Here is a 144179-nt window from a genome sequence, read left to right as displayed (position 1 = left end):
TGTGCTTTGTGGGAAGATGGGAACCAGTGTTCAACCCTGTTTTCTTGTAAAGTGCACGGTAGAACAAACTGCAAACCTATGCACATCCAGTGCTCTGGGTTTGTGCCTACACTGCTGTGAAATAAGCACAGGCTAGGAGGGCATTCTGGAGGTCAGAATGCTCATGAACACACCAGGCACACTGCTTCAACTTTCTCTTAATGTTGCAGATGTGAGGACCTTTTGAAGAACAACATTTTCCTCACCGTCTTACTGAATGGAAAAGTGTCTCCTTGGTGTGTGGAGGAAAAGGCTTCAAGTATCACAAAGAACATGCATCCAAATATATAAGGCCTGCAAACATTACAGAGTAATTTTGTTTCACAATGCTAAAGACTTCCTTAATGCATTATGCCTGGGATTATTTCTGCACCTTTATTGCAGTACAGGCAATTACTGTCACTCTACAGCAGAGCCGTTATTACAGCTCTTAATACGGCATTTCACTGGCTAAGTTAACATGTAGTGTTGTAATGGACATTTTATTTGAAAAAATAATTTGAGTGCAGCCTAAGGTTTAATGAACCATGTGCACGAACTGTACATTGATTTTCCTATACTGCAGCTACCCAATGCTAAGGATCTAGCTAGGCAGCATTTTATATTAAAAACCAAAGTTTTAATTAATTAGTAAAGTGATTCTTTCCCCCAGATTAGCACAAGGAGTCTTGTAATCCTCCAGGATTCCTACATCATAATTAGTTTTCTTCAGAGTACAAACTAGGGATGTTATTAAAATACCCATCTAGCAATATCTTCCTCTTGCTGCCTTTATTTCTTGAGCTGTAGGCCGGGGTTCTTATATGATTGTCATCCCTACCAATAGTGCTTCTAAAGAGAGAGAGAGAGAGAGAGAGAGAGAGAGAGAGAGGTCTTGGGGTTAAGGAACTGAGACAGGAAATACGGGTTTGATTCATGGCCCTACCATAGACTACTTGTGTGATCTTGGGCAAAGCACTTAATCTCTCTGTGCCACAATTCCTTGTCTGTAAAATGGGGCTATATTATTTCCTTTCTCCAACCCTTTGTCCATCTACCTCTTTAAGATTATCCGCTCTTTGAAGCAGGGACTCTCTTCCACTATGTGTTTGTACAGTGCCTAGCACAAGGCCATGATCTCAGTTGGAATTATTAGGTGCTACCAGTGTCATGATACTCTGTCACAGATGATATCTCAAGGTGGCTGAGTCCAGCCATCTGCATGTAGTTGGGGTTTTCAAAACAACAGATGCACTCACAGCTCTTTCACTACCCCAGCTACCACTGACTTCAACTGGACCAGGTTTGAGTCATACATCAAAAGTACCTACCATTCCGAGTGAGGTCTCTGTGGTGGGGTCTTTTAGCTGCATTTGCTGGATTTGGTTAATTTTGGCTATGCGCTAGGTGTATAAATCTACAGGAGCGTAAAATATTACGAAAGCAAATGATTTCTCCGGGGACCTCTCTCAGACTCAAGCTATGATTGATCTTACTCTGAATTGAACCATATCCCAGACCCTAGCATTGCAGCCTTCTTCCTGAACTTTCCTAGATCGACTTGAGTAAACCCAAACTCAGCGGTCTGGCAAATGCATCACATGAAGCCTGTTTCAGCTGTGGCTTAGGATTTATAGCCCAGGCTATTATTTTTACTGTCCTGATTTTATGATCCATGCCCAGCATCTATCTGGTAAAATGTTCTAAGTTCTATGCCTGTTTCTGAGATCATGAAACTTCTGCAAAACTGGAGCAATTATATGAAATTTTGACATTTTTCCTATAATATTTTGCATGGAAATTTTGTCAGAGTCTTTGATTGCTTGTGAAAAATCACTTTTGCACAAAAATGCATACTTGTGAATTTTGAACAAGCTGCTTGAGGGCTAGAAAGGGGTGTGGTGTGTGTGTGTGCATGCGATTATGGGGAGCTGAAATACTATGTGGTCCAGTGGTTTAAACATAGGTGGTGAGTCAAGAGGTTTGGAGATCCAGTCATACTTTGGTCACTGAGAAATATTACATAGCTTGAACTCATACAGCATTTGACACATGTCATTTGTCAGGCATAGCTCATTAGTCTCATTTTATTTTAATATTTGTCTATCAATAGCACCTTGAGCCCCCACTCTGGGATCTGTGCCAATTGAATGAATATGTGCAGTCATGCTCTGTGTTTCCCAATGAGCCACTAACCTAGCAGATCTTGACTTGCTCAAGCTGTATACCTTCAGTGGGCTGTAAGTGTAGAGGCTGGTTCTGTGCATCTGTCAAGGTTCCTTCCTCACTCTGAACTCTAGGGTACAGATGTGGGGACCTGCATGAAAGACCCCCTAAGCTTATTCTTACCAGCTTAGGTTAAAAATTTCCTCAAGGTACAAACTTTGCCTTGTCCTTGAACCCTATGCTGCCACCACCAAGCGTGTTAAACAAAGAACAGGGAAAGAGCCCACTTGGAGATGTCTTCCCCCAAAATATCCCCCCAAGCCTTACACCCCCTTTCCTGGGGAAGGCTTGATAAAAATCCTCACCGATTTGCACAGGTGAACACTGACCCAAACCCTTGGATCTTAAGAACAATGAAAAAACAATAAAAAACAAAAGAAGAATTTTAATTAAAGAAAAGGTAAAAGAATCACCTCTGTAAAATCAGGATGGTAAATACCTTACAGGGTAATCAGAATTCAAAACATAGAGAATCCCTCTAGGCAAAACCTTAAATTACAAAAAGACACAAAAACAGGAATATACATTCCATTCAGCAGAGGAAAATATCTAATGAAGTTTCTTTGTAAGGATTTACAAACAGAATTGCACTTTGAATGAAAGACCTATGTTTAAAGAAGATAAGAAATATTGACAATAAAGAATCATAGCATGTTCTCCTAACTCCCAAATAGATTAAGGGAATAACAAACTGATTTATAACATTGAAATATAAAATGAAGAATTGTTATATGGTAAGATTAAGATTTTTGTTAGCTATGTTTTAATGATTTGTAATTATGTAGAGTGCAAGAGTCCAGGTGAGGTAACACTTAGGCCAAGGCCTTGCTGGCATAAGTGAGGTTTTGCTAATTCCTCTTTTACGTAGCATGGCTATTCTGCTTAATATGAAGCCATTGCTGACGGAACTCAAGGTAACATGTGTGCTGGAAGTTATGAGATAAAAACACACAAACCTGTAACAACAAAAAGCTCTTTTTCTGGGAAGAGCCAGGGCAAGGTCACATAAAATGACACAAACCAGAAACTGCAAAACTAGCAGGAAAATGCAGAAGTTGGGTAACTGAAGCTTGCACATGCGTAATATTTGGTTTACTTAAAACCCCAAAAGTTAATCTGTTAAAAGCCAATTGGATAAACAGTAAGTAATCTGTAATGTAGAACTGTATAAAAGACCCAAGTGAACATGGGCCCAAACTGGAGACACTTTGGACCAGAAACTGAAGGATTGGATTTAAGGACCACACGGAGAGATCAAACAAAGCAATGACTATCCTGGAAGGTGAAACGACTTCCCAACGACCTGGAATGTGGTGACTTGGGCTTATTTACCAATTCTGCCTTGTCTGTTGTTTGTCTGGCATAAATGTACGTCACTGTAAGTGACAATACTTCTGTCTGAAATTCTGTAAATAAAGGTGAACATTGATTAAGCCCAAATTGGGTGGAGTTGTGACTCAGTTTCCCAACTTTTACCCCCAACTATATCAGAGAGCTAAACAAAATAAACCATGCACCAATTCGGAATTAAGTTTAAATTTACTGAGGGCTGAATCCTGCAAGGTTCTCATCAGCTCCTAAAAAGTCCTAAGCACCCTCAACTCCCAGCAAAGTCAATGGGAGTTGAAGTCATTCAGCATCTCTCAGAGGGCTCATTATGCTTGCAGGATAACACCAAGAATTTGAATGTTGTTGGTTATTTTTAATAAGATACAAACAAAGCCATAAAGCCTTGCTGGATTAACAGATTTGGAAAAAAAATACAGAGGATTGCACAAGATAAAATCCTGACATTTTAAAAAAGCTGCCCTTAAGCTTGTTGTTCAAATGAAATATGCAAATTTGGCTGCAAAGTTTCTCAGAGCTCATGTTTTTTGGAATAAATATTCAGATTGGACTCAAAAGGTTCTTTAATTCTGCCTTGAGAATAACATATGTGAATAAGGAATGTAAATGTTTCAAATGCCACATGACTGCCTTTCAGGGAGCAGCTCCCCAAGCATGGGTGTGCTGGTTAGGACACTTAAAAATCAATGTGGGCACTTATTGTTCTCATGCTGTGGATTTAAGCAGGTGAAAAATGCATCTTTGTACTCCTGCATTACCTGTACTGAGTGTAGTGTGTGGGAGTGAGAATTTTCTTCATGGCCACTATTGTCTCTCCTGTGCAGATAGGCAGGAAATGGGTGGCAAGGGCAAGAGAGGGATGGATCCTTGGTTCTGCTTCCAGTGTACTGAGCTAGAGCAGTAGGGGAAGTAATGTACCCCTGGGACAGGACTGGCGTAGATTATTTCCCCCCGTCCAAGCAAGGGGATAACCTGGAACAGACTGTTATTCTCTGAGTTCCTGGTTTGCTCATGGGGTAGAACAACTATGTACTTCCCCTTGTTCATGGCTTATGGCAAAGCCCCATTCTAGCTCTGTGAAGTCCTTCTAATAAGATCTCATCTACGTGGGACATTAGAGTGTGGCAAGCCAGGGTGTGAATCTACAGCACACTAGCTTGCTGCAGAGTAATCGCTGGTGTAGACATGCCTATAGTGCACCAAAAGTTCCTTAGTGCCCTGGCATACCTCGCAATTTGTTACTCTGAATTTCTTGTTCAAATGAATTGAATGCTTTGGTGCTTCACCATCTTTTCTTTGGTTTTTACTTTCTTATCTTCATAGCGACAATGACTGAATGAAATCAATTGAATACAAATAATCTGTTCCAAAAGGCATGATTCAAAAGAAGATTCAAATAAATTGCTGTTGGATTGCATTTAGTCGTAACGATAAATGCCTATGGAACGGGAAGGCATCCTTTTATGGAGAAAAAAAAATTACAGCAATATTCTACAGCAATGATCCAAATCATTATAGGTACTACTGTAAGTGACAGTGTTTCAGACTATGGTTGTAGAATGCCACAATATTTTAAAAAGCAATGCTAGCTGTAAGCCAGACATCATTTATACTGTAAATTATGGCAGGATCTTAAATATTTCTTCTCCCCTAATGCAGCTGTATTAAGAGGATAGCAGTCAGAGTAACTGCAGTAGATGCTTAAAAAAAGTATTGCCTTTGGCATAAAACACTTGCCACAAACTACCTTAGTCCTGCATTTTGAAAGATGTCTATTTCCCACTTGGTCTGATGTGGGTAGTCCTGTGTGGACTCTTGAAGTATGGATTGCACTAAACCTTCAAGGTTGTGTCAAGTCTTCCATTATAAACCAATGGAGAGTCGTAGGCTTTAAATCAGGCCCTTATTGCTCAAAAATTCCCTCAAAGCTCAAACCAGGCATCCAATCGCTCAAACTCAGCCATTTTAGGAATTTGTTTCCAATATTTTAATAAAATAATTTAATTTCTTTTTAATTTTTAAAAACACATTAATTGCTTTTTGATTCACCCCAAGGAAAGTGACCTCTAGGGAATGAAATCCTGGCAAGGATGTGTTCCATAATAATAAATAATTAATAAAAAGGTAATTTGACAAGTAAAAACTGAGAACACTTTCTAATTTACAATGGCAGCACAGGGGAAATGGCCCCTAAACCGCAACATCTTACTACTCACAAAACCAATTATATAAGCTCATTCAGACATAAGATAGAAAAACTCATTACAGTACCAGACAGGTCTTTAATAATAGCAACATGTCTATATCAAAACTTGATCAATCTATGTCTAGAATGTCAGTACAGAAAATTCAAAGATCTTTATCTGCTAATGAGACTTTTGGAACAACCAGGATAATAACTACAGTCGATCATAAGTGAAGCATGGATCAGAAGAACTGGAGTGAATTCTGAAGGAAAGTTGATGCTTTGACACACCAAGTCTGATAAATGAATATTATAATAACACAGTATACACTGCAAATCCCGTCTCTCCTCCCAGGCATTTTGGTGCTGATCCAGCTCCCACTGAAGTCAATTGAAGTCTTTTCATTGAGTTCAATGATGACTGGATCATGCCGTTGGGAAAGAGGGTGTCAGAAGGATTAGGGCATTTTATCTGGGATAGGGGTATTTGTTCTGGATCCTATTTCTTTGTGGAGGACTGAAAGCACTCTATTATGTTACTATGTGATATTTATATGAAATTATATTTATATGAACATTTTATGAGTGTAAGTTTGAATTGTGTGATAACAATAGTGTAGGGCAGTTGCCTATTGTTTGAACAATTAACATTTATCTTTACACATTAAAATAAACACAGTAATTAATTAAATGGGAGCCCTATGATGGTTTTGGAGCTGTCTGTAATATTTTAAGAATACTGTATCTTGACCTGGTTATTGTGATGTTTACTGCATGCATGGAGTGAGTTAATTCAATAGCATGGCTATCAGGAAATGCTCTCAGGAAGTGGCAGTTGGATCCTAATGTACAATTTTCAGCAAACACTTGAGGGATAATGTAAGCGCTGTTTACTTTATGCCTGGGCTTGATTTGCTGCTGGGCCTGCCAGACAGGTTTCTCCAGGAATTACTTAGTCCCTGTTGGGAGGTGGGGGATCAAAGGATCCAGAAGGGTTCAAAGAGACATACACTCCCACAAGGACAGAAACAATCTTTCTGATGCTGAGAACCCAGACTTGGATACAAGAGGCCTGGGGAAAGTTAGAACTGCCGGGGTCCCCCTCAAGAGCATGATTAGATTCTAGGTAGGATAGACATGTGTAGACTTTTTTGTTTTTAAACCATTTTTCATATATGCTTTATTCTTACTGTTAAGATTAAACAGTACTTTGTTTTAAGAAGGCAGTTCTGGGTCATTTTAATCCACTGGTCACAGACTTCCAAAAGGAAGAACCATAAGTACTGAGCCCAGATAGATCTGCTGGGGGGTAAGCATGGCTGATCCACAGAGTACAGTAGACTAAGGGTTGGTCTACGAGTGAGACAATCATGTGATTCCATCCTAGGAAAGGTATAAGGATATGTAGTCAGGAGAGCACAGCCAGGGTTAGGAGGTGCAGCTAGCCTGTAACTTTGACACACCCCTTTCCCTTGGCCTCAATTAATCATCATTCAGGCATGGATAGGTCTAATAATCTCCTTCTGGTGATACACAAAGGTCAAGTGTTCACGCTGATTCTTTCAGATCTGTCAGCAGCCATTAATACCAGGCAGGGGTTGAATTGGTCCATGGCAGCCCTGATGATGCTGGGGAAGTTCAAAAGTGGCATAAAACCACTTTTGCTTTACATCACCTCTCCTGCACTGGGCAGAGCTAGGCCATATTTGAGGACTTGGACATAAAATTGGCTTTCCTTGCATGTACTAGCAGATACAAGTCTTGAATATTATTAAAATTGTGTTGCAATTTATTCATAACAGGACAAAGAAATCTCTACAGAATATGAAAAGGTATTATCGGCGTGAAGATAAACTTAAGTTTCCAGCTACCTATACTGAGTGTATAGTTTATTGCTCATGTATATGAAAAATATGATTGGGCCTAAAATACACCTTTGTGGGGTTCCTGGAGCAATAATATTTAGTGGGAAAATCAAGACTGACTTCTCTGTGCTATTAAGATTCTAATATGTCTTAGACATTAATATAGAAAAAGTGCTCATCCACCGTAATTACTTTTGATTATGTTATATCAAATCAGGAGCTTATTTTCATTGATGACAAGACACAAACCTTGTCAAAGAACATTCCCTGTAAAGTGTACAGCTTCTCCCCCTTCGGGGATAAGGGTAACATTGAGGCCAGCCTGAACAAGTGAGTACAACCTGTACGAAAGGACTTCCCAAAGTGGTTGGAGGAAGAAAGTTTCTTGCTGGTTTTTGATCAAGTGGACTCATGCTGGGCCCAGACCAGTTTGGCATGTAGTAACATGTTTTCCTCCTTCCACAAGCCATTCTAACCTTCTTTTACTGGTGACCAGAACCCTGATGTTTTCCATATGAAGCCAGCCATGGGTGTTTCTCCAAACTGTAATGGGATCTTTCTTGGGAGGGCTTGTGACTGGGGTTCCTGGGGCCCCAACATTTCTTTCTTTCCTTTATAATCTCTAGACCAGTAACAAGATAGGGGAGGCTGACAGAACTGAGAGAACACTGTGCAATGAACAATTTACTTGATGAATTCAGCCTCCTTAACGGGTTGTATAATGTCTGTGAGCCTGTTGGAATTTCCTTCAATTTATGTCTCTTGAATTTACTCATCAGACTTTTGGCATGATTTTTTCATTTTGATGTGTTGATTGTGAACAGTAGTGTGAAACTATTTAATTCTCTACATTTTAAATATGATATTTATTAGTTAGATATTTATTGTGATTGGTCATATAAGTCACATGATAGTGTCTGTTCTCTTATAGGATGAGGATAACCAGGCTTGGAAGGATTAGATTTTTATGGATAAATGTTGGCAAACCTTGATTTCACTGTACAGACACAAACAAACAAAAATGTCTCCATCAATAATCAAAATTTACAGATAGAGTAAGAAAAATGCTGCTTAAGAACTTTAGATTTTGATTTAAGGAGGTTTACTTTGTATATTTTGACATGTGATTTTTAAACTTTATGTTTTAACAGTTATAAAGCTTTAACTTTTGAAATCTTAACATCTACTGTCATTACATAATTAGTGTTTGAATCCCACATAATGTCCCACAACTGTGAAAATTTAAATCAGTAAAAATAAAAAAAATGCTTAAAACCCAGTATTTTGCACAACTGTGAAAATTTAAATCAATACAAATGGAAATAAATGCTTAAAAATAAGCATCAATATTATCAGTCACAATTATATATAAAAAATAAAATTCTGCCAAGCCTAAGCATAACTCTTCTAATTAGGACAGGGGTTCTCAAACTGGGGGTTGGGACCACTCAGGGGGTCATGAGGTTATTACATGGGGGATCACAAGCTGTCAACCTCCACCCCAAACCCCGCTTTGCCTCCAGCATTTATAATGGTGTTAAATATATTAAAAAGTGTTTTTAACTTATAAGGGCGGGGGGTCACACTCAGAGGCTTGCTATCTGAAAGGGGTCACCAGTACAAAAGTCTGAGAACCACTGATTTAGGAGCTGGATTTGAAGAAGCCACTTAATTTTCCCAAAGAGAAGAAGCAGTTTAGGGAAGGGGAACATAGAAGCCAGATTTGAAATTTTAGAAGATGTTAAACCTTTCCTTTCTAGGCTGTGGGGACTTCTCAGGCATGAGTGCTACAACAATTAAACTATTCCAAGATGTGTTGATTGGTTGGTGACAGTCCTGTAATATCCTGGACAAACCATATAGAATTAAGTTTAAGTAGTTTGGGACTCAATTGTATTGAACATGTAAATGTTTAAATACCATTGAGGGATTGTATGGAACTTCTTTAGGAGGAAGGACATGATTAATGCAATCTTTTGAAGATATTGGGTACTTCAAAGGACTTTTGCGGGAAATATGTGTGAAGTGTATTTCCTAGGAAATAGTTGATGGGTGGGGAATTGAGGGAAATGATCCTACCCCCAATCCATCCTTTTGAAGCTGCACTTTGAGCAGGGACCCATTGTCTGGCCGATTACCTTTTTGGGGTCACTTTAAAGAACCAAACTGGATAAATGTATGACTGGATAAATGAGTGTTCTTGTTTGGAGCAAAGAGTGTGATGAACTTGAAACCATGGGGAAACCCCAGGGTGGGATGCTCAAGGACTGATTCTGCCAGACCCCATGTTGGAAGGGGTGATATCTGATATATAAGATTATTAGCATGTGTGATGGCTCTTTTATTGTTTTTAATGTATTTTATTTGTAATGCGTTTACCTTAAGAAGGTTTCAGAGTAACAGCTGTGTTAGTCTGTATTCGCAAAAAGAAAAGGAGTACTTGTGGCACCTTAGAGACTAACCAATTTATTTGAGCATGAGCTTTCGTGAGCTACAGCTCACTTCATCAGATACATACCGTGGAAACTGCAGCAGACTTTATATATACACAGAGAATATGAAACAATACCTCCTCCCACCCCACTGTCCTGCTGGTAATAGCTTATCTAAAGTAATCGTCAGGTTAGGCCATTTCCAGCACAAATCCAGGTTTTCTCACCCTCCACCCCCCCACACAAATTCACTCTCCTGCTGGTGATAGCCCATCCAAAGTGACAACTCTTTACACAATGTGCATGATAATGAAGTTAGGCCATTTCCTGCACAAATCCAGGTTCTCTCACTCCCTCACCCCCCTCCAAAAACCCACCCCCATACACACACAGACTCACTCTCCTGCTGGTAATAGCTCGTCCAAACTGACCACTCTCCAAGTTTAAATCCAAGTTAAACCAGAACATCTGGGGGGGGGGGGGAGAGGAAAAAACAAGAGGAAATAGGCTACCTTGCATAATGACTTAGCCACTCCCAGTCTCTATTTAAGCCTAAATTAATAGTATCCAATTTGCAAATGAATTCCAATTCAGCAGTTTCTCGCTGGAGTCTGGATTTGAAGTTTTTTTGTTTTAAGATAGCGACCTTCATGTCTGTGATTGCGTGACCAGAGAGATTGAAGTGTTCTCCGACTGGTTTATGAATGTTATAATTCTTGACATCTGATTTGTGTCCATTTATTCTTTTACGTAGAGACTGTCCAGTTTGACCAATGTACATGGCAGAGGGGCATTGCTGGCACATGATGGCATAAATCACATTGGTGGATGTGCAGGTGAACGAGCCTCTGATAGTGTGGCTGATGTTATTAGGCCCTGTGATGGTGTCCCCTGAATAGATATGTGGGCACAATTGGCAACGGGCTTTGTTGCAAGGATAAGTTCCTGGGTTAGTGGTTCTGTTGTGTGGTATGTGGTTGTTGGTGAGTATTTGCTTCAGGTTGTGGGGCTGTCTGTAGGCAAGGACTGGCCTGTCTCCCAAGATTTGTGAGAGTGTTGGGTCATCCTTTAGGATAGGTTGTAGGTCCTTAATAATGCGTTGGAGGGGTTTTAGTTGGGGGCTGAAGGTGACGGCTAGTGGCGTTCTGTTATTTTCTTTGTTAGGCCTGTCCTGTAGTAGGTAACTTCTGGGAACTCTTCTGGCTCTATCAATCTGTTTCTTTACTTCCGCAGGTGGGTATTGTAGTTGTAAGAAAGCTTGACAGAGATCTTGTAGGTGTTTGTCTCTGTCTGAGGGTTTGGAGCAAATGTGGTTGTATCGCAGAGCTTGGCTGTAGACGATGGATTGTGTGGTGTGGTCAGGGTGAAAGCTGGAGGCATGCAGGTAGGAATAGCGGTCAGTAGGTTTCCGGTATAGGGTGGTGTTTATGTGACCATTGTTTATTAGCACTGTAGTGTCCAGGAAGTGGATCTCTTGTGTGGACTGGACCAGGCTGAGGTTGATGGTGGGATGGAAATTGTTGAAATCATGGTGGAATTCCTCAAGGGCTTCTTTTCCATGGGTCCAGATGATGAAGATGTCATCAATATAGCGCAAGTAGAGTAGGGGCTTTAGGGGACGAGAGCTGAGGAAGCGTTGTTCTAAATCAGCCATAAAAATGTTGGCATACTGTGGGGCCATGCGGGTACTCATAGCAGTGCCGCTGATCTGAAGGTATACATTGTCCCCAAATGTGAAATAGTTATGGGTAAGGACAAAGTCACAAAGTTCAGCCACCAGGTTAGCCGTGACATTATCGGGGATAGTGTTCCTGACGGCTTGTAGTCCATCTTTGTGTGGAATGTTGGTGTAGAGGGCTTCTACATCCATAGTGGCCAGGATGGTGTTATCAGGAAGATCACCGATGGATTGAAGTTTCCTCAGGAAGTCAGTGGCGTCTCGAAGGTAGCTGGGAGTGCTGGTAGCGTAGGGCCTGAGGAGGGAGTCTACATAGCCAGACAATCCTGCTGTCAGGGTGCCAATGCCTGAGATGATGGGGCGCCCAGGATTTCCAGGTTTATGGATCTTGGGTAGTAGATAGAATATCCCAGGTCGGGGTTCCAGGGGTGTGTCTGTGCGGATTTGATCTTGTGCTTTTTCAGGAAGTTTCTTGAGCATATGCTGTAGTTGCTTTTGGTAACTCTCAGTGGGATCATAGGGTAATGGCTTGTAGAAACTTGTGTTGGAGAGCTGCCGAGCAGCCTCTTGTTCATATTCCGACCTATTCATGATGACAACAGCACCTCCTTTGTCAGCCTTTTTGATTATGATGTCAGAGTTGTTTCTGAGGCTGTGGATGGCATTGCGTTCCGCATGGCTGAGGTTATGGGGCAAGTGATGCTGCTTTTCCACAATTTCAGCCCGTGCACGTCGGCGAAAGCACTCTATGTAGAAGTCCAGTCTGCTGTTTCGACCTTCAGGAGGAGTCCACCTAGAATCCTTCTTTCTGTAGTGTTGGTAGGGAGACCTCTGTGGATTAGTATGTTGTTCAGAGGTATTTTGGAAATATTCCTTGAGTCGGAGACGTCGAAAATAGGATTCTAGGTCACCACAGAACTGTATCATGTTCGTGGGGGTGGAGGGGCAGAAGGAGAGGCCCCGAGATAGAACAGCTGCTTCTGCTGGGCTGAGAGTATAGTTGGATAGGTTAACAATATTGCTAGGTGGGTTGAGGGAACCATTGCTGTGGCCCCTTGTAGCATGTAGTAGTTTAGAAAGTTTAGTGTCCTTTTTCTTTTGTAGAGAAGCAAAGTGTGCGTTGTAAATGGCTTGTCTAGTTTTAGTAAAATCCAGCCACGAGGAAGTTTGTGTGGAAGGTTGGTTTTTTATGAGAGTATCCATTTTTGAGAGCTCATTCTTAATCTTTCCCTGTTTGCTGTAGAGGATGTTGATCAGGTGATTCCGCAGTTTCTTTGAGAGCGTGTGGCACAAGCTGTCAGCATAGTCTGTGTGGTATGTAGATTGTAATGGATTTTTTACCTTCAGTCCTTTTGGTACGATGTCCATCTGTTTGCATTTGGAAAGGAAGATGATGTCCGTCTGTATCTCGGCACTGCTATGGGTACCCGCATGGCCCCACAGTATGCCAACATTTTTATGGCTGATTTAGAACAACGCTTCCTCAGCTCTCGTCCCCTAAAGCCCCTACTCTACTTGCGCTATATTGATGACATCTTCATCATCTGGACCCATGGAAAAGAAGCCCTTGAGGAATTCCACCATGATTTCAACAATTTCCATCCCACCATCAACCTCAGCCTGGTCCAGTCCACACAAGAGATCCACTTCCTGGACACTACAGTGCTAATAAACAATGGTCACATAAACACCACCCTATACCGGAAACCTACTGACCGCTATTCCTACCTGCATGCCTCCAGCTTTCACCCTGACCACACCACACAATCCATCGTCTACAGCCAAGCTCTGCGATACAACCACATTTGCTCCAACCCCTCAGACAGAGACAAACACCTACAAGATCTCTGTCAAGCTTTCTTACAACTACAATACCCACCTGCGGAAGTAAAGAAACAGATTGATAGAGCCAGAAGAGTTCCCAGAAGTTACCTACTACAGGACAGGCCTAACAAAGAAAATAACAGAACGCCACTAGCCGTCACCTTCAGCCCCCAACTAAAACCCCTCCAACGCATTATTAAGGACCTACAACCTATCCTAAAGGATGACCCAACACTCTCACAAATCTTGGGAGACAGGCCAGTCCTTGCCTACAGACAGCCCCACAACCTGAAGCAAATACTCACCAACAACCACATACCACACAACAGAACCACTAACCTAGGAACTTATCCTTGCAACAAAGCCCGTTGCCAATTGTGCCCACATATCTATTCAGGGGACACCATCACAGGGCCTAATAACATCAGCCACACTATCAGAGGCTCGTTCACCTGCACATCCACCAATGTGATTTATGCCATCATGTGCCAGCAATGCCCCTCTGCCATGTACATTGGTCAAACTGGACAGTCTCTACGTAAAAGAATAAATGGACACAAATCAGATGTCAAGAATTATAACATTCATAAACCAGTCGGAGAACACTTCAATCTCTCTGGTCACGCAATCACAGACATGAAGGTCGCTATCTTAAAACAAAAAAACTTCAAATCCAGACTCCAGCGAGAAACTGCTGAATTGGAATTCATTTGCAAATTGGATACTATTAATTTAGGCTTAAATAGAGACTGGGAGTGGCTAAGTCATTATGCAAGGTAGCCTATTTCCTCTTGTTTTTTCCTCCCCCCCCCCCCCCCCAGATGTTCTGGTTTAACTTGGATTTAAACTTGGAGAGTGGTCAGTTTGGACGAGCTATTACCAGCAGGAGAGTGAGTCTGTGTGTGTATGGGGGTGGGTTTTTGGAGGGGGGTGAGGGAGTGAGAGAACCTGGATTTGTGCAGGAAATGGCCTAACTTCATTATCATGCACATTGTGTAAAGAGTTGTCACTTTGGATGGGCTATCACCAGCAGGAGAGTGAATTTGTGTGGGGGGGTGGAGGGTGAGAAAACCTGGATTTGTGCTGGAAATGGCCTAACCTGACGATTACTTTAGATAAGCTATTACCAGCAGGACAGTGGGGTGGGAGGAGGTATTGTTTCATATTCTCTGTGTATATATAATGTCTGCTGCAGTTTCCACGGTATGTATCTGATGAAGTGAGCTGTAGCTCACGAAAGCTCATGCTCAAATAAATTGGTTAGTCTCTAAGGTGCCACAAGTACTCCTTTTCTTTTTACCTTAAGAAGAACTGTGTAATAGCTTATCTGTGGGTAGTTACACTGTTATTAGTCTCTGAAGAGAAAGCAAGCAGGTCTGCTTAGGCTGGGAAGAACACATTAAAAAAGCAGGGAACTGTTGCGTATAGAGGTACCCTAGTTAGAAGGGAGAGAGATGCAGTCTTGACCTGAGAAGGACAATGGCTAGGGAGCTGGAAGTCTAAGAGTGGGTATACTGGCTGGACTGCTCAGGGGAAATACAGGTGCAGCTGCCCTGAACTGTGACAGGTTGCAGAGTTTAAATGAAATTTTCTCTCAGCACATTCATACAAAATAATTTCATGCACATCCTTATCTGTGAAAAGATGAGGCTTGCCAAATAAGGGTTAAATAAGATTGCCTCTATGCCAGGGCTCTGGCCAGGAGTTCTGGGAACCCCCTCCCCTATCTCTGTTCCCTTCGCATATAAATATATCTCTTCCCATTGTGAGCATGTAAGCTTCAGCTAGGTTTTCTGCCAGCACTTGTGCAAGTAAAACTCAACCATTCAATTATTTTGTGGAAAGCAAAGATAAAAGGGGGAAACTTATTTTGTATTCACCCAGCAGTAGCTGAGAGCTAACTCCGTCTTGATGTCTGTGCTTCTCTCCCACCTCCTCCGCTGCTGTGCTCCACAGGCTGCCTGAGAAGACCCTTGAGCAATGTGTGAGAGCTGAGAAGGAAGGAGAGGAGTGTGAGTTAGCTAGCGCAGCTGTCAAGAGGAAGCATAGTAAAGGCCTGAGCAGAAACAGACAGCCTGCCCTATATGCGAGTGAGGAGGAGGAATTGAGTGCAGAACTATGGTAAGCACCATTCTCTACCCTAGGGAAAGTCCATGCTATTGAAAAACTGGGAGGGATTCTTCAGTGCCCAATAAACTTGATCACTGCTGCCTCGGCTAATTTTGCCTCCCCATCCCCGCAACTGCATTGTTAATTGTGGTTTTTTGCCAACCTCTCTCTCTCTCATGTCCAAGTTCAGGATTTTGAGTCCAATGACTACAAATACAGATTAAGCAACATTCTTCCTTTTCAAGTACACAGAGCATGTCCAATAATGAGTAGATGAGCCTGATTCTGCACTCTCATATACTGGTATAATTCAAGAGCAACTTCACTGCTTTCAGCTGAGTTATACTGGTAAAAAACTGGCATGAGATCAAAATCAAAGATGAATATTGTCACAGATAAAAAAGACAGACTATAAAGTATCTTAGAACTCTCTAAAGCAAAGACCTCTTTGTCAGAAGGAGGGTGTCTTCTATAATACTTATACTCATAACAAAATGACAGCTTCCCTCACTCCTTCATTTGTGCAACTTCATTTGAGACACCGAAAAAGTTTTAGGAAGTGCTGATATAACTCCTCCTTTTCATTGGAATGGGAAGTTGTTTGGAGTTGTCTTAACATTTCATAATAGTTCCTGGAACAGGAAAATAAATAAATAAATCCTTCAGATAGTCATTTAATCCTTTTCACTTTTAAAAATGGGCTTCTGAATTCACGTCTCTCTTTCAACAGGATTAATTAAGTCACTCTATTGATGTTGGGTCTAGGATTTTGGCTTCAGATAAATATTCCACTCCAGCAGTTCACATTATAACTTTGATACTCACCCTATACATTTTCACATCCCATTATCGAGTTTCTGTAGACACAAAGCTAATGCAATCAATTTACTCTGTTAAGAATTATTGAGCTTAGATGCCAAAATGTATAGGAACAGATTTTCCTCAGCTATGGTGCAAAATCCATACCCTTCAGTCTATCTACATTTGAGTGTGTAATAACCACAAAATGCTCATAAAAATTGGACTTTGTGATGATGCAAATGGGCCTGATAGCCTTTGAATGGATGCTGATATCAGCATGGAGGTATTGCTGTTGTTGCTTATGTAATCCACAGTTCAGTGTATGCTATATGTCCCACTCTGTGTCCAAACCACCGATGGTATAGGTCTGTTACAGCTGATAGCTAGATAAGCTGGCTTTTTTGTTCAAAATGCAAAGACTCATGCTTTTAGCACTGGAGGTGTATGGTTCAATCCCTGCTAGCAGTGCATGCTCTCTCTCTCTCTCTCACTCACACACACACACTCACACACACACACACACACACAATTGCACAGACTTACTTTGGACCTGATCCTGCAAAGGGGCTCCACAGCTCTGATGAGGCGCCTTCCACTCCTAATAAAAATCTAGCTGATTAGTATTACTTCTCTCAGGGTCCAGTTGTGGTACCCTTATTAAGTGAATATTTGCCTAGGCAAGTGCACCTATAGAGGTCAGTGGCAGCTATTCATGTGTATAGGGATTGACCAGTGGGTGCTCAACACATTACCAGATCAAGCCCTGAAAGTGACATCTGCCCTAATTTAGCTGTGATTCAGGATTGAGGCAGCTGATCAGATTTGGAACCAGAATGCAGTAATGGTTCCTGGACTCATTGCTCGTCTGTGATGCCTATAGAAGGATTGTACTTGTATGCGTTTTTCTCATTATGCTACAGGTCTGCCAATGCTTCCTCCTCTACAGGAATTTATTGTTATTGTCTGTGCTATAGAATTATAACTCCCTCCACCATGTAATAGACCACTCATGGCTCTCAGAGTCAGTTAGAGCAATATTCACTGGGAAGGGGAAATGAAGAATTCTTCTGAGAGATACTTTACTGTATAAAGAAAAGGAGTACTTGTGGCACCTTAGAGACAAACAAATTTATTTGAGCATAAGCTTTCGTGAGCTACAGCTCACTTCACCGGATGCATACTTTATAAGTTCTTTGAAGTTCAGGGGGATTTAAATAGCAAAGGGCTTCTCTAGTCCATGAGTGGAGACAGGGAACGTCTCAAGAACCCAATTTTGTCATGTGTGGATTTGTACCCATGCACTGAGTTGTATTTATTAAAAATACTAACAAAAGAAAATTAAAAGTGTTTCATTCTCCTAAATAATGAAATATTGTTAATAAAAGTGCTAAGAGAAGGCAAATGGCAACGCTTACAGACCTGATAATAGTATTCCATGAGTGGCATTCCAGGCAATGTGAAACTATTTGGAATTGACCTATTGAATATAAGTAGAACAACTAGAAGTCACAAATTAGATATTAAAGCAACTTGCTTGGTTGCAGTCAAAGTATCCCATGGGATATTTTCTTTCTCCTGAAAGAAAGAACATTGTAGAGAGTAGGCTGTTTATTTTCCAGTTAAATGGTAAGAATCATCATATCAGTCCCTGTACCTAAAATGAAGTGGCATTTATACAAAGATCAAAATAGCATGGAATAGACTAATTTTAGAGACTAAAACTAAAAACAAAAGGACACTCCTTATTTCTGAAATGAACAGCAGTGCTAAGACTCAAAATCATTTCAGACCCTCTGCTAAAAAGAAATGGAAGGGCAATAATGAGAGGGTTCCTTAGCGTCTTCCGGATGCTCCCAAAAACTTTTCCTGGTCAAAAAATTTTGATCGTGGAAGCTGAAAAAAATCCTAGTGCAGCTGATTTGCTCAGTTAAGGAAAAAAATCTGTTGAGTTGCAAACCAGATCTCCGTCTACAAGTGAAAGTGGCAATCTGATTCGTCCTAAGAGAGTATTGTATTTCACCCAGACGAGTCTATTTCCAGTATTTTATATATACTGGGTATTGTATATACATGGGGAGTGCCTCAGATGCTTTTATTACAATTGGTCTGTATTTTTGGTTTAATGTCAAAATTTCTGATTAAATTGCTGTGTTTGGTTCAAGGCAAATTAGCTGCAGGTAAAAATTACACTGCATGCCCCAGCCGATGTCTCAGAATATCTGACGCCTGCTTCACATGTCTGCTACAATACGCATCTCAGCTTGGGCAGTAACTCTTGGGCCAAATTTTCAGATGTTCCAGTTCTCAAAAGCTACAGTTGGGCCAGATTTTCAAAAGAGCTCAGCACTCAGCAGATCCCGTTGTGACTCTTATGGTGAGATTTTCAAAAGTGCTCAGAACCCAGTGCGCTGAGATCTTTTGAAAAACTGGCCGGCTATTTAGGGGCTTAAATGGGAAATGAATACAGCTGGCTGGAAAATAACAATTCCATGTAGCGAAAAATGTCCATGTTTCAAAATTTGTTTTCATTCCAATGCAAAATGAAAAAAACCCTTTCGCTGAAAAAACAAAAGGAGGAATGTGATACCTAACTCCAGAACACCCAGCTGGTTAAGTATCAGGGGGTAGCCGTGTTAGTCTGAATCCACAAAAACAAGAAGGAGTCCAGTGGCACCTTAAAGACTAACAGATTTATTTGGGCATAAGCTTTCGTGGGTAAGAAACCAGCTGATTAAGACACTCACCTGGGCTGTGGGATGCTCAGATTCAAGTCCTTGTTCTGCCTGATTTGGTACAGGGCCTTGAACCTGGGTCTCTCACAGCCCAGCTAAATACCCTAGACCAGGGTTTCTCAACTTTTTTTCTTTCTGAGGCCCCCTGCAACATACTATAAAAGCTCCTTGGCCTACCTTTGCCACAACTTTTTTTCTGCATATCCAGTAGATTAAAGCCAGGACCAGCGTTATGGAGTAGCAAGCAGGGTAATGGCCCAGGGTCCGACACCACAGGCAGCCCCGCGGAGCTAAGTTGCTCAGGCTTCAGCTTCAACCCTGGGGAGAGGAGCTTAGGCTTAGGCTTGGGCTTTAGCCCCAGGCAGCAGGGCTCAGGCTTCAGCTTTTTGCCCTGCGGCCATCTAGTCAAATGTCGGCCCTGCTCTCTGGTTTATTTTGATGGATCCCCTGAAACCTGCTCACGGCCTCCCAGGGGGCCCTGGACCCTTGGTTGAGAATCACTGCCCTAGACACTGGCTGTAGAGCTGCTATCTCTTTTTTAGACCAGAAATTCCATCCTGAACCTGAGAAACCTTCCTGGCAAACGTTTCATCCAACGTTTTGTTGAAACGACAATTTTCTACAGAAAAAAGTTTAATCAAAAAATTTGGACCAGCTCTAGAAATGAGCTATTTTGGAAATCTGGCCCTCATTGTTGGAGCTGAACTTTCTGGCAAATCTGGCCCCCGGTGCAGCTAATTTGCTCAAACCTTCAATTTAGTACTGTGAGGGGAATCTGCCATTCATTCCCTTCAGCTCCAGTAAAATTAATAGATTGGCATTTGTCAGATTTCATTCTCAGGAATGCAAAAGCCCGAGTAAGATGATGTAAATTATTTATTTGAGCTATTAAATCATAATTCCAGCTCCTCCGTCACCGAAACATTGCTGATATCTGATATTTGGTTCATTATCCAACAGCCTAATTTAATTGAGTTTAATTAATGGAAACATTTGCAGAGATGGTGCAGTATGCTTGGTAAAGAGCATGGCAGAAAGGGGTCTTGTGCTAGTTCGACATATGCGACATATGTTGAATTTGTTGCAATACATATGAGCTGTGGAGAACTCTGCTAAAGCTTTTGATCGTCCACATCTATGAACTTATTGTTCCAGCTTCTGTTTGCTCTTTACAGCAGATTTTAAAGTACAGGGTACATAATTACTGACGATGGGAAAGCATTAATTAGTCTGGGGGAAACAGTAATTTATCTAGTCTAAATGTGACTTTCTTGGTAGTTTTACTTTGGCTGTAGTTAACAACAAGCCTGTTGTAATCTCCTATTTACCTTAAGCATCCTTCACTGTGTTGTGGTGTCTCAGATCTTTTAGCTATTACAATGTGTACATGGCTGTCTCATGAATCAGTCTGAATGTAGGAAAGCATGTTGCACTCAAATGAATCTGCTTTGATATGTGATTTAAATCTACCTTTTAAGATGATTTGAAGCAGGTGTGATTTTTTTATTGCTGGCAACTCTTTCCCTTCATAATACAGCTACTCAGCAGATTCATCACCATTCAGGACTGGTCAGCTTCATTACATGCATTTCTCGTAACTCTTTTCTGTGTTGGAATCAGTATTATTATTTATCCAGTCAATCACATACTTCTCAATATTTTCTCCGAGCTCCTTCTTTGTTATTGCCGGTGCTCCACTGGCTACTGTCCTTGGCCCTGAGTTATTTTCTGTTTGTATGCATCCAGTCTTATGAGTGGATTCACATATTACTTTTTGTAGGTGACAGCAGGTTTATTGTTCTGTTGAGTTTTTTCAGCCTGATGCTGTTTCATCTCATCAAATATGTTCGTTCCAGCCCTAATAGTAGAAATGGGCAAATAAGTTTTATTGCAGAGTGAATACGGGGCAAACTCTTTGAGTTATGGACATCACAGGAAAGCACTGTTTTTACTTAAAACAGTATTCAGATCACAAAATAACTTCACTCAAAAAATTCAGCTATAGACAATATAGCTGAAAATGCCAGATTGACACCTCTGAAAATGAAAAACCCTCCACAGAATGGGTAAAGCATTGGCAAGTGCAGTATAAACTTCCCTGCACATTATCCCACGATCCTAGTCTGGAAATACCACCTACAGATTACAAGGGAGCTACTACAGAATGTTCCTGCCAGTGTAATAACTCATGCAAGTCCCTCTGCAAGCCCCAGAATAGTGAATGTGTTGGGTGCAGGGAAAGGGCGAGAGGGAGGGAACCAGAGGCTATGTGTCTGGAGTAGTGTGCCCTGAATATTCTGCACTGGTGAAAAGGCTCTCAGGGTACATCCACACTGCAAAGAAAAATCCACAACACCAAGTCTCAGAACACCAGTCAATTGACTAGGGCTCTTAGGGCTCAGGCTGGGTGGTTAAAACAGCAGTGTAGGCTGTTCCCACTTGGGCTAAGCCCTGGGCTCCAAGACCCCCCCCCCCAACCTTGCTGGGTTTCAGAGCCCAGACTCCAGCTCGAGCAGGAATGTCTACGCTGTTATTTTTAGCCCCACAGGGTGACTCCCCATGAGCCAGAGTCAACTGACCCAGGCGCTCAGGCTTGCTGCTGCAGGTCTTTGATTGCAGCACACGCATACACACACACACATATGGCTACTCCAAGCTGGTGAAATTTAGAGTAGCCTTGAAGCTGCTCAAAGTTGTACCACAGAGTGGAGAGGTCCCCTTCCTCCAGCCCAGAACAGAATTCAGAAGTCACAAAGGTGACTTAAAGCCATCTTCGCTCCTCCTTTTCCTGTGTTCAGTGCCAGTAAGGAATAACAGAGTTTCTAGTCATAGGAGTCTGTATTCCCTTCTCTAAGAATCAGAGGCCATTTTAAATATATGCTCACATCTCTTAAAATTAGAATGTAGGTGCAGACACGCTGTGACAATTGTCAGTTGGCTAGCCACTTTCATGTGACTGGAGCTATCATCCTGGCCTCACAGGTGCTCACATTTTTCTCCGCACCCTCTAGCCTAATATTTCTTCAGCTGCCATTCAGAAGCTATTTTCCATTTTTTTTCAGTTGCTGCACAGTTTTCGGGGGGGAAATGGGGTTACCCTTCTTGAATAACAGATTATTTGACTTTGTATCAAGACATGTGATCCCACTCATCACATACATTAGTGTTTGGCAAAATCCAAATTCTTCTCATCACAATGGTCTTCTGCAGACCCAACCCTCTCTTCATAATTATGTGATATGACAGCCTTCCAGTGTGATATACAAACAGCAGCAAATGAGACACTGGGTCTGATTCTTCTTTCAGACCATGTTTACATCTGTGTAACTCAATTAATTTCACTGGTGCAACTCCTGACTTATACCAGTGTCAGTGAGAGGCCAGTCAGGTCCTGTACTTATGATTAGCATCACACAGGCTGTTTTAGACTAAGTTGAATGATGGCAATTATAAACTAGACACAGAAATTGTTCCACTTCTCCAAAACAAAATGAGAAATTAGATAAGGAAGTGTCCGTGCAAATGAGAGCTGCAATACAAAGTCAGGAACATTGTTCCCAGGGATTTGCAGTAATTTGCTCTGACACTGACTAGTAAAGGAATAAAAACACTTAAGATGGAAAGTTAGATATTTTTGTTTCCTTGTTTTTAAAAGCAATCAAATCAGAAGCTGTTCTGGACTGCGATCTGGGAAATAAACCAAAGTAGATGGACAGTGTAGATGGACCAGTGTAAATGGACAGATGGCACCACTGACAGCCCAGCCAGCGGGTGGCTGAAAACAATGGCTAAAACAACATGGAAAACCAAGTCTCAGTTCTCTGCATGATCCTCGATCCCCACTCCCGAAGCAGTGAGGCATTCGAACGACGAGAGGAAATGGTCGCCAAAAGGAAACCGGACAACTCTCTGTGTGCATTTATAACTGCAGAACACTGACGAGGGAGGAATTGATAAACCATCTCATGGAGGAAAAGGCAAAAACAGCTTGCAATGTGCTGGGTGTTTGCGAAACGCGATGAAAAAAGGAGATGGAGGTCAGCTGGAGGGATGGAAGCACGGTCATTCTAGGAAAAGGAGAAGGCACTAGGACAGTTGGAGGGGTTGGATTCTTCATAAACAAGGAATGGTCTTTGAAAATTGTCTCATGCCATTTGAAGTCATCGCATATTGGGGTGCTTTATCTCTGATTGAACTGAAATAGTACCCTCAAAATCATCCAGATCTATGCTCCCACAAGTGCATGCAAAGATGATGATGTGGAAGGATTCTATCAGGAACTGGAGGAAACCCTCAGTCAGAGTTCCACATATATGATTGTGATGGGAGATTTTAACGCCAAAGTTGGAAGAGGGAGAGAGGGCAAAAAGTTCATAGGAAGGTACAGTATCGGAGAATGACTAGCTATATTGGCAGAGACAAGGAGAATGTTCATTGGTAACACCTGGTTCCAAAAGAAGGCCAACAGAAGATCGACCTGGATTGCACCAAACGCGAAGACAAAAAATGAAATCAATTACTTTCTGATCGATAGATGATGCATCTTGCAGAATATTTCTGTAGTGCCATCATTCAATATCGGTAGCGATCATCGCCTACTGAGAGCCAGACTCACATTCACTGTGAAGGTGGAGAAAAAGGCACTGTGTATGGCAAACAGGAGGCACCAACTGGTAGCTTTCGACGAGGCAGTCCTGAAGGAAAACATTTCTAGGGAAGATTGGAGCCTCCTGGATGACTGCAACGACGATTATGAGAACTTCCGTAAGAGACTGAAACGGTGTGTGAAATCAACTGAGTGTGAAAAACCAAGAAGAGCTAGTGGAAGAATCTTGGAGAATACAAAGACTTTATTGGAGAAGAGGAGGAAAATGAAAAGAAATGGCAGCGACAGGCTTGAGTACTCCCTTCTCTGCAAGCTCATATGAATGAAGTTGAAGTTGAAGGAAGACTTCGAGAAATTTCAAACCAAAAAGCTTCTAAAGGCTGCTGAAGATTGTAAAAGTCTCAAAAAATGCAAACGGGAACTGGCATTGTACAGGTCATCATTATCGGCTTTGGAGAACAGGGACGGAGAATTAGTAACCGATCAAACAGAGATGGAGGCAATCTTCAGGGATTTCTATACCCAGCTGTTTGCATCTCATATAGACATCCCAATGCCATCACTTCAACAAACCGATGACTACATACTCCCCGTTCTCATCAGCAAAGTCCATCATGCAGTCCATCTAATGAAAGAGGGGAAGGCTCAAAGCAAGGACGGTCTGACAGCAGAATTGTGTAAGGTGGGAGGTCAGGAACTTTGGAAAGCTCTCGCCCAAAGGTTCAGCAACTACCTGAAAATTCAGAAAATACCATCCAGTTGGAAAGAGTCCAATACCATCTTGCTGCATAAGAAAGGCGATCGAGAAAATCTAAAGAACTATCACCTGATCTGCCTGCTTTCACATATCTATAAGTTGTTCACTAAAATAATAACAAATTGACTGTCGCGAAACCTGGATGAACAGCTACCTAGAGAGAAGGCTGGCTTTTGAAGGAATTACAGCATAATAGACCAGATCTTCACTCTAAACCAACTACTAGAGTGTTCAAGGGAACACAGGTTCCCTTTATGCATTGCCTTTGTGGACTACGAGAAGGCGTTCAACAGAGTAGAGACTAATGCTGTTCTTGAAGCTCTTTCAGAACAGGACATCAGCGCAAAATATATCACATTACTAAAGGAAGCAAACTCTGGCTGCAGCACGGACATATCGGTGTTCGATACTCCCCTCCGAATCCCCATCGAGAAAGGTGTGAAACAAGGAGATACAGTTTCACCAAAATTATTCACAGCGTGTCTTGAATTGGTTTTTCGACAAGCAGACTTGAAAGGCGGGATTAATATCAATGGCGAGCGGCTAAACCACCTCAGGTTCGCAGATGATATAGTGCTGATAGCCGAAAATACAGCCCAGTCAAGTCGGATTAAAAATGAACTGATTGAAAACAAAATACACGAGATCAGATGATCTTCCAAGAACCCAAATAACTCTTGGAGGAGAGCAGATCCAAGAGATTGATAAATATGTTTATTTGGGCCAAGAAGTCAACATGTGCCACGATCAGAAAGGTGAACTGTCGTGCAGAAAAAAAGCTGGATGGTGCGCATTCAGTGACATCAAGGACATCCTCCAAGGAAAGATCAGCAAAACAACTCGTGCAAATCTTTTTAACTTGACCGTGCTTCCAGCAATATTATATGGCAGCGAAACATGGTCGCTGACAAAGATTGAAGAACATCAACTGTCTGTCACACAGAGGACAATGGAAAGAACATTTTTGCGCACTTCGCTCCATGATCACATCCCCAACGAAATAATTAGGCCGCAGTCTGGAGTGAGAGACATTGTTGTTGAAAGCAGGCTCAGCAAAATGCAGTGGGCGGGACATGTGGCCCGACTCAGTGACAACAGATAGACTGCAGCTATATCTGAGTGGTATCCGCAAGAATAGAAACGGCCATGTGGTCAGACTCCAAAGAGGTGGGATGATTTCCTAACAAGGAGATATGAACAAGCAGGGCGAAGGATGGCAAGAGTGAGAGAAGACTAGAAGATGTGTTGTGATCGGCTCAGTCTCAACTGATGAAGGACCAACAGTCTACGCATCTACGCGCAGCTGGACAGTGCCTATGCACGGCAACAGACTAAGTTTCTGTGCTGATTCATGCAATGAATCATAGAACCATAGAATCATAGACTTTAAGGTTAGAAGGGACCATTATGATCGTCTAGTCTGACCTCCTGCACAACACAGGCCACAGAATCTCACCCACCCACTCCTGTAACAAACCCCTAACCTATGTCTGAGCTATTGACGTCCTCAATTGTGGTTTAAAGACTTTGAGGTGCAGAGAATCCTCCAACAAGTGACCCATGCCCCACGCTGCAGAGGAAGGCGAATCTGCCAATCTGCCCTGGAGGAAAACTCCTTCCCAACCCCAAATATGGCGATCAGCTGAACCCTGAGCATGTGGGCAAGACTCATCAGCCAGACACCCAGGAAAGAATTCTCTGTAATAACTCAGATCCCTCCCCATCTAACATCCCATAACAGGCCATTGGGCATATCTACCGTTAATAGTTGAAGATCTAGCCCATCATATCATCCCTTCCATAAACTTATCAAGCTTAGTCTTGAAGCCAGATGTGTCTTTTGCCCCCACTGCTTCCCTTGGAAGGCTGTTCCAGAACTTCACTCCTCTGATGGTTAGAAAGCCTTCGTCTAATTTATTTATCCCTCTGATATATTTATAAAGAACAATCATATCTCCCCTCAACCTTATTTTGGTTAGGCTAAACAAGCCAAGCTCCTTGAGTCTCCGTTCATGAGACAGGTTTTCCATTCCTTGGATCATCCTAGTAGCCCTTCTCTGTACCTGTTCCAGTTTGAATTCATCTTTCTTAAACATGGGAGACCAGAACTGCACACAGTATTCCAGATGAGGTCTCACCAGTGCCTTGTATAACGGTACTAACACCTCCTTATCTCTACTGGAAATACCTCACCTGATGCATCCCAAGACTGCATTACCTTTTTTCCCGGCCATATCACATTGGCGGCTCATAGTCATCCTGTGATCAACCAATACTCCGAGGTCCTTCTCCTCCTCTGTTACTTCCAAGTGATGCGTCCCCAATTTATAACAAAAATTCTTATTATTAATCCCTAAATGCGTGACCTTGCACTTTTCACTATTAAGTCCCATCATATTACTATTACTCCAGTTTACAAGGTCATCCAGATCTTCCTCTATGATATCCAGTCCTTCTCTAAATTGGCAATACCTCCCAACTTTGTGTCATCCACGACCTTTATTAGCACATTCTTGCTTTTTGTGCCAAGGTCAGTAATAAAAAGATTAAATAAGATTGGTCCCAAAACCAGTCCCTGAGGATCTCCACTAGTAACCTCCTTCCAGCCTGACAGTTCACCTTTCAGTGTGACCTGCTGTAGTTTCCCTTTTAACCAATTCCTTATCCACCTTTCAATTTCAATATTGATTCCCATCTTTTCCAATTTAGCTAATAATTCCCCATGTTGAACCAATCAAATGCTGTAGTGAAATCTAGGTAAATTAGAACCACTGCGTTTCCTTTGTCTAAAAAATCTGTTACCTTCTCAAAGAAGGAGATCAGGTTGGTTTGACACGATCTATCTTTTGTAAAACCATGTTGTATTTTGTCCCAATTACCATTGACCTCAATGTCCTTAACTACTTTCTCCTTCAAAATTTTTTCCAAGACCTTGCATACTACAGATGTCAAACTAACAGGTAGTTACCCGGATCACTTTTTTTTCCTTTCTTAAAAATAGGAACTATGTTAGCAATTCTCCAGTCATACGGTACAACCCCTGAGTTTACAGATTCATTAAAAAATTTTGCTAATGGACTTGCAATTTCATGTGCCAGTTCCTTTAATATTCTTGGATTAAGATTATCTGGGGCCCCCTATTTAGTCCCTGTTCAAGTTTGGCTTCTACCTCGGATGTGGTAATATCTACCTCCATATCCTCATTCTAATTTGTCATCCTACCATTATCCCTAAGCTCCTTATGAGCCTCATTAAAGACTGAGTTGACCCTGTGGCTTTGCGGCTGCTGGATTCCATCATTAATGTTGCGATAGTCACAATCCATTCAGGCCCTTCTCCAAACTCCACTCCGTGCTAAAACTGCATGTGGATTCCAGCTCTGCTGTATGTGGAAGTATAGATTCCCCTTGAGTACCTTCCCTGAAATGGCCTTACCTCCTATGCAGCACAACCGTGGTGGTCCTGCTTTATTGGAGGGGGAGGGATGGGGCAACAGTGCTCCATTTCGTTTCAGCTCTAGTTTAGAAGGGTCTGCTGGGGATGGAAAGGGACATACAGCTATGTTGTATAGAAAGTTCCCAGCTACATGCCAATCAACATATGATTCTTATCAGCTGTAGCCAATGCCTCAGAAAGCCTAGCACTCAAGCTATTAATATACTTTCCCCTTGGCAGCATGTACGTTGCTTTGGAAAGATCAGACTCTAGTGCCCAACTGTTGGTTTATTTCTTAATCATCCTTGTTTGAAGAAATTATGCTTTGCCACTGACTACAATATGCAGCTTCTTCACTGTCAGTTCTGCTTGTGGATAACTGAATAGAAAGAAACTGGAGATATGCCTCATTTTTCAGCACCAGCACAGCACCCACAAAATCTCTCCCTCTCTCTCTTTATATTGGCACCCTCCTCTGTAGTAGTGCGTACAATATTCTTAAGCCTCTTACTTTTTTCCCCTGAAGGTAGGAACGATCCTGAAATGCTCTGGCAGATGTGGATTTTGGTAATGTCCTGATACATTATCAAGGCAGGGCACTTTGGGGAAGAACCCTTTTGCCAAGGACTTGACAAGTACTATTTAAGGTAGATTCTTTTCCTGGGAGGGGAGAGGCATATGGATTTTGAGGAGAAGAAGAGAAGAAGGCTGTGAACCTCAGGAACAGCTGTGGATTTAGGGGGAAAGAGAACGAAATGAGGACTAAACACTGTCTGTCCTCTTTATAATCATCATTGCATGTTGTAGCACCTAGAAAACAAGTAAATGCTTTATATTTTTTTCTTGTTTTTTCTCCCTGTTTCTCAAAGTGTCAGCTGATGGGAGATTGTGCTGGGATAAATTGAGTTCTCAGGACTTTGGGGAGTTCAGCCTTCTGACCTCCTATAATTGGGCGTAAAGATATTTTTCTTTCTGCTGTACTTTTCCTCCTCCTTAGATTTTTATATATACATATTATCAGCTGGAAGTAATGCTAGAGGTGTAGAAAGCTATTTAATCCCTCCTCCTCAGTGTTCTCTGTCCTTCTTAGACTGCATTTAGTCTCTGCTCCCTAAATTGCTTGGACCTAATTCTGTAGCTCTTTTGAACACAGATTCCAATGAAAGCAGCCAGAGCTTTGCTTGAATGAGGCCTGCGGCATTAGGTCCCAAGTGCAAGGTAAAGATGAGTGCAGACTGGTGAAGTGAATTGTGACAGCAGCTATACCATCCTTTATTGTCAGGATACATCCACCAGAGGATGATACGTCCAGCCAAGGCTCCGCAGAGAGTGAATGAACTGTTCATGAGGCCTGAGAACTGCTCTAAAATATGAAATACAAAACCTGTATTATATGCAAATGCTAGAGAATTCACTTCTTTCTTCCATAAACCACGATAACAGCAGGCTATTCTTAAGAATAAGTATTACTCCCAGGTAAGGTTTTTGCTCAACATACCATAAGTATAGATGGGTCCAAACCACACAGCTCAGTTCCAGAGTTAGGCACCCAAATCCCATTGAAATTCAATAGGAATTGAGGCCCAGATGGAACAAAGATATTTAGGCACCAAAAGACGCAGATAGGCACCTCGTGAAATTTTCAGAAGTGCCTAACCAGGCATTCCCTGGTGCCAAACTCCCATTCCATTGACCTTCCCTGCTCTGCTAGATAATTCCCCTGCGACCATGGTCAAGTCTCTTAACCTTTTGCTGTCTCAGTTCTTTATATGACAGATGGGGATAATAGTATTGCTCTACTTCAGAGGGGTGTTGTGAGGATAAAATACATGACAGAATGTGAGGTGCTCAGACACTATGGTAAAGGAGGCCATATAAGTACCTTTGGACATAAGATGAAATACACTGTAATTCTGGCCTGCTGCCTAACTCCCTTCAGCACTTTTAAAAATTCCAGCCTTGGTTCATAACTTCTAAACATTTGGAGGTATCCAGCTCATGGGGTTTGGTTTGGGCCTATTTTAAATGTGAGTTAAAGAAGAAAGAAATTGTTGAATGGGAGAGGTGAGGAGTAAAGGAAGTGAAATACAGAATGATTTTATACCTAGACAGCAGCCACTTCTTGTAAATAAAAAGAAGAATTCAAGGCAGCCCCAGGCATCTAGCAAAACAACAGCCAAGGACAATGTCAGCTAGAAAATCTGAAGAGACTCTCTTGAGCACTGTGTCTGAGGTGATTTGTGTTGCAACTAAACTCCAGAGCTTTTGCAGTCAGGAAGATAAAGTAATTGCTGTGCTGGCATAGCTGAGAAGAGTATGGAATGTTTCATTAATAAATGATCTTAATAGTCCATGGACTCATAGAGAACTTAGTGAGGGATAATTATGAAGAATGATCACGGTGTTTATTCTCTTAAAGTCATATCACCAGAGTTTCCAGGTTTGGTTTGTAATTTAAACCATTGCCGGAGCTATTTATCCTGACAAAGAGTGAATATAGATTTCTCTTTCTGTCTCTGATTATTTTGATCCAGGATCTTGTTGAATATTAGAGGTTCATAATTATTATCTGCTCATTTCTGATTTTCTTTGTTTTTCTCAGCTTTGTCACACTGTCTCCAGCTACATTATACTACTGTACGTTACTTTATAATTAGCCTCTTTTTTAGTTACAGTTCTTTTACACTCAGACTTAGAATGCACAAATACTGAAATTTGGATAGAATATCATGTTTATGGAACATCCTAGGCAATGACTATTGTCCCTAAAGTCAGGGAAATGTGTTCTCTATGTAATGCTGACACCCCCACGTGGGTTATCGGCAGCGGAAATTGGACCTGGAGCTCTGGATCTTAATGCATGCACCTCTACTGCCTGAACTAAAAGGCCCAAGTTTCTCAGCCAAGGCTGTAATAGTCTCATCACTCTGGTTAGTTTAGCCACCTGTGGAGGGGTCCAACTTCAAGAGACTTCCCAATGAAATTTCTTGTAAGGGCTACCACTTATAATCCCGACACCCCAGGGTGTCAGTAATGGGGACTGAACCTGGGACTGCTGGAGTTTAATGAATGAGCCGCTACCAACCACGGAGACAGCAGGCTCATCACGCTCTAGTTGGCCTCACCATCTATAGAGGGGGACAGAACACCACACCATGCAGGTATGGCTTACATCTACAATGACAAAGTGACAGATTACAAAAGGCCCCAGGTTTCTGTTATACATGGAATGGTCATATTCTTCTTGGAGTTTAGATATGTGGTACAGTATGATGTGGAATGCAGTGTTGAATGGAATACAATGTGGAATGGACAGAAATGGAGGAAATGTGAAAAGGCTTTAAAAAAACTTGACAGCAGGAGAGCTAGGCTAAATGCATATGCTATTCAGGTAGTGCTGAATTGTTAATGTAGCTTCAATTTTGTGGATTGTACATAGTTGTGTGAAACATTTACAATCACTGTATGAATAAAAGAACTTAAAACTTTTTCAGTACAGTTCTGAGAGACTCCCATAGATCTCAACAGGCTTTGAGTCAGGCCATATCAGAGCAGTGTTTAAGTTTGTATTTGTTTTTTCATTGTCAAGATTTATCCACGATGGGGGTTTTCCTTGGATAATTACATTCACCCAGGCTCCATCTGATTAAATTAATTACCCATAAATAATTAATATAAGTTTTCCTCACAATTAATGGATAGGAACATGCTTGACTAATGATCAGACCAAGGAGAAGTTTAGGCAATGAAGTCTTTTACTGCTTGAACCCTATTTCACCTTCCTTTCATTTTCCTTTTTTCTATTTTTAAACATCTTTTAATCCTCCAATGATATGAACATTACTGAATAACAGGGTGCTTCAAACAAAGGATGACTGTGTGCTAATGACAGACTTTGGAGGTATTTTGCTTACCTAATAGAAGGTGCTACAGAGTGCACACAACTCCCATGTGGATCAAGAAGTGGTCACCAGGATCAGGATCAGACCCAGACTTTGTAACAATAACCCCTTCATGGAGTTCTTAGCCATCAGTTCCACCATTCACCATGGTCACATGGACTTTGTGTTTGACAGCAGGAATAAAACTTGGGACATTCTGCTCAATAAATAAAATAAAATGGGTCCTATTACATAAGCTAAAGGCGAATTTCTGTTAGTGGTAGCAATAATAGGCCTTTTATCCTATCTAGACACTAGAGTGAGTGAGATGGTAACAGACTCTTGTTCATGTCTGACATCCAACACAGTAGATGGCAGTGGAATGCACACACTATACAGTGTACAGAAGGATGACACTCTCAGAGGCACTGATTACACTAGCAATGATATAAAATCAGGACAGCTCCTGGACCTGATGTAAATTGGGGATGAAATCTTGACCCTATTGACATCAATGGGAATATTGCTATTGACTTCAAAGGAGCCAGGATTTCACCCTGCGTATGTGGGTGGTAGTCACTGAATGCCATGTTAGTCCAGTGTTTCATTATTCATTTTCATTAAAAAGGTTAGGAATGATTGGACGACTAACATAGTGAATAGCAGTGTAAATGGGGTAGTATCCAAGGCTAAAATAAGGGAAAGAAAAGTTAAGAATTACTTAGACAAGTTAGATCTCTTCAAGTCAGCAGGACCTGACAAAATACATTGTAGAATACTTATGGAACTGTCTGAAGAGATTTTTTGAGCCATTAGCCATTATCTTTGCAAGCTCATGGAGACAGGAGAGTCCCAGAGGACTGGAAAAGGGCAAATAGAGTACCTATCTATAAAAAGGGGAATAAGGACAACTCAGCGAGTTATAGACCAGTTAGTTTAACATCACTACAGAAAGATAATGGAGCAAATAATCAATCTGTAAGCACCTAGAAGATAATAAGGTGATAAATAACAGTCAACATGGATTTGGCAAGAACAAATCATGTCAAACCAACCTCATATCCTTTTTGACTGGGTAACAAGGGAAACAGTAGATGTGCTATATCTTGACTCTAATAAGGCTTTTGATACTGTCTCATTTGACCTTCTCATAAATAAACCTGGGAAACATAGCCTAGATGAACCTACAATATGGTAGGTGCACAAACTGATTGGCAAACTGTATTCAGAGTGTAGTTATCAATGGTTCACAGCCAAGCTGGAAGGGCATATCGAGTGAAGTCTCACAAGCATCTGTCCTGGGTCTGGTTCTATTCAATATCTTCATAAATGATTTGGAAAATGGCATAGAGAGTACTCTTTGTGGATGATACCAAGCTGGGAGTGGTTGCAAACATTTTGGAGGGTAGGATTAGAATTCAAAATGATCTTGACAAACTTGAGAAATGGTCTGAAAGAAACAGGATGAAATTCAGTAAGGACAAATGTAAGTTAATACACTGAGGAAGGTGTGACAGGTTCGGTCACAGAGACCCCCTTGGGACTGTCACCTGATGTGCAGAAACTACCTCTGAGCCCATTTTCTTTGCCAGGTTGGGACTCCAGAAACCTGTCTTGTTGAGTCAGACAGGCTAACCTGCTGCAACACAGACCCAGGGTCTGAACCATGCCCCCAAAGCTGCAGACTTAACCGAAAACAGCCCAGCAAGTACTCCTGTCTCCAGCACCTGGACACCCAGCTCCCAATGGGCTCCAAACCCCAAATAAATCTGTTTTACTCTATATAAAGCTTATACAGGGTAAACTCATAACTTGTCCGCCCTCTATAACACTGATAGAGAGATATGCACAGCTGTTTGCTCCTCCAGGTATGAATCACTTTCTCTGGGTTTATCAATAAACAAAAGTGATTTTATTAAATATAAAAAGTAGGATTTAAGTGGTTTCAAATAATAACAGAGAGAACAAAGTAAGTTACCAAGCAAAATAAAACAAAACATGCAAGTCTAAGCCTAATACATTAAGAAACTGAATACAGGTAAATCTCACCCTTAGAGATGTTCCAATAAGCTTCTTTCACAGACTAGACCTCTTCCTAGTCTGGGCCCAATCCTTTTCCCTGGTACAATCCTTGTTAGTTTCAGCTCAGGTGGTAACTAGGGGATTTCTCATGACTGGCAGCCCCCTTTGTTCTGTTCCACCCCCTTTTATAGCTTTGGCACAAGGCGGGAATCCTTTGTCTCTCTCTGGGTTCCCACCCCTCCTTCTACATGGAAAAGCACCAGGTTAAAGATGGATTCCAGTATCATGGGACACGTTCACATGTCCTGTGAGCCCCCCTCCATTCTTCCAAGTCTGGTCCGCACATTTGCAGTGAATCCATGCAGGTAAACAGAGCCATGTACAGTTAATTGTCCTAGTTAATGGGAGCCATCAAGATTCCAAGCCACCATTAGTGGCCCACACGTTGCATAATTACAATAGAACTTCAGTGTTATACTTCATATTTTTAGTTTTAGATACAAGAATGATACATACATACAAATAGGATGAACATACTCAGTAGATTATAAGCTTTGTAGTGATACCTTACAAGAGACCTTTGCATAAAGCATATTCCAGTTACATTATATTCACACTCATTAACATATTTCCATAAAACATATGGAGTGCAATGTCACAGAAGGAATAACCACTTGCACAAATACAAAATGGGAAATGACTGCCTAGAAAGGAGTATGGCAGAAAAGGATCTGGGGGTTTTACTGGACCATAAATTAAAGATGAGTCAGTAGAAAACTGTTGCCAAAAAAGTCATCATTCTGGGACGTATTAGCAGGAGTGTCATAAGCAAGACAAAAACAGTAATTTTTCCACTCTACTCAGCACCAGTAAGGCCTCAACTGGAGTACTGTGTCCAGTTCTGGGCACCATACTTCGGAAAATGTGGACAAATTGGAGAAAGCCCAGAGGAGAGCAACAAAAATAATGAAAGGTCTAGAAAACAAGATCTACAACTGAAAAAACTGGGTTTGTTTTGTCTGGGGAATAGAAGACTGAGGGGGGTGGGGACATGAAAACAGTCTTCAAGTACATAAAAGGTTCTTATAAAGAGGAGGGTCAGGATTTAAATTCAGCCAGAGCCATCCAGAGTGGAGCTCCTGTAAATATTTTCAAATTTGTGGGAGTCCCGATACCACTTCGAGCCTCCCCACCCGACCCATAGGGCTAATGCCCTGAGCCCCGAATGGGAGGGAGGTGTGTGTGTGTGTGGGCTCTAGAAAATAACCTGATAATATAAGCCCTGAGGAGGGTGATAAATTATTCTCCTTAACCACTGAGGACAGAACACGAAGGAATGGTCTTAAATTGCCCCAAGGAAGCTTTAAGTTAAATGTTATGTAAGAGTAGATAAGCACTGCAACAAATTATCTCTGGAGGTTGTGGAATCTCCATCACTGGAGACTCATCCGAGACTCATCAAGCCCTCGGATTGCTACCCCTTCCTGCTTCTCCACGTGGGCACCAATGATACTGCCAAAAATGACCTTGAGCGGATCACTGCAGACTACGTGGCTCTGGGAAGAAGGATAAAGGAGTTTGAGGCGCAAGTGATGTTGAATCGTGAAAGTCAACGAATGGCTACACAGGTGGTGTTGGAGAGAAGGCTTTGGATTCTTTGACCATGGGATGGTGTTCCATGGAGGAGGAGTGCTGGGCAGAGACGGGCTCCACCTAACGAAAAGAGGGAAGAGCATCTTTGCGAGCAGGCTGGCTAACCTAGTGAGGAGGGCTTTAAACTAGGTTCACCGGGGGAAGGAGACCAAAGCCCTGAGGTAAGTGGGCAAGCAGGATACCGGGAGGAAGCACAGGCAGGAACGTCTGTGAGGGAGGGCTCCTACCTCATACTGAGAATGAGGGGCGATCAGCAGGTTATCTCAAGTGCCTATATACAAATGCACAAAGCCTTGGAAACAAGCAGGGAGAACTGGAGGCCCTGGTGAAGACAAGGAATTATGACGTGACTGGAATAACAGAGACTTGGTGGGATAACTCACATGACTGGAGTACTGTCATGGATGGTTATAAACTGTTCAGGAAGGACAGGCAGGGCAGAAAAGGTGGGGGAGTAGCACTGTATGTAAGGGAGCAGTATGACTGCTCAGAGCTCCGGTACGAAACTGCAGAAAAACCTGAGTGTCTCTGGATTAAGTTTAGAAGTGTGAGCAACAAGAGTGATGTAGTGGTGGGAGTCTGCTATAGACCACCGGACCAGGGGGATGAGGTGGATGAGGCTTTCTTCCGGCAGCTCGCAGAAGCTACTAGATCGCACGCCCTGGTTCTCATGGGTGACTTTAATCATCCTGATATCTGCTGGGAGAGCACTACAGTGGTGCACAGACAATCCAGGAAGTTTTTGGAAAACGTAGGGGACAATTTCCTGGTGCAAGTGCTGGAGGAGCCAACTAGGGGGAGAGCTTTTCTTGACCTGCTGCTCACAAACCGGGAAGAATTAGTAGGGGAAGCACAAGTGGATGGGAATCTGGGAGGCAGTGACCATGAGTTGGTCGAGTTCAGGATCCTGACACAGGGAAGAAAGGTAAGCAGCAGAATACGGAACCTGGACTTCAGGAAAGCAGACTTTGACTCCCTCAGCGAACTGATGGGTAGGATCCCCTGGGGGAATAACATGAGGGGGAAAGGAGTCCAGGAGAGCTGGCTGTATTTCAAGGAATCCCTATTGAGGTTACAGGGACAAACCATCCCGATGTGTCGAACGAATAGTAAATATGGCAGGCGACCAGCTTGGCTTAACAGTGAAATCCTTGCGGATCTTAAACATAAAAAAGAAACTTACAAGAAGTGGAAGATTGGACAAATGACCAGGGAAGCGTATAAAAATGTTGCTCGAGCATGTAGGAATGAAATCAGGAAGGCCAAATCGCACCTGGAGCTGCAGCTAGCAAGAGATGTCAAGAGTAACAAGAAGGGTTTCTTCAGGTATGTTGGCAACAAGAAGAAAGCCAAGGAAAGTGTGGGACCCTTACTGAATGAGGGAGGCAACCTAGTGACAGAGGATGTGGAAAAAGCTAATGTACTCAATGCTTTTTTTGCCTCTGTCTTCATGAACAAGGTCAGCTCCCAGACTGCTGCGCTGGGCAACACAGCATGGGGAGTAGGTGGCCAGCCCTCTGTGGAGAAAGAAGTGGTTAGGGACTATTTAGAAAAGCTGGACATGCACAAGTCCATGGGGCTGGATGCGTTGCATCCGAGAGTGCTAAAGGAGCTGGCGGCTGTGATTGCAGAGCCATTGGCCATTATCTTTGAAAACTCATGGTGATCGGGGGAAGTCCTGGACGACTGGAAAAAGGCTAATGTAGTGCCCATCTTTAAAAAGGGGAAGAAAGAGGATCCTGGGAACTACAGGCCAGTCAGCCTCACCTCAGTCCCTGGAAAAATCATGGAGCAGGTCCTCAAGGAATCAATCCTGAAGCACTTACATGAGAGAAAAGTGATCAGGAACAGTCAGCATGGATTCACCAAGGGACGGTCATGCCTGACTAATCTAATCGCCTTCTATGATGAGATTACTGGTTCTGTGGATGAAGGGAAAGCAGTGGATGTATTGTTTCTTGACTTTAGCAAAGCTTTTGACACGGTCTCCCACAGTATTCTTGTCAGCAAGTTAAAGAAGTATGGGCTGGATGAATGCACTATAAGGTGGGTAGAAAGTTGGCTAGATTGTCGGGCTCAACAGGTAGTGATCAATGGCTCCATGTCTAGATGGCAGCCGGGATCAAGTGGAGTGCCCCTGGGGCCGGTTTTGTTCAATATCTTCATAAATGATCTGGAGGGTGGTGTGGATTGCACTCTCAGCAAATTTGCGGATGATACTAAACTAGGAGGAGTGGTAGATACGGTGGCAGGTAGGGATAGGATACAGAGGGACCTAGACAAATTGGAGGATTGGGCCAAAAGAAATCTGATGAGGTTCAACAAGGATAAGTGCAGGGTCCTGCACTTAGGACGGAAGAATCCAATGCACCGCTACAGACTAGGGACCGAATGGCTAGGCAGCAGTTCTGCGGAAAAGGACCTAGGGGTGACAGTGGACGAGAAGCTGGATATGAGTCAACAGTGCCCTTGTTGCCAAGAAGGCCAATGGCATTTTGGGATGTAGAAGCAGGGGCATAGCCAGCAGATCGAGGGACGTGATCGTTCCCCTCTATTCGACATTGGTGAGGCCTCATCCGGAGTACTGTGTCCAGTTTTGGGCCCCACACTACAAAAAGGATGTGGAAAAATTGGAGAGAGTCCAGTGAAGGGCAACAAAAATGATTAGGGGTCTGGAACACATGACTTATGAGGAGAGGCTGAGGGAACTGGGATTGTTTAGTCTGCAGAAGAGAAGAATGAGGGGGGATTTGATAGCTGCTTTCAACTACCTGAAACTACCTGAGGTGGTTCCAAAGAGGATGGTTCTAGACTATTCTCAGTGGTAGAAGATGACAGGACAAGGAGTAATGGTCTCAAGTTGCAGTGGGGGAGGTTTAGGTTGGATATTAGGAAAAACTTTTTCACTAGGAGGGTGGTGAAACACTGGAATGTGTTACCTAGGGAGGTGGTAGAATCTCCTTCCTTAGAAGTTTTTAAGGTCAGGCTTGACAAAGCCCTGGCTGGGATGTTTTAATTGGGGATTGGTCCTGCTTTGAGCAGGGGTTTGGACTAGATGACCTCCTGAGGTCCCTTCCAACCCTGATATTCTATGATTCTATGATTCTATGATTGGAGGTTTTTAAGAACAGGTTAGACAAACACCATCAGGGATGGTCTAGACTTAGTCCTGCCTTTAACTAACTGCTTCAGAATACTTCTTCCTACAAATTATAAGAGGCAAAACAGTTTAGTCTACTATGTTAAAATCTACTGAGCCATTTATGGCTACTTGCATGACAAAAGCAAATCTTTGTCGTCCATGAGACAGGAAGTAGCCAAGGGCCAGATCATCCTCTCCCTTGGAAAAACCCTTTGGAGGGGGTGTAGAGGGGACTAAAGCTCCACAACATCCCCCTCACTGAATTCCCTCTGGATTATTATGTTGGGAAGGGGGAGAAATATGTGAAGAGGGGCTGGTCCCCAAACCCCCAGATCTCAACATCTGTCAAAGGCAAAAGGCCACCTGCACATATTCTCTTTGCATCAGCTCCAAGGCACCCTGTTCTTGCCTCTGGGTCTCATTCAGTGGGGCTCCAGGGGGATCCCACACAAGATGTCATCTTGGAGAAAGCTCTCCTGTGTAGAGGGAGAAGAAGTACTATAGCTCTGTGGGGCTGTCTTTCCTTTTCAGCAAATTCCCTGTGGGGTTTGATAATGTAAGTTTGCTCCCTCCTGTTTTCGTTCTACCCTTCTCTCAGTCCCCCACCTCCACATTGCACAAATCCTTGGAATTATAGCTGGTCTGTCCAAGGAGAGGGGAAATAATGCAGGGAGGGAGAATGGGTCTCCTTGCCTCCCATGTGGGAGATCTTCACACAGACAGTCCACGCAAATCTGGGCGGTCGGGGGCAGGAGCAACTCATGAGAAATTTAGGAGAGTGCAAGATTTTTTCACTGTAGTGCAGACAGAATACATGGGTAAATCCATCTTTATCACCACATAAGCTAACTTCAAAAATAGAAATTCCTTTACTTCCCTTGGCCATACAGGTGGTTTGTGGTACAAGACAGGTATTGATTTAGTTGCATGAATTATGATGTTAGATACTTAGCAAGTGACAATCATCGTCTTGTCTGAGACTGGAAAGAATTGTGAATGGGGCCAGGTGTTAGGCATTTTAAATTACTTTCCCCTCCATTTGCCCTGTTTTGTCTCTTATTCAAATCCCCCTACCCACCCACCCCCCACACATATTTTACCCACTGCTATTTAACAGGATTAGAGAGTTACATGCATCCTGAAAGCAAATATATCAACAGCAAATCTGCCTTCCCTAAGGCCTACAATAATACAGCTAGAACTTGCTTACCCACTATAGGTGAGGCTTCTCTTCACCCTGTAGTGTGATTTTTCAAGCTCTCTGAACATAGCTGTCAACACAGCCACTTCCCTCTTCAGCCACTGGATTCTTAACATTCATCATGGGGGGGGGGTGTTCCTTATGCCTCAGATTCCTGAATAACTAAACCCCCCTGCACCCACTAACAATAATCAAGTTGAAATATGACTGTGCCCCATTTTTTTCTTGCCTGTGTGATCATGCTATTACCATTGTAAGGAATGGTATTACAGCAGAAGTATCTTTGAAGGTTAAGTTTCAGAGTAGCAGCTGTGTTAATCTGTATTCGCAAAAAGAAAAGGAGTACTTGTGGCACCTGAGAGACTAACACATTTATTTGAGCATAAGCTTTCGTGAGCTATAGCTCACTTCTGTAGCTCACGAAAGCTTATGCTCAAATAAATTTGTTAGTCTCTCAGGTGCCACAAGTACTCCTTTTCTTTTTTGAAGGTTAAGGCACTATTTATGCTGCAAATGCAACCATGTCAGGTCACAACATGGTTGCTCCCCAATATTTTGAAGTGTGGATGGAATGCAAGGCTCAGGAATGGCTCATGAAAATTATTTTTAAACTGTTTAAATTGTCTTCTGACTACACAGGCAGTTAAACCATGTTTGAAACCATTTTTTCTTCAAACTGCGTCTATCTTGGATTTCAGACATGCTCCACAGTCCTGTGTATACAGTTGTGACGGGGCACACTCAGCTCTCCTGAGTGCTTCCTGTCAGCTTGGTGCAATCCTGCACTCTTCCTTTTTTCTGTTCCTGCTGCTCTTTGTTGGTGGTTGCCTTCCTCAGGCAGGTCTTCAGTGGCTCAGCCTTCCAGCTAAGTCACACATGGTCTAAAGACACACAAGGAACCCCTTCCAGGGTAACACAGTCCAAAAAACAGCTGGCACTCTCTGGGATCTTCAGCTCCGTCTCTGGGCCTGTTTAAACTCTAGTTCCTTTCTCGGGCTCCAGAACTAAACTTATCCCCTTCTTGGGGCTCTGGCCACTCCACCAGTGGCTGGTGGGAGAACCTGGGCCTGCCTACTACTCTGGGTCCCAACAACTAGCAGCATTGCGCTGCTTTCTTTAATAGGTGCTATTGCTGCATTCCTTGAGCTACTTCCCACTCTGTTCACCACCTTCTTGGGTTCTCTGTCTGTCCTCTGTTTAAGCAGGCTATTACCCAGGCCTCCTTTCCTGGAGAGTTCTTCATTCTCTGTCCTGATTTCTCAGGGTCTTCTCTCAAGCCTCTTTGTCTGTAGCCCTTGTAACAGTCTCTGCCCCATTTTAGTCATGGTTCTTTCTCCCAGGCTTCTGTGCCTAGAAAGCTTCATCGTCCTATCCCTACTTGACCAGGCTTTCTCCGCAACCTCTCATTAAGTCCTTCTTCACCCTTCTGGTCCCAACCAGCAGCTGATCTGCCCAGGCCCTGTAGTTCCTTTTAACTGAGCCTGCTGAGAGCTCTGATTAGCTCTTCCCTGCAGCTTTGCTAGGCAGGCCTGGAGGACCCACCTTTACTGCTCCTTTTCCTGGGGCAGAACAGCAGGGGGCCTCAAAGGGCCTGGTATACCCCATCACAACAGATTGCACATGGCTCCTGGAGGGGAAAAAATAATGGGAATCTATTTATTTCAACAAGCTTTGGATCAGGTCTAAAAACTATTGCTCTTTTGCCGCCTATTATTTTGTATATAGATAACAGCAGAAGGGTATTATAGGGGGAGCTGGGAACTTTCAGAGTTTTAGGGTAAACCCCTCTATTTAGCAAAAAGAACAGGAGTACTTGTGGCACCTTAGAGACTAACACATTTATTAGAGCATAAGCTTTTGTGGGCTACAGCCCACTTCATCGGATGCATAGAATGGAACATACAGTAAGATAGATAGATAGAGATATATATACATACAGATAAGTTGGAAGTTACCATACAAACTGTGGGAGGCTAATTAGTTAAGTTGAGCTATTATCAGCAGGAGAAAAAAGCTTTTGTAGTGATAATCAAGATGGCCCATTTAGACAGTTGACAAGAAGGTGTGAGGATACTTAACATGGGGAAATAGAGTCAATATGTGTAATGGCCCAGCCACTCCCAGTCTCTATTCAAACCCAAGTTAATGGTATCTAGCGATGGTCACATAAACACCACCCTATACCGGAAACCTACTGACCACTATACTTACCTACATACCTCCAGCTTCCATCCAGGGCACACCACACAATCCATTGTCTACAGCCAAGCCCTACGATACAACTGCATTTGCTCCAATCCCTCAGACAGAGACAAACACCTACAAGATCTCTATCAAGCATTCTTAAAACTACAATACCCATCTGCTGAAGTGAAAAATCAGATTGACAGAGCCAGAGTACCCAGAAGTCACCTACTACAGGACAGGCTCAACAAAGAAAATAACAGAACGCCACTAGCTGTCACCTTCAGTCCCCAACTAAAACCTCTCCAGCGCATCATCAAAGATTTACAACCTATCCTGAAAAATGGTCCCTCACTCTCACAGATCTTGGGAGACAGACCAGTCCTCGCTTACAGACAGCCCCCCAACCTGAAGCAAATACTCATCAGCAACCACAAAACAAAAACACTAACCCAGGAACCTATCCTTGCAACAAAGCCCGATGCCAACTCTGTCCACATATTTATTCAAGTGACACCATCACAGGACCTAATCACATTAGCCACGCCATCAGGGGCTCGTTCACGTGCACATCTACCAATGTGATATATGCCATCATGTGCCAGCAATGCCCCTCTGCCGTGTTCATTGGCCAACCCGGACAGTCTCTACGCAAAGAATAAATGGACACGAATCTGACATCAGGAATCATAACATTCAAAAACCTGGTAGGAGAACACTTCAACCTCTCTGGCCACTCAGTAAAAGATTTAAGGGTTGCAATTTTGCAACAGAAAAGCTTCAAAAACAGACTCCAACGAGAAACTGCTGAGCTTGAATTAATATGCAAACTAGATAACTTGGGTTTGAATAGAGACTGGGAGTGGCTGGGTCATTACCCATATTGAATCTATTTCCTTAAGTTCAGTATCCTCACACCTTCTTGACAACTGTCTAAATAGACCATCTTGAATTATCACTACAAAAGTTTTTTCCTCCTGCTGATAATAGCTCATCTTAACTAATTAGCCGAGTATATGTATATATATATATCTTACTATATATTCCATTCTATGCATCTGATGAAATGGGCTGTAGCCCATGAAAGCTTATGCTCTAATAAATGTGTTAGTCTCTAAGGTGCCACAAGTACTCCTGTTCTTTTTGTGGATACAGACTAACACGGCTGCTACTCTGAAACCCTCTATTTAGGTTGCCTAACATGTTCCATCATAAAGGCTTCTTGCAACTTTTCTTTGCAACACCTCCATTGTTTGCAGCAGACCTCTGACGTCCAGAAGGAGGTACCCCTCAGGTTTGAGAAGCACATTTTCTTTGTCCCATGTAATTCCATTCAGATTTGACTGAGACAGAAATTGTCAAAAATTGCTTTCCTGTCTCTCGCAGTCCTTGGAAGAATTTTTGGCAGCATGAGAAAATCACTGAACATTCTGATCCTGGGCTCAGGCCACCACCCAATCAGCAGCAGCGGCACATGCTGCCGTGGGAACACTAAAGAGCTGTTACAGCAGCTGTAGCAGGATGAGGAGAAGAGAGCTGGTCTGGACTCGCTGCACCTCTGTAAATCGCTGGCTCTCCCCACCCACCTAGCAGCAACAGCCAGTATCTCTGTCAAAACATGAGGTAGGAGCTTCCCCAGCTTGGGGGATGGGAACGAGAGACTGCCAGTCCAGGCTACACTTCCCCACAGCCACTCTCTGGACCAAGAACCTGGATCCAACGACCTATCCCATCTCTTCTGCTGACAGCTAATATTGCTAGTCCAAGGTCAAGTAGTATCTGTCTGTACTACAATGCTGAAGGTTCAGGATTCCACCCCTGCTAATGGCTCACAATGTGGGTGAGGTGGTAGTTACAGCTGCAAATAAATAACTGGGAACATAATCTTTTCCCAAAACAACACCACCACCATCACACACCCGAGGACAAAGGCACACAAACAATTTCCTTAAAAGAACATTATTTAGGTTCCAAAGTCAAGTACTAAAAAGATAGGAAATGCCAGATTTTCAGTTGCCAGTGCAATCTTAATTCACCCCCTTGTGCATGTACATTATGATACAATCTTTTATTACATGGTCACATGCTTTTTTTTCTATGCATGGGGTGGATGCATAAAATGGCAGAACTAAGGTTATGCGGACAACCATAAAACTGGCTTTTCCTAACTTTTGAGTGTTTGTTATTTAGGTTGCAGACATTCTTTTAAAGTAATTTTTTACATGTATAGTATATATAATTTATTAAAAGTCTCTGAGGTAACCTAGTAACTTATAATAATAGATGTTGTTGGGATATCAAACATTTATTATGTATCATTACCATAAAATATGGGCAGGCATTAAGTAGAACTGTTCAAATCCACACAGTAGGTCTGAAGCCAATGATCCCAACCTTCTTAATGAAAGTATTCATTCTAACGAAGCAAGGATAATATGAAATTAGAATCACTGAGCACAGTTTTTGATGTCAATAAATCAGTGAACATGTTGCAATGACATTCAAAATAAAGTCAGTCAACGCAAATATTTAACCAGGTATTGTGGTAATTTTTTGTTCCTTTTCTCTAGTGCAAATGTGGCCATTAATTTCTCTCCTCTCTGCAGTGTGCTTCTTGGATCAATTAAAATCATTACGTGACATATGAGAGAAGTGAAGCGAATTCCAATTTGGTGAATACATGTTCTGCTACAGCAGAAAAACTTCAAGTGTAACAGGTAAACATATTTCTAGTTATTATGTTGTAATCCGTAGGGAAGGCAGATTTACATATCTATTCTTTCACCCCGATGCTGGATAGGGTACTAAGAATGCCACTCTGATTCAGCAATAACATACAGCAATGCTGATCTCCAGCCAAGTTTGTCCCTTCTTGTTTGCTTGATATTGTTTTCTTTGCATTTAAGTCATGCTGACTTTCATCCAATTGGCCTTGCACAATTTTCTAAACTTTTTCAGGTCCTTCTGCAATTTCACACTATCCTCCCACTTTATTTACAATCCCTCATCATTTGGTACAATTATCAGATTTGATTAATGTACTAATTACTATACATTAACCTAAATTTTCCAGATTATTTATGAAGGTACTATGCAGTATTGTTTCCTTAACAGATACAAGTGCAATACTCCAGATTTCTTTCAGATTTTTAAGTGAATCTCATACATCATCATATATTATTATTTATTCAGATTAATATTTTTATTACTGTAGAATCTAGGAGACCAGAAAGCTTTACTAAATGTACATACACTTAGCCAAATTCTGCTCTCATTTATACTGGTATAATTACTCCCGGTAGACACTGAGAGCAGAATTAGGCGATTATGTTCACTGCATCCCATGTATACACATTTCATCTTCAAAGTGCAGTGCAGACATTAACTAAGTCACTAAATAAATACTGAAATACTTATCTGAACTGAATCTCTTTGGTCTAGATACTGGGCTGAAAAAATCTCGTAAGAATAGGCTTTCCTTTAAGACTTTTTATATTTCCTGCTTCTGGGTGGGTCTCGAATCTCATTGGATTGTATTTCCAGCAGCATTTAATTACTTATCCTTCAAAACATGCCTGCCACCAGGAAATGCAGAGGAATATGAAATACATAAACAGCCCAAGCAAAGAGCTCAGTTCTGGAAAGTCTTGAGTTCCCCCGACTCCCACTATCATCACTCTGTCAAAGCAAGGGCATGCACATCAGCTGTTTGAAGGGAAATATCCATCTGTCTCTGTTATTTTAAATGTAAAATTGAATATGGGAATGGAGAATGACATCAGACTGTATGTTGGATACACAGACGCCAACTCCGTGGGTGCTCCGGGGCTGGAGCATGCATGGGGAAAAATTAGTTGGTGCTCTGCACCCACTGGCAGCCAAGCTGCCCTCCCCCCCAACCTCACCTCCTCCCCACCCTGAGCATGCCGCATCCCCAGTCCTCCGCTTACCTCCCAGCACTTCCCGCTGCCAAACAGCTGTTTGGCGGTGCTTAGGACTTTCCAGGAGAGAGAGGGGAGGAGAGGGGATGCGGCACGTTCAGGGGAGGAGGTGGAGAAGAGGTGGGGCAGGGGCGGGGATTTGGGGAAGGGGATGGAATGGGAGCAGGAAGGGGGCGGGACTTTATTCCAGCGGGTGGTTCTAGGAGTGAGTGTGGATTGTGCTGGCTCCTGCTCTCACTTTGTCTGTGTGACTGAGTATCAGGCCTTTGAAATCTCTTGGCCTTCTTAGTAGCAAGCCCAAGTCTCTGGAATTCCTTCCCAGAGAAGGACAGGATGAGTTCCACATTCGCTGAATTAATGGTGCACTGCAAGACTCACCTCTTTGCCAAAGCAATCCCCAAATAATGGATCAAGGAAAATAAAAAATAAACATCTTGGTAGTCAGCAAGCCAACAACTAAAGCAAAGAGAAGGATGGAGACCTGAATCTCCCTTCTAGATAGATCACTCTTTTATTCATAACCTGTGTAGAGTCTCTTGATAGAATGGTGCTATTTGCAGTGCTAGTTGCTTGAATAATGCGACAGATAATAACTGGAGATTAAAGTTCAACATTTCCGGTGTTAAAATAATAATTTACAGGCTAAATTGCAAACAATTAAGGTTATTTGGAGAAAGAGCAACCCTCTGAAACCCATTCCTTTTCATTAGCACAAGAAAGCCCACCAATTGCCATACTCCTCTACCGAATATAAGACTTTGTCTATACTTAAAAGTTTTGTTGCTTTAATTGTGTCCCAAAACCACCCGTTTGTGGATGCAGTTATGCCAATATAAGAGTGCTAATATCTGTATATCTTCTTCTAGTTTGGGAACCAACATGAACTATAGCAGTATAAAATGTCTTATGCTGGTATTAGTGAATCTACGCTGTGGCTCTTACAGAATAACTGTGTCATCACTTTATTGGCATAGGCAAATCTACCCTAAAGTGCTACATTGGTGCAGCTACACCGATGCAGCTGTAGCGTGTCTGGTGAAGACATAGTGCTGGTGTGGACAGGAGTTAGGTTGATGTAACTTATGTCACTTGGGGGTGTCTTTTTCACACTTTCACACTTTTTCACATCAACTTAGCAGTAGTGTAGACCAGCCCATAGTGAGGCCAGTAAAATTGTTAAGTGCAGATCAGCCCTAAGGTCTGATGCCCAGATCCTCAAAGGAAACCAATGGGAGTTAGGCACCTAAATACCATTGGACCTCTGGGCCTAAGCCTGATATGGCCATAAAACAGATAACATATCTGAATTAAGATTCAGTGCATTTCAGTATATTTTTGATGTATAAAATAAACATAATATACGACTATTTCAAATTTTCAAAGGCACTGCAAAGGGGTATTTAATTGACAGACTTAATAGTAAAGTAATGGTCCAGATTCTGATCTCACTTACCTTGATGTTTTTTTGAAGTCACTGTAGTTAGCCTGGTATAGATTGGGTATAATTTGAGCTCAGAATCAGGCCCAGTGAATGTGCTGCAGCTGTGCTAGACAGCATCATGAACATTTTAGGGGGAAAATAAACAACTGAAAACTGACAAAGTGTCAGCTTACTCATCAGACCATATATATGTAAGTTTTAGCAGCAGCTACTCTGTTTTCTAGCCTCAGCATGCTTGGAATGAAAATATTTTCTCTATTCATTTCCCAAGATATGTTTTGCATTAGGCATTTAGAAACAGTTGTGAAATGTCAGAATACTATCTGGAAAGTTTTATTATCAAAGTGCTTAATCATTTCTTTCTCTCTCTTTATTTTTTAGCAAAGAGGGTTAGATCAGAAAAAGAGCTATTTGGGTTTCAGCCATGCAGCTTCTGGCTGTTCTAGCATCAGGTCTTATAAACTAAGCAGCATGGGGACAGATTTAGTATTTGGATCAGAAATGTCCAGGGAAAAGCCAGCTTCTACTGAAAGTGTTGCTGGTGATTCAGTAACCAGAACAGAGATGTGTGAAATATTCATAATTGAATGCAAAACTGTGCAAATAAATTGAATGGAACTGTTGGAAGTTAAAATGAATCAGTTTTCTACTAAATTTACATTAGCATCAAAAGCATATGACAATTTGAAATTTTGTTTGCTTTCAAGTAAAAATAGTCATTTTGTCAAAATAGCAAATGAAGCCAAATTTGGGAAATTGGAAATAAAAAGGTGAAAAATTTTCCTGGGAAATTTCCTGGGAGAAAAATGTAGAATTTTGCATAGCTATAGTTGTGTACCATTACTACAAAGTGAAAGGTTAGGGGGCATTGCAGTAACTAGAACATTTCTGACAACATTTTTTTGGGAAAATATTTAGTATTTTCCAACCAGCTCTTGCTGTTAACAGCAGCCACTTCAGTCAGTGGACAATGACCCTTGCCATGTAACTGAGGTATTAGCCTTTTGTAATCACCATCTTTACTGGGATATAAAGACCAGTATTTTCTCAGCGTGCGGGTGTGTCACACATTTGTTACAGAGGTCTTGCTGAAGGTGCTGTCTTTCATAGGAGATAGAAAACCAAACCGTGGTCCTGACCACTTGTGGTTATTAAATACCCTGTGGTAAGAACAATAGTATCAACTCCTCTTTCCTGTCCAAATTCCAATTTGTGTGAACATTTTACCTACCAAAAACATTGCTCTATTTCAAATGAATACTAGTAGCCAGCAGAGTCCTCTCTGGTAGTGGGAATGAATTACTGGCACTCTGAGGGAATTAGTCAATCAGAAGATCTCACTCTTACAGTGTTTTCTTTGAAAGAATTTGAGAACCACTGTCTTAGAAGTATGGTGCCTACCGAAGGCTTCAAAGTACATATGATCCTCTCCCAATTCTCCCAGAGCCTCACTGCTTGGTTCTCAAAATGTTCATTCTATGGACTACCAAAGGGGAGGGCTATGCTGACCATCCATTTGCAGTCCATGAACTATAGAATGAAATCACTTTTTCCTGGGAAATATGTGTTATTTGGATGTCAAACTTACCTCCACCACACACAATCTCAGTGTTTTTTCATTCTTATTGTAGACAATAAATTATCTCCAGGATGCTAAATCATGAAATCTGAAGGCTAGAAAATGTTGCTTGTGTTTGTTTGTTTTTTAAATTGATTTCACATCATTTTGAGGGTGGGCTTTTCAAAAGTGTTCAGTGTTGGCCACTGAAGTCCATGATAAAATGCCTGACTTCAAGGAAGCAGAATTAAGCCTATACTAAGTGCTCTGGAAAATCCCAATCGAAACGTCCTGAATTAGTGTATGTTTTGTTCCCCTCACTTTGGATTACTAATCTAGCCTTAGCAGGATGACAGATGTGCTAAGCAGCATGACGTGATGGAAATAAAGTATCCAGGAAGGAATCTATCTTTATGGTTTTATCCTGCCACCCATCTCTGTAGTGTCTGAGTCTTGTTAACCCCTCTTTTGATCTGTTTGTTTTAGAGAGGCCCTTTAAGCTTGGTTTGTATTACTTGCCTGCCCTGCAGAAGAGAAGATAGATAAATGCAGATATAACTTGATTTATAGGTACATTTAAATACCATAAGTGTGTATTATCTCTGTTAAACATGCTGAACATGCAGTTCAACTACTTTTATGGAGTAACTAAACAATAATGGATTTGTTGTCAGCACTGTCCAACCCACTGAGCGAGACAATTCACTATGGCAAAGATGTGTATTTGTTAGGCCTGTTGCACCACAGAGTAACATAATCCATTCTGGGTAGGATATGTATATTTTTTTATAATCTAAAAAGCGATTAATGTTTTAAAAGCTCTTCACTTCTTTGTAATTGGAAGTGTGGACAAAGATTTATTTCTGAATCTTAGTTTATGTTCAGTGTGTTTAGCAAACAATAAATCTATGTCAAATAAAAGCACAGATACTATCTAGACTTTGACCTCAGTTGCTCCATTAATACCAAGCCTAACTGAGTACATGAGAGAGTAAGTTCATTAAAGGGCATCTGATTTACACGTCATCTTGCTGCATTTGGCCCATTATGACCCTGAAGCTTCTTTGCCCTGTCATGATCAGTCATAAGGGACCTCAGGAAAACCCTGAGGGTAGAGAGATTCACTGACAAGTGCAGAGCTTGCTTAGTCAGCTAAATGCCACCTCTATAGCTGCTCCTGGCTCAGGGGACATGTTTCAAATGGACCAATGGTAGGAAGGATGGAGGCTAAAGCATTCCCATGGCTCAGCTATTCATAGATTCACAGATTCTAAGACCAGAAGGGGCCATTGTGATCATCTAGTCTGACCTGCTGTGTAGCACAGGCCATAGAACTTCCCTATAATAATTCCTAGAGTAGATCTTTCCAAAAAACATCCAATCTTGATTTAAAAAATGTCAGGGATTGAGAAACTGCCATGACCCTTGGTAAATTGTTCCATACGGCTAATTACTCTCACCATTAAAAATGTATGCCTTCTGGTCTTAATTTGTCTATCTTCAACTTTCAGCCATTGGATTTTGGTATACCTTTTTCTGCTAGACTGAAGAGCCCATTATTAAATATTTGTTCCCCATGTAGGTACCTATAGACCGGACCCAAGTCACCCCCAACATTGTTTTTATTTAGCTAAATAGGTTGAGCTCCTTGAGTCTATCACTGTAAGGCATGTTCTGTAAGCTTTACATCATTCTTGTGGCTCTTTTCTTCTGTGGGGGTAAAATGCAACATAGAGTCCATTGCCACTAGAGTGAAAGTTAAGGCAGGCTTTAGGGCTTAATCAGGGCCATTTTGTATGTGGGTTGTGAAAACTGCATCCCCACTGTAAGTAGAAGGCAAGACATGTGCAGTTCTCTGTTCTTTGTGTATTTTCTCCAGATATTTCATGGTAAGCATTCCACCTACAAACTTTAAAAATGTCCATGTTTCACAACAAATCACAACAAAGGGTTTCTTAAGTTTTTAAGGGCTGATCTGCAACAGCAGTAAATCTTCCACTGCTATCTGAACTGTGAGTTCTCCCACAGGCAAAGCTGAAGCATCTTCAGGATAATGGGCTTGGGTCTCCTTTCACTCACATTGGTGTAAATCAGGATTAACTCCGCCCACATCAGTGAGGTTACACCAGTGTAAGTGAGAGGAGAATTGAGCTCAGTACATTTTTTCTACAAAATGTAAACACAGCATATTTATGTATTTTCTACCCACAAAAATCTTGCAGTGTTTATGTTGTAGGGGTGGGGGAGAGGGAAGTGGAAAAATATATTATATAAGGGTTAATATTAGTAAGATTGATACTATCTCCCATTCTCCACTTTACTGTAATACTCACATAATTTTCTATTGCCTAATGTATGTGAAGTGTTTCATTTTGTTAATAGTGGACAGATTTATGATATTAGTCAAAGGACAACAAATTGTTTTTGCACCAGTTTTTAAATTAACAGTAGTTTAATGGTTTATTATGGCCTGCATATTAAATAACAGACTTCCATAATGGTTCTTAAGATGTTCCCTAATAAAATACGAAACTTTAAGCTTTTAAATTATGGAGTAAACAGAGTGGATTTTTGTTTGCAAATGTAGTTCCATTAGGAGCAGGAATGATACTGGATTGACTAGACTGGGTACTAAAATCTTCTATGCCCACAAAATGCCAGAGAGACCCATACTTCTCTGCAAATGTTTTTTATAACCCTAGTAATGTTGGATGATCATCTGTCAGGATGGAACCCATGCCATCTCGATCTAAAAGCATGAGACGTTACCACGGGAACTAAGGACACTGGCTTGCTAGTTTGAAGCCAATAACAAATTCATAAGTGGCACTGGTTGAAATGTTTCTGTCAAAACTGTTTAGTGCTGGAAAATTGTTTTTTCAACTAAACAAATGTTTTGCCATTAGTGTCTGCTTCCACTGGAAAATTTCAGTATTTCCTCAAAAACAACACAACCTCCCCTCACCCCCCCCCCACGCACCTAGAATGCCTGAAAATCAGAAAGTTTTTCAGTTTGGGCCAAAAAATGAAACATATCCATTCAAAATGGCACCACAGTGCCTCTGGGCATTATAGTTCAGGTGTCTGATGCTCCCATTCTTATCTATCAGCTGGGCTGTTTGGCAAGACTACTTCTCTCATGATGCACTATGACCACAGACTCCTATAATGCACCCCCTTCTATCATCATTGTCATATAGAAGCCTGTCCACTAGGAGCTGGCCCAAGACCGCTGACTTATTTTATACTGGCTACCAAATATCCAGCAGTTAGTAATGACTTTTGGTGACTTCCTGTCAGAACCCAGGGACTAGAACCTGAGTTTGTAGAGCCTGGGATGGCTGATAGTCCCAGAGTGCCACTAGGAAGTCATGTAGAAACATAGCCAGGGAGCAATGTGGAGAGTAGAATGCACAGGAAATACCACCCAAGAGACCCAGAATGAAAGTACCCTGTGGCCCTCTGTTTGGCCAAGTGCCCCTACTTAACCTCACAGGTTGTCCCACAAAGATGTCTGGACAACCACATAGACTTTGGCCTGCTGTAATGCCAGATTTTGCCTTGTCTCCGCATCTCCAGTCTGACTCCAGCCTGACTTTGATCCTGATTCCTGCCTCTTAATTCTAACCTGATACTACCTCTGACCTCCTGACTCTTGTTTACTGGACCAGGCCTTGTGATTCCTCCATCTACAGCCCGGTGATTCCTGTTCCTGGTGGGTAGACCTCAGCCCAGCTGTGACCGCTAGGCCAGATTGTCTATACCTCAGTCCCTTATGCTTCCATTGTAAGCCAGACTCCTGAACCATCCAGCCTCCTGCAAGTCCTTGCCCAGTGTACAGCAGGGAGTGTTTGACTGTTGCATCTACATGTAGACTCCACTCAACTGGGCTCTGGAATGCAAGTTAGGTTAAACTCTAGACCTAGTCTGCAATGAGTTTCAAGTCCAGTTTGACTTCAGAGGGCTTTGGACCAGCCCCTTAGTCTAAAAAGAGCAGGTTATAGTAAAGGCCGGCTGTGATAGATAATATGTATGTCTCAGAAAGCACAGCCATTAACCTGAAGTTGCAAAGATAAGAATGCAACTTGGACTCTTGGTGTAGTGTCTGACAATACACTGTAGGCCTTGTTCTCCTTCCACATTGGCTGTACACCATTTGACATTAATGGAGACTTTCTTGATTTATGCAGATTCAGGTCCTTTGTTTATATTCTGCAATAGCAACAGGTTATCTCAGAAAAGTAAAGGAAGCAAGGACTGCTGTGCCTCAGTATTGAAAACACTGAATCCATGCATACATTAGTGTCAGATAAAATAAAGAGCATCTACAGCCGGACTGCGTTTTCAATGAGCAGTTTGTACAATACGGTTTTGGCTTCAAGATAAAAATGTATCTGTTCATATTGAAAGGGTATGCCCAATCATAATTGCTGCAGCTTAAAAGACTTGCATATTGTGAAGATAGCAACCATATATATGCACTGGGAAATGGATCACAGTGGTTACTGTCATAAACTGATGTGAATTAATGCTGGATTAAGAGATCAGAGCTTTGAAATTCTAATTCCTGAGTTTATGCCCTCGTGCCAAGCAAAGTCCCTGAGAATAAAAGGTTGTAAACACAGAGACCAAATATTGGCCTGCATCTTGTTTAGAGCAAGTCATACTATTTTACTATCAGGCACTGTCATTTATGATACCAGTAGCACTGAAACTTTTTCACCAAACCTTTTGTGCACACCTAGGAACGTAACAGTGTCTCTGGCACCTCCAGTCAGCAAAAGACTTACTTTCCTTGGCATTGTTTAGCAGAACAGAATCAGGAATAGAAGAAATTGCTGCCGGAGCAACACTGATCCAGGAAGTAGTGCAGTAGTGGAACAGTTTTCCATCAGAAAAATGCTAATTTTGTTGGACTAGAAACATTTTGCTGGAATGTGTCAATTCTGTCAAACCTTTTGACAGAAACCTACTTGGTGGGCTGTTGGGCAGCCTGGATTTTGGGCTGCCCAGCTTCCCTGGGTGGATGGCTTCCCAAGACGCCTGACTCCCAGTCAGCCCACCTGTTCCTGTGAAATTGTGGCACCGCTGTCATTTGTGTGGACAAACCTAATAACTTGTGATGGACCCAGTGGGAAAAGAGAGGTGTCAACATGCAATTGTGCTGTTGCAATTGGCAGTGGGTTCTCTACAGTTGCACTTGTCATTAATTAATGCTGTAGGGGATTCACCCCCCAGGTGGTGATGCTGGGACTGAAACATGCTTGAGGTCAGCTATGGAGACTGAGCCAGAGTTTTTACATTTCACTTTCATCCTCTGTTAGTAAGAAAAATGTCCAGGTCTAGTGTTTGTGTGTGAAATGTGGTGTCAGGCTCTGGGCCACTTTTTATTTCCTCCTTTGAAATAAGAATCCTTTGACTCTTTTTGATTCTGTTTTGTTTTTACACTGAAAATGCCAGGGCATGGCAGGGGAGGGAGTATTGGTGCTTCAGCCATGCAAATAAAATGATACAGACTCCCCCCCTCCAAAGCAGTGAGGGAAGAAAATGGAAAGAGTAATTACACACCTGGCCACTGAAAGTCAAGTGTGGTGTGGGCTAGGTGATTTGTCTCACTTTGGGCAGTGGGGACAAGGAGAAATTGAATCTCTTTCCACAGGGAAAAGAGAAAGGAATTGGATGGACAAAATACCAACAGTGCAAATGAAACAAAATGAGCCTGCTCAGGCTCATTCTTATTGCTTTGACCACTGGGGGCTAGATGCTGAAAATTGCACATAGCAAGGGGCAGTGCAGAGCTGCACTGCCTCACAGGGAGCACTCTGAGGCACGCTGCATCAGGGAACCTGAATGCTCCCCAGTGTGCAAGGGGAGCATGTACACCACTGTTCCTCTTCCTGCCATGCAAAATTCTCACTCCACCTCCCATGCCGATGGTCAGTTCCAATGGTTGGTGCAGGGGAAGGCTGGCCAAAGTTATGGCTCTGCCTCCTTTACACCATCTTTAGAACACTGTGTGGACTGGCGTTCTGCTCCACCCATATGTAGGTCACATAAGGGGCCGTCTACCCCTCCTCTCTCCCTGGGCTCATAGACATTATACAACTGTTATTTAACAACCAGCAATAAAATCTAAATTAAGAAACGGTAATGTCTATAAAACATTCCCCACAAAGAGTCACCCTTGAAGGGCCCGTTCCTCAGAGCTGTAATTTGGTGTAGCACCAGTGCAGTGAATGAAACGATACCAATTTAGACCAGCAGAATGAACAGAATATGTACCAGGGCTAAATCCTAACCTCAGCATACATATCTGGGTTGTGCTTTGAAGATCTCCATCGGAGTCCCTGGTGGGAAGGAATGCTCCCCATAGGCCATGCCCCTCCATGGTTAATGCTGCAGAATAAGGGCTTCTTGTGGCCACTATATGTTGGCTGGTGGATCCACATAATCAGCAACCCACCATCCCCACTCCCCTGGCCTGTCTTATCACACTCCCAAAAGCTCCTGCCTGCTTGGAGTCTCGGATTCCCAATGGAGCAGTGATCTGTGGTGCACCGGGGTGGGGACCCCTGCACAGACTCCCCAAATACTCCTGGGGTTGCACCATTTCTGGAGCCCTCCATGGCTGGGTAAAGGGCTGGGATTACATCTAAGAAAATAAAACTAAACGATAATCAATCATGTCTTTAATGGAAAAGTACAGTTATGAATTTAACATTTATAACCTGTATTACTCATATGAGTATTATTTAGTACTTCTATTCTGGTGGCTCCCACCATGCACTAGGAGCTATCTGTGTATACACACCCTCTGTCCTCCCCCCCACCCCGCCCAAGAGATGATACTTCATTGCTAGGCAGTATACATTTCAAGCAGACTCAGTCTGATATAATACACAAGACTTGCTTTATTGCTGCCTTCATATAACCTTTCATATAATCTTGAAATATGCAATATTCATTAAAGTAGCCTGGGCGCAATGGAGACTGACTTCCATGGGAACAGGATTTATTCACAAATGCCTAAAATTCCCTGTTCCCTACCAATACTCAGTATTGTCTGGCTGCACATGCACACATGCATCCACCCTGCACACAGAGACACACGAACACTCCTGGAGCAGTCTGATTATAGTTGTCCCTGACTTACTTTTCAGTTCCGTTTTCTGAAGTTGACACAAAACTCTTCCAGGGGGACACCACCTCTTCCCTGCCCCAAAACTCAATCACTCAGCTCTGGGAATGCTTTATAATGATCACCAATTACTCATTTTTTGATTGTTTTGTACGAGAAACAACTCAATAGCTCTCTTGGACACTGTTAAATTAGCATATTTGTTTGTGCAAGTCTTAGCAGTGTCACCTAGTGATGCGGTTATTTCAGTATTATTAAATAATTATAACTGCATATCCAAAACTGCAACGGCAAATGCAAACCTTCAGAAACAGTTCAGTAACCAGCACCTTCTTGCACTGGGGTAATGGGTGGAGGCAGCACCCATCTGACTTGGCAGGATGTCAAGAAGATGACTGATGAAGTGAGACCAAAAGGCAATTAGGGAAAAAGCAATTAAAGAAAAACAAGTCCCTAATATCAGGCAAAGGGTAACAAAGGCCTGGTCAATCATGCAACACCAGTGTGCAATCAGTGGTAATAAACCAATTAGAAAAGAGAAAACATGAAAATAGCACGGACAGCAACAGTCCTGGCAATTGAAGTTTACTCTTGAATATTGTATGAGTTGCACAAGACACAATTCTCAATGTTGATTAAGAGAACTAATGAATATGTACTTTGGATGTGTATAATATGTGGGAGATTAAGAGGTGGACAGAATACAGTGACCCACCTACACCCCAGGAGAAGGTAACTGGCCATTAACTTTTTCTAAATGTCTGTCATTTCTCACTTTAGTAATAATTGTAATTGCAAGGCATGCTATTAGTGCAAATAGGGGGTCGAATTAATAAACCTGAGTGTCTCAAACCCCAGATGTGGCATTCTCACCCAACAAGGTGTGGGGAAACAGCAGCTGGTAATGCTTGTTCTCACCACCACCTGGTATATTATGCCTGCTTACTGCTGAATGCAGGCATGTTGCTCAGGTAACAACCCTGCTCTTAATACACCTCTCAAGGTAATCCTTGGTGTTAGACAGACTGAGTTCAGTCACAAAGCAGATACTGAAGCAGGAATACCCCCAGATAAATGTTAAGGTTCTGCCTACAGTAGGAGTTCTGCTATAAGCTGTAACTTTCCCAGCACCCTTACCATACTTTTTACATCTGTGGGTTCCATTTTTAATAGACATCAAAAGAAAAGTAAGATGTACAGTGCCCCCAATGTAAATTATAGCTAGCCAACCATAGCCAGTTGGATTACAGCCTGCTCCTGTATATGGTGTGTGTCACTGAAACAGTTTCAGTCTAGTATGTATTAAACGATCCACTTCGCCTTCTGCTTGCTTTTTCTGAATGATATGTCTTTCCTCCCTGCAGTTGGTTTCTCCTCATCTGTCTTTTCACTGGATGGGGGAAGGGAAGTTTATCTTTGTCTCGGACAGTCATGAATCAAGTGAGAAAGCAACTCCCCTTTTCTCTGCGATCCCTGAAGTTCTTGAACACCAATGTGCTGGAAAGATCAATGTGAATTACAAGCAGTCACCTGGGGCTCAGTTGGGCCATCCGTAAGGGATGCAGTGTAGTTGCACTGCCCCAGAACAGAAAAGGAAATATACTGTGATGTAGAGAAACAATAGATGGTCTCTGCTTCCCTTCTTGTAGCAATGTGTCAGTAATCCGTGCCAGGCATATACCTGGTGCAGATTGCTTTCCCTCAGCACTGGCTGGTCCTTTGGAAGTTCAGTACCAAATCCTTTTAGTGCCTCTGTCTGCCTGGGCAGGCGGGCATAACAGCCCCACAGAGGTTGCTCTTCCCTTGTGCTTCTACTCATGATATGGGTGGCCAGTGTAGGGGAATGAGCCTCCTTACTCCCCTGTGGGTGTATTGGATGAGATTCTCTTGCCCTTTATCAAATGAAATAGGCCATATCATGGGGGAAAATTCCCTTCAACCACAAGTATCTGAAGGAACCTTAATACCTTTGAAATGGTCCCTTTGTGCCTCAATCCCTGTCTATAAAATGGGGATTAATACCTTAGAGGGGTGTTGTGAGAATAAATAAGTACAGTAAAGATGGCAAAGTCTCCGTTATTATGGTAACAGGGGGCATGTAAGTAAAAAAATATATATTTCATAATGTCAGCTTTTCTCTTGAACCTAGAACCATTTATGAGTGGATAGGCTACTTTTTACTCCAAACAAAATTAGATTTTTTTAAGCAAAACTTTATAGGGTTTAAAAAAATGAGACCAATTTTGTGCAATCAAAACTAAGTGCAAACCTCTCAGATGTCAAGGTTTTAAAATCCTGCTGCAAATACAGCACACATAGTTTGTGAAAATAAAAGGGAAAGTGAGTTCTCTAGGTCCAGGTAGAAATGGTGAGGTAAAACGGAGGGAAGGAAAATGCTTCCTTACAGTGAGGCCTGTGACTGTAGAAGAGTCTCCCAAGAGATGTGATAAAAGTGCCACCACGTGAGTGGTTAAAGTTAGAATACACGAGCCACTCAAGAATATAGTGTGGGGAAGAATCCTGAACTGGCTGGCTGGCAACAAATGAGAGCAGAATTTGATCCTAGTCCCTTATTCTGTTGATTAGTCAATGAGGAAAATTCATGCAAATTCAAGATGGATTTGGCCTGTATTCCGTCTTTCCCAACTCTAATTTCTGTTTCTGTCACTCACTCCTCATTCCAAAAAGCACTTACCCTCTGCTTCCCTGTAAAACAGAGACACCTTTCCAGCTTTAGTACACAACTATCATATTAAATACCCAAACAGAATATATTAAAGCAAAATGAATTTGTTATTCAAATGAAGTACGGTTCCCCTCTTCCATGTTAGAAAGCACATTCTTCAGGATAAGAAAAAAACGCTTTATTTATAATTACCTAATAGTTTCATAACTATAAATTACAGCTAAACAAAGAAAGGGAGCAACAGCCCTCACGGAAGCCCTAAAAAGGTGCAAATGAAAAGAACATAGTGTGCATAGTCTGTGCTGTGCAGGCAAAGAACAACATTTATTTTGTCTCATTCATTCACCATTAGGAGTTGTACACTTTAGTTTTGAGCAGCAGTATTATCTGTAAAATACCCTCTAGCAACTGAGAGGAGAAAAAGAACAGTTCAGAATCTTGTTCACAGGGGGGAAAATAACTTAATTGAGATTGGGAGGGGTGAGAATATATTGCCTTTTAAAACAGCATTAGGAGTTAGGGAAATCTAATTACTAGAAACTCCAGAATCTGCAGTTAAGATTCCAATGTCAACTTTTACTGCACCCCCCCATATCTCTGTGTCCCCCCTTTTCTCTGTGTCCCCATATCTCTGTCCTCTGGTGTCCGTGCCTTGTCGTGGTGGGACAGCTTGCGTGTGCTAATGATCCCCAGAGTGTGTGTCTGGGGCTTTTTGCTCCTGGTAGGTTTAACCATGCCAGATTGGTCTGTGGGGAGAGGCAAGATAAAACAGACACCCTGGTCCTCCAGGTTGGGGGTTAGTCACAAGGCTAACAACCCTGTCCCATAAAAAACAAAATATGTTACGGAAACAGCGACGGAGAAATCAACCATTACTCTGTGATGGCCTTCAGGAGTCAATGACCTGCATGACTGCCAGTGGTGAAAGCCGAAAGGAAGCCACTGGCAGGAAGACTGGAGTGCTCAACTCCAAGATAAAAACCAGACTTGGTTTTTGGAACATAGGGACAATGTTTGAAAGAGTGAAGCTAGCTCAGGTCACAGCAGAGTTGATATGCTACAGATTACATCTGGCTGTCAGCGAGAGTAGATGGACGAGATCAGGAAGATTAACAGCAGCCTCAGGAGAAGCTTTGCTGTTTTCTGCATGGGATGATGGACAACACCATGAGGGTGTTGCCATCATTTTGAAAAAGGGAGTGGAGCGTTCCCTGCTTGAATGGAAGTCCATCAGCAGCAGACTTATGAGAGTCAGACTGAAAGGGAAATACAATAATATCACCCTGACTCAGTGCTATGCTCCAACAAATGACAGTGATGAAGAAGTAAAGGACAAATTCCACCTTACACTCCTCTACAGAGTTAGAGAGAGTACCATGCCACAACCTAACTGTTGTCATGGGAGACCTGAATACCAAGGTTGGTAAGGACAGCACAAACAACGACAGAGCAATGGGAAGACATGGGTGTGGCACCATGAATGAAAATGGAGCGAGACTTGTTGATTTCTGTAATATGAATGACCTAGTCATTGTCAGAACCCTATTCCAACATTGTGAAATCCACAAGCTGCCATGGTGTTCTCCAAAAGGCGATCCTCACTGACAGATACAAAAGTGAGAAGAGGTGCAGATGTTGGCAGCAACCATTACCTTGTGACAGCCTCCATCAAGCTAAAACTGAGAAGTGTGGGTCCACCAAACAAGGGACGGAGATGTTAAGACATTGACAAGCTAAAGTCCCCTGAAATACAGAAAGCCTTTGTTCTGCAGTTAAAGAACAGGTTTCAGGCACTTGCAGACCTTAATGAAGAGGAGGGGAATGCAGATGAGGAGATCAACAAGAAGTGGGACAAAGTAACAGCAATTTATAAACAGAGCAGTGAAGCCTGTCTAGGCTACAGGCAAAAGAGAAGGAAGTAGTGGATTATACCCAGCACATGGAATGCCATAGGAACTAGACAAGTGCTGAAGAAAAAAGTTTTAGACACAAAATCCCAGAAGTTAAAGGACAAATACTGCGAGCAGTGTAGCAAGGCACAGCGGGAGGTTAAACACCTTGTGAGAGCAGACAAATGACATTATATTGATAATCCGGTAATATGAGCAGAGGATGCAGGTGCTCATGGTGAACAAGGAACCGTCTACAGAATGATGTGGCTTATAAGTGGTAAACAGCAGACACCAACAAACACTCTCATCAGGAACAAACAAGGCCACCTACTAACAACAGAAAAAGAACAAGAAATATGCTGGAGAGAACATTTCAAAGAATTGATGAACAGAAAGCCACCAAAAGAGGAAACAAACATCCAGGAGGCACAAGATCTTGATATCAATACAGACACCCCAACTAAGGAATAGGTCATTCGAGCCATCAAATCCTTACAAAATTGGAAAGTTCCTGGCAAGGATAATTTGAATGCAGAATTGTTCAAGGTAAATCCTGAGTTAGCAGCATCTATCCTGGCACCTCTATTTACATCAGTCTGGGAAAGGGAAAAAGTGCCAGATGAGTGGACCAATGGGGTTATAATGAGGATACCAAAAAAAAAAAAAAGGAACTCTCAGTGATTGTAATAACTGCCATGGTATCACACTTTTATCTGTGCCAAGCAAAGTATTGTGTAAGATCATAGTCCAGCGTATATCAGAGGCAGTTGATAGCGTTCTCAGAAAAGAGCAAGTTGGTTTTTGTAAAGGGCGTGGATGCACAGACCAGATCTTCACTCTAGGAAACGTAATTGAACAATGCTTAGAATGGCAAAAGCTGCTCTACATAAACTTCATAGATTTTGAGAAGGCTTTTGATAGCATTCACAGGAGCAGCCTATGGCACATTGGAATCCCTCTCTGTATAATCAACTATATTCTGCATATGGAATCCCTCTCTGTATAATCAACGCATAATAAGATTTTATTTCAACTTTACATGCAGTGTTGATTACACTGAGCTCTGTTTTGAAGTCAAAACAGGAGTATGTCAGGGGTGTGTCATGTCTGCAATCCTCTTCAACACTGCCATTGACTGGGTAATGCGACGTACAACAGAAGATATGCCAAGAGGCTGTGACAAAGCTCTGTCCTTGCCTCCATGGGTCCCGTGTTTTCTGGCGGATTTTGCTAGCCTCAGAGGTTCACTGTGACCCTGCACGTAACCCTTCTCTCTCTAGAGACAAGGGTCACAGTCTACTGAGCCATTTTCATCATAAGCCAGCGAGGGAGGTGAGGAGAAGTTATCCTTCCTTGCACAGTCTCTGTTGTCTCCTAGTCTCAGTGATTAATCAGGGGGCAAATTAATCCTGTGGGGGGAGGTGAGCCCAGGTCCACCCTCTACTCCGGGCTCCAGCCTAGGGACCCAATAGTATCAGCTATGGTAGCTGACCTTTTAGAAACATGACATGTACAATTCCCTGGGCTACTTCCCCCACAGCAGCCCTCACTTCCTCAAGCTCCACTTCACCCTTACCTCAGGGCCTTCTTCCTTGTGCCTGATATGGTGTGTACTACTCAGTCTCTCCAACAGCATAACTTCCTCCCACAGCTCCTGACATGCACACCCACCTGACTAACTGGGAGGCTTTTAACTAGTTTCATCCAGCCCCTGATTGGCTTCAGGTGTCCCAATCAACCTAGCATTCTCCCTGCCTTCTGGAGAGTTCTTAATTGGCCCCTGGTGTCTTAATTGACCTGGAGCAGCTGCCCTTTCACTTAACCTGGTACCAGGGATTTGTTTAGCTTGGAGCTAATATATCTATCTCCCATTACTTTTCTATAGCCATCTGGCCTTGCCCCATCACAAGGCATTAAATGGACATCCTTCTCATTCCTTGAAGACCTGGACTTCTGAGATGATTTCACTCTCCTATCACGTACCCAACACCATACAGAAGAAAAAACAACTCGACTCAACACATTCAGCCAGCAAATTGGACTGAAAATCAATCGCAGTAAGACAGATATCATGACCTTTAATATTGCCTCACCATCACCAGTACGGATAGAGGATCGTGTTCTCACCAATGTAGAAACATTCACATACTTGGGCAGCATCATCAGCCAGGATGGTGGACCAAGCCAGGACATCCGGAACAAAATCAATTAACCCAGGAACACCTTCAGGAGCTTAAATACAGTCTGGAAATCATCAAAATACAATACCAAAATCAAACTCAAGATTTATCTGAGCTGCATACTTTCAACATTACTTTATAGTGCAAAATGCTGGGGAATGAGAAAGTATGACATGTCCAAACTGTCTTCATTCCATATAACCTGCCTCAGAAAAGTCCTCTGTATCTTTTGGCCCAGAACAATCTCAAACCAAGATCTATTGACTCAGTGCAGCCAAGAGGATCTGAGCACCATCATTTCCAGGAGGCGTTGGAGATGGATGGCCATGTGCTTCGGATGGAAACTGATTCCATCACCAGAATAGCAATAAGGTGGACACCTGAAGACAAGCGAAAATGAGGCCGCCTGAAAACAACGTGGCAACAAGCTGTGGAAGCCAAGCTGAAAAACCTGGGGCACAGCTGAAAGACTTGCCAGAAACAGACAGGCGTGGAGGAGTTTCGTCACTGCTGATGATGATGATATCTCTGCGTATAGGCTGGAAGGGGGCTAAAAGACATTTTTTTTAAAAAAGGAAGCTTAAAATTTTGCAGAAAAAATTGATATTCACCCAAATCCAAAAGTAACCTCAAGGCCCCAGTGCTGTGGCACCATATTTAAGGTGCTCTTTACCTGGAGAGGGTTTCACTAAGCAGCATCCATTGGCTCTGTAGGTTCCTTTTTGAGGAACCCTGTCATGCACTTCAGCTATTAATGTACATGTAAGTCTAACTGTGTTGGGTCTGATCCAAAGCTCATTTAAATAGATGGGAATCTTTCCATTGACTTTATTGGGCTTTGGTTCAGACTCTAACTCAGCCCACATAAATCAAAATCTAAGTGAAATCGCATAAGTGATGTACTTTAGTACTTGCTCTATAATCTATCAATGGAATCAATAGTCCTGGTTTTCATGATCTATTTAAAATAGACCTTATTTATAGCGGGGGTGGGGCGGGGGGAGGGAACCCTTTATGTATCAAAGTAACCAAATAATGTTGTAAAATGTAGGTGGACATTTGACCAAACTTTAAGTAACATAATTCTCCTCTCCTTGTGATAAGTGAGTGAGACCTTTTCCTGTGTAATGAATGTATCTCTTTACTGTTTAAGATTTAGTTTTTGCCCTTGCTTTTATTTTCTTATATCTACGATTAAAGAAAAGATGATCTGGTGTATTCAACAGTAAGACTTCAGGAAGCCATTGAGATCACTATCTTTCTTTTTCTTTCATTGCACAGTCAGGGAGACTATTGACTGCAGCTCAGATTGATCTACTCTGTTTACAAAGGAGGTAAGTAATTGATTTTAATTAAATGTTCTGAGAAAGCAGTAGAGTGTGCCCATCTTTTAACCCTTCTTCTTGGACCATTAATCAACTCATTAACTATTTCCGCCCCCAGCTGGTGAAGTTCAAAAGAGTAGAAGTCTATTACTCCTCCCTTGGTAGCTCATTATTAACTTTAGCATCACCAAATGGACACATCTATAACGAGTACAGCTAAAAGTGGGTAGCAGTACTCTATATTTGCTCTTAAATCTTCCCTCTGAACAAGGTAAGAATAGCTACCGAGTAAGAAAAGTACTGTTTACACAAAGTGAATTGTGTTAGGTTTAAAGAAAAGGAGGACTTGTGGCACCTTAGCGACTAACACATTTATATGAGCATAAGCTTTTGTGAGCTACAGCTCACTTCATTGGATGCATTCATCTGATGAAGTGAGCTGTAGCTCACGAAAGCTCATGCTCAAATAAATTGGTTAGTCTCTAAGGTGCCACAAGTACTCCTTTTCTTTTTGTGAATACAGACTAACACGGCTGCTACTCTGAAACCTGTGTTAGGTTTGAAACTAATGAACACAGATATGATTGAAGTGACTAATGTTTGAATGTAGTCGCAAAGCATATGTAAATCCAGGCTCCTATGGACTGAGTCCGAACTTAAAAAAGTATTTACTATTGTCAAAAGTCTTGCTGGAACCTTTGGGAGTTTTGGCAGAGAAAGCAGTAGAAATCCCAGCCCTTTGTGCAAGTTTGATACACTTTTCAGATGATGGATCTTCCTGTAACTGCAACCATTGTGTAGCACTCTTTGGCAGTCTACCCCTTGTTTAAATAGACTTTATTTCATCTTGAAAATTACCAGATGGACAGAGACTGAAGTCTTATATTTATCTACAGAACAAGCCAGTCATAAGTAAGAGTACTGCAAACATCTCCACGCTACTTCAGGCCTGACCTGTTGATAATTCTGTTTCTACTGAAATCACTGACAAATTTTCCATTTATTTCATTACAAACAAGATCAGGCCTTTGGAAAGGCCACCTCTGCTGGTGAAAGGGTAATTCAGTCTTCATGCCCATTCAGCCCTTGACCTTTCTGCTGATACTGCAAATGGCAATCCTGCTTGGCAAATATATTTTAAAATATAAAAGTTGAACGCTTAAACTGGTAGGAAGTTATTTCTGAGCTATTATCTCTCACTCTGACTCCAAAGGGTATTGGATCAGGTCTTCAGTGGGAATCTTTCCATAGATTTCATTGGACTTTAGATCAGGCCCTAATCAGCAGATATTCATTTTGCATTAAGGGACCACTGAAAGTGACACAATGTACAAATAAGTTACACTTTTCAACTGAGCCAAAAAAGGTCAGTTTCTATTCTGGGTAATCAAAGTGCAATAGTATAAGTATAATACCTAGTGTTCAAGGCAATTCAATTGATTTGCATATATTGTTTGAAAAACAAAGCTGTCATAATAGTATTCACTATATCCCATTTCCACCACAGTCTACAGCAGTTTGAATTGTAACACTTGTAAATTTGTGTGTTTTGCTGGTGCTGATTTTCTTCTCCGACCACAATCACCCTATGACTGTACTTGTTTGGCAATATTTTTGTAGAAAGCTATGCTAATTTATCAAATTTTACTTACCTACAGGACATCTGTAATTGGCTTAATTTTCAGTAGTGCCTTTTTAGCATTCTCAGTGGTTTCAATTGATTTCAGTTAACATAGTAACATTTCAGAATGCTAACTTCTCTTCTTCTTCTTCTTCTTGGTTTCTTATTATTCCCTTGCAATTGCAGCTTCTCTTGATTGGAGATTCATTTTCTATGTTTCTGGGATCCATAATCATATCATGACGTCCACTTTTTCCTAACCTCACTATTCTCTCAGAGCAGTAGTCTTATTTCCCCTTCATTTAGTGACTTCTAATACCAGGCCTTAGAAGATAAAAAGAGCTATTAGAACATCACACAGCCACAGATAATAGGAGAGGAAACTTTGGGAATCAAATTTTAAATTTGTTAAGGTAAAAAAAAAAAAAAGGATACAGCCAGGCCTTTGAGTTTCAGAAAGGCAAACTCAATAAAACACCCCGCAGTTATTATCATTAACATATAGCTAATTTTGATTAAACCCACTTTAAATGGACCAGCTGAATTATTCACTCTAAGTACAGTTGTGAATTCCAGCCACTGCTGTTTGAAGGAATTAGTAGGATGACATATGGTACTCAGGTACTAACGTGTAAGATAGAATTGCATTTTTCAGCAGCTGTTATAAAAGAGCAGTGATATGGAAACAACTTTCTCAATTCCCTAAAGGTTAAACTTCAAACTTTCTTTTTCTCTCTGTCTGCAGAAGCAGCATCTGGAACAGGAAGTTTAATATTCTGGACTCTGAATATTTGGCGCTGTGTTATAATTCCTAATAGAATGCTAACTGCTCAGTGACCCTTTTCTCCCAAGCTCGAAAAGAATAAATTACGACTGTCAGCATGATGTGGGACTGAATATTTTTGACTCACACCAGTATGATAGAAAAGCTGCTATCCATGCCTGATTCATTTCACAGCTCAATGAGGCCACAGGTGCCTGTCCTAAACATTGCTATTCCAGTCATCTCACAGAGGACTAGATTAGATGTCTGTCTTGCTTATTAAGGAAACTATGAGATACCTTCCTGGAGTACTTCAAACTAAGCAGTAGCACATGGTTTGAGACTGCACAAGTCAAAAAGAAGCTGATCAGATAACTTGGTTATATGTCTCTGACAACCTGAAAATAGCAACCTTTATTACAAACTAAGAATAAAATCCATCCCTTCATGAAGGGCCCCCATTAGGCTCTGTGTACTCTGGATACCCCATGGTTCCCCTGCAGAAGGGGGAGGACACAGGCACTACTGGAAATTAAGCCAATTAATGATGTCCTGAGGTAAATCAAATCTGATAAATTAGCATAGCTTTTTAAAATATTTTTTTCTCTCCCTCTCCATGCTAAAAAGGTGGGCTCCGCTCTGCCAATGAATAGGGCAGCATGAGCCAGGAATGGAGAAATGGGATCCGTATTTAGGCGGATCCAGTGAATAGAAAACTATGTCTAGTGAGTGTTGCCAAGTAGATGCCACAATCTTAGATTGTGCAACCATAGTAGCCACTGAGGGGGATGAATTATATCCATAATATATATATATATATATAACTCCAATGTAGCAAATGTTCATAAAGCTTATTTACTTGGACTTCGTCAAATCAGAGGAAGGTAAATGAACAGGAAACCCACCTTTCAGAGAGACTGAGATGGAGAGATCTGTGGCAAGTCAATCAGCTTTAAGTCCTCAAAGGTGTTTAGGTGGCTCACTCCCAGTAAAATCAATGAGAGTTATGTGCCTAAATACTTATGAGGATTTGGCCCTCCTGGCCAGAGCTGGGATTAAATTTTGGGAGTTCTTGATTCCCAGGTCTGTCCTTAAAACACTGAACCACACCTCTGCTGTATGGGTTGGAGGGCCTACACCTTTGAAATAGGAGCAGTAGGAGAATGATTGATTACTTGGTTCTCATTCCCTGGCTTGTCCAGTCAGATAAGTACACATATGGGAGGGCTAATAGAAGAGGACATGCATGGGAAATGTTAGAGGGGGATCAAGATTTTAAGCTCCTTTGAGGTAATTTTTCATCTTTATCCTCTAGCCCATAACTATTTAAGATTTTCCAGCAGGAAATGGTTAGAAGAGGTAAGCAAAGCCCTCAGAGAGTTAAACAAACCTCTTATCATGTAGGGAAGTAATTCAAAATGGATCTTCACTTCAGACACATTAGCTGGTTTACTGTGAACTGAACTAGATATTACTTTCATGAGAATTTTTGCATCTCTGCTGTGATGGTTAAAATTAAGTACCCCCTCTTTGGCTCAGCTCTGTAAATGTAAAGAGGCCATCCATTATAATTTCCATAATTACTGAGCTGATATTTGGTGACATACTGTATGTCCCTTGGCCCAGCGATGTGCTTGCCATTATGCATTTTGCTGTGTGTATTGTTTTTACCAGCTACTTGTTGGGTAATTTTTCCCCTAAGATATGAAAAATCTCTTTCTAAATGGCCATATTTTGATCATGTGAATTAAATGGGCAGAAATAATTAAAGCTTTCTGAGCAAACACCATGTTTTCCCTGTAGAAACTAGCTTCATTCCACATGTGTAATAAAAAGTTCTCATTATACAGTGGGATGTCTAATAATTCACTGACTAAAAGTAACATGAAGTCTGGACTACTGTATTTTGACCATGTTCAATGGAGATTGGATACTGCTATGTCATCTGTGTTTGTTTAGTTTCTAAGCATTTAAGTTTAAATGCTTAAAGCCAAAATGGCAAATTCCAGCAGGTATGGCTGGAAAACAGGAATTCTATTTCAGTGAAAAATTCAAGGTTTGGCAATGAGGGCCATAACCTCTGGGCTATCGAGTCTCTCTCTCTCTCTCTCTCTCTCAACTTCTCCTGTTGGAACTATTCCACCTTGTATAAATAATTAAATATACTTGGGAGAGAAAGAGAGACTCGATAGCCTGATGGTTCGAGCACTCACCTGGGATATGGAAGACGGAGGTTCAAGGGCCTGTTTTGAATCTGGCAGTGATGGAGAGGAGTATCAGGCCTCTGCATTTCTACAGAAACAACACAATAAATATTTTTGCTAGCTAAGTCAATAAATTTACAGTAGATATTGTGGCTGCAGCAAACAGAATAAGTTGAAACAAAACAAATTTCTGGATAGGGTGGGCAGTGAACACAGTTTGAATGCTGATCAGTGGTAGCAGTTGAGACAGTATTAGCACAGAACCTTAACAATGGATGCAGCCTCATGTATGCAAGCCAGAATATTTTAACGGTATCATTCCCATCACTTACACTGGTTTTACATCAATGTAACACCAGTGGATTGCATGAAATTATATCTCAACTACAGCTATAATAACCAAAGCAATCAAAGCAATCTGGGGGCCTAGGCACAATCCACATGAGGCTCTTATAGCTTCACTCCCCTGGTAGGTCTCGCCCCGCTTGAGGTGGCAGAGTTAAGATGAACAGAGCTGTCCACACTTTTGGGAACTATTGTTTCAGGGTCTCTGTACGCTCATAGAGGCATCAGTTACACTTGGGCCACATTTTCCAGCTTGTCTTTGCAACCATGAGGCCTAGAAACATTAAAAATAAATGAAATCTAAGATCATACCATGGGAATCCAGAAGCTGGGGGCCTAGGAATGGACGTGTAGTACCTATGCACTAAACTGGCCCTGATAATGTCCAAACTCAGTTCAATAACTGTACTGGTTGTAGTTATATGTTGGTATTATCCAGGAATCTGCCCCCCACAGATTTGTTGGTGGGCTCAGGAAGATATACACAAAATAAGTGAGTGGGGATTGATGTCTTAAAAGGAGAACACATTCAAAGGCAAGACGTACAATACAGACAGAGAAAATTAATTGCTGTGAGACAGCTTGGTAGGAAGACATGAAAATTTGAAAAATTAGCATTGGCTTAGGTCTTAGTCTGAAGAAGGAAACAGACTTCTTTATATTATACATTTTCTCACTAGCCCTCCTAAAAGTGAATAAACCAGAGTGCCAATGCTGGAAGCTTGAGCTGGAATGGATTTTTAAAACAATGATATGGAGCAAAAAGAGCAGCCAATGAAGGTGTCTGCAATGTAATAACCAACCGGAAATGCAAAGTAGGTCCCAATGGGAGCTGAAAATAAGAGCATTTAAATCAAAGCACCCTTGTTCAGCTGCCATGCAATCCTCTCCTTGAGCTGGAAAAGAGAAAGAATATTGATAACCCATACCGTCCAGGCCGCGATGAAAAGTTAAAAAACAAGTAAAATTCAACATTAGTAACAAGTCCAACTACTAGTCACAGCAACAATCAGGAAATGAGGATGTGGTTGTTAGGGTATGAAACATAACAATGAAGCCTGAACCGAAGCAAGGCATTCTTGATGGGGAATGGTGTCTTTTATTATGCATTGCCTCTTGTACCACAGATATACATTTTGATGAAGCTCCGTGATTTAAAGTGCAGCATTAGTCTAGCATCAAACATTGATAGGATATCAGAGACTTGATCTGGAATGAACCCTTCTGACATGTGAGGCACTTACAGGTTCATGCGGAAGAAAGCCGAAGAGAAAAACTTGCCACTTTTCTTTACGGCGATCAAGAGACGCTCAGTTCTTCTGGCAATTGGCGCTGGAACAGCAAAGCAGTTCAGAGGTGATTTTATAATAGACGATTTAGCTCAGGAGTGGCCAACCTGAGCCTGAGAAGGAGCCAGAATTTACCAGTGTACACTGCCAAAGAGCCACAGTCATACGTCAGCAGCCCCCCATCAGCTCCCCGCCCCTCCCAGCGCCTCCCACCCACCGGCAGCCCCACTGATCAGCGCCCCTCCCCCTTCCTCCCCGCACCTCCCGATCAGCTGTTTCGTGGCGTGCAGGAGGCGTGCGGGGGGTGGGGGGGAGGAGTGAGGGCACGGCAGGCTCAGGAGAGGGGGCGGGAAGGGGGGGAGCGGGGGCAGGGCCTGTGGCAGAGCCAGGGGGTGAGCAGTGAGCACCCCCCCCCCCCGGCACATTGGAAAGTTGGCGCCCGTAGCTCCAGCCCCGGAGTCGGTGCCTAGACAAGGAGCCGCGTGTTAACGTCTGAAGAGCCGCACGGGGCTCCGGAGCCGCGGGTTGGCCACCCCTGGTCTAGCTGGTATTCTTCATAATCATGTATGCAGAGTGCAAATGGGCTTGAACCCAAATTCTGGATCTGGACATCTTTGTATGTTAGAGCAGTTCAGAATCCAAATGTCAGTCCAAATGCTGTAACTCTGGATCCAGCCTCCTGCCTCCTGTTTCTGTAATTGTGAGCCAAAGTTCTGCATCCCCCTTCCTAGTTCTGTAGTTGTGTTGCTTGAGCACATCTGATAATTATTGTATGTAAATAATTACAGATAGTGTTGAGTTTAAATCCCAAATTGTACATTTGCCCCCGCCCCCATTCCCTTTTTGACACGTAGGATATGGAGACTCCTGGATCTCCTCCGACTTTCCATTTACCAGTTTGAGTTAACATAGCATTTCCTTTAACAATGACAGAAGAAACTGATCTCAGATAATCAATTTCAGATTTTATGATATAATGGGTCTTACAGAAAGTCCATGCTTTGTGGTATTATGCCAGTGGTGTTTCCAAAAACAAAATTCCAGGACCTAAATCTGCTTTTGTCCATGTGCTAAATTCTTCTTAGTTATGCCAGTGTAAATCTGCTTTGAATTACTCAAGATTTACACCAGTATCACACAGAGCAGAAATTGAAGTAATGTGCTTATCCATCACAGTAAAAGCCATGAAAGTAGTATTAATAGCAGCAGTCATGATCCCCTCAGCGGGTCCTACAGCCAAAGCAGGAGGATGTCAACCCTTAACAGCATTGTCCTGACTAGAAATAATGGCCACAAGATCTCTGCTACCTTCAGAACTTCTCGGGGGATGTTGTTTCTCTTTTTTGGAACCATGATTCCTCCAAATCTGTAATTAAGCTGGCAGTTCCTGTATAAACTTGGTAAGAATTTCCTGTTCCTTGATAGTAGTTACATAAGACTATAAAAATGGCCATACTGGGTCAGCTCAGTGGCCCATCTGGCCCAATCTCCTGTCTCTGACAGTGACCAGTGCTTCAGAGGGAATGACATTTCTAGTGATACATCCCCTGAGGTCAAGTCCCAGTTTCTGGCAGTTGGAGTTTTAGGGACACCTGGCACATGGCTAATAGCCATTGATGGATCTATCATTCATGAACTTAGGTAATTCTTTTTAGAACCCAGTTTTCCTTGTGGCCTTCATAACATCCCTTGGCAAAGAGTTCCGCAGATTGTGTGAAGAAGTACTTCCTTTTGTATGTTTTAAAAAAACCTGTGGCCTTTTAATTTCATTGGGTGGTCCCTAGTTCTGTGTGCTATGTAAAAGGGTAAATAATACTTTCCTATTCACTTTCTCCACACTGTTCATGATTTTATAGAGCTTCATCATATCGCAACCCACTTAGTCATCTTTTCTAAACTGAACAGTCCCAGTCTTTCTAATCTCTCCTCACACGGAAGCTGGTCCATACCCCTAATCATTTTTGTTGCCCTTCTCTGTCCCTTTTCGAATTCTAATATATCTTTTTGAGATGGGGGCAACTAGAACTGGACACAGTACTTAAGATGCAGGTTCACTATGGATTTATACAGTAGCATTATGATATTTTCTGTTTTATTATCTATCCCTTTCCTAATGTTTCCTAACATTGTTCGCTTTTTTGACTACTACTGCACATTGAGTGGATGTTTTCAGAGAACTACCAAAAATGATTCCAAGATCTTTCTTAAGTGGTACCAGCTAATTTAGACCCCATCATTTTGCATGTGGAATTGGAATGTATTACTTTTTACTTGTCAACACAAAATTTCATCTGCCATTTTGTTGCCCAGTCAGCCAGTTTAGTGAGATCCCTTTGTAACTCTGCAGCGTCAGCTTTGGACTTAATTATCCTGAATAATTTTGTATCATCTGCAAATTTTGTCACCTCACTGTTTATCCCCTTTCCAGATCATTAAGGAATGTTAAACAGCACAGGTCTGTGTACAGATCATTGAGGGATCTTGCTATTTAGGTATCTCCATTGTGAAAACTGGCCATTTATTCCTATCCTTTGTTTCCTATCTTTTAACTAGTTACTGATCCACGACAGTTATCTCATGACTGCTTAGTTTGCTAAAGAGCCTTTGATAAGGGACCATGTGAAAGGCTTTTGTGAAAGTCCAAGTACACTATATCGACTGGATCACCTTTGTCCACATGCTTGTTAACACCCTCAAGGAAATAAATTGCTGAAGCTTGGTTTCCTTTTATAAAAGGCTTGTTGTCTCTTCCTGAACTTATCCTGCTTACCTATGTCTGATAATTCTGTTCTTTACTATAGGTTCAACCAGTTTGCCTCATACTGAAGTTAGGCTTACTGGTCTAATTTCCAGGATTGCTTCTGTAGCCTCTCTTAAAAATTGGCATTACATTATCTCCTCCTTCAGTCATCTGGTATAGAGGCCGATTTAAGAAACAGGTTATGTACTAGAATTAGTAGTTCTGCAATTTAATATCTGAGTTCCTTCACAACTCTTGGGTGAATACCATCTGGTCCTGGTGACTTAATCCTTATCAATTTGTTCCAAAACTTCTTCTATTGACACCTCAATCTGGGACAGTTCCTCAGAACAGCTTGCATGTGGGGATCTCCCCAACATCCTCTGCAGTGAAGAATGCAAAGAATTCATTTAGCTTCTCCCGCAACAGCTTTGTCTTCCTGGGTGCTCCTTTAGCACCTCAATTGTCCAGCGATCCCGCTGATTCGCAGGCTTCCTGCCTCTGATGTACTTAATTTTTTTTTTTGCTGTTATAGTTTGTGTCTTTACCTAGTTGCTCTTCAAGACTTTCTTAGCCTGCCTTATTATACTTTTACACTTAAAGTGCCAGAGTTTATGCTTTTTACTATTTTCCTCACTAGGATTTGACTTCCAGTGTTTAAAGGAAATGTGTGTGTCTAACCACCTCTTTTACTCTGCTGTTTAGCCAGCATAGCATTTTTTGCTTCTCCTTTTTTTTTTGTTTTAAGGCTGGGATATGCATTTAGTTTGAGTTTCTATTATGGTATTTTTAGATAGTCTCCATACAGTTTGCAGGCATTTCACCCTTGGGACTGTTCCTTTTAATTGCTTTTTAATGAGCTTCCTCATTTTTACGTTGTTCTCATTTTTGAAGTTAAATGCTACTGTGGTGGGTTTCCTTGATATTTCCCCCCCCTCCCCCGGCCACCCCTCCCCAAGGATGTTAAATTTAATTACATTATGGTCGCTATTACTGACCAGTTCATCTATATTCACCTCTTGGACCAGATCCTCTGGGACTCTGGCTGTTCGGGACATCTGACCAGGCAGGATTCCACTGGGGGGGAGTCCTCTGAGGCGCTATATTCTCCACGCTTATCTCGGGGTTACATGGGATCAACAGTCAGTTACATTCTTACATGTATGATTTATGCTTATTACATAAACTGACTTGTTTACAGGCAAAAATATGCTGAGATATGCTACAATGTCTTTTGGCAGGGTCCTTTGGACAAAGTTCATTGAAACTGCCTGCATCCTCCGCTTACATCCAGTCATATACTCAGTCCACCACTTAGCTCCTCGCCAATCTTCTACAACCTTGCCCCTACACAGACGTATTGGAGCATAAGCTTTCGTGGGTGAATACCCACTTCGTTGGATGCATGTAGTGGAAATTTCCAGAGGCAGGTATAAATATGCAAGCAAGAATCAGGCTGGGGATAACAAGGTTAGTTCAATCAGGGAGGATGAGGCCCTCTTCTAACAGTTGAGGTGTGAACACCAAGGGAGGAGAAACTGCTTTTGTAGTTGGCTAGCCGGTCACAGTCTTTGTTTAATCCTGAGCTGATGGTGTCAAAACACTGAACAGCACACTGATACACAGATACCCTCCCATCAACAGCACAAGAAGAAGAACTCCACATGGACTCCTCCTGAGGTTTGAAATGACAGTCTGGACCTATACATAGGATGCTTCCGCTGATGTGCACAGGCAGAAATTGTGGGAAAACAACATCGCTTGCCTCAGTCGTGCAGAAGCTAAGTTGTGCAGAACGCAATGCCATCCACAGCCTCAGAAACAACCCTGACATTATAATCAAAGAGGCTGATAAAGGAGGTGCTGTTGTCATCATGAACAGGTCTGACTACCAAAAGGAGGCTGCCAGACAACTCTCCAATACCAAATTCTACAGGCCACTTTCCTCAGATTCCACTGAGGAATTCATTGAGAAACTGCACCATCTACTCAGGACACTCCCTACACTAACACAGGAACAAAACAACATACCCTTAGAGCCCCAACCGGGGTTATTCTATCTACTACCCAAGATCCACAAACCCAGAAATCCTGGACACCCCATCATCTCGGGCATTGGCACTCTCACTGAAGGACTGTCCAGATATGTGGACTCTCTATTCAGCCCCTACGCCACCAGCACTCCCAGCTATCTCCGTGACACCACTGATTTCCCGAGAAAACTACAATGCATTGGTGATCTTCCAGAAAACCCCATCCTAGCCACCATGGATGTAGAGGCTCTCTACACAAACATCCCATGCACAGATGGAATACAAGCTGTCAGGAACAGTATCCCTGATGATGCCACAGCACAACTGGTTGCTGAGCTCTGTGACTTTATCCTTATGCACAGTTATTTCAAATTTGGTGACAAGATATACCTCCAGATCAGTGGCACTGCTATGGGCACCCGCATGGCCCCACAATATGCCAACATTTTTATGGCTGACCTGGAACAATGCTTCCTCAGCTCTCGTCCACTCAAGCCCCTTCTCTACCTACGCTACATTGATGGCGTCTTCATCATCTGGACCCATGGGAAGGAAACCCTGGAAGAATTCCACCATGATTTCAATAGCTTTCACCCCACCATCAACCTCAGCCTGGACCAATCTACATGGGAGGTCCACTTCCTAGACACCATGGTGCAAATAAGTGACGGTCACGTTAACACCACCCTATACCGAAAACCCACTGACCGCTATGCTTACCTTCATGCCTCCAGCTTCCATCCCGGACACACCACATGATCCATTGTCTACAGCCAAGTGCTGAGGTACAACTGCATTTGCTCCAACCCCTCAGACAGAGACCAACACCTACAAGATCTTCACCAAGCATTCTCAAAACTATGATACCCACATGAGGAAATAAGGAAACAGATCAGTTAGAGCCAGACATGTACCCAGAAGCCTCCTGCTGCAAGACAAGCCCAAGAAAGAAACAAACAGAACTCCACTGGCCATCACATACAGTCCTCAGCTAAAACCTCTTCAACGAATCATCAGTGATCTCCAACCCATCCTGGACAATGATCCCTCACTTTCACAGGTCTTGGGAGGCAAGCCAGTCCTCGCCCACAGACAACCCGCCAACCTGAAGCATATTCTCACCAGCAACTACACACCGCACCATAGTAACTCTAACTCAGGAACCAATCCATGCAACAAACCTCGATGCCAACTCTGCCCACATATCTACACCAGCGACACCATCACAGGACCTAACCAGATCAGCCACACCATCACTGGTTCATTCACCTGCACATCCACCAATGTAATAGACGCCATCATGTGCCAGCAATGCCGCTCTGCTATGTACATCTGTCAAACTGGACAGTCCCTACATAAAAGGATAAATGGACACAAATCAGATATTAGGAATGGCAATATACAAAAACCTGTAGGAGAACACTTCAACCTCCCTGGACACACAATAGCAGATTTAAAGGTAGCCATCCTGCAGCAAAAAAACTTCAGGACCAGACTTCAAAGAGAAACTACTGAGCTTCAGTTCATTTGCAAATTTGACACCATCAGCTCAGGATTAAACAAAGACTGTGACTGGCTCGCCAACTACAAAAGCAGTTTCTCCTCCTTTGGTGTTCACACCTCAACTGCTAGAAAAGGGCCTCATTCTCCCTGATTGAACTAACCTCGTTATCCCTAGCCTGTTTCTTGCTTGCATATTTATACCTGCCTCTGGAAATTTCCAGTACATGCATCCAACGAAGTGGGTATTCACCCACAAAAGCTTATGCTCCAATGCGTCTGTTAGTCTATAAGGTTCCACAGGACTCTTTGCCACTTTTACAGATCCAGACTAACACGGCTACCCCCCTGATACTTGAGATTAATTGATTTAGTTTCATATAACTGTTAGCTAGCAAATAGGAGACAAGTTTCCTTCCAAACTCGTTGAAACTTGGCTTGACCTTGATTAACTCTTTGGTATTAACTGGGAAATGAAATATAATTTAATCATGATTTTTATAATTAAAGTTGCAAAGAACCTCTGAAGTAATTAATTATTTACTAGTATAAATGTTTTCTGTGTGGATGAGAGAGCCGATTTTACAAATTTAGAGTTTTCATATATATATTTCCCCTTGGCCATCAAACTAGAATGTCTGAGGCATTGATGCAAAGATGCTCTTTTCTTGGTCTTCTTTCTAATCGGGCTAAATATATTCCGAATCCCATACTGTAGGACTGTTGGGGGCATAGATGTGACTCACTCTGGTGATCTACAACCACAGTGTGAAATCTTAGTTATCCCAACCTTATGGAAACAGATTCTCCGCTGGCACGAATCAGGGAAGCTCCCTTGTGGTCCCAACTCTCCCAACATGCATTGTTTACATAAAAAAAAATCTCCCTCACTCATCCAAAGGCTCATATATCCCTATTACTTTCATGTCCGATATTTCATATGATTTACCGATGTTTGAGTGTATTTAAATACGGAAAAAAGCCAGTTAAAAATAATTAAGAGTCCAGAACTCAGATGCATAGAAAAGCTAGAAATGTGGAGGGTTATATTTTTATTACTGCTAGGGAGGCAGCCGCCCTAGCAAACAAGACTAGAAATCAGGAAACTTCTGTTCTATCCTGGGCTGTGCCACTGACCTACTGTGTGATCATGGACAGGCCATTTTACTTCTTTGTGCTCCATTTCCCTTCCCACTCTGTCTTATCTATTTAGATTGTAAACGCTTTGGAGCCTGGACCCTTTTAGTTCTGTGTTTGAACAGCACCTGATACAATGGGGTCTTGGTTCACGACTGGAGCTCCTAGGTGCTATTGCAATACAAGTGATACATATTAATACTAATTGGACCAGGGATGGTCTCTTACTTTGGATTTGTACAGCAGCTAGCATAATAGGGTCCCAATCTCTACTGAGGTCATTAGGCACTACTGCAATACAAATAAATAATAGTAATTGGTAGACTCGCTCCTAAATGGGAACATTCTCTAGATAATGTGCTGCATCCCTGTGCGAATTGTGTTTTTTGTACTCACCTTATCAAAATCAATTCAAAAACTCTGTGCCTATGTCTTTGCTAGTATATTACAGTGTACCAATGGGAGCTGATCCTCATAGTAGAAAATTATTGCCCCCAGGGTTGAAAATATGACTGAAAGTGCTCTAAAATGGATGATAGCACAGGGATATTACTTGCCCCCGCCCCCCCAAACCTCAGGCACAGTAGTTTTCCCTTTGAAGTGAGGATAGCACCAGGAATAATCAGATGAAACTGAGAAAAGGAAAATTTAGCTATCAGAAGTTGTTTCTCACTGGTGTACTGGACTGAGGAATAGTCTCCTAAAGGAAAAGGCATCACTAGAGACATCTAACACTAAACAAAACAAATCATGAGAAAATGTACTCTAGGGAATAATTCTTTAGTGGCGAGGAGACGGAAAAGATGATCTTCCAATCCCAATTTTGGTGATTTTTCACTATGTATGTCCATAAAGAAATAAAATAGTTGTGCCTAAAATGTATTATATAACGTATGCTCGTAAGACTAAAAGTATAAAGAAAAAATATATTTATTAATTATTCATGTCTGCTTTATACCTGGAGCAAAAGTAACATTGTATTTTTGCTGTAGCCATTTAATGACTTATTTCTAGGGCGGTTTGTGTCACCCAACAAAAATTAGTTACATTACAATCTGCTCATAACTAACCCTGATATCAATATAACCCCCATAAACAACTAAAACAAAGCCAACAGCTTTCAAGTTCTTAGTCTAAACCACAACTGGGTCATTATCTAACTTCTCTCTCGCATAGCTTTTAAAACATAGCTTCCCCTGCCTCCCCTTGTGGAACAGTAATGTTGCTCACTGATGCAAATTTAGCTATAAATGTGGGGAAAATTATACCTTGTGAAACAGATGAACATGCAGACTTAAGATTTTACAATATATACATATTAGGATGGACTCACCATGCTCGCTCTGAATTTGACTGGGGATGTTCTACAGGCCAAATCCTAATTAGGGTCTTGGGTCAACAGCAGATTTTTATTCTTGCTGAGATGCAAAATGTTTTGGCATGCACTAACCCTCAAGCTACTACCAGTCAATTTGTTCCCTGTTTGAGAGGCTAATTCATTGCTCTAAATTTGTCCATAGAGTGATTTTCTGCAGAGGAAGTTCCCAAAGGACAGGACCAAACCCTCCACCATTGATTACCTAATAGTTTACAGAATTTATTGGCAGTGCAGAATTGAAATGTAAAATTACTACTATAGTGTTATACTATAGTACACTAGGGGTATATTTTTCTGTGATTCAAACATTGTGGGATTCTCCCCAATTTCTATTCACTAGCTAAACTACAAGCCAAAGCTCCAACAATAGTACATTTGATTAGTACTTTTCATTCATCAATTTCATAGGACCAGATTTTCGCATCCTGTATTTAAAAGTCACAGGAGACTTTTGAGCCAGTATCTATGAGGACTTCTTTCCAGGGATTACTCTCCACTGTCATGAAGAAAAACCTGCCCTTAACTTCATAGATCCCTAGGAACCCTCGTCCCTCCTGCTCACTAACAGCACTGGGAGAATCCCTAGCTGGCTAGTCAAGATAGCTTTCTACCTACCCTGGCAGCGCAAAGCGCATGGAATGGGGACCTAGCCCCAGTATTTTATCCTAGAAAGGGGCCTATGCTGCAAGATTTGGATCCAGTGTTTGAGTTCTCTTAAAGTAGCTCAGCTACCAAGGCCACCCAGGAAATAAGGATCCAAAACTTAGCATTGATTCTGGGTAAATGCACAGACATGCAGAAATTTGGGGGTCTCACGACCTAGGCAATGTAGCCATTCCCATACCTAGTTTATAGCAGTATAGATTAGAGGTGTTTGAAAAGATAATCAAAAGTTTAGTGACAATTTTATTTAATTGCTTTAAAAATTGAGATTCAAAATTGTAAGGAAAAAAATCTCATTGAAATTATTTTTTGACTTTTGTAACCAACTCCCCTGAGGATCAGGACCCTGTTTTTTCCAGAGATTGCAGCACTAGTTCTGGCAGGTGCTAGACCTTAAAATTGCAAAATCTGTCAGAAGGCTGCTTGAGATAATTTTTATCAGTTTCTGAATTGTATTAATTATAACTTTATTCTCCTTTTGTCAGAACACTGGGAGTTTCTTTAAAAAAACCCTCTAAAATGTTGCTAAAACAATCTTTCTGCAAAAGATGTGGCATAAATAATTAGCCTTATGGTGCAATAAAGCATGTATATGAGAAGACTACATTGCTCCAGAGGGGATTAAAGGCCCACTTTCCTTTGCAAACAAGCCTATTTTCCAGCAGAATAGGACTATTTTCCCACCAGAATGGCTTTTAAGTCAACATATTTGAAAACTCATGTTTCTGCATGTGTGCACTATGTAAATATTGCTGAATTCTGAGGAACAGCTACATTTTATTTGAAAAATTTGGCAACATTTTTTCTCATCACACTCCCGGAGCCTTTATTATCATGCTCTCACATGCCAAAAGAATGAGTGCTGGGGAATGTTTTCAGCAACAATCTACAAGTCAGGCTATTCTGGTTTAAAGGCCCAAAAACTCATCATTTTGAACCCCTGAGAAACCTGGATTCCCATCTCTCCCATGGATGACACCACCAGCTTCTAGGCTTGACAATTCACTAAATATTGACCTTAAAGAGATCCCTGGCCACTGAAATTTGTCAGCCCTGCATTTGGGCAGCCTGATGTTAGCTCAACTCCCTGGAGAGATTAGAGAGCAGATGAAAGCGGACACAATTTAAAGAAAGTTCAAGTATCCTTTACTACATGAGTTTTCCCATGTATTTCAATGAGCACGGCCTACTCACCTGTGTAAATGTCTGCATGAACAAGAACTAGGGTTTGCTGTTATACTTGAGCACTGGCATTCTCTGAGAAGATCAGACTAAAATAATTGAAAACGCTGAGCATAATTATGCTTGATTTATGCCTCTCCTGCACAGTATCTTTCTCACAAAATATTAGATTTAATTACATTAATTTGGGATGATCACTTTCCCCACTTGTGGCTCCATTTCCTTCTGTCACTCATGAGTAATCCTGTCAGCACAATTTTATGTACATGAATCTTGCACTCCTGTATAAACCAGTAAAGACAAGGGAAGCCAAGAATCCTCACTATAAAAATTCCACACATTAAGGCTGTGACAATGCATGCACAATGTGCATTTGATGTGCCATATTGTGGAGACACCAGAGTTAATTACTAAGAGCCAGCATGAGAAAAGATGGCATGAGTCCAACTGAAAGACACATGAGGCCAAATTTTGATATGGCATAAAGAAAATATGCTCAGAAAATGACAGTTCTGTTTCATAACAACTTTTGAGGTTTGTTTTCATTCTGCACTGGAATAAAAACAAAATCTTTCTAGCATTTTGCAAAAATGAAACAGAGTGTGTGATGGGGTGGTCCAGTCATCACCAGGATGGAACCTTCTTTTAGTCATTCTGGGGAATAGCTTGTGAGGTCAACACTTCTTTCCACAGTTGGATGCCATCCTTTGCCTCTCTCTCTCTGGGTCGGCAGCCTCTTTCTTGCTCCACAGTCTGCTGCTGTCTCTCTATGACTCAGTCCTCTGGTCCCGTCACTACATGTTTTCCCCTTCTAGGGTACCAAAGGGTTTCTCCCTAGCAGTCTCAGGCAGTCTTCCCATTCACTACCTCAATGGCTGGCAGAGGAACCCAGGCCCACCCTCTACTCCAGGTTCCAGCTCAGGTACCTTCCTGCCTTTCCATGAGTCTTTGACTTACTATTTGACACTCCCCCATCTCAGGGTTCCTAATTGCTCCCACCCAGGGAGTAACTGTAGGCTATAAGTTCCTGTAGCCTTCAAACACTCCTCTCTTTTCCCAGGGAGTGACTTCAGACTTCCCTCCATCTGCTTCCAATTTCTGGTCTTTATAGCCCCAGCCCAGCTCACTGGTCCTCCGCTGGGCTCCGTCAGTCAGGGAATTACTTAGTCACCTGATTCCCTCTGCTGTGGCTTGTTGGATTAATTAACCTCTTTCTCACTCTGCATTAACCCTTTCCAGGCAAGTGTGGGGCAAACACCTCATCACACAGTCAAAACATCTGTTTTTGGATTGAAGAAGTTCTTTTTTTTTTCCCTTTCTCTCGGGAAATGGTCAGTTCACGCTGGACCTCAGAAATCTTCTAATCAAAAACGTCATCAAAAATCAGTACATCTTTGCAAAACATTTCAGCTTTGACAAAACAGCATATTTTGACAAAATGTTTAATTGAAAGTGTCCTGACTAGCTGTAATGCTAAGCCCCCTGTGCAGGACGACAGGCAGGGTTGGGGAGAAGGTAGACCCTTGGCTCTGTCTCCCACTACTCCAGCCAAGGTATCTGAGCTGGCACAAAGAGGGAAGCAATCTGCACCAGGAAAAGGGCTGGTGCAGGTTACTTCCTCCATTGAAGAAAGGGGAAACAGGGGTTGAATTGTGACTCTTAGGATATGTCTACACTTTGAGCTGGAGGAGTTAATTCTGACATACCCACGCTAACTCTGATTGAGCTCGCACACTAAAAATAGAAGTGTAGCCGTGATGGCATGAACATCTAGCCATGCAAGTATGCGCCAAGGTCTCAAATGGGATTTTACTCAGAAGAGGCTATCCATCCTGCTGCTACTTTCATCGAGCCGGTGAGCTAAATATACAGTGTAGACAGGGTGGCACGACCAGCAGAAAGGGCTGGCCACCTCAAGTATGATCCCACCCGAGATGCTGGGCAGATAGCTGCTTACACCACCAAAACTACATTCTTTTTTTTAGCCTGCTAGCTGGATCAGAAATAATGTGGGGATGTTCCTCGAGCTGGGTTTTACTCCTGCTCAAAGTGTAGATGTACTGTACGCCTGACCATTTAATTTTGAGTTAGGGCTTGGTCCTACACCACTAGAATCAATGGAAGTTTTGCCAGCGACTCCAGTGTGGAATTAGGCAGTTAGAGTGCTAGGGTGTCTTTTATAAAACTGAGGTTACTATTTCATCCCTGCTTTACTATTGGGGCGGTGCAGTAAGGGACTGCACTCCTGCTCATAGTATATTGCGAGATACCAATCCAGCCCAGAGCCATGGACAGAATCAGGAAATAGAGGATGTTTTCAGGACCGCATATTCCTAATGTTCAGCATCTTAATTGCATACACAGTATAGTTAAAAACTCAACAAGAAGCACTTCAGATCATTAGAAATTATACAATGGCAGAGGGGTTGATGTGATCAGCAGATGGCATTTTGCTTATTTTTTCTTTCAGACTGCAGTGTTGGGGTCAAAGTTTTGACCTCATGTTGAGTCTCCTTTGGATCAAAAGTAAAGTCTGAATGACAATCACTGCAGCCCTGCCAAAAGTCTGTACGTTAATACCCAGTCTGGTGAAGACAAGGGAATAAAGAACCAAACTTTTCTGACAGAACTCCTGTTGCTATCAGAGTTAACCACCTAGTTACAAAATGCTGCAAATTCAACAATTATTCTGCGGTAGATTCCTAAAATGACTCAGTGTCTGTAGGTAAGTCCTATATTTTTAATCATGCCCCTTGGTATGCATAAAATGTTTAGCTCTGTCCTTGAAAAGAGAGATAATCCAAGCTCATTGCTAGATGGAGAAATCTGAACTGTTCATATGCATTTGTTTTACATTACTGCACAAAGTTAACAAAATTAAAGAATTCAATGTAAAAAAGCCCCAGTACTTTCTTTAAACAGATACTTTATGTTTTGTAAAGATAGCAAACAGGGCTTCATCCAATGAAGTCTTGAGCTCCCATAACTCCTATTGCCATCAGTGAGATCTGAGGGTGACTGTTTCATGATTTTCTCTTCCTGTTCCACTTAGTTGTTTTAAACCTTCTATGCTGATAACATCAGAACATAAGATTGGGCATATTAGGTCGGACCAATGGTTCATCTAGCCCAGTATCCTGTCTTCTGACAGTGGCCAATGCCAGATGCCACAGAGAGAATTAACAAAACAATTATTGAGCGATCTACCCACTGTCATCCAGTCCCAGTATCTGGAAATCAGAGGTTTAGAGACACATGGGGTGCATCCCTGCCCATCCTGACCAATAGCCATTGATGGACCTATCCTCCTTGAACTTATCTAATTCTTTTTTTAACCCAGTTATTCTTTTGGCCTTCACAACATCCCCAGCAATGAGTTCCACAGGTTGACTGTGCATTGCATGAAGAAATACTTCCTTTTTGTTTGTTTTAAACTTGCTGCCTATTAACTTCATTGGTTCTTGTGTTATGTGAAGGGCAAAAGAATGCCTCCTTATTCATTTCTTCACAACAGTTATGATTTTATAGACCTTTATCATATCACCCAAGGCTGTTTCTTTTCCAAGCTGAACAGTTGCAGTATTTTTAACCTCTCCTCATATGGAAGCTGTTCAATACCTCTCATCATTTTTGTTGCATTTCTCTTACCTTTTCCAATTCTAATATATCTTTTTTGAGATGCATACAGAGCTGCATACAGTCTTCAAGGTATGGGCATCCAATGGATTTATATAGTGGCATTATGATATTTACTGTCTTATTATCTATCCCTTCCCTAATGTTTTCTAACATTCTGTTTGCTTTTTTGATTGCCGCTGCACATTGAGTGGATGTTTTTAGAGAACTAGTCACAATGACTCCAAGGTCTCTTTCTTGAGTGGTATCAGCTAATTTAGACCCCATCATTTTGTATGGACAGTTGGGATTATGTTTCCCAATGTGCATTACTTTGCATTTATCAACATTGCAATTTGTGATTCAGATACCACTTGGAGTTGATACTGCACTGCATTGCTTTTTTAAAGTATATTAGGAACACAAAGAATGAAGACAATGGATTTAACATTTTTATCAATGACCTAGAGGAAAACATACAATCATCATTTATAAAGTTTTCAGATAACACAAAAATTGGGGAATGGTAGGAGGCCAGGTCTCTGACACAGCGTGTTCTGGATTTCTTGATAAACTGGGCACAAGCAAACAATATGCCTTTTAATTTGGCTAAATGCAAATGTACGCATTTAGGAACAAAAACATAGGCCATACTTACAGAATGGGGGGCCTATCCTGGGAATCAGTGACTCTAAAAAAGAGTTGGGGGTTGTGGTGGATAATCAGCTGAACATTAGGTACCTAAGTGATGCTGTGACCAAAAGAGCTAATGCAATCCTTTGGGACATAAACAGGGGAATCTCAAGTAGGAGTAGAAAGGTTATTTTACCTCTGTGTTTGGCATTGATGCAATTGCTGCTGGAATACTGTGTCCAGTTCTGGTGTCCACAATTCATGAAAGATACTGATAAATTAGAGAGGGTTCAAAGAAGAGCTTTGAGAATGGTTAAAGGATTAGAAAACATGCCTTACAGTGACGGACTCAAAGAGCTCAATCTACTTAGCTTAACAAAGAGAAGGTTGAGGGTGTGACTTGATTACAATCTATATGAACCCACACATGGAACAAATATTTAATAATAGACTCTTTCAACAAGCAGACAGAGATGTAACATGTCCCAATGGCTGGAAATTGAAGCTAGACAAATTCAGGCATAAGGCATACATTTTTGACAGCGAAGGTAATTAACTATTGGAACAATTTACCAAGGGTTGTGATGGATTCTCCATTGCTGACAATTTTAAAATCAATACCGGACATTTTAGTAAAAGATATGCTCTGGGAATGATTCTGGGGAAGTTCTCTAGCCTGTGTGTTACAGGAGCTCAGACTAGATGATCACAATGGTCCCTTCTGACCAGGGAATCCATGAAATGTGCTTCTCTTCAGTGAGAATGCTTTTTCTTGTTAATTCCCTCAAGCATCACCACATTCTGCAATATAAACAGCACACCCCTATTTATATGTAACAAATTCACAGACAAAGCCAAAGGGCTGTGGAAAAAGAAATGTATTTTACTGTAACTGGCTGAGCATTTGTACTGAGTTACAGTAAAATGCTCTTTTTAGGTCTTAGGCTAAAGTATTTTAGGTCTTAGGCTAAAATACACTCCCCAGCAGCCTGTATAACACACCTAGGCACTGGGCAGGGGACAAAGGAGGGAGGAATCTTCCTCCCACCTTCTGCTTGTGCAAGTGCTCTTCAGAACCTACTCTTCTGCCATCTCCCCGCAGAGAAGGGCTCGGGAGAAGGATTCACACAAGAGTCCATCTCTCCAGGCTACCCTGATGGCTCACCCGGCCGTACCATATCTCACCTCAGCTGGAGCTCAGCGCACTACTGAGGATATGCACCTTCTATGCTGCCCTTTAACATTAGCCACCTCCCCCTCCACAATGGAACCACATCAACTACATTACCCTGGGGGTCGCCAGTTGAAGCTGGAGCTATATTTTGGCCCTTAAAGACAGGGTGGAGAAAGTCAGGGGGAGGGAGGTTTGAAAGAGAAAGAACCTTTTAACTTCTGTGATGGCCTGACACATGCTGGTATTGACCTCAAGAGTGTAATTTTAGAAGAGGCGAGGATATATTTGTTATATTTGGAGGAATTAATAAAAAATGATCAAGAAATAGAAAAGGTGAGGCTGCTACACTCATTTGGCCCAGATTGTCTGCTGTGCCCAGAGAGAAGGAAAGCTCTCAAGGATTTTGTTACAGGCCTCTGTTTCTTTGGGTCAGCCTCAGCTCCTGAGGAAGTTTAGAGAGCTGGATATGCACTAAACTCATCAGTTGGCCATGGTCCTCAGAGAGCCATCTGCCAGCTGATAATAACTGAGTGCATCATGCCTTCTCCATGCCCTTCCTCACCCCTGGCATGTCCCCCATTCCAGACCTGAAGAGGAGGTGGTGTAGGATCTGGCTACTGCAGTTCTAGGCTGACTGGAGATTCCTCCATGCCACAAAGACACGTAGGTGAGAATCAACCAGTTGGTGCTCTCTTTGAGCTTCTCGTTGAGCAGGTCAGTGAATCCAGTCCATCTGATAACTTACTAAATAGCATTTATTACCAACATGAAAAATAACAAACGTGATCAGAATAAAACCTGCACTGTAAACCATTGGGTTGATCTGAGGAACCACTTGAAAAGCAGGATCATTCACCCTCCTCGCAGACAAGACTGCTGACTACTGTAGAAGATCTGACTTCAGAGACCAACTATGTGCAGTATTTAAAGCAGCATTCGTTTTTGTACTAAAGCAGCTAAACAGAAATCAGATCTTACCAGCTGTGACCCTATCACATGCACAGGAACATTTGGCCATTCTGTGTTGCTGTATGGTCTAGTAATCAGGGCATTGGAATGACATTCTGGAGACCTAGATTCTAATCCTAGATCTGCAAGTGAGCTTTTCTGTGACCTTATGCAAAGTCACTTCTCATCTCTGTGCCTCTGTTTCCTCTCCCACCTTTTATCTGTCTTTTCTAATCAGAATGTAAGCCCCTTTGGGGCACTTTGTATTTGAGCAGTGTCAAGAATAAAGAGACCCCCCCCATCTTGGTTGGGGGATCTAGATGCTAGTGCAATGCAAATAATAATAATGATAAGAACCCAACTGCAGTTCCTATGAAGGTACCTCTTACTGTTTCCCTAAAGACTGAAGATATGGGCCAGAAAAATCAGTGGGACGTTGTATCTCTGATCTAACTTAAATGGCAGCGAACTTGCTGCGTGAAAATAGTGACAAACAAACAGTCTTCAAAAATCTGCCATTCAAAATTTCTGGTGCCACTCATTAAACTTGACTGGGAGAATCTATGGAGTCTGGAAGACACTTGTTAGAGAGAAAGATTAAGGGATAGATGGTTCACAGAAGAGATACTGCTGATGAATTTGAAGAGTTGTATTCTTCCGTTATGTCAGGTCACCTGGAAGTAGAGGCCATAGAACTTATGGATACAAATAGGACACCACACACCCACATCCACTCTTTTGACACATGGACAAAAATCAACCAGTTATTGGTATGAATTGAAATGACCTGAAAGTGTCATGTGACCCTTGTGCTTTCCAATATGTTAGGATTCCAAGGGAATTGTTAAGATAATGCAGTCAGTTTTTCACTGACAAATTAAAGAAAATGTGGGTAATATGCAGAGATGATACTGAGATTTATGTTAGATTAGAAATTTAAACTTTGACCAATCGCTCCATCAGCATGTTGGGAAAACAACACTTTATGATTAACAACCGGAAAACAAGCTTCTGGGAATTAGCAGCTTTACAAAGAATTCTAAACAGATCCATAGGACAGGATCCACACTCATGAATACTGGGCCAGATCCTCAGCTGGTGTAAATCAGCATAGCTCCATTGCCTTCATTGGAGTGACACTGATTTACACAGCCAATGATCATTCCCTGTGCATTATCAGGATCTTTCTATGCAAAGTCTCATTTTCCTGACCAGTAAAAGCTAAACAGCCAGGGCTCTTTTATGATTCTGCAAAAGGTGTTTACCGTGAGATAAAGCATTACAATGAAAAAGTGAGCTATTGTATTCAGGAATGGACTGAGCTTGAGAGACTTGCATTGACTTCCATATCTGGGGCAAAACTCTGCTGTCAGCTCTGCCTTGTGGGTCTTGATTCTGAAATTCCATTTCCCAACATAGCTGGAACTCCCTGTTTTGACTGCCAGAGGGGCCAACTATATTTTTGCCTGAGAGCAAGAGGAAAATACAAGCACTAAGAAAAAGGGGAGACAATTACTTCCCACTGCATAGCCTCACAGAGAAGAGATTAGGCAGCACCTGTCTGGCCTGCTGTAGATCAGCCAACTTATTCAAAGGGGATTTCATTAGCATTAGGTCCTGTAACTGTATGAGTAACCCTTAATATACAAGAGATAAATTTGTATCCAAAATTCCTATTGGGGACTAGACTAGTTTCATCAACTTACCTTCAGGTTTAAACTGCACTGGCCCGCCTCCTCCAAGTGTCAAATTTGCCTTGGTGTATAATAGGCAGATGCAAGTAGGTGGACTCATTAGCCATTTGTTTGTTTTGAAGCATTGCAATTGAGCCAAAATCAGTCAGTGACTAAACCTAGCATGTGCTATTGCCCTTGAACCAATGTGATAAGTCATTAGTCTGTAAAAACGTAAGAAAGGCCATATTGGATCAGATCAATGGTTCATCTGGCCCAGTATCCCATCTTCTGAGAGTGGCTGGTGCCAGATGCTTCAGAGGGAATGCACAGAACAGGGCAATTATCGAGTCATCCATCCCCTCTCATTCAGTCCCAGCTTCTGCCAGACAGAGGTTTAGGAACATCCAGAGCATGGGGTGAGGGGAACAACGTACAGGAAACAATGTTCCATCTCACTTCATACCACACCTTCTACATTAACACTGTTATTTCCTTACAACCCCTCACAACAATAACAAAGTGTCAATAAAACAAATCCCAGTGGATTGGTGCTACATTGGCGAAAGTCTAATGCTCCTGAATGCTGACAATATTTGTAGAACTGTGCCCTTCCCTACTTATCTCTTCCTAAAAGAGATTACCCAGCATTATCATGGTGCCCCACTGTTACTGCTCACCGACAATGCCACTCTAAGTGTTCTGTTTGCTCCCTTCCCCTACAACCATCACAGACCTTTTTTCTATGCAGTGCTTATGCATTGTACACCCTTCCCAAGCTGGTTTCCATGGCCACAACCTTCTTGTGTGTTATTTGCATGTGAAGATAAACACATCCATAAGTATTAGAAGGGTCGAGGCCACTGGTTGCAAATTGTTCAGGGCAGGTGAAACATGCCTTCTTATCTTATTAGGATGACTCTAACACACTTTGGGGCCCCCATAAAATAATAATAAACAATAATATCTATAGTTATGGTACAGATCATATGACCTGAGAACTACCAAATGATTTTCTAGAAAGCAAGAGGTCTCTTGAATTATCAGTGATGTTCCCCTATTTCTGCAAAAAAATGTCCTTAAAATATCCCCTCACCATCAAGTTGCCCATTGACTGAATTAACAACATATCCTGAGAAATGGATTGTAATTTAAAATGTGAAGTAAATGGAGCACAAACAAAATTAAACCACTTGTCAGCTCCATTTAATTATCAAAGATTAATGAAGTAAATCTAGCAACTGGCAAGTGTAAGGAAACAAAAACTCATACTTTCTAGAAGTCTATTGGAAGACCTGTGAAGAGAACAAATTCCATGATTTCTTTAGTCTGCTGTAGGTGTATTCTCCTCAGACACTAATAATTGTGCAAGATGTATTAATATTTGAATACCCAATCTGTAACAGATTTGAGCTACTTGAAGGATGGGATGTTTATTGCCTGATGCTGCTTCTTAATAATAAAAGAGCCACACAATGTAATAAGGGCTTGTCTACACTTAGAAACTGACCAAAATAGCTATTCTGTAATAATTTTTTGGAATAGTTATTTCTGTGTAAGACCCCGTGTGGACATTCTTGTTATAAGCTTAATCCTTTTTGGATTGAATCCTTGGGCTTGTCTACGTTTGGAAATTTACCAATAGCGAATTATTTTGGGAAATTTCCAAATTTAAACAATCCCTTACATCTAAATTATACACTCCCAGCTAGTGGACACATTTATTGGAGCTGTTCCGTTAAAGTAATTATGGCTGATAGTCTGCAGCATTTTATCTGTCTTATTTTATTTATTTATTTATTTATTATTGCTCATAATGGGCAAATCTTTTTACTCAGAGTTGGATCATCCATCCAGGAAGAAAACCCTCTGGAAAAGTCATATTTCCAAAATGTCATCTTCTAGTAGAATAGGGTTTGTCTATAGCCCCACAGAACAGACATTGGGCATGGCTCACCAAGCCGATGAATACATGGGAAAAGTTGGAGGTCTTGGGATATCTGCAGAGGCTGGGGTATTTGCATGGAGGTCGAGTTCCTAAGCACCATTCACTATTTCCCTCCGTCACCCATGGTAAAAAGGCTTCCTCAGGAGCTCAGACTGCTACCCATGCTTTCCCTAGCAGTAGCTTCCCTGAAACTTCCTTGAGGATGCTTAAGGTGGAAAAAAACACATTAAGCTGGGACAGAGTCAACTCTGCTTTGTGCTAGAAATTCCCCATGAGGTCCAGGAGGGTTGCTGCAGTGAAAAGCAACCATTGCCTTTACTGTCTCACCTCACAAACTTACAAAGACCAAACTCACAGAAGGGACTTACATAGGGAGAGGACTGGTGGATGATGCTACTTCTGTTGCCTTCCCTTTTCCGGCCATGAATTGTGCTTCATTTTTGATGTGCATTTTCCTCATTTTTCCTACCCTCCCTGGGATTTTTAAGAGGGCATAGTCTGGTCCTCTATGACGTACTCAAGACAAAACTGCCATGGAGAACAGTGAAAGTGGCAAAGAGTCCTGTGGCACATACAGACTAACAGACATATTGGAGCATAAGCTTTCGTGGGTGAATACCCACTTCGTCGGATGCATGTGAGAACAATGGGACCCTAGTTGAGAAAGGATGGTTTTGCTCAATAATAATATTGCAAATCAGTTTTTTTTAATCTGAGGAAGGGGCCACAACTGCAGCTTTTCATAGCATTTCAAAATAATCTAGAAATCCTGAGTTTCACAGGACAAACATGTCAGCGGAAACCATGCTTTTTTAAAGTACAATCCTGCTCTGAAAATCAACAAGGTATACATTTTTCCTTCAGTGACACTAAATTGACTACAGTAAGTATTTGCTACATTTCATTCCTCTTAGTACTGCAGAGCCAACACAGAAAGAGGGAGAAAGCTGTGTGCTACTCTGGCTCACCCTAATGGGACCACCAGTTTGGGAGTCACAGCCCCTCTAAGTCAGGTCCCAAAAAAAGAGAACAAAACTTCTAATCTTAGCCACAGGAAAACAAAAGTCACAGGATGGCTTCCTTTAACCACGGGTCCAAATTAAACCAAGCATCCATAGCACAGCTTCTTTCCATCTAGTCCAAATGGAGAAAACAAATGAAAATAGACAGGCAGGACTTAAACTAACACTGTGTGCACTGGCTTTCAGGGAGGGAGCAGATCCTCATCTTCTATACATTGACTTCAATGGAGCTACATCTGTTTACACCAGCTGAAGGGCTGGCCTCAGCAACATGGTTATTGATTCAATATAAGGCAGAATGTGGCTCATAATAATAATAATAATTAAATTAGTTTGATAGGGTATTAACTCCCATTTTGGTTTTATGCATATCTTCCCAATCCATTTCTATATTGTTGCAGTTTAATGCCTCAAAATCACTTCCCAAAGTTGTCCCAAAGAACAAATTTTTTAAAAAGTTGAGTGTCACAATCATCTCCCTTATAGATTAAACAAATGGTGAATCTGATCATTCAGATCACTTTGTATGCATAAATATTGTTAATGATATTTTGGATGGGCCTCGAAAATTACATTTGCTAACCCCTGTAGCTCCATGATGGAAAACCCATTATTGCCATTAGGTTTTAAAAGTGCAGAGTTTGGAAACTAGTATACCAAGAGAATTCAGAAGTTGCGTGACTTCTATTAAGGTGGGCTTTTAATGTTCTTAATTAAGGCTCAAATATGATTTGTCTGTTAATGATTTTATAAATATTTATGAGGATAACATTAGATTGTACATCATACAAAAGGTAAAGGAACTCTTTAGATTATTGTGTCACCATATGTGGCCAAAGTAAATACTTCTCAAGCCCAATTCCCTTCTAATTTACACAACTGTAAATCAAAAGTAACTCCATTCAAGTCAATGAAGTTAGATCAGAGTAAAAGTAGCATAACTGAGGGCAGAATAAGGTCCCTCATCTTTATGAGCATTTTATTAGTCACGTTCAGAGATTGCACTTGTAGAATCAGAATGGCTGGTATAGAAACTAAAAAAAATACAATGGGTTCAAAGAAATACCTGAGAGTTAAAGTAAAATAAATGTTTGCCAATAACTGACTGAGATGGCTATGATTTTAATATTTTATAGGTGTAATATATTTCTCAAATTCTACACATATTACATGAGAAGATGAGATCCCTTCTGACTATAGAAGAGGTTCACCACACAGAGGAGCTTATCACATATTTTTTTTCTTTATCCTCCGATGCATAAAGCATCCATAAGTTTCTGCCATTTATTTCAGTCTTGTGCTTGCCTGGTAAGGAATCTGAGGGTCAAGTTGATTGATGAGACTTCTTTCTGTATTGTTCTGTGTAATGTTTCTCTAGTTTGCCCTCTTTTTCTCTTAGTTGATGTGGAAGTCATGCTGGTGGTATCCTTAAAGTATATCCTAAATATGACCATCATCATCAGCTTACCAAGTTTGATGCTTTAGGTTGGATTGGTCTACTTAAAAATTCTGATGTTGCAAGAAACTCTTTCCAGTGAACTCTGAAATTGTTTTGCAGGCATTTCCTTTGGAAAGAGGTGATATTCTATTCAATTTCTTTTTTTAGATTTTCATGATTGTGCTCCATAAAGTAGGTCAGCAATGATGCTGGTGTTAAAAATGTTTTTGTCAGTGCCAGTCATGCTACTTTTCCAATTCTTTTCAAATATATGAAAGTTGTTTGCTGAAAGTTGTTGTTTGTTGTTAGATGTTCTTTGCTTGACATCTAGCATGCTGTCTCCATCATTGCACATCTCTCTCCCTAGATAGGTAAAATGATTGACTTCTAATGTTTCTCCATCTATTCTGATGGTTGCTTTTGGGACATTGATAGCCACATATTTTATCTTCCTCTCGTCGATGAACAAACCAACTTGTTTTTCTTTGTCTGCCAAAAGCTGGATCTTTTCTTCCATTAAGTGATGTGTTGAATTAAGCAGAACAATATCATAGCAAAAACAAGGTAATCCAATTGTACTTTATCATTTGTCTATAAAATTCCTGTAGAACTGCTTTCTACAGTTACTTTCCTCATTGCATTGTCAGTAACCAGTGCAAACAACAGTGGGGACATTTCCGTACTCCAGCTGTCACTGCAAACCACTGGCTGATGTTATCTCTATCTCTGACTGCACATTTGGTATTATCATATAGATCCTTGTTGAGTCTAATTAGTTTTGCTGGAATTCCATAGTATGCCATAATTTTCCATAGACTGTCTCTGTGTCAAAAGCCTTCTGTAAATCTATGAAATTTATCAAAAGAGGTGCTTGCCATGCCATGCTTTGCTCTATAATGTCTGAAAACAACAGTATTGTCTACACATGATCTCAGTGATCTAAAACATACCTTGTTCCTCACTAAGTTGGAAATTTATTTGCTTCTTGATACATTCCAGGACAGTGTTGCACATGATTTTTCCAGGTCCTGAGAAGAATGTGATTCATCTCCACTTATTGCAGTTGGTCACCCCTCCTTGGTAATTTTACTACAAGGCCTCTCTTCCACTGGGCTGGGTTCTTTTCTTCATTCCATATTCTATCCAACAGCACAGTCTGGAGGGCTGTTTCATCCCCTGTTCTGAGCATCTTTCCACTAATGTTATCCTTTCTGGCTGCTTTCCTATTTTGGAGTTTACTCATGGCTTTTCTGACTTCTTCCACTGTAATATCTCCTAAATCAATAGCAAGCTTTGTTGGTAGGTCGTCTTCATGTAGCTCTATTAGTTTGCATCATCTTGGTCTATTTAAAATAGCTTGAAAATGTTCTGCCCATCTTTTCCTTTGTTCTTCTTCTGTAGTAAGATTCTTTCCATTTGCATTTTTAATAGGGCCACCAGTACTGCTAAAGTTTCCTATTATTTGTTTGACTGTCTTATACAAGGTTGTAAAGTCATGTTTTCAGCTAGCATCTTCAGCCTCTTGATATTTTCTATCATTATATGCTCTTTTATCTCTTCTAGCACTTTTCCCCTTTCCGTTGAGACCTCTGTATTCTTCTTGCCATTTAATTGTCTCCTCACATCTTAGCATTCATGAGTTTTTGCTTTACATTCCTTCTCTTATCCAATGCTGACCAAGTAGCATCGCTAATCCATTCTTGCTTTTTAGATTTTGTTGTTATTAGGACTGTTTTTGCACTTTCCAGATAGCACTTTCAATGTTTTCCCACAGAGTAATAATGTCCTGGTTTTTTTTTTTCAGTTGAGCCCATTAGAACACTGAACCTGTTCTTTTAGTTCAAGCAGAAAACAACTTTTAGGGTCTTTTAATTGTGTACTGTTGGTGCTTCTTCATTCTCTTTTACTTAATCTTCCATTTACAAATATAAAGATTATGGTCACTGTCCAAGTCTGTTCTCCTTAATGCAAGTGCAGCTGCCAACAATCTGTGGAACTTACTTGAAATGCAGAAGTGATCTATCTAGCTCCTTGTCAGACTCTCTGGGGAGTTCCATGCCATTTTATGGATTTCTTTATGAGGAAATATTGTTCCACCTATCATTATGTTGTTCACACTGTAATTTTCCACTAATCATTCATCATTTTATTCATGTCCAAACCCCTGCTGCACTTGCTTGTAATTTTATCCAACCCATCACTGTTACTGCCAACTTTTGTGTTAAAATCGCCCATAGGCACTATATCATCATGTTTTGGGACCTTGGCTAATACATCCTGTAACAAATCATAAAAAGGATCTTTTTCCTCATCTGGCTTTTCATTGGTTGGTGCACAGTATTGTATGACTCTTTGTTTAAAGAATTGAATGAAAAATTGAGTGCTAATGAGTCTTTCATTGACTGATTCCCACTCAGTCAGTGCCTACTTTGCTTTATTCAGCATTAAAATTGCTATAACTGTTCCATGGCTATCATTCACATGCCAAGAGTATATGATGGTCTAATTAGTTTCTCTAAAGTGAAGTTTGGTTGAACATGTTCATCTACACTCACTGATTCCAAAGACCTCCAGATGGTATCTATCCATTTCTTTAATTATTTGAGCAGTTTTAGTAATTTTGTACATTGTTCTCACATTCCAAAATCTGATTTTCATTTCTGATCTGGCCTTGAGCAAGGGACATTTTAGGACATGGGCTTCCTTACAGGTTTGACGAATGCCCATCACATTCGTCACATGAAGTTGGTCTCTTATTCTAGACTGCTGCCTACAGATATGGCTCCAGGGGTTGTTTCTGTAGTAAGTTAATTTTACTTGATGAAGTTATTAGCCCCATGCACAGCCTGAGGTCAATGTCTCCTCATTCGTTGTGTGGAGCTGTCTACATGTGAACACTCCCCCTATCACCACCTGGGAGATGCTCTTAGTATCTTCAGTTTTTTCACATATAGAAATGTCCTAAAATTTTAGGCCTTGTTCTGTTCTCTAATGTGTAAGTCAGGAGTAAATCCAGCGAAGTCAATGGAATTGCACTCGTGTAAAAGTAGCATATGTGAAAGAAGAATCAGGCCCAGTGGCATTTAAATTAGGAACATAGGTATCATGGTTATAGAATAATCTAGGTCAGTGGTTCCCAAACATGTTCCGCCGCTTGTGTGGGGAAAGCCCCTGGCAGGCCAGGTCAGTTTGTTTACCTGCCGCGTCCGCAGGTTTGGCCGATCGCGGCTCCCAGTGGCCGTGGTTCACTGCTCCAGGCCAATGGGAGCTGCTGGAAGTGGCACAGGCCAAGGGACGTACTGGCTGCCGCTTCCAGCAGCCCCCATTGGCCTGGAGCAGTGAACTGCGGCCACTGGGAGCCATGATCGGCCAAACCTGCGGACGCGGCAGGTAAACAAACCGGCCCGGCCCACCAGGGGCTTTCCCTGCACAAGCAGCGGAACAAGTTTGGGAACCACTGATCTAGGTCATTTTGCCTTGTTCCTCTGAGTACCTTCACCATAATATCTGCACAGCAAATATTTTAATGGATGAATTTTCAAGTTATCCCCTACTTAGAATTTTAGTAACAGAGCTATTGGAGGCTTGTATTTCTGATGTTAATCGGCACACTATGATTTAATTAACAGTGACTGATTTTGTGTTGCGGAAATAGTTACAATAAGACAAGATCATATGATCCCTCATTCAAATAGCACTGTGATGCTGTTCACAAATTATAGGTCCTCTCCCAGATTTATGGTAAAGTAAGGGGGGGAGCCCTCTGTGAAATGTGTCCCTCTTCTTTCATTCGTTAGCATTTGCTACAGCTGATTGGGTTCTCTTTTAGGACAGTGAGAAAATTTCAGAGAGAAACAAAAGATCCTTTCTAGAAGACGAAATGAAGATATTTGCTAATATGGGGGGGGGGTACAATTTTGTGTTAATAATGTAGGAACAGTGTATTTTTATATTCAGTCACTTCATGTTGATTTAACTTTCTGGAATATTTAGACTAGGAAGTTAAAACACAGGAAGGGGCATGCATCACACTCAGTTCTCTCTGTGTGGGCAAAGTCCTTAACACATCTTCAAGTCAATAGGAGCTTTGTCTTTAATGTAGCTTGTCAGATTAAGAGCTCCCAAGAACTGTAATATAATTAAAATATTACAAATGGCAACTAAAAGTTTAAATTGGAACTGAATCAACATTTAAATTGATTTAAAAGTCTGAATGGATAAATTTTATATTGAACTTATCTGGGCCAGTTTTCCTTCACATGGATAAAGGAAGACACCAGTTGTCTTAGGCCTTGATCCAGCAAAATATTTAAGCATGTACATTATCGTAAGCATGTGAACAGTTCCACTGAAGTCAGTGGGACTAATCACCTGCTTAAAGTTATGCAAGTATTTAAGTAGTTTGATGTATTAGGGCTTTAATCTTGCTGTAACGTTTCTTTCCTCAGAGGTAATACATTTTGACTGCACTAAAACTGAGCATAATAGGAAGCTGCTGCATCACTTTTCCTGTGCATTTCACATAGTGACATTTTACAAAGAGATATTGAAATAATGCCCTGTGTCCAAAAACATCCCAAAGTACTTCCCATATTGATTTTCAGGAGTATGGATTCTATCTGAAGCAAATTTCTGACCCTAATTACTCAAGTCTTAAATTCAGAGCACCTCAGTTGATGTCATGTCAGTGGAATTACCCTGCATATATTTACACAGTTCTCAATGAAAACAGTATTTTACCCTAATTCTTTCAACACCAGCCAACAAAAATTACTTCTCCACTAAGAAGTGTAAAAACTCTAATAATTAAGTACTATCTCAGGCTATATGGAGAACTCCTTATTGGAATATGGATAGGTATAAAGAGAGGAATAACTATAGTAATTCTACTGATGCCAGAAAAATATCAGATCCATGAGAAAAAGCTCTTGCATTACTTGGAAAGATGAGCTTCACATTGGCCTATCAATGGATTGGCGTTGGTTTGGAGCAGGAACATTGGGCCTGATTCTTTTCTCACTTATGCCAGTGTCACTCCCCTGACATCAGTGAAGTTACTCCTAATTTACACAGGAGAATCAGGCCCCTGTGTCTTTATGGTGCTGTAACAATAAAGAGAATAATAAATAAATAATAATAATAAAACAGTCAATAGAATTATTAAGAGTTGATATAATAATTAATCTCCCATTTATTGACCAGTGGCACAAACAGGTATATGGGCAGGACTTGCCATACCATCAGTGGCCTGTTTGTCAGAAGTGCTGAGCCTCTACATCTCCAGTGAAGCCAATGGGATTTGTCATTCCTCAACATTGCTGAAAATCAGGCCACATGTAGTTGGCAGACAGGAAGCAGAAAAGGCCAGGGCATGCAGGGGGTCATGACAGGCAGAGGTGGAGGAAGAAAATGGCTGAAGAGCCACCAATTACTTAACTGATGGTAAACCTCAAACTTCTTGTAAGTAGAGGTGGGTGGGAAACAGGTTTCCTATCCAGTGGAATGTTTTGAAATTTTGAAAAATGTTCCCATCCTGAATTGGGATGAAAAGTCAAAATCTTGAAAATGTTCACAAACCATGAATCTGAAAAAATATTTGGCTTTGGTCATTTCATTTCGATTTTGACCATTTAAAAATTACTATTTTTTGTACTCTACGGATTTTAAATTAAAAAATGTAATGTCTTTTTGAATGAGAAATTTTTTTCATTTGTAAAGTGTCAAAATGGGACATTTTAAACAATTTTCTAGTTAGGAAACTTGTCAATCTGATCCTTGTCCGCAAAACATTTTGGTTTTGATGAATCAGCATTTTTGATGAAAAAACCGTTTCATAGAAAAATTCCCAAGCAGCTGTAGTTGTAAGCTGCTTGCTTACAGATCCAGAAAACCTTGGGCTGCCCTTCCACATTAGAACCCAGCAGATCAAAATACATGTGTGAATTGTCCTGGTGCCCCAAACCCTTTCAAAAGTTTTTCATGGAAGTATTATGTAAAAGTAATATAATGCCATATCTGGTTTTCAAATCACTGTCAGGTTTACCTATTTACAAGTCCACATGATGGACTAAGCCAGTATTGAAATATATAGGCATGAAAAACCCTTTTAAACTGCAAATGTATATTTATCAACCCACATTAAATGGAGAATATGTATGCTGTTCCAATCCCAAATGCATTATTAAGGGTTTTTTAATTCTTGACAAAACAAGGTTTTTAAATGGCAGTTCTGACACATCCCTGACTAATCAACTAACTTAGAACAGCAGGAATGACCCTACTATCACTAATCATTTTAATCATTAAGATTTTTAAAACCTAATTCACACTTTGGACTATGCTGAAAATAAATTCATTGATCGATCATGGGGATGGAATCATTGGGAAGTGCAAGATAAATATAACAGGCAGAAAAATAGGGCAAGGAGCACTGTTAATGATATAAAAACCGTTGCTGAAGGAGGAAAGTGTGAAAACCAATCAACTCTTACAAAAGCTAAGTAGTCATATCTTTGGGTCCAGGCTTCCATAATAACAAGACAATAAATCCAGGAGACTTGTCCTATTGTTTAGCTAGTCTGAAGCATAGAGCCTAGTTTAGAGTGCTCTTTACTCCACCTGTGCTTCAGGACAAATATTGCTGTACTTTAGCTTCTTTATGAAGACATTTTAGAAATGTCTTACATGGTATATGGCTAAATAAATCCCCATGTGCAATCACTAAAAACTCAGTGTTTACCAACAGCTGTGATGTCACAGCTTTTCCTAAACACGGATGAAGAAATAACTTTAGCTACTTTTTGGTATCTCTTGGCAAATGCTAAGTATGTTAATGGCAGTCATTGTGTAGTCTTATCTTTCTTGTGTGTGTGTGTGTGTTCTCTTGTTGATGTTCATGTTTAATGTAATGGTAACATAGCCCAATAACATGCACTGTTGGGAGAAGATCTTTTATCTTAAAGAGTACCCTTTTGCTTGTTTTCTTTCTTTCCATTGTCAAGGTGCAATACTTACAAGGGAAACAACAAAACAAGGTTAGTCTTTGACCAAGAATCGGATGGATGATGGGTATAGGTTGTTCTCAGATGTACACATTTGTGACCCTTCTGCCCGTTATTGTTGGCAGCAACAAGGTCCAGATTCTATTAGTTAGAGGTCCCTCTGAAAACTAATACACCCCCCCACCCAGAGTTTCCAAAATGAATAAATACCTTCCCTGTGCAGCTTTAACAGACAATACTTCCACACTTGCAAGCACTGTGTATGAAACTGGGAAAACATTATTAGGGGGAAATGGAACATAAAATTGGGAAAATACAGCAACAGTCTATCCTAATGAATGATAAATAAAATACTATCCCCATGGTAATGTTGGCAAGAATCCATTAACTCAGTTCCCCACGCACTGGTGCGAATGTCCAGTAGGCAAATGTCCTTTTACTGCATCACTTGTCCTTTTCCCATCCACTAAATCCCACTCACAGTTTGGTGTCAGTGGGTAATGTAGACCCAGAGTCTTGCGGTACACTCAGGCAGGCTTGACTCCAGTTTCTTGGTAAGTGTTGCCTAGTCCTGTCCTGAGGTTTCACCACTGTAGCGATTTCAGCTTTATTTAGTGATGGGGTAAGAAGGACCTCACCAGAGTTCCCTCCACTCTGCTGCTGTCCTATGTAGCTTCAGCAAAGAGATGCCTCTGCATTTCTGAGTCATCCCAATTGCACAGGCTCCTCCGTGGAGGGGAACTAGTACTTATAGGACCCTTGAGGGAGTTCTTACCACCTGAGTTGTACTCCTTGTCACAAGGTAGGAGCCTTTTTCCTCTCTCTCAATTCAATTCAACTACTCAACCAATTCTGAGTTTATCTACAGTTATGGTGACTCCAAAAGTGCCACTTCAGGAATTCTGGATGGAAAGCTTATGCAAATAAAACTCTTGCTGTAGCCATAGTTCGTCCTGTTTACCAATAGATGGGATCAGAGAGTTCCTTACCCTCTAGAGGTTCAGGCCACAGGACTTATACATATTCAGTGTCACAAGTTTATATGCACGGGTCATGTGGGTTTTCTGTAGAACCCCACATTACTGGAGCCACGAAGTCCTGCCAGGCCATCTCAAATCAGCTTTCTTGGATGTTCTGTTCTGAAGACTGTGTCCTTCTCACTATTGAAAACATCTAATATATTTGGTTTAAAATCACATCCAAGCACAGAAATATTCAAATATGTATTTCTAGCTGAGAAAGGATTGCCAAATTCTGTTCTGATTCACATGAGTGCAGCTCCCTCTGAGCTCAGTAGGAGTTGCATTTGTGTAACACAACATAGAAGTTGGCTCTAAATTTGCAAACATTTAGAATCAGCCATTTGAGAAACAAACCCAAAATGGTCATTGTGAGGTGGAACTTTATTACTAGCAGTGGGGGATGCTATGGAGGATACTTGTTTGCTTCAGTTTTTAATTGACAGTTCTATAACTCTCTTTCCAGTGATTGGGTCTAGGTTATTGCACTGAGGTGAGTCTGTGGCCCTGTATCTTAATCCATGTCTTATCAGGAATACTGAATAAAACAATCCCCAGCAACACTTGCCTCTTAGGAGTGCAGAAAAACCAGAACAAAACAACCAGTTTAATGATGTCAGTACATTATTATAATTGCTATTGTAATACAATAGGAAGGTATCTTAATTACATATATGATAAATATAGAAAACATTTTTAAAAAGCTTTAGCTGTGCTCACAAGGTCAGCAAATTCTTTCCTAGTGCTCCCCAAAGCTATGAGGACTGATTAATGGGTTTCATTACTCTGTGCAACAGTGTGACATAATAGCCTCCAGCGTCTGCCCTTCTTGGTATTAGCAGCCACCAGCTCTTACACTCCTTTGCTGCACATATTAATGAAGCACACAGAATTCTTTATTGCACTTTCATACCCATAAGAAAGCTCCCATTCAGAATAGCTACAGAGGAAGTGAAAACAAATCAGAATGACCCAATGGGTAGCTCTCTAATCCTGCTTCCAGACTAATTTAAGTAATTAGAAGAGGGGTCATTATCTCAGCTGTGGCAACCTTCCCATATTCAAATTTCTAAGTACCACAGTGAATAAAACAGCAGAAAAATTAATAGCTCTATTATAACATATCCCATCTTTACGCTCTTTTATCATAGAGTAACAGTATTAGTCATGAGGCCAGCAGTATTATTCCTTATTTTTCTTAAGTAGGAATTTTTATCTGCTGCATTTTTATTGTTTTGTCTAAGGGAAAAAACGACACAAAATTGCAGGTACAAATGAAGGTAGAATCGAACAGACTTCTCAGCTCAAATAAGCTGCCTATGGAATTCTGACACCCAATTCCCATTAATTACAATGGCAATTGAGCCTCCAAATCCTTGGAGCAGCTTTGAAAATCTCAGCCCTAAATACTGTAATTTGCATAGACAAAACAAAGTCTACTTAAAAAGAAAGCCAGCCCTGTCGTTTGAACTCATGTGACTTCTGGCTTATCTGAATGATTTGCATCTGATTGGTAGTTCCAGAGTCATAAACATATGGATCTCCATGAATGTAGGAATTCACAAAAAGAATGAGGTATTCAGATTGTGAGATTTGTTTAAATTAGGTGGGAATAAGAGTTTAGGTCTTGATCCTGCCAGGTGCTCCCTGTAAGCAGATTCCTGCACCATATGAACCCCAATGACTCTGATAAAACTTTCTGCAGATGCTGGGGTCCACCCATGCTGAGTTCCGTGCTGGGCTGGGCCTAGTGTATTTTTTATTGGCAGAAGCAGGCCTGGTTTGGGAAAACATCTGGTACTATACTTTCAAACAGGTTTGCACAGAAAGCAAAGCCAGCAAATTTTTCTTTCTTTCTGTGATTTGAATGTGGGTGAACAAGAAAATCAGGCAGTATTTTCTTTATTAGATTCAAAAAATATTTTTAAATGTATGTAGAGAGCTCCTTAGGTGTCCAGCTGAAGAAAAAGCCTTAGCCTGTCTCTAGTTTACAACAAGTTGTGGTCAGGACATATTATATTGCAGCCATTATAGTCATCAAGGGCCTTTGCCTTTGAGTTGCTGAGTCCCTTCTGCGATAGTCTGAAAAATGAAATCTACTGACTCCATGGTGGTGCTCAGCACTTGACTGGATTAGGCAACATTTCTTTGTCCTAGTCCTCACAGCACTATCTATAATTACACTGCTCTAGAGCTGCTCTGGCAAGATTTGACTGAAAACCTACTTTATTGAAAGTCTTACTGAAGTAACCCCAAAAGACTATATTATACAGACCTACTAGACAGTGATACGATAATCTACAATGATTTTGGGTCTGCAACCAGAGCAATGGACTTGGCAGCTCACAGATGCTCTAATTTATCATTCCACTACTACTAGCAAGAGAGATAAAGATGCAGGATAGAGGGCTCCCAAGGTTTTTTGTGTTTGTCTGTTTTTCACATTAGACGCTCTCTGACCTACAAGAACCTGTTCTCTGGGTTGAAGTTACACAGCAGCAACTTTTTCAAACACTGTTTTGGATACGCTTGAAATAAAAAGAGGGCCCCATGTAGAAGTGAAACTTGAACAGCTTAATGGGACTAAATCGGGGGACCCAGATAATCTTCATCCAAGAATATTAAAGGAATTGGCACATGAAATTGCAAGCCCATTAGCAAGAATTGTTAATCAATCTGTAAACTCAGGGGTTGTACCATATGACTGGAGAATTGCTAACATAGTTCCTATTTTTAAGAAAGGAAAAAAAAGTGATCCGGGTAACTAAAGGCCTGTTAGTTTGACATCTGTAGTATGCAAGGTCTTGGAAAAAATTTTGAAGGAGAAAGTAGTTAAGGACATTGAGGTCAATGGTAAATGGACAAAATACAACATGGTTTTACAAAAGGTAGATCGTGCCAAACCAACCTGATCTCCTTCTTTCAGAAAGTAACAGATTTTTTAGACAAAGGAAACGCAGTGGATCTAATTTACCTAGATTTCAGTAAGGCATTTGATACGGTGCCACATAGGGAATTATTAATTAAATTGGAAAAGATGGGGATCAATATGAAAATTGAAAGGTGGATAAGGAATTGGACAAAACGGAGACTACAGCAAGTCCTACTGAAAGGTGAACTGTCAGACTGGAGAGAGGTTACCAGTGGAGTTCCTCAGGAATCGGTTTTGGGACCAGTCTTATTTAATCTTTTTATTACTGACCTCGGCACAAAAAGTGGAAGTATGCTAATAAAGTTTGCGGATGATACAAAGCTGGGAGGTATTGCCAATTTAGAGAAGGACCGGGATATCATACAGGAGGATTTGGATGACCTTGTAAACTGGAGTAATAGTAATAGGATGAAATTTAATAGTGAGAAGTGTAAGGTCATACATTTAGGGATTAATAACAAGAATTTTAGTTATAAGCTGGGGATGCATCAATTAGAAGTAACGGAGGAGGAGAAGTACCTTGGAGTATTGGTTGACCACAGCATGACTATGAGCCGCCAGCGTGATATGGCCTTGAAAAAAGCTAATGAGGTCTCAGGATGCATCAAGCGAGGTATTTCCAGTAGAGATAAGGAGGTGTTAGAACCGTTATACAAGGCACTGGTGAGACCTCATCTGGAATACTGTGTGCAGTTCTGGTCTCCCATGTTTAAGAAGGATGAATTCAAACTGGAACAGGTACAGAGAAGGGCTACTAGGATGATCCGAGGAATGGAAAACCTGTCTTACGACAGGAGACTCAAGGAGCTTGGCTTGTTTAGCCTAACCAAAAGAAGGTTGAGGGGAGATATTATTGCTCTCTATAAATATATCAGAGGGATAAAGGAATTATTTAAGTTCAGTACCAATGTGGACACAAGAACAAATGCATATAAACTGGCCGTCAGGAAGTTTAGACTTGAAATTAGATGAAGGTTTCTAATCATCTGAGGAGTGAAGTTCTGGAATAGCCTTCCAAGGGAAGCAGTGGGGGCAAAAGACCTATCTGGTTTCAAGATTAAGCTCGATAAGTTTACGGAGGAGATGGTATGATGGGATAACATGATTTTGGCAATTAATTGATCTTTAACTATTCATGGTAAATAGGCCCAATGGCCTGTAATAGGATGTTAGATGGGGTGGGATCTGAGTTACTACAGAGAATTCTTTCCTGGGTATCTGGCTGGTGAATCTTGCCCACATGCTCAGGGTTCAGCTGATCGCCATATCTGGGGTCAGGAAGGAATTTTCCTCCAGGGCAGATTGGAAGAGGCCCTGGGGTTTTTTTCACCTTCCTCTGTAGCATGGGTCACTGGCTGGAGGATTCTCTGCACCTTGAAGTCTTTAAACCATGATTTGAGGACTTCAATAGCTCAGACATAGGTGAGAGGTTTATTGCAGGAATGGGTGGGTGAGATTCTGTGGCCTGCATTGTGCAGGAGGTCAGACTAGATGATCATAATGGTCCCTTCTGACCTTAATATCTATGAGTCTATGAGTCTATAGAGGGATTGATATCTTATTATTTGGGCCATTACTCGTCCATTATGGTAGCTAACGAACTAGGGAATCTCATTCAAAAATCTTTTTTCCCCCCATAACTTCACTTAGAACTTGACCAAGTTTTGATCAGTTACATCATGTTATTTCAGTTTGTTTTCTATGTTGCCAGAGCTGGACAAAAAAAGAGGAATTTGAGAAAAAAATCAATTTTTTTTCTATTGTGCTGTGTTCAGAATGGACTCATTTTCATTAATTTTTTGCAAGTCTTTAACCAAAGTTTTATTGAAATGCTTACCAAGCTACTTTACAAAATTGTTGAAATGTTCTTCATTTACTGAAAGAAAGTGAGAAAACATTGTTTTCAGTAAATGAAACATTTCAATAATAAATTTGAAAATTATTTCAATAAAAACATTACATTAAAAATGTCAGTACATTTTTTGCAAAAAAAATGGAAAATTTCAATGATGCCCATAATTTTTTAAAAAGAAAAGGAGTACTTGTGGCACCTTAGAGACTAAAAACTGGTTAGTCTCTAAGGTGCCACAAGTACTCCTTTTCTTTTTGCGAATACAGACTAACACGGCTGTTACTCTGAAACCTGTCATAATTTTTTACAAAATGTTTCTTTTTAGTTAAAGGGCCATTTTTTAATGAAAAAAAAAAGTACATTCTATAAGTTTCAACCAGCTCTATATGGGACAAAAATTCATCTTCTTAAATAATATATTTTTATGATTTATTATGCAATAATATTACTGATTTTTCATAAAACCACTGAGGACGTCCTATTTGAATGTTCCCCCAGACCCTTTGTAACTAACCAGTTGTGTGTTGCTTACACTTGATTAACTAACGTGGTTGAATTTTTCTTATATATTTTATGAACTATGATCTTAGAGGGTGCCATGTATAATAATTTCCTGCAGTAAACTGATTTAATATAGAATTAATTTCTAGTATTCTAGCAATCCTAAGAAGTTCCTGTGCTCTTCAATAGTTGAGATGAATTTCTTGGTCTTAGTTTATGTGTATAACTGGGGCAGAATCTCTATTCATCCTGCAATTTTATTTGTTTTTACATTGTAAAGAAAAACATTATAAATAAAAATCTGAGAAATAGTAATATTTGAGAGAAAATGAGCCATTTTCACTCGAAAGGATCCAATAATTTGATGAAAATACAATGTTTTTCTAAGATCAATATGGACATTTCTTTTGCAGAAAAAGAATTTTGTATAGAAAATAGCTGAATTTTCTAATTCATTGTTTTCAGACACTGATCTGAGTAAGAGGCAGTGTACAGCCACAGCATCCCAGGGGGAGCATCACGGAACTGTGAAGACACAGTAAAGTTCCTTTCGATTGATTTAGACCAAATTAAAAGGCAAAGCACAAAAACAGAGATGGAAAATATTCAGTGTTTCAGCTCTTCTGAAGGTTCAGGTAGAAAACCACTTATACAAGGAAACAGAAGGGCACAGAAGATAGACTGCACAAGAAGTCAGGCTGAAAGATGAAGTCAAATCATTAATATGTGGTAAAGGAACAACAAAAGGACAATATTTTAAGTTTTCTATCATTACTAATCGATTTGGCATTATTCTTTTTAATAATGCTGTTGTAATTAATTTATTTGGGATTAACAGGGCTGCATATTGTGTGGCCTCAAGGATTCAATTCTAATTCGTTAGTAGTAGAATAAAATCATTAGCTAAGATTTTGCCCAGAATGGGAGAGCAGCACAATCTCTAGAAAAAAAAATGGACACGGTAGAGCAGGGAACCACAGGAGATATGAAGAGAGGGTGGGAAATAGTTTCAATCTTAATACTGCTGCTTCTAGCCAGGTATTTTTGGACCTATTCTTGAAGGCCCCGATTCTCAAAGGTATTTAGGCTCCTAATATCCCTTGATATCTGGGTTTAAGTCTTTACTCAGCTTTTACGCAATCCTGTTAATTGCTTTCCTTGATATGCTCATCTGACCTCTCAGCATATAAATTCAATGGCCCTTCATAGACTTGGTGATCCTAATTCAGAGATGTGTAAAAGGGTGTACATTTCCCATTAGTAAGTAGATGTGAATAAAAGGTAGAATGACTGAGCTGGCTTTAAGAAGATGCAAATTACACCAGATTTGACTCCCTTAGGTTTGCCTCTAAATTTGGCCCAGATAGTTTAAAGCTAAAATTTTCAAACACGGGTTTGGGTGGCTAAAGTTAGACATCTAAATCTGTATTTACATACCTAAATAAATGGGATGATTTCAGAAGTGATGGGTGTCTGGAGGTCCTATTGAAGCCACTGGACTTGGAGTCAGTGACCTACAGGTACCTGCTCAGCACCTCTGAAAATCAGGCTATTTGTTGGAAGTTGTCATTGTAACGCTGACAGACCCCAGTCGTTGGTGGGCAGGATCGAACTGGGGACCTTTGCAACTAAATGCATGAGCCACTACCACATGAGCTAAAAGCCAACTGGCTATTAGCTAAGGCTGTAAAGCAGACTCATTTAACTGTCTAAGTGGTCTCGGTGCCACTAACGGGGACAGACCACCACACCTGGGAGCTGTGTGGGATACATACTTCCCCTAGCTGAGAAAGTGCGTCCTGAGCTTCAGAGACTTCCCAGTAGAAATCCCAGACAAGCCCCCACTTGTAATGCCAACAGACCCCGGTCGTCGGCGGGCAGGATTGAACCTGGGACCTCTGGAACTAAATGTATGAGCCACTACTGCATGAGCTAAAAGCCAACTAGCTGTTAGCTAAGGCTGTAGAGAAAACTCATTAATCTCTCTCTCTAAGGGTATGACTTCACTACCCGCCACCTCGGCGGGTAGTGATCGATCTATTGGGGATCGATTTATCGCGTCTTGTCTAGACATGATAAATTGATCCCCGAATCGACGCCTGTACTCCACCTCGGCAGGAGGAGTAAGCGGAGTCGACGGGGGAGCCGCCACACTTTGAGGATGGCCAGGTAACTCGAACTAAGATACTTCAACTTCAGCTACGCGAATAGCGTAGTGGAAGTTGCGTATCTTAGTTCGAAACACCCCCCACCCAGTGCAGCCCAGGCCTCAGTGGTCTTGATGCCAGTAGATGGGACAGAACACCACACCCAAGAGGTGTGTGGGTTACACCAGCACAAGAAGAAAATTTGTACCAGGGAGACTTCTCCAAACATGCCTGGCTTCAGGGGTTGCCAGAGGGTCATATCTGCATTTTTGCATGGATGAATTTTAGGATATTTAATTCTTGGAAAAGTGAGAGCAAAAGGCAAAGAAACATAACCTAAAATGTGTGTAAAACTTTCCAGCCCCTCCATCTAGACCCTTTGCTTCTCTCACTTCCCCCTGCCCCCTCAGACTTCACCCACCAGGCTTTCCTCATCCTTCCCCTTCTCAACCCATCCCATGGGCTGCTCACCCTGTGATATTACACTCCATATGTTTATGGAAATATGCTTATGAGTGTAAATATAATGTAACTGGAGTATGCTTTATGGAAAAGGTCTCTTGTAAGGTATCATTACAAAGCTTATAATCTACTAAGTGTATTCATCCTATTTGTATGAATGTATCATTCTTGTATCTGAAGCTAGAAATATGAAGTGTTACTCTGAAGTCCTATTGTAACTATGCAAAGTGTGGGCAATTAATAATGGTTTGGAATCTTGATAGCTCCCATTAACCAGGACAATTGGTTGTAAATGTCTCTGTTTACTTGTAAGCCTTCCTGTGTTCATGTGAGTCAGGCCGGGAAAGAATGAAGGCTTGGGGTCTCACAGAATATGTGACCATCTCACCTGGTATTGGAATCCATCTTAAACGTGGTGCTTTTCCATTTAGAAGGAGGGGTGGGGACCCAGAGAGACAAAAGATTCCCGCCTTGGGCCAAAGCCATAAAAGGGGGTGGAATAGAGCAAGTCATGAGAAAAGTCATGCCAGTAATGAGAAATCCCCGAGTTACCAACTGAGCTGAAACTAACAAGAACTGTACCAGGGGAAAGGATAGGGCCCAGACTAAGTAGGAGTCTAGTCTGTGAAAGAAGCTTATTGGAACATCTCTGAGGGTGAGTGTGATGGTGCCCCCCATAAGGCTTTATGGAAATATATTTATGAATGTATATATGACATAACTGGAATAGGTTATATGCTACATATGCCATGTAACATATCTCTGTAAAGATTATGATCTACTGAATCTATTCATCCTATTTGTATGCATGCATCATTTTTGTATTTGAAGTTATGAATATTGGCTGTGTACTTGCTTGATGTTTAAGTAGCCTTTGTAAGCATTTGGTCAGTTTCTTGAGAAAGGAATGTGCAAATTAAGTGCCCAATCAAGAAGCACTTAATGCACAATGGATCTTGGAAGGCTCCAATCTGCATAAAAAGTCTTCCTGGAGACATTCAAGATAGCATGTGGGTGATGGCTGCTGCCTGTAAAAACGGAGTCATGCATGGACATGTGACTTGCCCATGTGACTCCAAAACTCCATTTTATAGCTGGATTCTACAAAGGGGGAGGGAGGGGTGTCCACACACAAGAGAAAGTCTATTTAAGCCCATGAGAGGCCCCTCCATTTTGTCTTCAGCTGGCTAAAGAGATAGCCTCTCCACCCCCAAGGACACCAGAAAGAAACTGGAACAAAGGACAGTAACTACAGGGGGTGTGAGTGATTGCTGGACCCAGACTAGAAGGAGACTAGTCTGTAAAAGGAAGCTTACTGGAATTCCTCGAAGGATGAGGGTTTTATCTGTATTCAATTTTCTTAGACATAGACTTGCATGTTTTATTTTATTTTGCTTGGTAATTCACTTTGTTCTGTCTATTATTACTTGGAACCACTTAAATCCTACTTTCTGTATTTAATAAAATCACTTTTTACTTATTAATTAACTCAGAGTATGTATTGATGCCTGGGGGGTGGGGGAGGGCAAACAGCTGTGCTTATCTCTCTATCAGTGTAACAGAGGGTGAACAATTTATGAGTTTACCCTGTATAAGCTTTCAATTAAGCCTGCAGCTTTGGGGCACATGGTTCAGACCCTGGCTCCGTGCTGGAGCAGACTAGCAGGTCTGGCTCAACAAGACAGGGTGCTGGAGTCTCAAGCTGGTGGGGAAAGCAGGGGCAGAAGTAGTCTTGGCACATCAGTTGGCAGCCCCAAGGGGGTTTCTGTGATCCAAGCCATCACAGTGAGATCTACCTGTATTCAGTTTCTTAATGTATTAGGCTTAGACTTGCATGTTTTGTTTTGTTTTACTTGGTAACTTACTTTGTTCTGTGTTATTATTTGAAACCACTTAAATCCTACTTTTTATACTAAATAAAATCCCTTTTGTTTTATTAATGAATACAGAGTAAGTGATTAATACCCGAGGGAGCAAACAGCTGTGCATATCTCTCTATCAGTGTTACAGAGGGTGGAAAATTTATGAGTTTACCCTGTATATGCTCTATAGAGAGTAAAAAGGATTTATTTGAGGTTTGGACCCCATTGGGAGCTGGGTGTCTGGGTGCCGGAGATAGGTGACTTGCTGAGCAGTTTTTGGTTAAAGTCTGCAGCTTTGGGGGTGTGGACCAGACCTGGGTCTGTGTTGCAGCAGACTAGCATGTCTGGCTCAACAAGGCAGGGTTCTGAAGTCCCAAGCTGACAGGGAAAACAGGCTCAGAGGTAATTCCAGTACATCCGGTGACAGTCCCAAGGGGTGTAGTTGAGCAGGATCTGTGCACAGCTGATTGTTTTGAGACACTGGTAGTGATTTTAAGTGTGGTGGCCAGAGAACAGACAAAATAGTTACTGGTTTGTTATTTTCTGTTTGCTTATTTCGGGTAAGGGAAATAGGGACAGAAAAGTAAGCAAAATAAGTAAGAGTGCAGATCAGTGACAAAGGAGGTGAAAAATCAAAAATCTGGAGGATATTGGGTTGAGGTGGCTGGCAGAGAGAGTGGAAGCAGAGAGTAGGCAAGTAACCTCAGTGCCAGATACTGGATAGATGGAGAAAAGGATGGAAGAAAAGGAGAATGATGGGGCAGGAGAGCGGGAAAGATCACATCAGATCTTGTCAGTCTTATGTTTGAAGGAACTATCAAGATCCTATTCTAGGAAGAGGGACAGAAATGGAGAGGGAAGAGACTGGGCGTTGTGACTGTTAGACTCAATAAAGATGGATTAGTAAGACTGGTTGGCAAGGAAGATGGCAGAATTGAAGGAAGAGAGGACAAATCTGTAGTGCATAAAGTGTGCTCTGTCTTTGATATTCTTCCTCCAGGGCTGTTCAGCAGCTCAGGAGCAGAGGTGGAGTAAATGTCACACAGGGATGAGATGTGGTGGGGTGACTAAAGGGGTCAAGACCTGAAGAAACAGCATGGACAAGTCTTCTAGTCTTCATAGGTGATACTCAACTCTGCTATCTCCCAGGTTATCAGTATTTATAACCTCTGGCAACTACTGTGGGGCTTAGAATGTGTATCACCATGAGTTGATATAAGAATGACCAAGTCATCTCACTTGGTATAACACACTTTTTCTCACCCCCCCTGAATTTGACAAAAATTACAGGAATAAGGTATATTTTCTATTCACCCCTTGACTTTTTTTCCAGCAAGAAAAATCTGCTTCTATTGCTACTTATTATTCCCTGACCCGGAGAGGTCAGCCGTGGCAAGCTGTGCTGCTGACACAAGTCACTTCATCGAAATTAAAAATAAAATCTTTGGAGATGGTTAGCAGATTGAGTCGATAGCCAGCCAGCCAGACTGATTTATTCTGTGAAAGCCTCTTGCATTAGATGAGTGTGAGTCTAACATCTCTCTCTTTGAAAACAATTAGTGAAGACAGACTATTTACATCAGGGTATTCTGAAAGCAGTGATGATGAAAGTGATGGAGCACTGTACACAACGCTTCTGACTAGGATATGTGAGGGCAGGAAAGCATAGATCTGTTGCCTCCCTTTTAAGGTTGTTTTTAAGAGTCTGAGGCCTTGGCTCTCGAGTCTAATCCTAGAGGGTGCATTTTCATACAGCACAGAACACTTAGCCCTTCTAGAACATCTCCTATGTGAGGCTTTCATAGCTCAACAATTTAAGCTCCTAACACTCCCATGAGGTAGCTAAGAATTATAACCCCCAATTTACAGATTAAGTGACCTGCCCTAGGTCACACAGCAAGTCATTAGCAGAACGAAGAGAGAACTCCAAACTCCCAGTTCCAGTTCTGTGTTCCGAGCACTAGCACATGTTCCCTCCTTTCTGACTGTTTTGGGATTGGCACTGCTGGGGAAGGCTGGCTTGTGTGACTTCCAAAACCTATGTTGGCCGGCAGGCTGGATGACCCAGGATGATAAGGATCTTTATGAGGAGGCAGAATAAGATGAACAGTGCTCTCTTCAGACCAAGAGTGAATAAGCAAGCTGTATCACACAGAGGATGAAGACAGCCTTGAGGCTTGATCTTCCTAGGCCCAATCAGAACTTTCTGGAGCAGCTCCCTGGAGCCACCTTTAAATAGGCTGCCTGTTGAGATACCTCTATGGTGACAATCAGTGTTTTCCAAAGGCTATAGAGTCTACTCTTGCCCTACTTACCACTTCCTTAACTGGGGGCTACTCCAAGCACTTCTACCCTTGGCAGCTGCCACTTGGATATTGACACACATTTACCTCTGCATTCCCCCTCTCCTCCCCAACCATACGGCGCATGCTTTCTCGCCTCTCTCCTTCCTTCCTTTCCCACTCCCCCAAGCTGCCTCTATGCCCCATTCCCAACCCCCTTGTTGATCTTTATTTTGGATGAATGGAAAGCATTTATATCAGAGCCTTTTAACTAGTTATTTGTTTAAAAAACACTATAAAATATTATCAGTTAATCTGAATAGTATTTTTACTGAACTGTTTTAAAACTTCATAAATGCTTAAAGTTAGATTTTGTTTTTCCATCTGGCAGATACATTTTGTGGGAAGTCTCCCATGGACTTTACATCCTATTGATGTTGGACCCATGGGGGTACAGCCCTTGCAATCTGATCACTTTTTAATTTTACTTGCCTTGTTGTTTTATGCGCAATGAAACACAAACTATTTATGATTTTAATTTTGAGAATTAGGAAGAAATGTAATTATTACACAGGAGAGCCCAGCAAAATGGATCTGAAGGGACCTGGATGTGCTAGAACCAACCCTGCTACTGGGAAAATGTGAGATAGTACAAAGAATTAGCATTATGCCCACTCTGTTTAATTGTAGGTGTGGCTGGTACTGTGGTGTATTATTAAGTTTGCCCCTAACTTCCCATTATAAGATCCTGTTATCAGTGGCTTATAACTTTGCCAAACTTTAACTGTTTGGGCTGAAAGTTTCTACACCAGGATTCTGCCTCGGGCTGAATATTTTTGGAAAATTTCAGCTGAAACAGATGATTATTTCTGATAATGAGGCTGTAGAATGATCCGTTGTCTGGAGACTTTTTTTTTAAAATGCTCTAGTGCACCTATGCTATGGAGCAGGAACTTGAAATTTAGTGGTGATGCAAGGGGGACTTATGTCAGGGTTGTACCTTTTGCCATCCCTGTGAAAATCCACCCAAATTTACCCAAGTTATAAGCCTCTGAAATATCAGAGTTTGCACATGTTCAATAGAGACTTAGATTTTTTAGCAGCTAAATTCTCTGCACTGGGCATGCTTACTCCTTTCACAGCTCCTAGTGCATATGCATGGATCATCCCCACAGAGCAGCTAATCATGGTGCAGCCCAGGCCTACAGAGATGAAGCCAGACTTTCCATGTAATTATTGCTCCAACTGCTCTGGGGTGGGGCCAGACACTGGACCTGAGAGCAGGGAGCCTGTCTCTCCTGTGTTCTCAGTGGATACACATGCTGGCACCCAGGCAGTGTGGAGGAGGAAGCCATGTGATTCAAACACAGAGGGGACAAAAACTTTTCCAGGGGAGGGAAAGGAGTAGTTTAGAACAAGGAAACTGGTAAGGCTGGGACCGGGACTGACTGGCAAGGAGACTGGGACCTTGCTTTGAGAATTAATCAGGATTGTGAAGTAGAAGAGGCTCTGTTTTCTCTAGGACCCCTGCATTATTTGTCACAGAGGCTGGAAGATGTGTAATGAATGTGGCAGGGGACTGCAGCAAGTGAAAATATGGTCTCATGGTTAAGGCAATTGAATGCTGCCCTAGAAAACTAGATTCAAACCCTGCCTCTGCCAAAGAGTTCCTGTGTGATCCTGGGGAAGTCACTTATGAACTTCACAGATGATCTCGAATTGTGTGTTCCACACTTTCTGGGAAACCAGCTTGAGAACCTGAGATCTGATTTGAAGTGCTAGCACTCACAGCTACAACTGAAGTCAATGGGAGCTGTGCTGTGAACATATACATTTCGTGGATACTTATGACTAAAATTTAGTGCATACTTACAACCTTAACCTATCTGTTCCTCGGCCTCCCATCTGTAAAATGGGGATGATATCACCACCTCACATAGAGGTAAAGATTACTTAATTATAATATTTGAGTGATTTACAAACATTAGTGATTGGGCATTAGGAAAAACTTCCTGTCAGGGTAGTTAAGCACTGGAATAAATTGCCTAGGGAGGTTGTGGAATCTCCGTCATTGGAGGTTTTCAAGAACAGGTTCGACAAACACCTGTCAGGGATGGCCTAGATAATACTTAGTCCTGCCTGGAGTGCGGGGGACTGGACCAGATGACTTCTCAAGGTCCCTTTCAGTACTACATTTCTATGATGAAAACCATAGAAAAGCCCAGAGGAAATTAATAATTCTGTCTTCAGAGTAGTATTCCAATAGTGTGCAGTAAATAAAGTCTGGGGCTGCACATTGAACTACGAGGATAAAACAAAATATTGAAGAGCTGCTATTAAATAAGCACTATCCACCTGAGCACTGAATGAGGCAGGAGCCCTGTGGAAAAAATTGTATGTCATCATGTAATTAAAGACTGTCATAATGCATATGCACAAGAGGGCTGAATTAAGGTAGCACAGTCAGCCTTATTTCTGACACTTCCTAACTTTTTAATGCTTGCCTTTGCCACATGATGTTCTTTTATGTTTTATGGGATAAAAGCAATGACCTGGATCACCCCCTCCTACAGGTAAGCCCATGCAAGGAAGCTAAAGTTTTCCCTTGGAGAGTTTCTTCCTAGTTGTTCGGTCAATTGGAAACATACATACATTTATACCCACTTTTCCTCTCCCTTAGTTTGAGCAAGATTGTGACTTTAGACACAGCCCTGAGCAAGAGAAGCTGCGTCCCCCCTGATTTGTCACCGTCATTGTTCCTCATCTGGGGTTGGATCCTACAAAGTGCTCACTGACTTCCACGAGAGTTGAGGCTGCTCAGCATCTTGCAGGATCGAGCCCCTGCTTCCCACTTGCTCCTCCAGGTTATTGCTGGCATAAACCAGCAGTAAATAACCAATCCCCACCCACATGCTGGCTCATCTGTGCTGGCCAGCAGAAAGCCAGTGCTCTGCCTATTCCCTGCCCAACTGCTCCGGGTGTGTCTGTCTACTCCTGGCATGCCTGGCAGGGCACCAAGGTCTGGGTGCTATACAAAGGGGATTTTTAATGTGCCCGATCCAAGTCACAATGTAGCCCTGTGTGTTCTCACAGCTTTCACTCTTATTAACATATTGTTTATTTTAATTTACTCATCAGAAGCCTTTGTGCCACACTGACACATGCTGCTGCATTTCACTGTTTAGAGTGTTATTTGGAAACATACAGAGTACACTACACGTGAACGCAGCTGTTTGTCACGCAAGACTTTTCATTCTTCTGGGGTTTCATTTTTAGTTGAAAATTTCTTTTGTCCTTATTTTGCCCCCAATCTGATGATCAAAATGGCAGAAAAGTAGGTTGGATTTCCTCCTCATTGTTTCCTGCTACACTGTTTATGGACCTGGAAAGTTCCAGTCCCTCTCTTCTGTTTCCATTTGTATAAGCTCCTTTTAGGTTCAGCTGTGAAAAAGCAGCTGAGGTTTTTTTCCATTTGGCCTCTCTTGTTTCTTTGCAACAAAATTAATATTGAACATTTTCTCCAAATCATGAATCCCAAGACTTGTTTAAAAACAACAAAATCAAATAATAATAATGTATGTTATGATAGCACCTATGAACCTGAGTCAAGGGTCAGGACTTCACTGTGCTTGGCACCATACAGGCATGTAACCAAGACAGTCCCCTGCCTCACAGAGCTCACAGTCTACATGACAGATGGAATGCACCGTGGATGCACCATATAAAGGAAGTGTAGTAAATCTGAAGTAAATCTATTGCTGTGAACAGAGTTACACTGGGATAAATCCAGAGTAAGTGAGAGCCGAGTTTGGTCCATTGTGTTTATTGTCTCCATCAGGAGAACAAAAGTAGATAAACATGGGGTGGGGATTTTCAAAGTGAGGTAAAACTCTCACTGACTGCAATGGGAACAGAGTTAGGCCATTGCTCAGCACATTTGAAAATCTCACCTTAGCTATTTACAAAATGATTTAAACTTTAGGGGTTACTGGAGTGTCCAACATTTTACTGACTGAGGCCATCCTAATGGATGGATGAGTTAAGCATTGATGATGCACTGATGAGGCAGAGGCAGGCAGGGCAGATCAGAGCTGCCAGAGCCAGGCGGTGTTGCCTGGGGGAAGGCTGAAATGCAGTAGAGCAGCAGGGGTCTCAGTGCAGTTGGATCTTTCTCCTCAGTACCTGCTAACTTTGGTTTTAGACCATACACTCAGTGTTTTGTAGCAAACTAGCCACGGAAGGGGTAGAACTGCAAAAGACCTAGCTGGAGACCTAAGTCTCTGTAACCCAGGGTGCACATAGCAGCAGAACAGCAGCTGGGAAACTAAAGTTGAGTGGTTGATGTACCACTCAGTGCCGGAAGAAGGTGCTCTGGTAAGGGCATATTATGACAATCCCCATAAAGTCCTGAGATCTTCTTATCAACCTAGTCCTGGCACTGGCCAAGATGGCCATCCATCAGTCCAGGAGGAGGAAGCTGAATGAGGGGAGGTGGGGATTTTGAATCTACCTAGCCTTTCTTTGGCCCCTTGTCTGTTCACGTATCCTGGCAGAGGTCCCTTGGATGGTGTCCATTGACTCCTTGGACTCCTCAGAGCAATGGGTGTTGCCTGGACTTCTGCACCCCCATCCTTTTTTTCCATTCTTTATGCCCCATAATCTGTTGATTTCTGTGCTTAGTGGCCTTTCTTCACTTGAGGGAGCTGGCCTTTTGTTGTCTGGGTGGGCTGTGCCCACTAATCTCAGTTATCAAATACACTGGCCCCTTTTCACAATTGCCATGTACAAAAACATATAAATAGACAAGGTAAAAGAAAGAAAGCAAGTTTGGGATTGTTTGGCATACTGGAGAGTTTTGTGCTACCTTTAAGAAAAATACCAAAGAACTAGGTCAGGTACCACAAATAATCTAATCAGATGGCTCACAGGGCATATTATCTCCAAACATTAGCAAATTTGTACCTGGCCTGTGGCTGTGTAATCAAGGCTGCAGTGAAGTTAAGCACTGTTATTATAGCTGATTGGGATATTATGGTAGGTAGATAATAATTCAGATTCAAAGTTCAAAGAAAGCAAATCCAGCATGGGGCTTGTTGTGATAATTGGGCCTACAAATTTACCCTAATTGCGAGTCCAACTGTAAAAAAAAAAAAAATTGTGTATGTTCATAAGATGTTACAATAAACTAGGACAACAAATGTTGATGGGAAAAGGTATGAAAGGGAGACAGACTGCATTAGTCCAAACAAAAAAGGACTGTGTTAAAATCATGCTTGGTAAACAAGAAAATATGAATCTGGAAATTAATGAACCAAAATTGGTGTATCACAAACGAGGCCTAATGGGTGAATGAAATGATGAGGGGATGGGTCATTCCATCCATCTCTCCCTTTTTTGGGTCCCTTTGTGGGTGTTTGGGGGGGAAACATGAAAGAGGAGATGGGGGCTACTAGAGCAAGCTTCACCATCAGGGTTATCACCCCCACAGTCTCCTGGGACCTTGGATCTTTTTTGTCCTAATGCTGAGAGATGTCCTCAACAGAGCGGGACAGAGAGAGGGAGCCAGATGACACTGCCACCTCTACTGGCTCCCAGACACCACCTGAGGTTAAATGGGAAAGGACTTCAGCAACAACAACAGCTCCAGCCCATTTCAGCTAACTTCTTCTCTTTTCCCCCAAGGGACAGTTGTCACCATTTAAGAGACTGTCACACAAGGGGGTTTTTCCTTCTAAACACTTTCTCCAGCTAAAGGGAAAAGAAATGTTAAAATAAAAACCTTACTTAATACTTAAAATGGCAAGCACACCAATAAACGGATTTTTAATGGTGTGTTTGCCATTTTATTATCCAGGCTGAGGTCTTTGTATACCAAACCTCGTTTAAACCTTGCTTAACACTGTTTAATGTTGGGCAGTGACTGGGTTATGTTAACACTTTCAGCCCATATAGTTCATCTAAAATAATACGACAGCCTGTTTTATAAATTTCCTCCTACCCCTTTCTCTCTTTAAAAAAAAAAAAAAAAAAAAGCTTGAGAAAAGCTGCAGTCTGCAAGTTATGCTGCTTTCTCTGATTCAGGAATTTTGGAAGTTAATCAGATAATGGGAGTCTGATCAGATCCTAAACCTCCCCACAATGAAGACAGCTGACAGCTGATTTGTTTCTAGCTTAAAAAAGCATAGTTACAAAAATAATTAAAGGCGAGGTTAATGAAGAGCACTTATTCTATTTCCCTGTGGCCCCTGCTAAGGAACTAAATTAAATCAAGTTTCTACCAGATAAGCATGACCAAACTTTTAGTGAGGCAGGAAAGGGAAGATTACATTGATATTCTCTAAACAATAAATACATAGTGGGCAGAAATGTAAAAAAGGCAAGTAAATATCATTATAATGACAAGAAAGGACCAAAAATAATAGAGCTGAAAAAACCCCAGCTGCAGTACAAAAAGCAATTTGAATGTTCACCTAAAGAATGTTCTACCTTGGGTATATTTTTGGCAGGAGGGATGGTACTACTGTTTTCTGAACCTTAGCCTTCCAAAGGATATCAGGGAGATTTTTGCATGAATAATTAGGGGCCTGATCTAAACTCCATTGAAATCAGTAGAAAGACACCCACTGACTTCAGTAGGCACCAGCAGAGCAAGCCAGCTCTGACATTGGAATATACGCACCCTCAGGAAGACAGAGTATGTATGGGAGAATGTCTTTTTAAGAAACTTGCTCCAGATGTCTGGAAATCCTAGAGGTGAAATGAAAGGCCGGGCAGGGGTGATGTGCAACATAGAGCTAAGGAGTAGAACAATATTCAGAACACTAACCAGACTGCATTATACTCATACAGCTTTTGGTATGGAATCACCCTTGTACTGAGCCTGTTTGCACTTGTTTGTACAGAGACCTGAAAAGTAATTAAGCGAGGACTGCGGTGTGAAGACAAACGCTCATATAAGAGGAAACACCAGAGACACATTTACAAAGAAAATTGGAGACTGTTTAGTGAGTGAGTGACCAAGATGACCTTGATTAGCTATAGGGTTTACTTTGGGCAAAAATGGTTGAGGACCACTGAAATATAGATGATGCCCAGATTGTTCCCACAGATAAGTACTCCACAGCGTGTAAATACTCTGTAAACTTGACTGAGGAGGAAAAGAACATACAAACTGACTGCTGGGAATTTTTCTGATTTCAAATGATAGCTTCAGCATGGGATCACACTAGAGCACTCAGTCCCAGGGTGTGAACAGCAACCGTCCTTGTGTCTTAATTGGATTAACTCCACCGTCATGAAAGATTAAAGTGTGCAGGACATGAGGTTAACAGAAGGAATGAAGGCGCTAAACTAGAGTTTTTCAGGGACTTAGCCACCAGAGATCAAATCTCTCCAGCATACAGCTTGGTGCAACTACACATTACCTATAATTTCTCCTAAAGGAATACGTTGTACTCCACTGATCTTGCAAAGTTCTGAGTGAATTTGGTCTTTTTTCTTTTTTCTTCTATTTAATCATTCAAGAACCAAGCCTGAGTTCTGCAAATGCTGCATTTTTTTTCACCTGTATTCACTAACTAGCTTGGATGACTAGCAATTTGCATGCTGTTCATGATGCGTAACTGATTACCTAAGACACCTGCTAGTCTTTTTGCTAACAGGTTAGATGGCCGAAACTTTTTTAAGCAGAAGAATGACAAATGATAGCTATGAAATAATGATATTCATGTTCACATGAAGAACAGTTATTTCCCAACCACACTAAAAATATATCTGCATGATTATCTGTGAATAGTGAATAAAAGGAGGCATATAGATGTTTAAACTGAGCTGGCATTTGGAAGGTGAACATGAATGTTGTTTCTGCAGCATTCCACCAGCTTTACTCTAAGTGTAAATGAAGATCTTGTTTGCCCAAACTGTTCCCACTCTTTGCTAAAACAACTCACTCCCCAAATACAACTGTTGGCAGCTTTCAGGTGTGCTTTGTGTCCTGAATCAAAAAAGAAAACAGCAATGAGATTGTGAAGCTTTTCTCAACTAAGCCGAGAGGGACCTTTTCAAAAGAGTTTGAATCTTTAACAAACACTTTGCTGTGGTAATTAATACTAATACCAGGGCTTGCTACATTAAATCATGGGGGGGAAGTTGAAGCTGCTCCAGGGTGGCTGTTAATAAATACAGCTCTCTTTATTTCACAGGCTTCTTGTCAATGATTTCCCACACCTGGGCCATTGGATTCATTTTTCTCTGTCACAACTCCCAATCCATTCAGTCAATCCAGAAGGAAAGCATCTTATTCTTAAAGAACTTTTACAACCCCTTAGTATTGGACTTTCCATATCTAACTTTTTGTCTTCTTTCCTTTATCTTTCTAAAGAGACACCTTCACCTTTATCTAGATATAATTTACTTTTTACTGCTGTCTTAAACACAGTTCTCTCTTTTTGTGTCTGTCTTCAACCACCACCCAATTCCTGTTGGAATGTCTTCTCTGTATTCAGTAACATATGGACACCAATGCCCTCACGTCATTACAAATGACAATAGAGAAGTGCTAAATCAAAGATATTTCAGCACATGTGGGAAGGTTATCTTGTTCATTATGATAGATAACTGTCTAAAGATACTAGAACTGTCCCTATTTCACTGATTTCATACTGTGGCAAGCCTACCCATCTTATAAAGCTATTAATAACTTAATCTGCCCTGTTACAGCTAATGTGTTTCTGGGATATATGTCATCTGGGGGAAAATGATACATTTATGTACTTTCTTAAACAATAAAATTGATCAAAACTGGTGCCAGCTTTTCATGTGAAGCTAATTCTTCGGCATTTCTTTTCCCTGATTGTTTCCCCTGAGAACAGACTAGTGGATCTATAACAGCAATGGAAAGTCCTCTGCATAAGCAGAAACTCATGGTTCAGAGGCCTGATCTGAAACCTACTGATGTCAATTGAAGTACTTCTCTTGACTTCAGTGGGATGTGGATGAGATCTCAGATCCACCTGTATACATATGGGCTTACAGAAGACCAGGGCATCAATGTGACTGAGACAGCTTCGGGGTCCTATGTGACTCCTTGCTGTTTGTGGGAGGCTGCTTACCATAGATCATGAAAAAAGTCTGCTAATCTAGTTTATCCATTAGATTGCCATTCTATTGCACATAATGGCTGAGCTGAAGGAGTGAGGATTTCTTTACCCCTATTTCTGTGTCCAAAAGAAGAGAAATAAGTACAGCTGGAGAAGCCATCTGGCACCTAAACGTTAACCTGCATACACACTGTGGCTGCAGTTGATCCAAAACTTCTTACTTAAGCCACTGAGAGCTTTATGGGTCAAATCAAACACCTTAAATTGCATCCAGGAGCCAGAAGAAATGGTCACAGTCTCCTAGCCAGACGATCATAGGGAAAATCACTCCGGCAAACTACTACTATGTGATCATCTGTCAGCAGCTGGAGACTCAACAGAACCCCCAGACTGCCTGCAAGCTCTAGTAAAAAAAAGGGGTGGTGGGCAAATGCCTTCTGTAAAAGAAGGGGCACAGTGAGAGTGGGGGGGGGGAAGGGAGGAAGAGAGGGAGAGAGAGAATGAATGAATGAATATTATGTAGGAAGGGGAGGGGAGGGAGAGGAAACGATGAATGAATGGATGAATGAATGAATATTGGGCATGAGCAGGAAATTGTCCATTATCCTTTGAAAAGTAGATAGCGGGCCCTAAAACCCAGTCTCCGCTCTGGCTATGTGTAGGAACCCCCTGGTGATAGCAGCTGTTATGCCATTACCCCTCCAAGCCAGTGGCAAAGGGGCATGACCTGGTGATATGCAGATGTTTCTGGGGTTTTCTGGCTGCCCAAGTGGCCTCTTGGGACTATTGTCAACCAGGTGAAAGTTTGAGCACTTCTGAAAATACTCTGACTTACACCAAGGGCCAGGTTGGTCTTAAAGATACCTTTGCACCCTCCTCTCCTGAGTGCACCTGGTACAGATCACAGGCAGCTCAGGACCTGGGACAGCAACTTTAATTTGGACTAAAGAACTTCTGTTTAATGGCTCATAACCCACTAAACCAGTAACAGTCCTAAAGTTTGCCATATCTCCACATTGTGCTGGCAGTCAGGGCCTCATGAACAGCACAGAATGCCCCTTTCCAGTCTGAACAATGGCCCGGCATGGCTTGTGTGTTAGGAAGTAATAATATGAAACAGCAGCTATATTGCAAACATCCGTCGACTTGCTCAAGGGGAACATAAACTAGGGCCTGGGAGGCTTTTACTTTTTCTTATGTACTACTTAATGGTCTTGCTTTTTGATTCTTTTTCAGACAAGATGAGGTTTATCCTGTCTTTCCAATAGAGCTGTGACTTCTTAGTAAGGCACCATGAGCCCCCCAGTCGTCACAGCTCCCCTAAGCTCTTCCCAGGGGCATTCAGAACAAAAGCCAGTTATATGAAAGGGTTTCTGTCACAGGTTTCTGCATGGGTTTTGGTTTTAATTCAAACCAGACCCACAAAGGACACCTATCAAATTTACAAGCTATTGCTCTGTTTCATCTTGTTATCCCTGCAACATGCCGAAGGATGGAGATTGACATCTATTGTAGTATTCAATCCAGTTTTTCCACCTGAGATGTGTGTGAGAGTAACTACATTATTATATTTTTTTAGGGCTATCTGGCCAGGATTTTGAATTAAGACTGATTAAAATGGATGGGTGCTTGAAGGACATTGTTTGAGGTCATTCATTCCTTGTTGATGGGAAATCTAAAACACAAATATGTGAAAGGCATGCTATATAGTACATATTGAGAGACCGCTCAGGGAAGGGTGTGTTCCTCTGTCTTTATGAATATTACATTTACAAAATGCATTCATTCTGTGCACATACTTAGACCCTTTGTGGTTACACAGACAAATCAGCTCCAAAGACAGAAATGAAGACAGAAATTGCTGTAGAGTTTACTGCAAAGTGTCAAGGTGCATTGAAATATAAAAAGAGATTTCTAGTGCTCGGCGGAGCCATGGGCCAATCTGACAACACAGAATGGATAAAGAGGAAAACATTTTGAAGATTAGCAGCAATCTCAAACCTGAAAGTTCAGATCTATCTTATTTTGTCCAATGAGATCCTCCAGAAATGTCCACAAAATTGCTTTCAAGAAATTAGATCAACAGAAGTAATCAGAATAAACAAATGAATAAAAAAATGATGTCTAGAGCGTTACTGGAGCAAGGCAAAGACTGCATATCACATCAGTGCAAGCTTTCTGAAAGGAGGAAGAACAAGAACTGTCAGGAGGACACATCAAGAGAGGTCTCCAGATTAATGGAAGCTCAGATAGGAATGACAAGTCAAGGATGAGTAAGCAAGGAATCCACAAAAATGGTCTATTCTGAATAATTTATTTCTGCTGTGGGAAGCTGACTTTTAACTTTTATTAACAAATCAGCATTAGTACAGAGCAGGAATGTAATTTATCTGGGGAAGGATGCTTGAAAGGATGGACTTAAGAGTTTAGGGAATTATTAAACACAATTGGCAGGACAATCTAAAGAATTGGTAAATATATACATGACAAACACCCATGGGCCTAACTCTGTCCTCATTTACAGGCATATGGTCCTTTTCAAGGGTGACTATTGTAAATAGTGCAGTTTAAGTATTTCAATGCATATTACAAACAGTAATTAAGTCGAGTGTATTCCTAGTCCTATAACTCTGACTCATATTGGTGACAATTTATTTACACAAGTACTCAAGTAAGTGGTCTCCATGGGATTAAGTAGCATAATCTACCCCAAATGTCTATTTGTAAACCATGGCTCAATGCATATTACACGTCCCTCTCTGTGCCTGATCCACAAAGGATATGAGCATGCTACAAAAACCAGCAAGGGGACTTCATCCTTCAGCTCCAACTATATGGGCTCATGCTTCCAGCTGTGGAGATCTCAGATTCAATCCCTAATAATGACCAGGATGATGGTCAGTATATATTAATAGTGTAATCAATTGAATGTGCATTTTCCATAGAATCATAGGACAGGAAGGGACCTCAAGAGGTCATCTAATCCAGTCTCCTGCACTCATGGCAGGACTAAGTATTATTTGGACCATCCCTGACAGGTGTTTGTCTAACCCAGTGGTTCCCAAACTGGGGTTTGTGAACCCCTGGGGGTTCATGAAATGTTACAGGGGGTTCTCAGGGAAAAATTCCCTAATGGTGGACAGAGCTGTCCCTAGGGACCCCAGGCAGCAGTGGGCCAGCAGCCCGGAGCCCCTGGACTTCCTAGAGCTAAGCAGATCAAAGCAAGCATATCTATCACACTGAAGAGATTCAAACTTCAAGACGCCTTATAAGAAATGGTAAAGGGAGGTGGATATTTTTTTGCTGTTGTTATAATTAAATAGGCAGCTAGTATTGTTTTTAAAATTATTATGAAGAACAAGTTTCAGCTTTGTTGTAACGTGCGTTGTTTGCCTGGACTGCTCAAGACCTGAATGCTTGTGCAGGAGGAACTCTTTGAGTTGGCTTCTTAAATACCTTCATGCTGCGTCACATCTGACACTCCTTGATGAAACATAGGAGCCTCGTCTTATAACACGCTTATTCAAAGTGATACAAGCTACGAAAGTGAGATCTTGGAAGAGTGTTGCCGTTTTCATAATGAAATAAAAATACTGTAATGATAAATAATAATAATAAATAGCGTGTAATAAGCATGTCATAAAAACAAATTTATACTCAGGTAAAGGAGAAAATCCCTGGAAATATTAATTTTTAGGAGGGGGTTCGCGAGACTTGACATTTTAGTGAAAGGGGTTCACAGGTTGTTGAAGTTTGGGAACCACTGGTCTAACCTCTTCTTAAAAATCTCTAATGATGGAGATTCCACAACCTCACTAGGCAATTTATTCCAGTGCTTAACTACCCTTACAGTTAGGAAGTTTTTCTTAATGTCCAACCTAACCCACGCTTGCTGCAATTTAAGCCCATTGCTTCTTGTCTTAGCCTCACAGGCTCAGGAGAACAATTTTTCTCCCTCCTCCTTGTGACAACCTTTTATGTACTTGAAAACTGTTATCATGTCCCCTCTTCTCTTCTCCAGATTAAACAAACCCAGTTTTTTAAATCTTCCCTCATGGATCATATTTTCTAGACCTTTAATAATTTTTGTTGCTCTTCTCTGGACTTTCTCCAGTTTGTCCATATCTTTCCTGAAATGTGGCATCCAGAACTAGACACAGTACTCCAGTTGAGGCCTCATTGGTGCAGAGTAGAGCGGAAGAATTACTTCTTATGTCTTGCTTACCACACTCCTGCTAATACATACCAGAATGATGTTTGCTTTTTTTGCAACAGTGTTAGACTGTTGACTCATATTTAGCTTGTGATCCACTACGACTCCCAGATCCCTTTCTGCAGTACTCCTTCCTAGGCAGTCATTTCCCATTTTGTATGTGTGCAACTGATTGCTCCTTCCCAAGTGAGTACTTTGCATTTGTCCTTATTGAATTTCATCCTATTTACTTCTGACCATTTCTCCAGTTTGTCCAGATCTTTTTGAATTTTAACCCTATCCTCCACAGCACTTGCAAACCCTCCCAGCTTGGTATCCTCCACAAACTTTATAAGTGTATTTGTATTGTCATTAACCATGAAATGTCATTCTAAACACCTATTACCATTTAAATGCATGAGATAAATACAACAGAATTCTGACTGGTGCTAATTAGTTAATTCAGTCAGGTGACCCTAGTTTTGGCCCAGATGCATTTGTGGCAAAGCAGCCAAGAATCTAAATGACTATTTATCACAATTATGTACTGATGCTGTCTGATAGCAAAATGCCATTCACGAACTGGATTCCAGATACCTACCTGAAAAGAGGCATCTTGCTCTATTGGTTACCATATGAGAACGACTAATACAGTCTCCTAGAATCTTCACTGTGTCACTTTAGGATGGTGACTTCTAGGGACTGATCCTACTTCCATTGACTTCAGCTGCAGAGCTCCCCTTGGCATCAAAGGGAGCAGGATTCAGACATTAGATGTGCTTTAAGTTAACATGTGTGTAAGTGTTTGCAGGAGCCTAAGGACTGAAATTAATGAGACTATTCATGTGCTTAAAGTTAAGCATATGTATGTCTGTGACATTCAGCCTTTACATACCATGCACAGGCCCTGTCATTATTGCTCTATGTCAATAATATCCCTACCTTCCACCCTGTTTAAGTCACATATGAAAAAAAAATGTTTTCATTGGCTTTTAATGATAACTAATTAATATTGCTCAAAAAGAAAAGGAGTACTTGTGGCACCTTAGAGCCTAACCAATTTATTTGAGCATGAGCTTTCGTGAGCTACAGCTCACTTCATCGGATGCTGTAGCTCACGAAAGCTTATGCTCAAATAAATTGGTTAGGCTCTAAGGTGCCACAAGTACTCCTTTTCTTTTTGCGAATACAGACTAACACGGCTGTTACTCTGAAACCTAATATTGCTCAGTGGATTCACTTTTAATTTTAATATTCTCATAAAGCCTCTTAGATGTCTTGGCACGATAATGCACAAAAGTTTTAGTTCGTACTGTTTCTATGTAATCCTCAATGGTCATATCTTGCTTAGAGATAAGTGCTTTAACAATTTTTTCCTCCTTAACTTTGAAGAGATACTAATTTTAGTCTCTAACAAAAGTGATTCTGTTTTTATAGGGACAAAGCAGGAAAGACAATACATTTGGTCATTTTATTATTTAGGAAGAGAAAACAGTATTTAGAGGGCAGAAAGTTGAAGTCAGTTTAGTGTAAATAAAAGCAGGAAGGAAATATTTTGTAGGTACATTCGCAAAATAATAAGGAAAATTTATTTTAAAAAAATATTCTCCAGGGATGGAAGATAAAATGGCAATGTCACTATAGCAGTATATTAAACTTATTTTTGTATCCATAGCTAGGATTCTATTTCTGGGATTTCTATTCACTGAGTATACTTTAACAAATTACCTTCTCCCTGCATAGACAGAATCGGATATGCCAACAATCACAAACAAACAATCACAGTGGCTACATAAAAAAAAGTGTCAAGGGCTTCCTTTAAAATTTTGCCCATTTTCATGAGGTTTTCTTAAGTGAGTAAAACCAAGTACTCCCAGAGCTGGAAAATGCAGCTGCACCCTTTATTTAGGTTTAGCCTAAGCGTCGCGTAACTTACAGGGCTGGCTCCCCCCTTTTGAGCAACTTACTGTCTCTTCAGTCAGAGGCATAGTAACTGAGTCTTCCTTCTAAAACTATTAAAATATTAAATTGCATATGCCTTAGGGAGATTACATTAAGTTGCATATTAAATTGCATAGCACTATGCATAACACTGCAAGGCTTTTTGTTATAAAGAACAACAGAATATTTAGGAAGCTGAGGTCTAAGCAAAAACCAAATTCAGTTCACTTAGGGTAAAAGTTGCACTCAAAATACAAACCAGAAAGGCTACCATCCAATCTTTCCTTCCAGTTTCTGTGCCTTTGAATTGATGTTTAAATTCCCCACCCAGCAAAGCCCAGAAGCAGGTGCTTAACTTTAAGCACACAAGTAGTGGCATCACTGAGACAACTCATGGTTCACACTAAGTGCTACAGACCCGGCTGAGTTGCCCTAAGGGGCAGTCACCAGTCACTTTTAATTGAATCCAGCCTTTGGATGCCACTTGCATCCAAATCAGCTGATTTTGGGCAGAGTCCAGTCACTGTTTCTAGCTCCGGGTCTCTAAAGCACACTACACAGACCCCCAGTGTAGCCTCCTTCCTTGTGATGTGGGACTATGCAATCCAATTGTCCTAGCTGCTGAAAGCAGTGCTGAAGCCTCCCCAGTCACTTATGCCCACTCTCCCAGACTCCATATGCCTCTTCAACTACCACTCCATCTTCCTTTTTCCCCTTCCCCTTTTAACTCATTAACTGTCACATCTAAAACTTTGGGGATGTTCAAAATTGTGCTCAGGACTATCAAAAAAATCTAACAGCTCTGGAGAAACTGCAGATTTAAGTGGCTTTTACTACAGCAAATTCTATCAAGTGGAAATGTACTATCAAAAACAAGTTAACATTTGGATTGCCAAAATAGTATTTAGTAGATATAATGTAGGTGATATAAGTACAATTTCACAGGCAAGGAGCAATGAGTCAAGTGAAAAAAAAAATGGTTGGAAAGTAATGAGACTAGTCTCAACATAAATTATTCATTATGTGTATATTAATATTCATCTTTAATAATTAATGGCCCATGTTCTTTCTTGTAGGTTCCCTATGTTCTCTGACATTGTCTCACTCCCTGGAGAGAGAGGGATGAACAGCACAGAAAGCCATGTGCTGTGGGCTGTAGATGTTGTGATGTTGAGCACTGAGCTACCCCTATGTTGAAGGGGAGACCAGGATCTGCAAGAACCCAGAGTCTTGAGCGAGAAACCATTCTGGACTCAATGTTCAAATCTACTTGCGTGTAATTTCAGTAATAGTAGTATAATTTTGTACACAATGATGGTAGTGATTTATCAGTGCCAAGAAAGTACTGTGAGTTATGGTGGGACTGCAATTGTTTTTCTGCAAAGTAATATATTAAATAAGCTGTTTACACTCTAATAAATTCTTGCCGCACTTATAAACCAACCTATTTTTTGCAATGTCAGTAAACACGTTTTACAGGGGTATTTTCCATCAGTTCACTAAGTGCAGAAACTAGCACTGAGGTTCAGAAATTAACATTCAACACTCATGCTAGGTTTTCAGATGCTGAAGGTTGGTGCAGCCTCCCACCTAATCCGCCCTGCCACCAGAGGCATAATGCCTCTATGAGCTCCTCCTGGGAGAGCACAGGACCAATCTGTCGCTGTGCAGACACAATTCTGTAACAGTAACCATGGCAGTCACTGGATAGTGACCCCTATTGTGATCTCATTAACTTTTGTAACTCTGACCTATGATATGTGACTGGAGCCAAGAAACATAGTGCAATACCCCTGTTGCATGACAGGGTTCAGTGTTTTGCAATGTTGTTGTAGCCATGTTGATCCCAGGATATGAGGGAGACAAGGTAGGTGAGGCAGGTTTCAGAGTAACAGCCGTGTTAGTCTATATTCGCAAAAAGAAAAGGAGTACTTGTGGCACCTTAGAGACTAACCAATTTATTTGAGCATGAGCTTTCGTGAGCTACAGCTCACTTCATCAGATGCATACCGTGGAAACTGCAGCAGACTTTATATATACGCAGAGAATATGAAACAATACCTCCTCCCACCCCACTGTCCTGCTGGTAATAGCTTATCTAAAGTAATCTTCAGGTTAGGCCATTTCCAGCACAAATCAGGTTTTATCAGGCAGTATCTTTTGCTGGATGAACTTCTGTTGGTGGCAGGTACAAGCTTTCAATCTACACAAGCTCTTCTTCAATCTACCCCTCAACTGCCCATTTCTTTTAAAGTGGCCTCCTACAACATGCATTACCCGATGCTTAACAATCTATCCCAATTTCTATTTAGCTCAGACAATCTGATTTCCTTCCCCAGACCTGTGAAGCTCAAAAGCTTGTACCTTCCACCAACAGAACTTGGTCCAAAACCTATGCTATCTCACCTGCCTTGCCTCTCACAGTTTTCAGTATTTCTCAGTGCTGCGGTTACTGTTACACATCCATCTCCCCCCCACCATAAATGACACAATTTGGTCCATAGGTAGCTACGTCTACATGCACACTTTGGGCCTAATTCTGGTCCTATTTAAGTCAATGGGAACTTTGGTGTTATTCTAAATGGGACCAGATGGGATTTTTTTAGGGCTGTCAAGCGATTAAAAAATTTAATTGCGATTAATCATGCTGTTAAACAATAACAGAATACTATTTATATAAATATTATTGGATGTTTTCCACATTTTCAAGTATGTTGATTTCAATTACAACACAAAATATGAAGTGTACAGTGCTCACTTTATATTTTTTATTATAAATATTTTCACTGTAAAAATAAAATAAATAGTATTTTTCAATTCACAATACAAGTACTGTAATGCAATCACTTTATCATGAAAGTTGAACTTACAAATGTAGAATTATGTATAAAAAATAAGTGCATTCAAAAATAAAACAATGTAAAACTTTAGACCCTATAAGTCCACTCCAGAGGACGTGCATCCATGCTGATGATGGGTTCTGCTTGATAATGATCCAAAGTAGTGTGGACCAACACATGTTCATTTTCATCATCTGAATCGGATGCCTCCAGCAGAAGGTTGATTTTCTCTTTTGGTGGTTCGGGAGCTGTAGTTTCCGCATCGGAGTGTTGCTTCTGAAAGCATGCTCCACACCCAGTCCCAATCAGATTATGGAAGGAACTTCAGATTCTTAAACCTTGGACTGAGTGCTGTAGCTATCTTTAGAAATCTCACACTGGTACCTTCTTTGCGTTTTGTCAGATCTGCAGTGAAAGAGTTCTTAAAATGAACAATACATGCTGAGTCATCATCCGAGACTGCTATAACATGAAATATATGGCAGAATGCAGGTAAAACACAGAGGAGGAGACATACAGTTCTCCCCCAAGGAGTTCAGTCACAAGTTTAATTTATGCATTTTTTTTTAACAAGTGCCATCAGCATGGAAGCATGTCTTCTGGACTAGTAGCCAAAGCATGAAGGGGCATATGAATGTTTAGCATATCTGGCATGTAAATATCTTTCAATGCCAGCTACAAAAGTGCCATGCAAATGTCTGTTCTCACTTTCAGGTGACATTGTGAATAAGAAGCGAGCAACATTATCTCCCGTAAATGTAAAGAAACTTGTTTCTCTTACCGATTGGCTGAACAAGAAGTAGGACTGAGTGGACTTGTAGGCTCTAAAGTTTTACATTGTTTTGGTTTTGAGTGCAGTTATGTAACCAAAAAAAATCTACATTTGTAAGTTGCGCTTTCACGATAAAGAGAATGCATTATGGGACTTATATGAGGTGAACTGAAAAATACTTTTGTTTATCGTTTTTGCAGTGCAAATATTTGTAATAAAATAGTATAAAGTGAGTACTGTACACTTTGTATTCTGTGTTGTAATTGAAATCAATATATTTGAAAATGTAGAAAAACATCCGAAATATTTAATAAATTTCAATTGGTATTGATTGTTTAACAGTGCAAATAAATCTGTGATTATTCACGATTAATTTTTTTGAGTTAATTGTGTGAGTTAACTGCAATTAATCGACAGCCCTAGATTTTTTCCATTATAGCCTCCCTCTAGCCTCTTCATAAATACTGCAAAATCTGCCTTACAAACCCTTCCATTTTAACACTTCAGAAGTTGGTACTCTAGGGGTCTGCTTAATTGGAGACTATATAATCCAGTATCCTCTTTTTCACAAAAAAGAGACAGTGTTGCCAGCTCCCACCATGTTATTGTAAGTCTCTTGATATTGGTTATTTTCTAAAGCTCCAGTTCCAGGGGCATATGAGAATCTCAGCTTTCAGATTAAAAAAAAAAAAGTAAGTTGCTAGACCTCCTGGCAGCAGAGAAAAGCTTGAAAATATGAACTTTAAAGGCTCAAACCCCAGAACCCATTATATGATTTTAAGCCAATCCAATGATTTGGGGCGTGGGGTGGTGGTTCAGACACGATTTTTGAATGCCTAGATTGGCAATAAGAGGAGAATAAATTCCAGCAAACACAGCAGGAGGCATATATGTACATTGGCTGCATTAATTCTTGAATTGCTAGTAGAAGTGTATTGAAACCAGGCAACAATCTTCATACAGGCACTCAGTTACCAAAGTGGTTCCCTTTTCCTGTTTTAAACATTTGGGAATCATATGTAGAATGATTAGCTGACATTTTAGAAACAGAGTGAATACAAGATTCAGAGTTCCAGCTATAGGTCCCATCCTGGCAGCTCAGCCAAATGTGGGATATCACTCTTCAAACTGTCAGAGAGACCATCCAATCAAGAAGTCCATCAGAGAAAAAAGTTTCAGATGTCGTGAAAAAATAATAATTTTAAGTACTTTTATATGGACTTCAAAATATATCCCATTTGATGCTAACAAATTATTCAGAATGTCATCCAGACATCTCAGCATCAGGTTTGAAATACCTAGACTTCCACATTGGAATCCCCAAAAGAACAAGGTAGATAAACTGACTGTCAGATACTTTGCTTTCCATAAATCTTTTCTGATAAGACCTTAAAAACACATGTCCAGTCTGTCATCTATAGGAACATTAGTGATCATATGACATCTTTAAAAATACAAAGAGTTTTGCCCGCATGTCTTTGGCCAGAGTTTCTCCTGATATCCCCAGTGGCTGGTTATTTCCTGACTTCCACCCTCCACTCCACAGATGATTGCATTTTAGGGATAGTCTATATATTTAGTTCGGAAAGTGCTTTGGATGAAGTGTACCTATAAATATATGACGTTATTATGATTTTAAAAGAGACACAAGGCAAAACTAATCCCACATACATTAGATATGAAAGATGTTTGAATCTTAACATTTATATCTGTCAGACTATGAGCAGCACTCTCACTACAGCTTAATCACATGTACTGAAAAGAAAATATATCCCTACATTTGGTACTGTTCAATGTCTTAAGGAGACACACTGTTGGATATCTCTCTATTGAGGTTACTATACTGTAGGGATACATAGATATGGAAACAGTCGGGGGCTTATTTGGCCTGTGGTCTTTCAGCTGGGGGAACAGCAATTTGGCTGGTTTTTAGTTTTCTTTCAGTTTTTAATTTACCAGGCCCGGGAGGGTGCACTTACTTGGGAACCGTTGCTGCTGCTGTTACATGTAGCACAGCTGCAGAGACTTTAGATTTCATTATTGCTATAGGAGCTCTTCTGACCTCTTATTATTGCACATTGAATCTCATTCGGGCAGAGAGATTGAGTGCGCATGAATGGCTGAGTTAATCTTTCCCATGCAGTTTCCTCTTCTCATTGGTAAAATGCACAACCTCTCAGGAGGCAGCCTTTTATTCAGCCATTACAATATAACACCAACAATTATGTTATTATTTGTATTCTTGTAGTGCCTCGGAGGCCCAGTTGTGGACTAGGACCCAATTGGGCTAGTTCTATAAATACCGAACAAAAAGACAGTCCCTGCCCCAAAGAGTGATCTTTCTTCCTTCCCAATACACGCCAGCGGTAGGATGTGAAGGGGAAAGAGACATCTAAGGAGTGACAGGTAGCTCATTTTCCATGCTGATTCAGTTCTTGGTGTTCTCATAGTTCAGGACAATTACACTTGTATTCCCCCTTGTGGTCCAGCATGGGCACCCCCACTCAGGCTTCTTGCCCCCCCAGCCATTACCTCTCTTGGGCAGAGACACACATCTATTTCCCTCCTGACTGGGGTATTTCCAGGCTGCACAGCTGCCTGCCTACTAGGGCTGCCAACTTTCTAATCGCACAAAACCGAACACCCTAGCCCCGCCCCTTCCCCGAGGCCCCTGCTCACTACATTCCCCCTCCCTCAGTGGCTCACTCTCCAGGATGTGCCAGGACAGGTAGGGACTAGCCTGCCTTAGACCCATAGCACCGCTGACCGGATTTTTAATGGCCCAGTTGGTGGTGCTGACCGGAGTTGCCAGGGTCCCTTTTCGACCGGGCGTTCTGGTCGAAAACCAGACACCTGGCAACCCTACTGCCTACACTGTGAATTTCCCAGCAAAGTCAGGCTGCCTAAGCAGGCCTGCTTTGCCTTCTCCTCAGAGGCAATAAACAGCATAACTGCCCACACTGATAATTGCCAGATAGCCCTTTCTAAGCAAAAAAACATTTATTCTTAAGGTAAAAAGCACTACAGAGAAAACATATTAAAAGCAATAAAGGAACTGACACTCATGGTCCCTGAGAGCACCCCAACTCCAACAATGATTTTGGTCCTTCAGACCCCATGAAGGGGTTTTTTTGTGGTCACAAGTTCCTAACTGCTGTTAGCTCACAACAAGCAGCCTCATAGATCTGAGTCTCTCTCTTATCCAGTTTGGGTCTTTGAAGACATGGTGAATAGGTAATCAGCCAGACAGTGAATTTCTCCTCAAGTCATAGCTTCAAAAGGATGAATCCAGAGGTGGGCTGTTTGCCTTCCCCTCCTCCCAAGTATTTTCTAGGATGTCTACATAACTTTGTTTGTCTAGCACTTTGTTTCAGGGAATTCTTTGAAGCTCATAACGCTTCCCATGGTTTATATTAGCCATGTCTGCTCCTTAAAAAAGTTACATACCATTCTACAATAATACAAGACCACTTGCATTCTTAATACAATTAACTCTTAAAATACTTAAACTTAATCCAAGAAATTGCTATCTCTGTCACAAATGTCTATGCTGTCTGTCAAATATAGAGACAGATTTTGAGATATGGTCACTTGTCTTTTAGTAATGGGCCTGGATCATAAGCTTATTTCATGAAGTTCACTAATTATCTATTATATAGGTAATTAATTTTATTTCCTACTACAGCATGTTGAAAATTTTTCATTGGAACATTTTCCCATAAAAAATGCAATTGAATCAAAATTAAAATGTTTATGGGAATGGGTCAATTTCAACAAAATTTTCATTGGGAAAAAGTTGAAATACTTCATGTCAAATGTCTTGTTTTGTTTTGATAATGTCAAAATATTTTGTTTCAATAATGTCAAAATGTTTTATTTCAATAAAGTAAAAATGTTTTGATGCTATTGTTTCAGGTCATTTCGTTTCGACTTTTAATGTTAAAATATTATGCTAATTAGTACATTATATATGTGTATATTATATTTTAATGTAAAAGTTTAAACAAAACAAATGAATGTTACTGAAACAAAATGTTCAATGGGTCTGAATTGAATTTGTTTGGGATTTTCATTCCATGGGAAATTTTGACATTTTGCCTTTTCGTTCCAATTTGGAAGGAAAATTCCGGTTTCCTACCAGCTCTAGTTCCTACCAACGAAGAAGAAATTAAATTTATAACCTACGGGTGAAAGGCTCCATAACCAGTATTCAAGTCATCCAGTTTCCCTCAAGCCACATCTGTATTATGGTACATTATTTCTAATTCTGTCATATAACATTTACTAACATGGCATAATTTGATTTAACACCATGTGATGCACAGAATGGCGGAAAGGGGTTTAGTTCCATCAGTCAATGGAGCTATGTTGTTTTACAACAGCTGTTAATTTTGCCCAATATTTTTAGGTTTTTTTTAGTCTATTGAATTCTTTTTAAAAAATATTGTGAGTATATATATATTAAAAAATATTCTCATCAAATTAGAATAGGTAGGAACAGACAACTTTGAGCCAAGGATAATGAAAGCAGGCACGGCACAATCTTCCCCATGCAGTTTTGTCAATGAACCTCAATGCTACCTCAAATATTTTAAGTGCACAGCGGTCATAATTAAAATCAACGTTTGCCACCATTGTCTTACTGTGATGGCTAAGATATAGTGCCACACTATTCCTCCTATATTAGACTAGGAAATCACTGAATTATGTCTGACACTGTGTGGTAACTTGGCAAATGATAAATTTTTTATGGCTATCACTCTAGCTGTAATTTGACAGCCATGCTAGTTTACATAAGGCACAACTGTCATACAAGTGTGGCAGTCTCAGGTGGCAAGATTACAAATGGCCACCTCTACTTAAGCCCCTAATATGCATGTCCATGACACAGCCTTTTACCAGCAGTCCAATTCGATCCATCTCCAGCCTACTCACATGGCAAGATGAACACTCATCACTGTGTAGCTGAAGACATGGATGAAATTAACAGCTGGAGACCCTTCGTGGGAAGTACTTAAATCTGTCTAGTTTATCTCTAGTTCCTCTTAGCATTGGAAAACAAACATCAGGACCTGAAGCTGTATTCCCTTCTAACAGATATAATCATTTTCAGCAATCATTTGGCACAGAGGATTAATTTCTTTTGCTCCCACAAAGCCAATTGTTAGGATATACAATTTAACAGAACAGAAGCTCTGTGGTCTTGAAATTCTGAATTCTATCTGAAGACAAACTAGCTAAGATCAAGGGTTCCATGAAGCATCATGATGAGTGGAAAATACTAAAGTTCTCTTCCAAGGCATAGGGTATGAGGTTGTAAATTGCATGCTAAGTGTTTTCTCTTAATAATACTCAACTTTTATACTGGGTTCTTTCCTGACAAAACACTTGGAAGTCATTAAGTATTGAATCCTTCTAGCACCCCTTGGAAGCAGAGACCTATCATTACTCTATAATTTATATTTAAGGTTCAAAAATTGAGATATGGCTTCTACTTTTAGGCATCTAGGGCCGGATTTCCAGAGATCCTCAGCAACTCCTGCCCCCATGGAAGTCAGTGGGAAATATAGGTGTTAAGGGCCTTTGAAAATCAGGCCGCAGGTACCTGAATGTGGACACACAAAAGGTGAGCTACCCACTATTGACCACACCGCACCTAAAACGGCAGGGAATGTTGTCTGGGCTTGGAGAGGGAAGACAGCTGTCCTTTATGGCCGGGGAGGAGAGGTGGGAAAATGAGGTCAGAATCTGCTGAAAAAGGTGAACAGTGGTTAGCTTTGTGGCACTGACTCACCCCCCAGGAATGTGAGGTCTGTCTGAAGGCTATAAAGGTGCACGCCCTGGGTGTTGAAAGCCCCTTTTCCCACGCAGCAGGATGGAAAATGAAGGGGGGCTGGTGGAAGCCTCGGGGACTGAGTTAAATAAACATGTATTTGCCTGCACTGTACACTTTATCTGCCAGGTAGTCCCAGAAAACTATATAATAAAGTTGCAGCCTGATTAAAATCCACATTAAGTGTCTCCTGTCCTTCTTTCGGTATACCCAGACAATGAACTACAAAGGAGAGTTGCTATCAGAATTCTGAAGTTCCTGGATTGCTGTGCGGCAATGAGACTACTAAAACACATTTCTCCTACTCCTTTAGAGAGAAAATATAAATTTAGGACATTTTGAAGATTAGAATCTTTAAACTAGAGCTGGGAGAACATGAATTCTAGGTGAAGGGCAAGGTGCGGTGATTGGACAATTACTCTCTAAAGAGGCCTGATGTATGGAGATGGGACTGTATCAAAGATCTTACAAACTCTGTGAAAGTCTGGATCCAAACTTTGCAGCTGGAACCTTTCTTCAGATTGGACCAATTAAAACCCTGAATTAGAAAACAATTAAACCTTGGAAAAGTCAGGTCTGACTTTTTGGCTTGGACCCATGACTGCTATAAATTATCCAGTGAGAAGACAAGGCTCAGCACTGGGTGTTGCTGCATGAGGATAGTTTATTCATTCCTGACTCACCAGAACAACTTTGGATAGAAATAAAGTTCTCTTGGTTTGGATAAGAATCTTGCAAATACCTCCAACACCTGCTTGAAATGAAAATAGCCAATAATCTGTGATATTTTTGAAAGCAGTTCGCCACGTTACTCGAAAGTCCCAGAAGACACAACAGAATGTGTTTGTGGTTTATTTGTATTAAATTTTGTGCTTCTGGGGAAGTATTGCAATGAATACACGTTACCTGTGAAAAAGAGAGTTCCCCTTGAGAGCTACTTAATGCTTTCCATTGCCATTGAATTCAGTGGGGCTTGAGCATGCTCAGCAATTCTCAGAATTGAACCCACTGTGGAGAGAGAGAAAATAATAGCTCACCAGAACAGAGCAAACCTACAATACCAGTTGCTTAGCAACTCCTTAAAGCAATTTATAAAACCAATAACAGAGTCCATATAGAGCCATACTATTGCCTCCCTTATCAAATGCAGTACAATGCATCAGAACATGGGAATTGCCACACAAAGCCAGGCCAATAGTCCATCTAGTCCAGTACCCTGTCTTTGACATTGCCAGAAGCAGATGCTTTCCACAAAGGTGCAAGAAACCTTATAGCAGACTCTTATGGGCTAAAGATCCCATAGCGAAAATTTCTTCCTAGGCCGCAGCAGTTAGTGACTGGCTTATATTGTGAAACATAGGTTTTGCATGTTGTCTTCTTTTTTTAATCCTAATATAACTGTGTAAGGAAGTTTTATGTTTATTTTAAAATCAATTTTTAGAAACAGATGACCAGATGACTTAAGTTATTTAGCAGTATCTCTGCTTTTCACTCAGTTCACTGTATCTTCCCTTAATCAGTGATCTGTCCTATGTGCCCGTTAGATAGTTAACCCTGACATCTGTCATACATCATGAATAAAACAGTGAGGTAGCAATCTGCTCAACAGCAGAAGTCTGCATTAGGCTTGACTGCATCATCCTCTAAGAAAACAAATTCAGATACTGCCTGTCCCCAAAGTTTTGCATAACGACAGGTTTCAGAGTAGCAGCCGTGTTAGTCTGTATCCGCAAAAAGAAAAGGAGTACTTGTGGCACCTTAGAGACTAACAAATTTATTTGAGCATAAGCTTTTGTGAGCTACAGCTCACTTCATCGGATGCATCATGAAAGCTTATGCTCAAATACATTTGTTAGTCTCTGAGGTGCCACAAGTCCTCCTTTTCTTTTTCCCCAAAGTTTGAGAGTGTTTGAATCAGGATTCGCAAAAAGAAAAGGAGTACTTGTGGCACCTTAGAGACTAACCAGTTTATTTGAGCATGAGCTTTCGTGAGCTACAGCTCACTTCATCAGATACATACCGTGGAAACTGCAGCAGACTTTATATATACACAGAGAATATGAAACAATACCTCCTCCCACCCCACTGTCCTGCTGGTAATAGCTTATCTAAAGTAATCGTCAGGTTAGGCCATTTCCAGCACAAATCCAGGTTTTCTCACCCTCCACCCCCCCACACAAATTCACTCTCCTGCTGGTGATAGCCCATCCAAAGTGACAACTCTTTACACAATGTGCATGATAATGAAGTTAGGCCATTTCCTGCACAAATCCAGGTTCTCTCACTCCCTCACCCCCCTCCAAAAACCCACCCCCATACACACACAGACTCACTCTCCTGCTGGTAATAGCTCGTCCAAACTGACCACTCTCCAAGTTTAAATCCAAGTTAAACCAGAACATCTGGGGGGGGGGGGGGAGGAAAAAACAAGAGGAAATAGGCTACCTTGCATAATGACTTAGCCACTCCCAGTCTCTATTTAAGCCTAAATTAATAGTATCCAATTTGCAAATGAATTCCAATTCAGCAGTTTCTCGCTGGAGTCTGGATTTGAAGTTTTTTTGTTTTAAGATAGCGACCTTCATGTCTGTGATTGCGTGACCAGAGAGATTGAAGTGTTCTCCGACTGGTTTATGAATGTTATAATTCTTGACATCTGATTTGTGTCCATTTATTCTTTTACGTAGAGACTGTCCAGTTTGACCAATGTACATGGCAGAGGGGCATTGCTGGCACATGATGGCATAAATCACATTGGTGGATGTGCAGGTGAACGAGTTCTTAAGGTTGGGAGAAACCCATTGATTTCACTGGGTAAAGTCTGAAAATGAACAATTTTAATGTCAACTTTGTTAACTATTCCACTGCTGATCATTGTAGCAGAAAAATCCAGCTCATATGCGCATCATACAGTCCCTTACTGCCTCCCACCCATCCCCATAGGTCAAAAGACTGAACTGTCCACTGCCCAAATGCCAAAACCTCCAGCTTCCTCCAGCAACTGCAGTGATGCAATGAGATATTGTCAATATAAAAATGTCTGACATATTGAAAAGGGAGAGTATAAAATATACCCTAATTAATATAAAAATAAATATGGCACAGAAGATATATGTTGATTGAGAGGAAGGTTAGCCATGTACTTGAAGGGCTGAAACTGGGTCTATGGAGAAGTGGGTTCAATTCCCAGCTCCATCACAGATGCCCAGAGTGACAGTGGGCAAATCACTTAATCTCTGTGTGCTTCAGTTTCTGTATCTGTAACACCCCCTTCCTCCTGTTTTGTCTATTTACAGTATAATTTCAAAAGGTTGGGATGGTCTTACAATGTTTATGTGTCTGGCACCATGGGGCTCTGATGACATTTGAGAACTCTACCTGCTGATAAATTCTGATGAAAATCAATAATACACTCAATTTTTTATTAAATTAATTCTCTTAAATGCCGCTGCGGTGGAATTTGCAATCTGCCACAATATAGTGCTGCAGAATCCAGACACAAAATTCAGGCTAATTTGCTATAGAGTTGAGTTCTATAGAAATGAACTACAACTGTATACAATCTAGTCTATGGACCCATAAAATATGATAGAGAATGACTTCCTTCCTTTAGTTGGTGGTGGTGGTGGAGTTTTTTTTAAACTCAGCCTATAGGATTCTATAGAAAGAATTTAATAGAACACAATATCCTATCTGACTTTTCCATGAAGAATATCAAAACATGGAGTTTAGGGCAATTTTCTCCACTAGTTTAAAATTAAAAACAGTTATGTCAAGTACAATAGCAATTTTTGAAACATTTTCAGTTGGCTGCTTCATTTATTGATTTCTTTATTTCCAAATATAACAAAGGTGAAGAACATTATGGTGAAAATGACTACACAATTGCCTGTGGAAACACAATCTCTTTTTGAGTCCCAGGAATACAGAAAGCAAACACTCATGATGTAGTTTGTCTTCTTTGTTTGCACTCCTGTAATTTTAACACAGTCAGAAAGGTTTTTTTTTTAAATGGAAAAACAGTTTAAAAATGGACTCCTGGTCCCAGATCTAAGGGGTTTCAGAAAGAATCCTAGTTTTTAATGTCTGCAAAAGGGTTTATTATAAAAATGCTAACAGATCCTAAACTGTAGCAGTTCTACTGGGACAAAGTAAAGAATAAACAACAAAGTTATAAAACTTGCTAGAATGTTCAGGCTCTACAAAGCTAAGAGTGGTAAATCTTAAGGCTGCTCATACAGCTACATTAGTAGTAAAACAGTAGAAAGTAGAAAAAGTAGTAAACCAAAGCATTTCCTCAATTGGTGTTCAAAATAGTGGCAATTGCAGAGATAGATTTCATGAATAAGACATCTATTACGACTGGTGAGTCTCCATATAAGAGGGGATTGTGGGTATGTTTAGGACTGGGCAGGTGGGTCAAATCCACATGTCCCAAAAATCAGTGTGGAAGAGAAACAGTAGGTTATATCCACTCCACCCTGTTCTTATCCCCATCCCCAGATGTCACTGGAACCTGACTGCCTGTCTTATCATGTTAGGGCTCAGGATTCCATTGCTTAGCCTTGTGACACTGGAACACCTCTTCCCATAGCAGCCTTTGATTCCAGCTTTTCTCCCTTTGTCATAATTTGATCAAATGTATCTGAACCATGAGTTTTCACTTATATCTCTTAGAGGTTCCTTTTTCCTTCCTTGATTTCTTTTAAAAGTATGTCACATTAGCCTCCCTTTAAACTACAGGGACTTTCCCTTTTGAAAAGGAGGAGATAACAGTCCCCCTTACTAGATATTTCATTTCATCTGCCGGCTGTTCTGGGTCTGTGTCTTTGCAGATGATTTAACATCGTTTTGTCTGTTCTGCTGTTACCTACTTTTTGATTTTCTACTCCACACATGTGAAGCCTGCACAGTTTTCCCCATCAGTCTCTAACAAGATGGGTCTACTCATGGAATAATGTACTACTCCAAAGGGAAAGAGTGGTGGAATCTGGCCCTATATACGTATTCTGTTTGGGTTTGAGGCTTGTACCATGTAGTCCTCGGTTCATTTTCGATCTTGGCCTCTGTGCTCAGTTGCATATATCTTGCTTTACCACAGGCTTACATCATGTTGTGTCTTCTCTCCTGGAGCACCAGCCCTGCTGAATTACTGCTATAGAGTGACAGGTTTCAGAGTAAAAAGAAAAGGAGTATTTGTGGCACCTTAGAGACTAACCAATTTATTTGAGCATGAGCTTTCGTGAGCTACAGCTCACTTCATCGGATGCATACCGTGGAAACTGCAGCAGACTTTATATACACACAGAGAATATGAAACAATACCTCCTCCCACCCCACTGTCCTGCTGGTAATAGCTTATCTAAAGTGATCATCAAGTTGGGCCATTTCCAGCACAAATCCAGGTTTTCTCACCCTCCACCCCCCAGAGGCTCGTTCACCTGCACATCCACCAATGTGATATATGCCATCATGTGCCAGCAATGCCCCTCTGCCATTTACATTGGTCAAACTGGACAGTCTCTACGTAAAAGAATAAATGGACACAAATCAGATGTCAAGAATTATAACATTCATAAACCAGTCGGAGAACACTTCAATCTCTCTGGTCACGCAATCACAGACATGAAGGTCGCTATCTTAAAACAAAAAAACTTCAAATCCAGACTCCAGCGAGAGACTGCTGAATTGGAATTCATTTGCAAATTGGATACTATTAATTTAGGCTTAAATAGAGACTGGGAGTGGCTAAGTCATTATGCAAGGTAGCCTATTTCCCCTTGTTTTTTCCTACCCCCCCCCAGATGTTCTGGTTTAACTTGGATTTAAACTTGGAGAGTGGTCAGTTTGGATGAGCTATTACCAGCAGGAGAGTGAGTT

This window comes from Eretmochelys imbricata, chromosome 7 (genome assembly GCF_965152235.1).
Source record: "Eretmochelys imbricata isolate rEreImb1 chromosome 7, rEreImb1.hap1, whole genome shotgun sequence".
Taxonomy (NCBI): domain Eukaryota; kingdom Metazoa; phylum Chordata; order Testudines; family Cheloniidae; genus Eretmochelys; species Eretmochelys imbricata.
This window is presented reverse-complemented; position numbering follows the sequence as displayed.